This window comes from Zosterops lateralis, assembly GCF_965231275.1.
Source record: "Zosterops lateralis genome assembly, chromosome: 24".
Lineage (NCBI taxonomy): Eukaryota > Metazoa > Chordata > Aves > Passeriformes > Zosteropidae > Zosterops > Zosterops lateralis.
The window spans coordinates 3358752-3499315 of record NC_139784.1 but is presented as its reverse complement, the minus strand read 5'-3'; the positions used below and the strand labels follow the sequence as shown (position 1 = coordinate 3499315).

Below are 140564 nucleotides of genomic sequence, written 5' to 3'. Positions count from 1 at the left end.
CGCCCTGCCCTGCCCTGCCCCGCCCTGCCCTGCCCCGCCCTGCCCTGTCCTGCCCCACCCCGCTCTGCCCTGCCCCGCCCCGCCCTGTCCTGCCCCGCCCTGCCCTGCCCCGCCCTGCCCTGTCCTGCCCCACCCCGCTCTGCCCTGCCCCGCCCCGCCCTGCCCTGCCCCGCCCTGTCCTGCCCCGCCCCGCCCTGCCCTGCCCCGCCCTGCCCTGCCCCACCCTGCCCTGCCCCGCCCCACTCTGCCCTGCCCCGCCCTGCCCCGCCCTGCCCCGCCCTGCCCTGCCCTGCCCCGCCCCACCCCACCCTGCCCTGCCCCGCCCTGCCCTGCCCTGCCCTGCCCTGCCCTGCCCTGCCCCGCCCCACCCTGCCCTGCCCCGCCCTGCCCCGCCCTGCCCCGCCCCGCCCTGCCCTGCCCTGCCCTGCCCTGCCCTGCCCCGCCCCACCCCGCTATGTCCTGCCCCGCCCCGCCCTGCCCTGCCCCACCCCGATGACAGCCGTGCTGTCCCTTGGCATTGCGGGTGCCGGGATGTGACTGGGAAGGTGAGAAGGACTGTGGAAGATTTTGGCGGAGCCATGAAAGAGCCAAGCAGTCTCCACGTCACATCGGAGACCTCCCAGGGGCATTTCAGTGCATTGTGAGGCTGGCAGAAACCCGGTTTGCTCGGGATGGATGGATGTGTCAGGGTGCAGGACGGCTGCAAGGAGGGGTACTGAGGCAGGCGGCTTAGCAGATGATGGCTGGGAATAAGGAATTGATTTGTGGTGGTATTAAACTAGGATAAAGATCAACCTTGACCTCCTCTTCCTCTTGGGGAAACTTGGTGAGCTTTAACTTGCAGCCCCTTATCCCAGTGTTCCAGCTAGTGACCCCATAGCATTTCAGAGGGATGGTATAGATGCTTTAGTGGAAACACCCTTTGGTTGTCACCATTATCTGACAATGGCCAGTATAATTCAGAATGAAGAAAACTGAAATTGAAAGGAGATAATAACAAAAAACCCCACATAAATATCAGGAGAGAAGAGTTTGGCAGTCACAAAAGTCCAGAAGATAAATTGGGCTGGAGTAGAATGGAAGAAAAACATTGAAAAAGGCTAAGCAATGTAGCATCTCACAGCAGCTGTGACTTGCCAGGGGATCATGCTTGGTGAGGAGCTCTGTCCAAAGCTCCTCAGCTGTCAGCAACTGGATCCCAGTGATGACATTAATTTCAGGATATCATATTTGACTGTTATAAATGTTCTGTACTCTGTCTGGTAATTCTGTCTGGCCTTTTTAATAATAAACAAGCATGAAGCAGTAGGTGACGGGGCAGTGGTAAATATGAAAGGCTGTTTTCCTTCTGTTCTGTGCCAAATGCTAGACTGAGCTGTTAATTTTTCTTGCTACAGAATACCACTTAAAATGGAGAATCTGCTAAGATTTAAAAAGAAGTTGTGTGTAGATATATATATATATAGGGGAACAAGCTGTGAGGAGTTACACTGGAGCAGTTTTTGTAGGAATTGGAAAGCCAGCTGAACCATGGTTTTTGTTGCTTTCTAGCAGAAATCTCCTCTAAAGTATTTAATTCTGTCATTCAAAATGTAATGCAGGTTGAAGTGGAATAAAAGTGGGGTCACATTGTGTTTTTGCAGAGAGGGCAACATTTTCTTTTGAAATAAGACACCCAATATACAACCTGATGTCTTTTCTGCTGACAATTCTATTGCTACACAATGCTGGTATGCAGATTGCTGGGACAGAAAACTGAAGGACATTTGATGGACCTGCATGACCATTGTGTCTTAGGATAGCTGTTTTGTAGGCCAGACAATGAATCAGTGTGCAATTCTTGATTTTATTTTTTTTTGTATGATCATCATGCCCATGTGTTGTTTTTAAGCTGCTTTGTGACCTCTGACAAACACAAGCTATGAAGAGAAGAAGATTTAAAATTGAATGTGCAGTAGCTGCCCTCTTAGTCCTGACTGAAAGGTGTGCTATTAGTTCCCAGGTCTTTCTGTAAATCCTTGTCACTGCACTAGACACACCATAGTGGGAGCCCGTGCTGCCTGTTCAGATCACCCTTGAATTTCCTTCAGCTGCTTGGAAGGACCTTTGTGTGTCCTGTAAACTTACAGTGAATGTGCCAGAATTTCCTTGCTGTCTTCAGCAAATCCTTTTTGTGCTTTGAGCTCTGGCCTCTGTACGTGCCTGCAGTGCTGCCAACAGCTGATCTTGCTGCACTTCTGCACCTGATCAGGGAGCCAGAATTTTCTTTTGTGCTGGTGTCACAGTGAAGGAATGTGAAGAAACACATCACATTTTTGTCCTTGAGCTGGGAGATATTTATATCCCTAAATTTATTTAGTAGATATATTTAGTTATATATTTAGCAGTGAATGAGATGTTTTGCTCAGACCAACGGAGCTCTGAGGATTTACCTTTGTAAAGTGCACTAACCTAAGTTTGTCTGAACAGCATTTACTGACAGTGATACATGCCCTGATACATTCAGGAGATTACAATGGTGCTGCCACACTGGGCTGGCTCTTCCTTGGCTCCAGGGGCTGTGCAGCAGCATGGCAAAGTGATACCATGCAAAAGTCTGAGGCTCTTTTTCGACTGAATTGTGGAGAGTTTGGGAAACAGTTACAAGACTAATTGTGTGTGTTTCAGCAAAAAACCCCAACTTTTCCAGAAACCCAAGTCTTTCTGGTGCACATTGAGTGCTACAGAAGCTGGAAAAAGCAAAATCCTGGGGCAAGAAATAGAAAAAAACCAGTTTGGAACTAGTTGCTGAAAATGTGCAGTTTCAGGTCCTGGACTTTTTTAATGTCACAGTGAACTGTATTTTTCTGCCTGTTGATTTCTGGACGTTTCTAGTGTGCTTAAGGCAGCAGCCACCATTATGGCAATCAGTACTGATTTTATAAAAATCAATCACAGTACATATTTGTACCTTCCCTTGATGTCATTGATAAACATGATAGTGGTGGTGTGTAAAGTCATCTATACAGTGTTTCAGCTGGTATAGGACATTTTGATTCAGAAAGTTGAGGAATGTAAAATCATCATAGCCTGTTTTCAACATGTTTCAGCCTGGTTTCAACGATAGTTTAAAAAATAGAGTTGTGAAGCATGATAGCCACAGAGGCAGTGAGCTTTGGGTTAGAACCAGCAGGCGCCTGTTCTTTAAGCTGGAATTACTTTGAATAAGCTGAGAGCAAACAAAATTGTAACAGAAAGTTTACAGATGGCAGGTGACAGGCATTGGAAATAAGTAAGAACATCCATTATACTGTGATTTCAATAAGCTGATAAGTAGGACAGAAAGTGCAAAAAGCTACATTTTTTACTATTAGAGGATTGTTCAGATTGGAAGGAACTTGAGGAAGTTTGTGGTCCAACCTTCTGCTGAAAGTATGGTGAGCAAGGAGATCAGACCAGGTTACTCTGGGCTTTTTCCAATATAGTTTTGGAAACCTCTAAGAAAAAAAAACTGCACAGCCTTGCTGGGCAAGCTTTTCCACTGCTTAACTGTTCTCATGACAAGAATGTTTTTCTTCAATCCAATCCAAACATCCCTTGTTTAGGCTTACACCTGTTGTCTCTTGTGTGAAAAGCCTGGCTCTGTCTTCTTCAGCACGTTCCTGTCAGGTTTTGGAATGTTTCTGTTTAGATCCCCCTAAGCCTTCTCTTCTCTGGTCTGAACAAGCCCAGCTCCCACAGGTCATTTACAGCTTGGGCCAAGTAAACTAAAATAAAAAGTACCAGTGATCCTAGGAATTATCTGTGGTAGAGCTCCAGGTACAGTGACACAACTGAAAAACTCTACACAAATCTTCAATAATGACATCAAACTAACTGGATCATATTATTCCAGCAATATAAAATCTAATAACACTCTGTGCAAGCTGATAGTCTGTGTGGGGGAGGAGCAGTGAGCATGTACCAGTTTAGCATTTTCTAGATTTATACATTTCTCTACAATGTGCTGCAATATTAAGCTTGAGGGTGCTGCATCTTTTGAATCCCACTTTTTTTGCTCCAGTGCTTAATTAGTCCACCTGGATATCAAAGCATAATTATGTGAGCTCTCTAATGAGTGAACTGACAGAGGGTTAGTAATAATAATAAAACTGCATCATGTCAGTTAAAGGGAGATATGCATTTTTATGCATAAACAGGGTTTTAGAAAAGCAAGGCTAATGAATAAAGGATAGGAGTGAAGATTTGAAGAGCATGATGGATTTGTTGAGACACTAAAACAGATTAAGTGGTGATGCACGGAAGTCTGCCTTGTAATAAAAACCAGAGCAAAGATCCAGTGGCAGAAAGTTAAAGACACAGGAGTCTTTTTTTCCTTTTTTCTTTTTTTTTTTTTTTTCCCCCTTAGCTATGAAGCAATTAACTTTTGGAGAAATTCTTTTGAGACCTTTAGATTATCCATCTCTGACCACATTTAAACTGCAAGCTAGGGCATTTCTAAGTAATTGTGCCCTTGTTCAACATGTATTAATCTGCAAAATTTACTTACCTTTGTGTTATGTGGATGGTCAAAATAAAGAATCACAAGTGTTCCCTCCAGACTTACTCCTGACATTTTATAGTCCTCTGTCTTGATTTGTGATCATTTGAGTAAAGCTGTATATGTAAAACAAAGGTCACTGGCTAGGAGGCTGAAGCTGTTGGGGCTATCAAGCTCTCTTCATTCAGGTTTACTTATTTTTATTCAACAAACAAGTTTCTTTTAAAAATCCTCCATGCCCTGCCTAAATCAATCCTGTAAGATGCTGAATACCTCAGACACAACCTTTTGCTTTCTCCCAGATCTGTTCCCTCTAATCATCCTCGCTGGATTTGTTTACTGTTGAATGGATTTGATCAAAGATTCTTCCACAGAGAAAAATGGTGTGTAGATCAAACAGTCCTTAAGTCAGTCAGGCAACAGTTTGTGCAAAAGTGCACATTTTTGTCTAGGTAAATGTATTTGATGAAGCTTTGGGGCAATTTGAGATTTAGATGTTGGTTTGTACAGGTTTGTTACCCTGCAGCAAAGATCATACCTGGGCAATCAATTTGTGCACCCACTGCAAGAACAGCAGCCAGGCAACAAAAGCAGTGCTACAGTCTGCAGCTCAGCTCTGCAGGAAAAGAGAAAAGATGTTTTTGCAGTAGGCTGATGCCACCTTTGCATATGACAGAGACTGTCACGACTGGTATGTAGCAGCAGTCTTGATTGCTTTTATCTCATAGCACTTTTATGTTTCAAATAATCAATAATTCGTGAAAGTGTTTTAACACGCAATCAGCTGAGATTTTCTCTGCAAAGGAGAGAGAGATTTTCATCAGTAGAGAAGAAAATTGACTCTTGTGCTCCTGTGCAGGGGGGACCTTTGTTACTTAGACAGGAAGATTGTTTCTTCCTCAGTGGCAAAACAAACAAGTAGCACATAGCTGAAACCATGGATTTGATTTAATAATAACCTGCTGCCCAGGTTATGTAATCTCCAGTAAATACCAGGCACTTATAAAGGCAGCATTTTTAAGGTACACATGAAGAGGGAGACAATACGAAGATAGACTATTTACTTGGGGATTTTCTTTAAAGACAGAAACTTTTTTAAAAGAACACCAGTCAGATCTGAGTTGATGGCAAACCTTTGGCTTGCTCTCAATGAAGTCCTTGTTTCAAGCAGTGGAACCAGTAGGTTTGTCAATACAAATGCTACACAATTAAAACTATTCAGTTATTAATTTATGATAGTATAACTTATAATAATATTTATTTATTTATAATCAATAATCACCTTCTTGAAAATTTAAGTGCTTTCCAATCAAACAATAAGCAGAAAAGATTTTAAATAGGATTTTTATCAGCTGTGCAAAGCTTTAAATTTAGGTGGGCAGTTTCCACCAGAGACCTTCAAAGCAGTCAGTGAGGAGCTGCCTGGCCAACTGATGGGATTTTTAGTTAGACTTTGAATACCAGGAGAATTTGGAGTGAGCCCTAGGGTGCAGGGAAGCTGCCATCAATATCAATATTTTTGCTGGACCCATGAAATGATGGGAAGAAAAATGAGGCACTTAGCTTAATAATAAGTCCATTGTTAAGGTCACCATGCAGTAGGTGTTCCATGCAAGGGATGACAGCATCATCAGCATCCATTCAGGTGGTTTTGTGAAAATGCCATTTACCAGATGTACTGTACAGTTACTGTGGTGTTTACCTTTGAGTTAGTACGTCACAAAAGTCAGCTTGGCAAAACAAAAATAATGCAATGTGAATTCAAATACAAAATAAAATGCACCCAGCTTGCAGATATTGGTCTTGTTAACAGGAACTTTTGCCACAGGATATTCATGTTGAACATTCATTACAAGGCATTACATGTAGTGTGTGGTACATGACATTTTTGTCAAAGTGTGTAAATATATATACATACACACATACATACATACATACATATATATATATATATGTGTGTGTGTCAGTGTAAAGTTTGTAGGTGGTGATGAGATCTACTGGCATAATAAGAAAAGTCAAAGCTGGTCTTGCCAAGCAGCCTCAGAGTATTTAGCATTACTTACATCTCCCTTATGAAGCCCCCAGACCTAATACATGGAGCTGACAATGTCATGGAAGAGGCAGGTTTAAAGTTGATTGCACTGATTCTGTGTTTTGTCTCACACAGTGATTTACTAAATCATCTTTTTATCTTTAGTCCAGACAGACGCCGGAGGGAGAATTTCTGCCACTAGACCAGTGTGAACTGGATGTTGGATTTGGAACTGGAGCTGACCAGCTGTTTTTAGTTTCCCCTTTAACCATCTGTCATGAAATTAACTCAGAGAGCCCCTTTTTCTGCCTCTCACAAAGATCCCTGAGGAGTGAGCAGTTTGAAATAGTTGTCATCCTTGAAGGAATCGTCGAGACCACTGGTAAGACTTAGAATAATCTGCATAATCTCTGATTTTCAGTCTTTGTTTACAGTGCTGATATTTTTAGCAAGGCAGCTGTTAGTCCTGGATGCTCCAGCATATCCTGCCATATGCTGCAGAGCTTCAGTGGCCAATAGAGCTCTCCCTTCCCCACAGGGCTCTACATTGCCAATTCCCAGAGTGGCCAGCAAGAGATACAGCCTGCCACTCTTTGTGGAACAGCTCAACACTCTGGTGAGGCTTCTGCTTTAAGGAGCAGCACTCTGAAAGAAAGATGAACTTTAAAACTTGCCAGTGCTGCAAAATTCCTTTCAGCCTAGCTTGCACTTTCAGAATAAGAAATCCAACTTTACAGCACAAATACAGACTTCATCATCACAAAGATTGTAAGCACATGTGGTTATTGACGAATATGAGAAGGAGTTTGTTTCTTTTTTAAATTTGGATATGGTGTTGTCCAGATGACAGCTGATTTTGTGGCCTTTTGTTTTGAGGACTCAATTCTTTTATGAATCCCATGAAAATGGGTTCCAGTTATATAAGGAGCTCTTCATCAACGATCCCTGAGTACCGTTCAAGTCCAAATCATTCAGTACAGTCATCAGCATTCTGATCTTTTTCTTCCTTCCTTTGAGCATTTGTTAAACTTTATTTAATCAGAAAGCTTTCTTGTTCTTTCCACAACATTAACAGCTGCCTCATTTCTGCCTTGGAAAAGTGTTGCAGTGCACTCCCACACTCGAGCAGGTGTTCCCATTATAGGAAAAGAGTTTCAGTTTCACCCCTGGAAGTTCTAAGGAAGAACAACCAGAAATTTCCATGTTTTTCTCACCCAGCAATTGGCTCAGTGTCAGGACAAAGGCACCAGTTGGACCCTTGAGCTGTTTTCTATTGGGCAGCAAGCAAAAACCCCTCCTAGATCATTGAATACTTGAAGAGAACATAGAGATTCTCGAGGCTTTTCAGTGTGTCTTAGCAGGTGCAAGAGCCTTCCCTGCACTGTGCACAGCTTTTACTCATTTATTCTGTATAGTTCGTTATTTTCTTCTGTAATTAAACCTTTTTTTCTTTTTCAAAACACCTCCTATCAGCTGTCTCACTAATTATTCTTAAGCCATTTCTAGGAGGTTGCTGGTCAACCCTCAGCGCTTGATACACCTTCCTGGGGCTAAAAACACGCTGGCACCACGTAGAATGTGTCAGAAAAGTGATAAAAAAGTGTCCCTTTGGACACCAAAAGTGTCCCTTTGGTGCAGTCATCTCTCTCTGACTGCTCTCCAGTCACTGGCCCTAAACAGATACACAATCCACTGGGGCAGAATGATCTTTCACATTGAGTTGGGCATCTTTAGATACCTACAGAGGCCTCATCTTACCCTGCAACTGAACCATTTATTTTAGATAAGCATGCATTCATAACCTCCCTTAAAGCAATTACCTGTCTGGATAGTTAAAGGGAGACATTTTACAGCTGAGAATCCGTGGGGCAGTAACCAGAGAGCAAATCAGAATTTGGGCTTACTGACTGCTAATTCTGCCTCTGGAAACTTACCAGGACAGGAAGTCTTCTAGTTCTGCTCACCTAGGATATTTGTATAAATTTGTGAGTGCTGTTGTAGTGAGATGGTGACAGATTTGCCAGCTTGGTTAGAACACATTTTAGCTGTGAGTTCACACATGTAAATACAACAATGATGTATTTTGCACTAAGAGGAACAAAATGAGTTTACAATCCTACCTTTGTCTAAGCATGAAGGAGCTTCAGCGTCTCTGCACAGCTTTTGTCTTGACATACTGTTTGGAGAAAAAGTAACAGACAGCCTACAGAAGAAATGCAAGGTTGTATTTTTTATTTGGTGTTGTCTCCCCTAACACCTGATCCTTGCCAAAAGATTCTGTTAGCTTCTGCCAAGCAATAGTGCTTTCTGCCAAGAAACAGTATTACTCTTTCAAGGCTGAATTGGGATTGTTCAGCCTGGAAAAGAGAAGCTTTGGGATGACCTAATTACAGGCTTCCAGTACTAGACACGGTGAAGAAAATTAATTCTGTCCCAGCTGAAACCAGCACACAAAGCTAATACTGTTTTAATTTTACATTGTGCTTTGGCTTGGTTGCAAGTCTGCAATATCTGCATAAAAACCTAGTTAGTCAATTAGAAGCACTCCACTGACTGTCTAGGAACAATTATCCCATTTTATCATCTATAAAATTGTTTGGCTTGCTGGCTGCAACTGATTTTTATCTGTCAGCCTTGTCATGTATTTTTTGTTCCATTGCTTACACTGGAATGCTCTTGTCCATTTCCACAGGAATGACATGCCAGGCCAGGACCTCATACACAGAAGATGAAGTGCTTTGGGGTCACAGGTTCCTCCCAGTGATGTCTCTGGAGGATGGCTTCTTCCGTGTGGATTATTCTCAGTTTCACGCCACCTTTGAAGTCCCCACTCCTCCTTACAGTGTTAAAGAGCAAGAAGAAAACCTGGCCCAGTCTTCACTCTTGAATAGTCCTATTGATAAGAAGACCAGAAGAGAACAGGTTTGTCCACTTGACTCTGCTGATACTACAGGAGAGAAGAACAAGCTCCCTGCTAAACTTCAGAAGATCAGCTCGAGGAAGGAAGGCCTTCCACCAAGAGCCCTGAGAATGAGCTCCAGTAACACAGAGAAGACTTTCAGTACTGGAGACCTCTTGAAAATTCAAGAAATAAGTCCCATCTCTGATGGTGAAGACAGTGATAACAGGATGCAGCTGGAAGCCTTAAAAATAAATGCCAAGGCTCTGACTCAGTCTTCCAGCCAGCTCGAGTTACAGAAGGATTTTCCAGGTCTGGGCTCTCCAGAGGTGAAATTGGAAGATAATTTTCCTGCCAAACTTTGAAAAATGAACTCTGATTACTTCTTTTAAGAGCTGAAGAAACCGGAGTTGTTGCTGATAAAAAGTGCATTTGAGACTGCTGCCCTGAAAGAGTTGTTTCACAAGAAAGTCACAACTTGGCTTTGCTACTTTCAGGAAGAATGATCCTTTTTGTATAATTGTTCTGTACAGATCCAGTTTAGGTAGCACAACAGGACTTTGAGGGGCAGTAAGGCCACCCTGCCACGCCAAAGAGATTCCTGCCCTGATGATGTTTATCAGCATGCTCATTGCAAATCTACCTTGTCTTCCACGTGTGCAGATGCTTTTTCACAAAGCAAGGGATCCTTAGTCACAGAGGTGGAACCAAGACGGGTTTAACAGCAGCTGAAGCCTGGCTTTGTGCAGCTCAGCTCCTGCAGTGCTCCTGATGCACAGAACAGCAGAACACAAGAGGAATATATGTGACACTAGTCCAGTTCTCTCTATGACCCCTTTGGAATGAGGCCTTGCTGGTGCATCCTTCTTTCCCAGTACCTGTGGAACGCTCCCTCTGTGCTCCCAGTGTCTCACCCATGAACATTCAGGTGGAGGAAGCAGCGTGCACAAAGCATTTGGGTCATTTGACCCACATGAGCTCTCGTAAACATGAGGATCATTTATCCTGTCCAAAATTAGACCTCAGCATTTGATTTGGTGGATCACATGCTGAATTTTAATGACCATATCACCACTCACTGTGAAGGAAACTTGAGACAGGAAACTCAGCTTCATGGCATGTTTTATACTGCAACTAAATGAAATTTCAGTTTGGAGACTGAAAGTTTATCATAAGTAAATAAATACAAGCAAAGTGCTAAATAATGCTCCATCATTACACATCTCAGAGTTTTACTAATGAATGGTAGTCTTTGATGTTGCTAATTTTCATTTTGTTACATTTGCCTTCTCCATTTAGATACGATTCTCAGTAATTTGGTAGATTTGATATTTATTGCTATTCACCTCAATCCACCTCTGTCTGTGAGAGAGGCTTTTTCTTTCCTGCTTGGTGGTAATTATAAACACACCCTGCTGTTTTGTGGGCAGTGCTCAGTGGCTCAGCATACAAGGTGTTCATCACCAGAGCACCAGCAAAGCATTCTCCAGTAGAAGGATAAAATTCTGCTCTTGTTACATGGACAGAATTTAGTCAAATTTCAAAGGAGTGGCAGTGACCATATTGTTTGGCAATACATTCCTTGATGCTTAAGTGATGTATCCAAGCTAGGAATAGCTTGCAGAACTCCCTGTTTCTTGCTTTTGATCTGTCTACAGTGTGAAACTGGAAAATGCTGTTTTATGCAGGGATAAGATGTGCTGCTTGTCGTTGTTTATCTGTTCTCAACATGAATTTCAACACTATGTGCTAAAATCTGTGTTTTCATTTATCAACTGTATTTGTATGGAGTATTTAGATGACAGCATGAAGTCTTTAAATCATGATGACTCTCCCTAGGATTCTCCAGAACTGCCAAAATTAGTATAAAATAAAATTACATCCACGTTGGGTCTCAAGTATTCTTTACTCAAATGTACAGGTGTGTGTTGACAGCAGAGCAGCTCCAGGAGATGAGGCCCCATCCTTGGGCACACTCCCCCTCTGCTGTGGGGCAGGAACTGGGGGGGCTTCACCTGCTTGGGGGCTTCCCTCCCTCTGTGGGGCTGGGAGGTTATTAGATTCGATTATTAGATCAGCAAGGTGCTGCCCAGGGCAGTTTCACTCATTTTGTGTCTTCTTTTGGGGGTGAGTAAAAATAGAGGAGGCTGGGGAAGGCTGGGAGGGTGATGGGAGCACCCCAGTTTCACTGGGATGGTGATGAGGGGGGAATGATGTGATGGGGGAACAGGTGTTTGGGGTTAGTCAAAGGTTATGGTTTAGGGTTGGGGTTAGCATTAGGCCTGGGGGCTCGATTTAGGGTTAGGGTGACTACAGCGTGGATTTGTGAGACTCCATCCAGGGTGACAGTGCTTGTGGGCACAGGGGAGCAGAGGGTGACAGACTCTGGCTTTGCGTGTTGGATTTGTCATTCCCGCATGTTTTCAATACTGGAGGTGGTACCCAACTTTCTCTTGGTAACTTCCTGAAGCAGGGTGTCACTGTTTTGTGAATAGGAAGGGAAGGAGCCAGCCCCAGTATTTCAGGGGCAGATAAGAGGGTGCCCAATGCTATATGGCAGCAGCAACTTTCTGCCCTGGCATATTTGCTGTGGAAGCATTTCCTTGACTTGTACAATTATTCCATCCTTTGAAGGTGCTCTCCTGAAACTGTCAATTTGGCATACAGTTTCTACTTTTCAGAGGTGGGCTTCTGAAGTTTTTGGCAGCACATTTATTTTGGGGCAAAGTGAGCAGCTGTGGTCAGTTGGATTGTAGCTGATGTAGTGCTCATCTGTGACACTCAGAACTGTGTTCTGGTCCCTTTCTATGGCATCAATTCCTGGATGTTTTCTATTGTTGAGGAGAGAATCTCTTTGTTTTGATTTGGGCTTATAGCTCCTCTCTTTGGCAAAGAAACCAGTTTTGGATCCACACTTTATGTGGTCTTAGAGCATTTAATTGTTTTCCTTGCATACAGTTCTATGGGCTTCAGCTGCTGACCTGTTACAGTGGCAATGCAAACCCAAGGCTGTTGAGTTTTTCCTCCTGGTACTTTGTGTCTCAGCAAAATAGACACTTTTTGGGGGCCATTTCATTTGGATTCGTGAGACTGAAGGATGATGATGGTACCTGGAGCTGAGAAGGGCAGTGCAGACCCCGGGTTATGTGGAGCAGTTCCATGGGTGCAGCTGAACTGTAGCCAGCAGCAGCTTTCCCACCTGGTACTTTTCTGGGCTGTGTTTTAGGTGGATGTTTTCCAGTTTGTGGCCAGACTCTTTGAAAGTGAAAAAGTTTATTAGTGCAGAGGGGTTTGTGATGCTGTTTCAGTGTGGTGCAAATAAGAGTTTTCACTTGGAAGATCAGTGAAATCCTTGTGTCCTGACACAGTCGCTTTGAGGGCAGGGACGTTTTCCACTTGGCTCTGCCCTCGGGGTGGTTTCGAGCTGGGCTGGGTGAGTTTCCTCTTTTGCAAATCCACACCCCCATCGTGTGGCTGTTTTGATGGACGCTGACAGTGCCCAGGAAAAAGCCAAGAGCTTTTCTTTCCTGGCACCATTCGTGGGGGAGTAGTTAATGAAGGAGTTCAGTTTTGGAGACTGAAATAATGTGATCCTGCACAGAGCTGGGAAAAAAGTGAGTCGTTTGTTGGCTGTGCAGTTTATAGGCTGCAAAAGTAAAAGTGGATTCCAGCACAGCCCCTTTCTTCTGCAACATTTTCTGTGGGACTATGTGCTGAATGTTCTTAATTTTGTAATGAACTTTGTGAGGCTGATGTGTGATACAGTTTGTCAGCTGCAAGAGGAAAATGAAGGCCAGTGCTTACTTTTTGTTCTAGGACCTTTGTTATGGCAGCAATTGCTCGAGGTATTAACTTTTGAATCTGGGCTCTGCAAGAGTGAAAAGACGTGATGGTTCATGGATCTGAGCAGGAGAGTGCACAACTCCATGGAGTGTCCTGCTTTCTACAGGATGTGAATTAAAGTTGGAGACAGCAATGGCTTATTGAGAGGGTACATTTTGTGACCAGTATTTACAGTTGATCTAGTTAATTTTAATTTAGAAACTGTGCACAATTAAAATAATGTGACAGTACATTGAAAGGAAAGCTCATTGATCTTTTGTTGTTGAAATCCTTTGATGTGAATGTGAAACCCAGCAACTGTTTTCTTCTGTTTCCAGATAAAAAATTGTCTTGCCTTCCCTACCCATGCCTTGCCTGCCTGACATAACAATTCCCTTGCCTATCTTTGCCTTAACCTCCCTTGCCTTGCCCACCGCTCCCTTCTCTTTCCTTGCCTTGCAGACCCATCTCTTGCCTTGCCTTGCATATCCATCCCCCACTGGGACTTGCTGCCCCTTTCTTGCCTGACTTTCTCTGCTCTGCTTTGGGGAGCTGCTTGGCTCTTGAACAGATGATGGTGTGCAGTGCTTTTGGAATGGCTCACAGACCTTCTCTTCTCAGGGTGACAGAGATCTCAGCCTTGCATGTACAGCCTCAGAAGCAGAATGAGGAGAAGACGACTCTGAAAACACTTAAGGACACTGAGGAGGTTCTGATCCATTTTAACTTTACCTGGAAGATAACCCACTGTTTGCTCTCCAGCCTTAGCACAGAGATGTGGCTTCCTCAGAGAAAGAGTGGTAAAGGTGCTCAGTGCAGAGGAACATGAGGCACCTTGCCAGAATATTCCTTGTGTGTTTGACAGATGTGGAGTCAGTCTGAGTGCCAGCAGTGTCTGCAGGGGAGCTGCAGACAGTTCATGTCTCACAATATGGGGGTGGCACAATGTCCTTCTGTCTCCTCACTGCTCAGAACTCCTTGATCCTGGCTGTGGAACTGCTGGCTGTGGAACTCCTGGCTATGGAACTGCTGGCTCTGGAGCTCCTAGCTGTGTTGCTCCTGGCTGTGGAGATCCTCCTCCACAGAGATTGTGTCTGGCCAATCTTCAGCCTTGAGTCTTTCTAGAACGGTGACCCTGAGTCACAAGAGAATCCAGTTTCAAGTCCCACACCCAGGGATCCCACTGATCAGCACAGAACAGTGTTCCCAACTGCTGCCCTCAAGAGCTGTGACCTGTGTTCCCTTCTCCCATCACAACTTTGTTTTGCTGGTGCCTGGCTTGGGACTCCTTGCCTTGCACAGGAGACTGAACTAGACTGCAAACACATGCTAACAATGGAAATAGGCAACTTTATTTCCACAATTAAATCAATTTCAGCATTTGTGTGCATGCAGAGGAGGGAGATGGGCAGGGCAGAGGAGGAAGATGGGCAGGACAGAGGACACCTTTGACCTTGAGGCTGCCTTTGGATCAGCAGGCACAGCCCCAGTATGAAATGGTCATGGTCCACTGCAATCTGCACTGAATTCTGTTCATCCTGCTGCTCATGTCCTTTTTCCCATGAGGTCCACCAGCATCTGGTGCACCTGAGTTAAGAATCGCACCAGTATCTTGTACGGATGTGGAGCAGGTAAGAGATGTGGTGTTGGCATTGACTCCTCAGAGGGGGCTGAGGTCAGGTCTGGCTCTGGCTCTGGCTCTGGGATGGTTGTCACAGTTGGGTGATGAGTAGTGGGTGTAGAGCAGCCTGACTCTGTTGGTGTTGGCTCTGGCTGCTCAGGGGGGGTTGAGCTGGAGGTTGGCTCTGCCGTTGGAGTTGGCTGTGATTGTGGAGTGGGAGTAGAACATCCTGACTCTGTTGGTGTTGGCTCTGGCAGCTCAATAGAGGTTGAGATGCAGGGTGGCTCTGGTGGTGCAGTGGCTGTTACAGCTGGGCACAGGCCCATCTGCAGCAGGATCCAGTTGTAGAAGTGCTGAGTGGAAGTGTAGACTCCGGGTCGTTTTGCTCTGGCACAGCCTTTTCCCCAGCTGGTCACTCCAACAAGCCAGAAGTAGCTGGCACTGTTATCTTTGCATACCAGAGGCCCTCCACTGTCACCCTGCAGCAGAGGAAAGAGGATTAGGGTGCTGTTGGGTGGCTGCTGTCAGCACTAGAGGCTTGCATCTTTCTTGCAGCCCCTGCCACAGTTGTGTTCCTGGCACAAAAAGGCTCTGCTCAAGTGCTGGACTCTCCAGAACCTTAGCTGGGAACAGGGTGAGGGTCTGTGAAGGTCCCCGCTTGTATCTGCACAGTGATCCTGGATGGGCAGAGCATGGATGATCCAGAATCTGGGCTGCTCAGAGCACTGGATGGGCTTTCTGGGCAGAGAGGCAGGCCTGGGGAACATGGGCACTTGGCAAGGAAACTCTACCAGGGGAGGGGACCCAGAGGTGGGAAAAGTGCTTTGCCAGGCAAAGCAAATGGTGATGGGGAACCTTCACTGCAGGGGGCTGGTCCCAGCACTCCTACCTGGCAGGTGTCCATGCCCCCCCGAGGGTAGCCAGCACACAGGTTGTGGGTGTGGATGCTGCCAGCGTACCAGCGGCTGCTGTTGACCAGCTGGATGTCCAGCAGACTGACCTTGGCCTCCTGCAGGACATCACTGGGACCCTGAGCTGGGAGCACAGCAATGAATGAGCACCCAGCAGCCCCTTCCCAGTTCCACTCCCCTGTCTGGGGGTGAAGTTTTTCCCTAGGACTTGGCTTTGCCCCTGGAGCAGCTGTTGAAGTGCTGTGTCCTTTCTGTCTGCCTTTGGGAAGCAGGCCAGGTGTTGGATTATCCCTTTTTCTGACCCAGAGATGAGGCTCCTGAGAGGTGTTTTAAAGACTTTTATTCCATTTTCAGTCTCATGTGAAGGGTGAGACAATATAGATGTTACAATTCACACCATCATGATCAGAAGCCAACCTATTTCCTAATTACAATACATTGTAAGTGTTTTTTGGCCTATTAGCTTTTGCCACACAATGCTGCTAATGCTTTTAACATAATCATCTAAAAATACCCCTTGTGGGTCCTACTACAATGCACCTTTCATAGTTCTATTTCTCAAAAATATCTTGTCTATTTGCAAGGTCATAATTTGAAACTTGTTTCTCATTCCATTTCTCCCTCAACGTCTATCCTATCCCACGGCCTTTCTAAGTCAGCATATTTTATCTGAGTTTGCATACAGATACAGACTATGTGAGCCTTCTGTCAGGCTTTGAGAATTCTCTACAAATCCATTTCCCTCAGCCAGGCCCATCTCTCCAGGGGCACACACCCCACAGCCTGACTTTGGTCTGTGCTCTCAGCATCCCATTTCTCTGCTGTGCCCAGCTCTCCCTTAGGGCCCCTTTTTTGGGAACTGACCTTTTGCACTGGCAGAGCCCCAGCCAGCGATGTAGCAGGCTTTCAGCTCTGACACTGTCAGGGAGGCGTTGGGCACACAGGCCATTTGCACGTAGTCACTGCACTCCACGGGCTCGTCCAGCTCCAGCAGGGCGATGTCGTTCTGCTGCGAGTCCGCCGTGTACTCCTGGTGCGCCAGGAGCCGCTTGACGTGCCGCACCTGCGCCTCGGGGCCCAGGTGGGTCAGCTGGGTGGCCCCGATCAGCACCCGCCACATGGTGACGTTCCTGCAAGGCAGAGGTGTGAGGGGGAGCTGAGCCCTCTGCTGGTCATGCCTCAGGGTTTGAGCTTTCCTGTTTTTTTCGTGTATTTGTAATCCTGCAATTCTTTAGTGTATAATTCTAAACTCCAGTTTATACAGTGGGAGCTGCTGTTTCCACGTTTTGGTCAGAGATAAAAATTCCTCTCCAGACCTGGCAATCGAGGACACCTCACTGCCTCAGGCCCAAGAAATGTGAACAAAAGTGAATTGAGGAGAGTAAACTTGGGGTAAATGACTTCATTCCCTGAAGCTGGAATTGGAGGATTAACCCCCAATATGCAAATGGACCAAACTCATTAAAGTGTGAAAACCCGTGATCATTGTTCATTTTGGGTGTAGTCCCTGGGGGGCTTTCTTTGCCCAAAATGTACCTGAAGGCCCTTCAATAAATATAACAGCTTCTTATTCCCTTAACTTTGTCTGGTCTCTGTTTTTAGGTAGTCCTGAAAAGGCACCACTGTGGCAGCTCAGCACTTCCCTGCCTTCTGCTTCCCAAAGCAGAGAGGAAAGCAGAGCAGTGAGGAGTGTGACTGCCCTAACATGCCTTAACTCCAGCAGTGCCAGGCTGGAGGCTGCTGGGCAGCACTGGCACAAGCTCAGCCTTCTGAGCAACCTCTCAGTTGGGCTCTGCAGTGCCAAGTCACTGGGCACACTGCAAGGAAATGGGAAGGGAGCAGCATGTAGTGCTGCAGGCTGGGCAACTGTTTGTGTGGTGGGGATACCCTCACTCCTTGCGCCTCCTTACCTGGCCTGGAGGAAGCAGTGGGCTGCTGTGAGGACCCATTGAGGGCTGATGAGGGACCCTCCACATGTGTGGCCCGTGCCTATTTTCCTGGGGTCCTGGATGCTGACAATCCATGGCCAGGCCCCTGGCAGGGCACCCATGCCAGCCACGATTCTGTAGTCAGCAGCCAGCGAGTCGTAGTCAGCCATGGGCCGGAGCCCACAGGACCCTCTGCAAGCACAAAGTCATTACTGCCCTGCCCAGCAGCTGCTCACACTGCCCCAAAATCTGGGTGCTGCCAAGGAGGGTCCCACATGGGGCCTGGGGTGTGGCAGTGTGGGACAAGCACCCCCCCAGAGCCTGGGGCCGTACCTGCAGCTGTCCCAGGTGCCATGGGCAGGCCTGTACACAGCCAGCAGGAGGAAGAGGTACAGCAGATTCATCACTGCCAGTGGCATCTTTTCTCTTTCAGTGCAGCCACTGACCTGAGTGTCTGCAGCAGCTGCATTGCCCGTGGCACCTGCAGCACTTGGGGCTGATGTCACAGTGGGTGGTTCCAGGTTCTGGGCATGGTGTCACAGGGCTGATGTCACAGACTGGGTGGTTCCAGGATCTGGGCATGGTGTCCTAGAGGGCCGAGAAAGGTCACAGCCTCAGAGAATCACAGAATGGTTTGGGTTGGAAGAGACCCTGAAGGTCATGCAAGGCAAAAGGGGTCCTGTGCCTGGCACCTGGAAATGACACCATGGGCAGACAAATCTGGCACAAAGGGAGAGTCACTCCGAAGGCAGTGTTTGGACAGAGAGGGTGCTCAGAGCCACCACAGGATGGAAAACTGGCACATTAAAGCTAGGAAGAGGACAGGAAGGAACAATGCCATGTGCCAACTTGGGGGGATGCAGCAGCAGTACCAGGGGCTGCAAAAGGCCTCCAAAGGAACAACCAGGGGATTAGGTGAGGGGAAGAACTGAAATAAAATGCATGTTTCCCCCTGGATTTGTGAAAGACAACAAGAAATACAGGACCACGAAAAGCAAACTCACTTGATGGGAGAGGCAGGTGAGCATCTCTGGTTCAGGAATTACAGAATGCCCTCCACTATAGCTTGCAAACAAGGATCCTGGCACCTGATCCCAGCATCCCCCTCCCTCTGCCCCACAGATTTACACAGGCCCAAAGCCCCAGTAGTCACTGAAAACATCCAACTGTCCACACTTGGCAACCTGCTCCTGGGTTCTGCAGCCTGTGGAGAAAGAGACATTCCCTCTCGTAGTACCAACACCCTCTCTACTAAATGAGGCAGGTCTGAGCTCGGCTTTCTCAAAGCACACTGAAGGTAGAGGTGGGTTTCTCTGTGCTTTTTGGGAAGTGGCATGTGAGCCACAAGAGAATCAGGGAGAGATGCTGAACTCCAGAGGCTCTGCTGAGTGCAGCCTCTCCTGACTGCAGCTGGGCTGCAGCCCCTGAGCTGCCCTGTGCCTGCAGAGGTGCCAGAGCCTCTGACCTGCACTGACCAGGCCTGCCACAGCTCCATGTCACACTGATCACTGCAGTGTCCAGCCTTCCCCTGCTCCTGCCAGTCCCTTTACAGGCTGTTCCAGCCTCCACCTCCACCTTACAGGGGCATGGAACACCACTGACCACATCCACTGCTCCCTCTGACCTGCAGGGACAGGAAGATTTCCTCATTTGCTCTTGTGGCCAGTGGCACCTCTCTGTAACAGATTTTGTGTCCTGCTGGGTGTCCCTGTGCTGGCTTTGTGCTGCTGGACCTGTTCCAGTCCCTCTGAGCAAGGCTCCAACTGAGTCTTCAAAACAGCTCCAGCTCCCCTAAACAGCCCTGATATGGGGGGTGTTTAGGGATATGAAAATACAAGATTTTAGAACCAGCTTTTGGTAATTTTGTAGAAGTAGAAAAATGGCTTGTACTGAGGACACACAGAGGATTAGCTATTAAGCTTGGTTAGGTAGTTACTAGGTAGAAGTCATATAGGTAAGATGTATAACAGTGAAACTCAGCAAAGCCGGACCTAGGTATTTATCAAAAATTAATAAAGCAGAAGCTTGTGGCTTGAATCCAGCAAAATCAAGCTCCTAAGCTTTGGTAAGAGCAAAGTGACCTGAAAAACACCAAACCTCCACTGCACCTGCCCAGAAGCAAAGATCAACCTGAGGAGGACGTCGGCCTTCGTCCCAAGCCCCAACTCATGAACACCAGGAGTCGGGACAGCTCATTAGAATATGAACGAGAGCAGGCGGGGAATGGGCGGGTGAGGAGATGTGGGTTTGTGGAATCAATGTGTGTTTAAACCTGGAAATTGTCTTGATCAGGTACGCAAGGTTTGGAGGAAATATCCCTCTGTGTGTCCCAGCTGGAAATAAAATTCATCTGCTTTACAATTTTCTAATTGTAAAGTCCTTATTCTACGCTTCAGCCCCAATTGCCCAGAGCAGCCCCAGTTCAGCCCCAGTTGCCCAGAACAGCCCCAGCTCCCCAGAACAGCCCCAGCTCCCCAGAGCAGCCCCAGCTCCCCAGAAGAGCCCGGCGCTCCTGCACAGTCTGGCTGGGGAAAGTCAAAGCCACCCCAAGGAATGGCTCGGCCCGGGATGGGAGCAGCCCCCGGCCCGCCCCACGCAGAGCCCCAGGGACAGCTCTGGGAGCCCGCGGGCTGGGGAGGGCAGAGGGCACGGAGAGAAGGAAAACTCCCAGCGCTTTGGCTCTGGAGCAGCCGGGGGAACTCCAAGCCCCCCCCGAGCCTCCCTGCAAGTGACCCAAATGGGCCAAAGCCGCCCCAAAGCCCTCCCGGCCGGGCCAGGGCGGGGCGCGCCGCCCTCAGGCGAGGCCTCCTCAGCACGGCCGGGGCTGCCCGGGCAGCGCCGCCTGCAGCGGCCACAGCGGCCCTCCCCGCGGGGCTCTGGGGCGGCCCCCGGCAGGGAAATTCATCCACAAACGCCAGCGGATTGTGGCCACAAAGGAGACACAGGAGTTCTTTTACTTTATTCCAATCAAGGGAGAGGCCACGGGGCGTTTCCCCTGGGGTCTCTCGAATTTTGGAGGACACAAGCTTCTATTGATCCCAATTTCCCGGACACATTTCCCTCCCTCTTTCCCCACTGCCTGAGGTACTTGAGAGTTACAGCCTTCCTGGAGTGCCTAAGACCTAAAATTCCCCTTTAATTTTTAATTCTCATGGAATTTATGGGTTTTCCCATTGTTTCTTTCAGCTTTCAAGATCCACTTTGATTTATCAGCAAACCTACAGTTTGTTTGTAAAGAAAATATCTTCTTTTCCTTTTCTACCGAAGTGTTGACTCCCCAATAGGAGGGAGATTGGTGGGCCCTGGTCTCCAAAAATCCATCCTTGCTGTCGGTGTGTGTTGCTGCCTTGTGACAGAACTTGGTGAAGCTTGGTGCAGGGCCCAAAGCAGCCAGTTCAAGTGGGGGTGATTCCTTTATGTGTTATCTAAAAACAGAAGCCAGACAAAATTAAGGGAATAAAAAGCTGTTCTGTTTATTGAAGGGCCTTCAGGTACATTTTGGGCAGACAAAGCCCCCCAGGGGCTACATCCAAAAATGGACCATGGCTCACGGGTTTTCACACTTTGATAAGTTGGGTCCATTTGCATGTTGGGGGTCAATTTTCCAATTCCAGCTTCAGGTAATGAAGTCATTTACCCCCAGATTGCTCCCCCCAATTCTCTTTTGTTTTACATTTCTTGAGGCCTGAGGCAGGGAGGTATCCTCGATTGCCAGGCCTGGAGAGGAATTGTTGTGTCTGACCAAAATGTGGAGACAGCAGCTCACACCATATGGAGTTTAGAGTTCTACACTACAGAATTGCATGATTACAAATACATGAAAAAAAAGCTCAAATCCTAAGGCATGAGGGGTGAATAGCAACCAGCTGCCTCCTTGGAGCACGAGGAACAGCAACTGCCTCCTGCATAGCCCAAAGCCACGTGGGTCAAGTGCAGCAGGAACAAAACTGCCTCCAGCCACCCTGAGTGGGAATCTGGCTAAACCTGTGTCTGATCAAACCCAGCCTAACCAAGGCTGGAGGAAGGAGTGAATGTGAAGCTGCTCAAAAGCTGCCCAGGAGAGGCAGCAGCTGGGTGTGGGCCTGGCAGCCGAGGTTCACCCAGCACAGCCTCTGGAGGTGCCAATGCAGGGGCTGGCCATGGGTGTACCTTGAGGGCAGATAAAATTCACTGGGAATGACCCTGTGAGAGCTTGGGTGAGTCTCAGAGGCACAGGAGTGTGCCTGGGAGGAGTGGAACAGAAATCCCCAGCAGCCTGTGTGCCAGACAGAGCTGTGATCAGCCTTGTGGCAGCTCTGGGCAGGCCTGCACTTTGTGGGCTCTGTGCTTTGGGGAAGGAATCACAGAATCACAGAATCATTAGGTTGGAAGGGACCTCCAGGGTCGTCAAGTCCAACCCAACCCGAACCTGAACTAAACCATGGCACCAAGTGCCACATCCAGTCTTTTCTTAAACACATCCAGAGATGGTGAATCCACCACCTCCCCATGCAGACCATCCCAGGACTTTATTGCCCTTTCTGTAAAACACTTTTTCCTAATACCCAACCTGTATTTCCCTCGGCACAGCTTGAGACCTCGTCCTCTCATTCTGTCAGTTGCTGCCAGGAGAAAGAGACCAACCCCACTTGAGCACAGCCACCTTTCAGGAAGTTGTAGAGAGTGATAAGGTCACCTCTGAGTCTCCTTTTCTCCAGGCTAAACAACCCCAGCTCCCTCAGCTGTTCCTCACAGGGTTTGTGTTCCAAGCCCCTCACCAGCCTCGTTGTCTCTCTGGACACGCTCAAGTGTCTCAATGTCCTTCCTAAACTGAGACACCCAGAACTGGACACAGCCCTCAATGTTCTTCCTAAACTGAGACACCCACAACTGGACACAGCACTCGAGGTGTGGCCTCACCAGTGCTGAGGACAGGGGAAGAATGACCTCCCTGCTCCTGCTGGCCACACTACTCCTGGATCCAGGCCAGGAGCCCTTGGCCTTCTTGGCCACCAGGGCACAGCCTGGCTCATGTTCAGTCAGTTATCAACCAGTCCCCCCAGGTCCCTTTCTGCCTGGGCACTGTCCAGCCACACCGTCCCCAGCCTAGAACGTTGCAGGTGGTTATTGTGGCCAAAATGCAGACTCAGCACTTGGACTTGTTAAACTTCATGCTATTGGATGAAGGAGTGGCAGCACTGCCAGGCAGCTGATTAAAATCACTCCCCCCTTCATCAGCAGCAAAGGGGGTGTCCCAGTGACTTCCACCTGGGACAGGAGCCATGTCAGTTCCTGTGCCCAGGAACCACGTGGCTCTGTGACCTCAAGGGGACTCATCCCTGTGTGGCCCTGTGTCACAGAGGGGCAGAGATGTGACACCTCTCCAGTGATTGTGACTTCACCTGCCCAAAGACCCCAGCTGACCCCACTCACCTCAGTGGTGGTATCCTGAGAGCAGGCTAACGAAAGAGCTGGCATTCAGGATAACGGCTTGTGGTTTTCATACTCACGCGACTGTCTTTTGCACAAATTTGTTTCCTTTTGAGCTGTATTGTTTATTGTTTATAATTTACAGTTTGTTTTATTGTTTACTGTTTATTGTTTACTTTAAACAATATCGTTTACTATTGTTTACACTAGTGTGTATTTTTTTTGTTTACAGTATCGTTCTCTTCACCTTTCATCCTGTGAAAGGTAATTATGATTTGACTCTTGGGATAGATAGGGGAGGGAGATATGGGATAAGAGTCTAGGCTGCTTTATTCCTCGATAGCTGAAGGCTGAGCTGTTACACCTTTGTAGGCTGCCCAGGTACAGCCTGGGCTAGAGTTCTTATTTGCTGATTCTCTTTTCTTAGCTATGGCCTAGGATAGGTAGTAGGGGGTGACTGTAGTCTCAGAGGGGCTGGGCTCAGCCCAGAGTGGCAAAAAGCCCGCCTTGGCTGCTGCAGGAGGGAGTGATTCAGAAAAAGCAGAAAAAGAAGGGCAGCAAAGGCAGTAGTTAAGTTAGTGGCTGAAAGCTGGTGGCTCCTGCAGAGGAGGTGGGAAAGCCAGAGGCTCTGCTGTTGATGCTGTGACAGCAGCAGCAGGGCCTCTTCAGAGAAGGGAACCTGCACTGGGGCACTTCAGAAGGATGCCTGAACCTCCTGTGCACTGGGGCTCTGACACTGATCACAAAGGTGTGAGCCTGCGGGTCAGCAGCTGCTACAAGCACCACTGAAGCTCTTGATGGCAGATGCTGTTCTCTACATTGTATTTCTTTGGGGTTTTTCTACTTTTGGTGAGCTCCAGTAATTTCTTTGCAATCAGGTGAGGAGATTGACACTGATCTCTTTCTGGAGCACATCCCGATCTCCTTGGTCATCGAGAGCTTTGCTCTGTGTTCCTGAGAGAGGCAATGGCCACAACAGGGAACAATTCCTGTGAGTAACAGCTTCACTGGCAGGTTTGGACTTTGTGAATGCCACAGACAAGTGACATGACTGGTGGTCAGATCGCAGAGTGATGTGCTCCCAACCTAGAGTGAACTCTGGGATGTTTCCTGAGAGCAGCCAGACTGACCCAGGTGCTTATGATTAGTCACAGGAAAACACTTTTTGTCTCTCCTTTGTTAGTGTGTCCAAGCCTCTGAAGCATCACTGCTCATAGAGAGGCCTGCCATCCTTGAGTTACCTTTTGTGTTCAGTACTTGCTTGTTTTCAGTAAGTTATGCTGGGGTGTGAGTGTTTTCTCTCACCCCGGCCAGCCCTGGCACCAGGGCCAGCAAGGTCCAGTCCAGTGACAAATATCACCTTTCTGATCCTGTGCCTCTGGGTTTGTCCTCAGGCCAATGGCAGTGATGGCAGGAGAAAGAAATAAAGAGGGACTCTGCAGAGGGTTCAACCAGCTGGGTTTATTGTTCCCACAGGGGAGACAAGTGAAGCCCAGGGTGTTTGCCTCAGCTGCACAAGCAGCACCTGAATGCAACATCTTTTATTAGGGGGAGGAACAAGGGGATGGGTTCAGCCAAGGTCCAGTCAGGAATAATAGGGGACTGGCTCTGAACACAATAGACAAACACAGTAACAAACCACAGGGAGGTATGAGGGGGGAGCTGGGATCCTGTTCAATCAACTCGAGGCTCTCCCTGGAACTTTGCAGACTCAGAGAGAGGCCCTGAAGTGACAGACAGGACCCAGGGGTTACATAACATATGACTGACAGATAACTGTAACAGGGAAATGAACCAAGGGGGTACACAGAATAAAGCATTACAGACAACAGCATGCGAATAAAACAGGAGTACATCAAGTGAAAGCAGCAACGCACCACCACAAAGTTACAATCAGTTATAATCTGGGAAAGCTTGACCTGATAATCCAGTCTACAACTCTGGTGAGAAAGGAAGGTACCCAGAGGCCCAGAAATCAGAGCTGGGGTTTGTTGGACTCTTGGCAAAGTAAGCAGGGGAACAGACTTCTCCCAAACAGTAGCTTTCAATGGCAGTGCTAGGCTTCCCCTGATACTGAGTTGAAGGTTTGAGCTGGTTGTCCTGACTGCTTTTAGAGAAAATTCAAAGTTTAAATAGGCTTTTGTTCCTCCTCTCATCTCTTTTCAAATGGAATTTCTCTGCAGTCATTGCCGAGGGAATGACTCCTCCAGAAAGGATCCTCTTTCCACCGGAGAAGATTTGCATGGCCTGGCAGCAGAGTCAGAGTGCTGGAGCAGGGCTGGTCAATGTGGGCAACACGTGCTTCCTCAACGCTGTCCTGCAGTGCCTGACCTACACCCCCCCACTGGCCAACTACCTGCTGTCCCGAGAGCACAGCCAGGCCTGTGAGTGCTTTTGGAACAGCTCCTGAAAATCTGTCAATCAAATACCAAAGATTCCCGGAGCCTGGAATGTCATTTAGGAGAACAGCAGCCTTTGGTCAGCCCCCGGGGTTTATGTCCTTTGAACACTCAAGGCTAGAAGCCACTTGTCCTTGCCAGCTGTCTTAGCCTTCATGAAGACACCTCTTTTGAGCTGCAAGTCTTTATTCCTGCAAGTTGGTTTATTATTAAACCACAGAAAACTGTTGGTTTAGCATTCCTCTCAAGAACATTTCCTGCACATTAAAATGCCCTGGGATCTTTGGGACATTGGGAGGAGTGGAGTATTGCCCTGGAGTGGGAGTGGAAGAGGAGGAGTATCCCACTGCTGTGGATATTTTGCTAACCTGAAGACCTTCCCTGTGTCCCTGTCCAGGTCACCAGCAGGGTTTCTGCATGATGTGCACCATGGAAGCCCACGTTAACACGGTCTTGCATTCCCCTGTCAGTGCCATCCTGCCTCTGGCCGTCCTCAGGGTTTTCAGACGTAAGTCATGCCAGCTGCTTGGACAGGTTTTCTTCCCTTCTTGCGTGAGAGAACTACAAACTTCTTGTTTCTTAGGCATTGGAGAACATTTTCAGCCTGGCAGGCAGGAAGATGCCCATGACTTCTTGTGCTGTACTGTCAATGCCATGCAGGAGGCTTGTCTGAGTGCATGCAGCAAGTAAGCACAAGCAAATCACTCTCACAAAGTTCAGAGCCCTTTGGACTGCTTGATGTGCTCCCATCAAGGGAAACCTAAAGCCTGGGCTTTGAGGCCAAGCAAAACTCTTTGAAGAGATAATGCTCTGTCTTCCTGCTTGTTTCCAGCTTGGACCTCCCTTCTCAATCTACTACCCTTGTCCATCAGATATTTGGGGGCTTTCTGAGATCCAGAGGTATGTTTCCACAACTATTGCTCTCTTTGACATTGCCTGTGCCCTTCTGTCTGCCTGTGCCTGACAGTTGGTCCTGGGGCTGGTGGGACAGGTACAATGTGTCAATGGGCAATGCCAGTCAGCTTCCCATTGCTCAGCATTTGGATTTTTCCTTGCAGTCACCTGCTTCAACTGCCAAGCCATTTCTGACTCCTACGAGCCCTTCCTGGATGTCCCTTTGGATATCAAAGTAAGAGGCTTTGCAGTTGTGCTTCAAGAGATCTCAAGGTCCCTGCAGCTTTCCAGAGTCAACACATTTCTCTTAGAAATGTAGACTGTGAAGTCTAGATCCTAGTGGTGGGTGGGAAGAGGAATGGATGGTGTCCTCCTGCAGGGGGTGTGGTATTGGTCTCTCTGTAGATGCTGTTTGTAAGCTGGACAAGCAGCATTATCCTCTCCTCACCCTTGATACATCCTCATACTTCTTCCCTTTGCCCTCCCACGACACCTGTCTGGCTCCCAGGCTGATGGGTTGGACTGTTTGCAGCACTGCTGCCCCTGCACATTGTCATTAGCTGGACTGAGTGGTGGTACAGGGAGGGAGCTCTTGGTGGCTCCAGGAGCTGCTGGGACACAGGGAAATGTTCAGCTTCACACTCTCTTTCTGCCTCCTTCTGGGCAGGCTCATGGTGGGTCTCTTCAGCATCAGCTACAGGGGCTTTCCTGTCAGCTCCTGGGAAATGTTTGGGTGAGGGCATTTCCTGCAGCTCAGCCTGCTCATTTCTCACTCCTCCAGGCAGCCTCGTCCCTCACTGCAGCCCTGGAGGACTTTGTGACACCCGAGCACCTGGATGGTGAAAACTGCTTTAAATGTAGCAAGTAAGATGATTACTAAGGACATATTAACTTGAGGTCCTGTTTGAGGGGGCTGCATGTCATTGAGCAGAAGTTATTTTCTCATGGACGTTTATTGCACACAGATGAGATGTAGCCTTTTAAACAATATGTCAGTGAATAACCTTAAAATAAGAAAAGCTGTGTGAGACAGGAGAGGTTGCCTGGCCACCTTGGGGGAGGATTGGATGCCTTTCAGCACTGGGCTCTGTGCTTGGTTTCAAGGTGTAACAAGAATGTTGCTGCCTCCAAGAGGTTCACAGTCCACTGTGCACCCAAGGTTCTCACGCTGTGCCTGAAAAGGTTTGACTGTTTCACCGGAGGGAAGATCAACAAGGTGTGTACACAACTGCTGGGCAGACTTCTCCTCCTGGAGCAGATTTCCTAGAGCTTGTCACAAGCCACTCGTGTTGGATTAGTCTTGTTCCCTTCTGGGGAGAGAGCAATTCCCTTGGGAAGACAGGCAAGCTCTCTTCTCCAACAGAGCTGCTTTGGCCAAGAACAGTTTCCTGCCACCCAAACCATGGCACATTGCTTTATGGAAAACCAGCTGCTCACAAGCTCCAAGGATGTATTTACACACCTGTGGCCCCTGGATGTGGCAGGCTGTTGTGTGCCACAGGTCAGGGTCACTTGTGAGCCCTCCTGGTGTCTCTGTAGATTGTGGAGTACCCTGAGTACCTGGACCTTGGCCCGTACATGTCCCAGGCAGATGGAGAAGCCCTCCGTTACTCCTTGTATGCTGTCCTGGTGCACAGTGGGGTCAGCTGCCATGAAGGACACTATTTCTGCTACACAAAGGTAAACAGCAACGTCCTTCCTTCCCAGTGAGGAAAATGTGTATTGGGGAAGATAAACTTTCCTGACAGTGCCACTGACAGCCAAGGTTTTGGGGCAGAAGGTCTCTTTAGAGGCTGGACTGGATTTGTTTTGACATACACTTGGATTTAGTTTTCTGCCTGTGTTTTTGGAGAGAAATCATGAGGAAATCCTTGCCTTTCTTTCACAGGCCAGCAATGGGCTGTGGTACCAGATGAATGATGAGCGTGTGGAGCTTCGTTGCCTTGACACAGCTCTCAGGCAGCAGGCCTACCTGCTCTTTTATGCCAGGTAACAACCAGGATTCAGATGTGTTCAGAAGGCATTTCCTTTTCCCTGTTCATTGTTTGGCTTCTCCTACTCCAGAGTGTTTTTCTCACCAAATGCAATCACTCCCTGCATCATTCAGTGCTGTGAAACCTCTACTAGCCCTGTCTGTCCTTCATGCTGGTGCCCTGATGTAACTTGTCTGCTCTCTGATGCTGGACTTGTGTAGAGAAGAGTGAGAGAACTTGAAGGGGCCTGCCAGGAAAGATGGGGAGGGACTCTTCATCAGGGAGGCTTGGACAGGATGAAGGGTATCAGTTTTCAGCTGAGCCAGGGCAGGTTTCCATCAGATCTTGGGAAGAAATGCTTCAGTGTGAGGGTGGTGAGACAATGGAAGAGGCTGCCCAAAGAAGCTGTGGGTGCCCCATCCCTGAAAGTGTTCAAGGCCAGGTTGGACAGGGCTTGGAGAAACCTGGTCCATTGTAAGGTATTCCTGCCCATGTCAGGGGTGTGGAACAAAATGAGCTTTTAGACCCCTTCCAACCCAAGCAAGTGGGTGAATTTTTGAAATGGAGGCTGTAGAAGGTATGAAGATGAGGTTTTGCTGTGATGGGAGCAGACTGGGTGGGAAGACTCTGGCTGAACTTTCCAGTAGTGGTCTTGGTTAAGTCTTCTCTCTGTCATAGAAACCTCTTCAAGAAAATGAGTGAAGCCCAGAGGAGGCTGCAACAACAGCCCTAAACTGAGATCAGCCTTTTTTCCCCCAGGTGCTCTGATCTCAAGATTGTAGAAAAGGCTTCTTCCTCACTGGCACCACCATATGCCCCTTCCTTCCTCAGCCACGGAGCAGCCAGCAGCAAGCAGGTGGCTTCTATTGGCCCCCAGGGGCTGCCAGGCAGGACACAGGTAACTCTGGGAAGGAGGGCCAGGGCACCAGAGGAGCAGTGGATTTCCTTCTAGGATCTCAGCATTCCTTCTTTCCCCCCTGCCACCGTGCAGCATTCTTCACAGCCACAATGCTGCTTCCTCTCATATCATCCCACCTGCATCCATCCCACCTGGATCCATCCCATGTGTGAGCCTTTGGCCCTTTTGCCCTGGCAGCCCTCCAGAAAGAGCCTTTGGGAGGCTCTGAAATGTCCCCTCCCAGAACTTCTGGGGGTTCCCCACTGACTGTGGCCCTTTGAGGAGGGAAGGGTGGGAACTCTCCAGTGCTCTCTTTGCAGGACATGGTGGTGGCTGTGGAAGAGGCTGGCAGGGAGCAGGCCTGCAGCAGATCCCCGAGGAAGAGGAGGAGGCAGACTACAAGTCCTCCACCTTGTCACCAAACCCCCGAGGACGGTGCAGGGCCGGTGTTGAAGAAGGCTGCAGTGCTCAGGGACACTCAGGAGCAATCCCAGCCGAGGGGGAGAGAGCGAAGAAGACGCCCACGGAGGGGCTGTGACCGCCGTGGCCACTCTGTGCAGCGCAGAGAGCACCAGCCCTCTCTGGGCAAGAAGGACAGGGGCAGAACCAGTGCTCTACAGTGTGACAAACCTCCAGGGGATAACGCAGCCTCAGGGCCCTCCAACAGCAGCTCAAAGCAGGCTCCTGTGGTCAGGGCTGATTGGGAGCCATCCTGGCCCAGGCTGAGGGAGCTGGGCTATGACCTCCGCAGCCGCTTTGTGCAGTGCACAGCCCAGCGCCCTGCAGGGAGGAAGAGGAGCGTTTCCATGCCCCAGAGATGTGTGCCAAAGTCAGGGCACTCCTGGGGTGCTGCACTCAGATTGTGGCCCTGGCTGAATCATCATGGAAGATCAGCACTGCAAGTGTTAGCCAAGGTCCTTCTTTTCAACACACGTTCTGAAATATGAAGGAACCATTTTACGCGTGTTCGGGGCTGCTCACCGGCTGGCTCGCTCACCCAGTCCGCATTCAGGGGTACTGCTTAGTACCGTTAGATCTGCTGGGCTGAACCTCAGGCAGAAGCGTGGCAAACAGCATGGAAGAAGAAAGGAGGATTTGTTGGAGATTTTCTTACAGAATAAGGACATGATTTATATTTAGAGAAAGGTTTAACTAACCCAGCCTGGGCATCACTTTGAGGCTTGTGAAGCCTGTGGTGCAGTAAGAAATTAGTTGGTGAAGTTTGTTAAAATTAGGTATTAACATGTTAATGGGAGATAGTGGGGTTTTTCAAGGGTTAATAGTTATTGCTACTAATATAACAAAGTATGTTAAGTAGAGATTGATATTACCCATCCTTGAGCAAGGAGGGCCTTCTGTTCTTAGTGTTTAGCTGAGTTTTTAGTGTTTAGCTGTTTTTAGTTTAGCTGTTTTCAGAGACCAGCTTGACCAAACTATCCCACTCACCTCTGGCTCTGGAAACACCAGGATAAAATAAGGTCTCTACTGCTAATTTTAGTATCAGAAACCATCATCCCTGTTATGAGTAATATCTGTATAAAATAATTCTTGGTTGGAAATTAGAAAAGTAAGTCTAAAAATGAAAATGATAAAGGGGCTACTGGTGAAGGCTAATTTGCAACTGTAAAAGCACGCGTGGTTCCGAAGAAGAAATACAAATTTGCAACAAAGAAGAAGAAAAGCAAGTAACATCTGCTGATGAAGCCCCACCATATAATGAGCTACTGGAGAATGAAAGACAATATGCTCTCTTCACTGATGGCTCCTGCCAAATTGTAGGTGCTAACCGGAAATGGAAAGCTGCAGTTTGGAGCCCCACACAACAAGTTGCACAGGCTACCGAGGGACAAGGTGGAGCGAGTCAGGTTGCAGATCTTAAAGCTGTCCAGCTGGCTTTGGATATTGCTGAATGAGAGAAATGGCCGAGGCTCTATCTCTACACTGACTCATGGATGGCAGCTAATGCTCTGTGGGGATGGCTGAATCGCTGGAAATAGGCCAACTGGCAGCGCAGAGGAAAACCCATCTGGGCCGCTGACATTTGGCAGGACATCGCCGCCCGAGTAGAGAGACTGACTGTGAAGGTTCGACACGTGGACGCGCACGTACCCAAGAGCTGGGCTAATGAGGAGCATCACAACAACGAGCAGGTGGACAGAGCTCCAAGGTGAAAGTATCACAGGTGGATCTGGACTGGCAGCACAAGGGAGAATTGTTCCTAGCTCGTTGGGCCCATGATGCCTCTGGTCACCAGGGAGGAGATGCGACATACCGATGGGCCCGTGACCGAGGGGTGGACCTTCCTATGGACAGCATCTCCCAGGTCATCCACAACTGTGAGACCTGCACTGCAAACAGGCCAAGCAAGTGAAGCCTCTGTGGTATGGTGGACGATGGCTGAAGTACAGGTATGGGGAAGCCTGGAAAATTGACTACATCACCCTTCTCCAAACCCGCCAAGGAAAGCGCTACGTGCTGACCATGGTGGAAGCCACCACTGGATGGCTGGAAACCTACCCTGTGCCTCATGCCACTGCCTGGAACACCATCCTGGGCCTTGAAAAGCAAGTCCTGTGGAGACACGGCACCCCTGAGAAAATTGAGTCAGACAATGGGACCCATTTCAAGAACAGCCTTACAAACACCTGGGCTAGAGAACATGGCATTGAATGGATATATCACATTCCTTATCACACACCAGCTGCTGGGAAAGTTGAACGGTGCAATGGACTACTAAAAACTGCCCTGAAGGCACTTGGCCGGGGGACCTTCAAGAATTGGGAAATAAACTTAGCCAAAGCTACCTAGATGGTCAACACCCCAGGGTCTATCAATCGAGGTGGTCCTGCCCAGTCTGGCACTACCCTTGGTGGGTAGTGGTCCTACCCTTGCACACAGTGGGGAGATGGGTTGTCAGGAGGGCTGAGCTGGACCCCACCTGGGTGATTGATACCCGATCTGCATCTGGGATAAGACAATCAGAGTCATCAGGAGTGTGCATCCCAATGCCGACTTCTCAGAAATCTCATCAAGCTCTTGCCTCTGCCCGGAAAAGCAGTTTCAGAGCACAGAAGTCCCAAAAGAAGACACATGAATGTGTGACCTGAGCAAAAGTGGACAAAGAACCCTGCCTTAGGGGAAATAAACTGTCTATAAACCGGCCCCTCAGTGGCCGGATTTGTGAACGGGGAAGGGTCGGTGCGATAGAGGCCGACTCCAAGTTCACCCAATAACGATCTTGGGATCACTGTTGTACTTTTATTGTGGCTTTCCGTGATCACTGTTTGTAGCAAAATAAAATTTGCTTTTGACTATTATTCTGGCTATTTCATTTCTAACAATCACTTTATTACAGTGCTCCTCTAAACATGCACACACTCTTTCAAAACTTTTCAGTATTTATACATTTTAGCAAACCAATAAATTATTAGTCATTTGCTATAAATTGCATAATCCCCTTCATTAATTAGTGTTCTGTCTTTTACAGGTTATTGGCTTCCTGCTTTTCATGCTAATTAGTCCACCTTTTCAGTCTTTTTATTATCTTTTTCCCAGATAGAGAGAGGTATCATGTTTTAATCTGTGATGGAAATTAAGCACCATGCAGCTGCTTGCTTGACCACCTCTTCTTCCCCCCACCACACTGTGGAATGGGGAGATTTGAAGTAAAACTTGTGTGTCAAATTAAGAACAGCTTAATAATTGAAAATAAGTCACACACAACAACAGTAGTAATTAATAATGATAATGGGAAGGAACCAAATGAGTGATGCACAAGGCAATTGCACACTATCTGCTGACTGATGTCACAGCTCCCTTCCCAAAGCAGGATCAGCTGCCCTTCTGGGCAGCTCCTCCCAGTTCAGATACCAGGCATGATGTTCTGTGGTGTGGGTGTCCTTTTGGGCAGTTCAGCTCGCCTGTCCCAGCTGTGTTCTCTCCCAGTTTCTTTTGTGAACTTCCTCACTGCCAGAGCCGAAGATGAGGCAGTAAAAAGCCCTTGACTCAGGATGAACATGACTTAGCAAGACCCAAAACTTCAGTGTATTATCATCACCATTCTCATTCTGAATCCAAAACACAGCACTGTTACAGCTACTGAGAAGAAATTTACCTGAGCTGACACCAGGGCAATGAGATTACAGTACAACTTCTTTGTTAGTTCCCTCTTGATGTCAGAGTTCTGCACAATGGCCTTGTGGTTCATAAATTCTGCATTCCTTGTGTCCAGAAATTCCTTGTATTCAGAAATAAATCCCTCTTCCAGGTCTGAGACCACTGAAGCATATCAAGGTTGATTTACAGTTGTTAAAGCTTCAGGAATTTTCCCAAGCTGTGGCCCCGCTGTTGCAGCTTATGGCAAACCCTGCAAAATGTTGGCTACAGTGGCATATGACAGAGTGGAAAACTACACTGCTTATGATCAATTAAAACAAGTAATGAGAAAACTTAATTAAAGCAATTAATTAGAAATGTATTAATATGGTTTCCTTATGAGCCGATCTCCCGGCCATCCTGCTCTTCAGATAAACATGTAAATGATTTATTCCTCTGGGTCCAGACCCCAGACAGAGATGTGCTTGTGGCTGGAAGAAGGAGCAGACTCACACTTGGGAATCAGGAAGGTTTTATTCAGGCCTCAGCCCAGGTGCAAGTGCTCTGGTCTAGGGCTTGCCTGCCCTTAAGTACTGGGGGTGTTACCTTTGGGAATGAAGGGGTGTGACTTGGGAACAGGGGGCATTGGCATGGCCATTTTGGGGCAAAAGGGAAGTGGGGAACCTGAAGCCTGGCTGAGTCACCAGCTTCTGCCAGAGGACTCAAGCACTAGGGTGTGTCAATGGATCTTATCATGGAAGATACAATGGACTGGGAGAGGACTATTGTAAGGGTAAGGGCAGGGATTTGGGAAAGGGGGATGGTAGGGATGATACATTTACAGAAACTTAATAACAAAAACCATACAGAACTTTAGAAAACCCAAAATGCACATGGCAACATATTAGTAAAGTTATACCATTTCCAACACCATGAGGACATGCAAACAGATACTCTCTGATGTGAGGGCAGGAGCAGCAAGGATGTCCAGGCTTTCACGTGCAAGTGAGAGTCACAAGTGTCACGTGGAAGAACCCAAAGAGCTGCTAGCACCTTTTTCAGCAGCAGAGCATATTTTGCAGAATAAACCTGACAAAACATAATCTAAACAAGTGACCAGGGATCCTTCAAAGCAGATCAAGGTCAACTAATTTTTAATTGTGATGATCTGGACATCAGCAAGGAAAACCATTTCTCTTCACTCTAGGCAGCATTAAGGAATGTTTTCATGTAGCAAGCAGAATAAAATGATGGAAAAACCCTCAAACTGAGGTGGGCAAACAGTCCCTGGACTCCAGTTTTTCAGATTACCACCACAGTAAATTTCAGAATCATGCTTTTGCCACTGAAAGTCAGGAATAAAACTCTTTACTACTGTGATTTTAGTATTAGAAAGTGGCATTGCTTTATTTCAGCAGGGGATATCCTTCAGCTGCACACAACACAGCTAGCTAACAGACTGGTTTAAATCTGTGTAACTTGCACAGCTTAATTCCATTTCCTGAAACTCATACATACATGCTAAAAGTTCCTGCAATTCCATTTGTGTGTTTAAATCACTTCTCAGAGCTTATTTGCAATAGAGTAAATATTTCCTCTAAAATCAGTATGGGCTCACTCTAATGGGAATGTAAGACTCTGGTGACATCCCAAAAAATGCACACCCAACACACATGGAGGATTGAGAGATTTGATGAATATCCCCAAAGCACAGTTTAATATCTGGGTCCAGGCTATTATTCTCTGGATGGGGTCCATTGCAGGCAAGAATTACCAAGTGATCACAGATAATCCCACATATTCTCCACAGTACCACACAAAAAGCACTAAAGAATGTGGATTGTGTCCTAGGAAATAACATTTGTCCCAGGCATGTTTCAGGTGTAGCAGTTTTTTTCTAGAACAGAAAAAATGTCTTGGAATTTATCTTCTATCCCAATAATCCATTTACTTCATAGGCTGATAAGTCTCTCTGAAAGAGAAGTCCTACCTGTGTAGGTGCCAGAGGACAAGAATATCTGGAAGAAGAGACAGAAGAATGAAGTAAAATAAAGTAGCTCATCTGCCAGTAGGAGAAATCTGTGGTTAATGTTTTTGGAAAAGCCACATCACAAATCTCAAGTGTTTTTATCTGTGTTCCCAGAGGAAAAGAGTCTGTTGGGGATTGACTGCTGCAGTTGTAGGAGTCAGTTATTTTTTTCTCATTGTATAGGCACAAGACAACTCTTTCTCTGGTTTTCCTGTTAGGTCCTGGAACAAAATGTAAAGAAAGACCTAGAGAGCACTTGCATATCTATTTTATTATGTATAATCTGTTTTATTATGACCTTTCATGGTCTTGGGCCTGATCTTGACTGAATTATGGGATAAAACTTTGATATGGAGACAAACTACAAAGAGACACAGGAAAATGGCTTTAAAGGTTTTGCAGGAAGGAAAAAACATGCATAACTCATGTCTAATTGTGGTTTTGTTATTTTCTAAGTAATGGTGGAGGAAAGGCCTGCCATGGGAGAAACATCATGCCATCTCAGATTGATCCTTCAAGATTTCTCAGAGATTTTCCTCTGTGGATAATAATTTCTGTCTTTCTTATCTTTCTGTTTTATTAAACAGAGATACTGCACTCTCAAGCTGTCCCTTGCCTTACACCTACATCACATTGGGTAGTTCTTCCCTACAAAATCACTTTCTGCTCTTCACGGGATATGACTGTAATGCAGAGGTCACTCTTCAGTCAATGCCTGAGGATAAAAGTGGGCAAAGACACTCCTACAGCCAGGGCAGAAAGGATCAGACAGAATGAGATGTCTTAACACTGGAAATGTGAGCATCAGCCAGTAATTCAGCTCTTAATCAATCTCTTTGGCATTGAAAGGGGCATTGTGGTGAGATGTGGGGTGGCTGATGGATCTGAATAAGAGACCACACAATAAACCAAAAGACAGCTAAATAAAAAAGATCTTGAAATGGGATTCAATAAAAATTAAGATTGATAATGAGTGAATTTTTTGTCCCATAACCCCAAATGAATGTGGATTGCATCTTTGTTTCACCTTCAAACTTTGTTGAGAAAGGATAGGTATGATAAGCCTGTGGGGCAAATCTGTCATTAATTTGGCTGCATTATGAAATAATAGTAATTACAGCAAAGTAAAACCAGACCTTGCATTTCTGTAGGATATCTGGGTTTATACAGAAATGCTCTCCAAGTTATGTCAAACTAGGGGTGGCTGTGAGTCAACTCATCCATATGCATCGCATTTATCCAGCAGCTATTCCTTATTGCTCCAATCAGCATGAGCCAGTCTCAGTGGACTTTATAAATACATATAAATAGTATAAAGAGCTGTGGAAAAGCCTCTCTCCTGCTTCACTGCAGAGTGCTCAGTGTTGAAAGCTTTTCTGGAGACCTCATAATTTAGGGTTTTTTCCCTTCCTCTTCTTCCACCACACTCCACAACAGGTAACAGAGAAATCATCTTTATTATATTCAAATGTTCTTACTGATGATTTTGTGACTTGAACTGGTTAGTCCATAAAAAGAGATCTGCCATAATTTTTTTTTTTTTTCCTACAGGGTGAAAATGGTAGCTGAGCATTTGAGGACAGTACTGAATATGCAAACTTTGAAGGCAATGCTGTGAAAGAAGGATCAGTCAAAAATAACTACATAAGACTGCCTTATTTTCTTTAGAAACTTTTTAGAATCTGTTCAGAAGATCTTTTCAAAATCTGTTGAGTTTCTAAATTCTACTCATCCTTTTGTCTGTTCCAGCAGGCAGTTGTGTTTTGATTGCAGATTTCCCTGGCTGTTTGCAGCTTCATCAGCTGCTGAACAGCAAAAGGAAACGAGTTCTACAAGGCACCAAAGAAAGATGATCCTTGGGAACCTCAGCGGATGGACTGAATTCCAACTCCTGGGTTTTCCTGAAATCTCTCACTTGCACCCTTTGCTTTTTGTAGTTTTATTATCTCTTTATATCCTCACATTGATGGCTAACACAGTGATAATTTTCCTAATCAACAGTGACAATACCCTTCACAGCCCCATGTACTTCTTCCTCACTCAGCTGTCCTGTTTGGATATCTGCTATTTGTCAGTCATCATCCCAACTATTCTGGAGAATCTGCTGGTGGGAACAGTAAGTATTTCCAGGACAAGATGTGCATTGCAAATGTTTTTCTTCCTTTTCTTTGGAGTTGCTGAATGCTTTCTATTGGCTGCCATGTCCCTGGATCGTTATTTTGCCATTTGCTACCCCCTGCATTACACAATCATCATGAGCAGCAGGGTCTGCCGGAGCCTGGTGGCTGGGAGTTACATCTGTGGAACTGCTGTGGCCTTGGTTCACAGCCTCACAACGTTCAGCTCCCCCCTGTGTGGCTCTACCATTGACCACTTCTTCTGTGAGATTCAGACTTTCCTGGACCTGCACTGTGGCAACACTTTCCTAAGAGAAATCCAAGTCATTGTGGTGGCTGTCTTTGCTATTCTCAGCCCTTTCTTACTCATCATTTATTCCTATATTCGTATCATTGCCACAATTCTTCACATGGTGTCAGCTGAGAGCCGGCAGAAAGCGTTTTCCACTTGCTCCTCACACCTCTTGGTTGTGGCTCTTTTTTATGGCACTGCAAGCTCCATGTACCTGCGGCCAAAATACAGCTACTGTGCATCTGTGGATAAATTCCTCTCACTTTCTTACTCTGTGGTGACTCCTCTGTTGAATCCCATCATTTATAGCTTGAGGAGCAAGGAGGTGAAAGGAGCCCTGAAGAAAAAATGGAGACAAACAAATTTTGTGTGGAAATGAAAGAGAATGTTTGCGTTGTTTCAGGTGTTTGTAGTGGTGTTTTTCACTCTAAATTCTTGTTCAGTAAAATTAATTTCCAGATATACTTCAGCTTTTGGGGAGAAAAGAGAAGAGTGGGAGACTTTCAGCTGTAAGAGGGATTGTTAGAAGCTGTGTTAACATTTTGGAAGAAAACTTCTTCCACATAGTTAAGAAATTATTAAATAAAAAACCCTATTTTTTTTTTCTTTTTATTTTCCTTGCTATTCTTCAGAAACTTTAAAATTCTGTTCTACATACTTCTGACGTTTTCAACAAAGGAGTAATATCCAGGAGCCCAATGTTCCTGAAAGAACTGAGAAGAATAAGTTTTCCTCTGTTTGCATTTATTTCCTGCAAATGTTTTATAAATTTCTTTGGGGAAAAGAGAACACATAATTCAGGCTATAATGTGGAGCCCAGGAAATTAATGAGTACCGATTATTATTCAGAGATTGTTATTGGGGGAAAAAAAAAGAGTTTGCAAAGTTGCATTCCTGCCCAACTGCCTCAAAGATGTTTCTTTAATTTTAGAGTCATTGTTTTAAACGTTAGACCAAGTCTAGGCATTTGAAGACCCTTACCACTGTAATGCTTGGTAACTGTTAATAAAATTCTTTATATGAAATCCTCAAAGCTTAAATGATTTTGGAAAGTTAAGGGCATTGATTACTCCTTAAATTAATCCTTCATTCCTGGAAATAATTGGAAGTATAAATTACGGTCCTTCCCAGCCTGTCTCCTGGCTCGTTCTGCTCTTCAGATACCCTATAAACGAGTTATTCCTTTGGGTCCAGATTTCAGACAGAGACATGACCTTGCTTGGAAGAAAGGAGCAGCTCACACTTGGTGGTACTTAGGAAGGTGTTTATTCAGGGCGAAGGCTCAGGGTGCTGAGAGTGTGAGGGAGGATTTTTTCTTTTACCTCCCCTTAAGTACAGGGGCATTGCTGATGGAAATGAGGGGGAGTGATTTACAGGGGGCATTGACATTGCCATTTTGGGGCAAAAGGGGTGTGTAGATCCCTGAAGCCTTGGCTGAGGCATCTGGCTGAGCCAGGGCCATCAAACCCCGGGGTGTGTCAATAGGTAAGATACAACAGGGATACAATACACTGGGACAGGGCTGTTAAGGAGACACAATGGGGGGAGCCAGGCCTATTATGTGGATTAACGACAGTGATTAGGGGAAGGGGTGGGGATAGGAATGGACCATTACAGGAACTTTAAAAAATCATACAGAACTTTAGAAAACCCAAAATGCACATTGCAACAATAAACATCATAAAAGTATGGTGTTCCTAACTTGATGTCATATGAATTTTTATCTTCAGAGTTTGTAATTCCACAGGAAAAATTATAAGGGCTAACTCTTTGCAGAAGCTTGACATGCTTGTTTTTAATCACATATTTTTTTTATACCAAAAAATTTATTAAAACAGAAAAATGTAGAATATTTTTCAGCATTAATTAAAAAAGAAAATGAGCCACCAACAAGAGATTTAATTAATCATCTTTTCAAATCTTATCTCTGATTTAAAATATAGAAGTGTATTTGGGACATATTTTCTATCACTGTTGATGTAATTAGAAAAGAATGTACCCTATGACTTGAAGGATTTATACTGAGGGGTTGCTTAATTTTTTTGCTTCTAATGGAGGGCAGGATTGATGTTTTAATTATATCTTTAGAATGTTTTTAACTATATCTTTTTTATACTTTAATTATATATTTTTATGATACATCTCATCTACTTTCAATGTACCAAAGATAAAGAGCAGTGATTCTGTGGTGAAAGAAATGAAATTTGGAGAATTGAAACCCTTGATTGTTATGTAATAAGTGTATTAATATCTTGAATGTTTATTTTGTAATGTAACAGTAAAGAGCCACCTCCGTGGTCCCCCTGGGGGGGGCAGTGGGGGGGGGCCTGCTTGGTCGCTGGAGACCGCCTGCGGCCCCCACCCCCCCCAGACACCGGAGCGGGCCGCCCGCCGCTGGGGCCGGGGAAGCTTGCCCACCCGCCACCGAGGCCACGGAAGAGCCCCCATGGCTGCTAGCGTGCTGCACGGCTCCCACTTGGCTCCCCGGCGCTGCCGCTCCTCCATGCCCGGCGCGAAAAACCCCTGCCACAAAACGGCTCCGGCACCGCGGCTCCCGGCTCCCGCCACCACTCCAGCGTGGTACAACTTGGGGGTGGCCTGCCGCTGCTCCAAAAGCCTGCGCGGCTGTCCCTGCTCCACTGCCGTGCACAAGACTACCCCGGCCCGAGCCCGGCGCGGAAAACCCCAAAGCCCGCAAAACCACCACGTGGCGTAACCAGCCAGGCGGCTGCCAGACCGCCGCCGCCGGGCAGCCAGCCGCCACTGCAGACCGACGGGGCTGCCGAGCCGCCCCGCCCCGCTCCAAAAAGAACCCGCTCCCGCCACCGCTCCGGCGTGGCACAGCCAATAGGAGCAGCCCGCCGTGCTCCGTCCCCACCTCACAGCCCCGCCACCATCGAGACCTCCAAAACGCCTGCTCCCCGAGCGCAGCCATGTCATGAGGCAGCTGGAGCCTCTGCAGCCCCTGCACCCCTGGGGCGACCCCGTACATGCAGATTAGAAATCCCAGGTGCATCCTGGAACCCTTTTTAACACCAAAAACCCCTTATAAAAATAAACCTAAGTAAAATTTAAACCCACAAGAATCAATACTAGGCTGTGTGTACCCTAGAGCATCAGTGGAACTGATTAGTCCTGTTTTTGTAACTCACTGTAACTTAAAAGTACCAAACCAGGAGTAAGACCCTGAGGCAAACAAACAGAATTCAGAACTCCGAAGACACTCCCAGCGAGGGAAGAGTTCTCCAGCCCTGCTGAACTTCTTGCTGCAGAGCTGACCAGGACCCTCCTCCTCAAGGACGCACCGGGCTGCCAAACCCCTCGAGCCACCATTGTAAGAGCTGATTAATAAAGGCATTTTAAGGAGAAAAATATTATCTCCACCCATTTATAACATGTGGTAGTTGTTAAAGGTTGGACAAATAGAGATTTTAAGAAAAAAGCAGAAATTCTGTTGCTTGGGAACAATTTACTTCACCTTGGACTTACCACATGTACTCTGTGAATGCTGGTCTTGACATCTATCAAGTGATTTTTAGCCTGGATTAGTAACTAGGAATGACACTTTGACATACAGCTGGCGGCCACAATTGCTCTAAGAGACACTCATTATTTTGGAATGGCATTTGTAAGGCAGGGGCAGCACTCCTGGACATGTCAAATTAGGCTAAACATTCAATTTAGTCATTGGATCAGCCAAATTGAAAGATGTCACTATGGCCTGTAGATGCCACAGCTACACTTTGCAGCAGATTTAGTCACCAGATTCCATGAACATTTGATTAGTTTTGACTGTGGTGGGAATTCAGACACCTGCAAATCGATCTCTGGGTCTGGAGTCAGATTAGATTCCAAATGATTGATATTTATGTGCCCAAACTGTCACAGGATAAAGATAAACCACACACATCAAGCTCAGGATCTCCTTTTCCAGGCTTGACTCGACAGCCCAAGGCAGAGTTCTGTTAATATCTCAAACAGCCTGGGAAAGTCTTCCTGATCTTCAGGTGGAATTTCCTGTGCATCAGTTTCTGCCTTTCATCCTTTTGCTGAGCAGAGCTTGGTCTGAGCACTGCCACAGTGGGAGCTTCAGACCAGCCCTGCCTCAGCCTCAGAGTTTGGAAACAGCTGAAATTCAAGAATCACTCTGGCCTGCAACTTTGAATGATGGCAAATCAGGTCTGTTTATAAGAATGAATTATTTATTAAACAGGCAAGAGATAGCAGATGACAGATCTCAATCAGATTCCCTTAGCACACAGTATAAACCCAAAGAACTGCCAGTAGATCACAGCATAACATAAACCAGTGCACTGTATCAAGGCATATATAATGCACAATGCAGAATTTAATAAAGCATCTATTGCTATACTAAAGCCAACAAAAGAAATAGAATTGATTAGGAATCCAATGTAACTTAGCACTGAAATGATGATAATGTACATTTTCCTTTTCTGAACCCCATGGGAGTAACCACAAAGCAGTGTCCCCACTCATGGGAGAAACTCCCCACATTTCCATGGAATGTACAGAAGATTTCTGCTTTGTGAAAGTTTGGTGTAGCTTTTATACAGTTTGTATCGTTCAAATTCTTAAATCATCATATTGTTAGGACATCACTTCAGCAAATAATATAAGACAGCAGAAGACAAGTATAATTGCAGACCCTAATCTGTGGGGACCATTTGTAAATTTGCAAACTGACTTTATTCAGATGCCTAAATACTCTCATTTTCAGCATGTCCTTGTCAATTTTGAAATGTTCTCAGGATGGCAAGAAGCCTGTGCTTGTAAACATGCAGATGAAAGGACAGCTGAAAAGCAAAAGTTGAAAAAAGAGTTGCTAATAAAAGGAATTTCTGGGTTTAGTAGTCTCTAGCTAAGGAATCCATTTCATGATGTGATGTGCCTGCCTGTCAGAAACCCAGCTTGTCTTCCAACCCTCACTCCAAACCAGTGAGATGTTTTTGGGCAGTTGGGAGATGCCAGATCAGTATGAACCCCATGGGACCAAACCAGGAGAGCTTTGTCCTGTCTGAGTTATCTGACCGTGTAACAAACAACAGATAAACTCTTGTGGGGGGAATGCCCTGCTGCACAACCTCCCTGCAGATACTTTTATATGGTGATAAGATCTCCCTCAGTCTTCTCAGGGCTGACCAGGCCCTGCTTACAGCTTTTTTTATCTTCTTTTCTTCTGTTAGAGCCAGGATTAAATGCTTGAGAGATGAACTTTTGTTTGGACTCAGATGTTTATTAATTCTTTTCTGTAGTACAGGCTCACAAGCTGTGAGTTCTGGCTAACAAAGTAGCAAATGGCTCTATCTCTCTACAGGGTCTTTTAAGAATGAATTGTCCAATTATGAAAGGACACCTAAATTATTTTTACTTTTAACCCAATAACCAACCACCTGTGGCCCACGATGTGGATTTTTCTATCCAATTACAAAATCCCACCCAAACTCATGGAGAAGAAGGAGAAAAAGAAGGACTCAGCCTATGCCCTTAGTCCTCCATCTTGCTTTATACATATTACTATATTCTAAACCCTTAAACTCTGAGTTTTCCACCCTGTGATATCACACACTTCTATCCAAACTCCACACCCACAATCCCAGTGTTGTCACACAATTTTGGGAGCCTTTTCCATGGCCTCAGGTCAGTGCAGTGTTTGTTTGGGGGTCAGTGCCTGCCAGCACAGAAAGTCTAAAATTCTCAGTGCCCAGGGCTCCAACAGCAGCTCCCTCAGCCTGTCCTCAGGAGAGGGATTCTCATCACCTTTGGAGCCTCCACTGGACAAAGACAGGATTTGTGCTCATGTGTGTCACTGGTGCTACTCCTGGGGAGAAGTTTCTGTGAAACTGCAGAGCTCTGGAGCAGGGCACCTGCCTGGAGGAGAGGACCCTGAGGTCAGACCTCACTGTGCTCCTCACCATCCTCCTGAGGGGCAGCAGAGGGGCAGGTGGGGATCTCTTCACTCTCATGACAGGACTGGAGGAAACGGCTGGAGTTGAGGAAGGGCAGGTTTAGGTTGGATATCAAGAAATGGCTTTTTCACCCAGAGGGTGGTTGGGCACTGGAAGGGCCTCCCCAGGGAATGGACTCAGCACCAAGTCCATCTGAGCTCAAGAATTGTCTGGACAATGTTCTCAGACACGTGTTGTGACTCTTGGGGTGTTCTGTGCAGGGCCAGGAGCTGCAGTGGATGATCCTGACAGGTCCCTTCCAGCTCAGGATTTTCTGTGGTTCTGTGACCTTGCAGACCCTTCTGACAGCCTGTTTGCCAATGTCCTCCCAGAACTGACCTCCTCTGTCACCAGCCCTGGACATGACGGGTGTGATGCCTCAGGTCTCACAGCAAATCTGCTCTGAAACAAGACAATTATTCTTGTGTTCATGAGCAGATTATTTTGACCTTAAGTTGGGACAGATGAGGAACTAACTGCAGCATCTCAGTCTGCAGTCATTGATAGAATTATAAGGATCTTGATTTAACCTTTCTTTCCCCAGCTCTTCCCCTGTGCCCTTGCTCACATCCCTTGCTGTCTATTCCCTCTTCTCAATGAAGTTTCTTTCCAAGACACTGAGTGCAGACGTCCCAAGGCATCAGAGTTTCACCAAGTTTTAACTGGGCCTTTGTGTTTAGCTGAGTCCCTCCCAGGAGAGACACTGGGCTGTAGAGAATTGGGGACAGGGCCAATCACCCACTAGGAAAGTTCTGAACCTCAGGAGTGAGTCTAATTGCAGAAGTCCTTGTTAGCTCCAGCTAATTGCTCTGAGCTCCTTACCAAACACCAATGTTTCCTTTTCTGAAGGACTGGTGAGATCACATCAAGACAAATCCAGATGAGACTGGGAATGCTGCTCTCCTTTGGTGCTACACCCTTGGAACATCAGAGCTGGAGAGAGTCAGAACTTTTTAAAAACTTCAGAACAGCTCCAGGGGCTGTCAGGACATTGCATTGTGTTCATGAGGACAACATGCACCTGCCTCCCAAGAGAAGTGGTTTACCTCTGCCCAGACATCAACAAATCCCAGGAGCAAGGAGCAAAGGGAAGCAAGAATCCCTTCCCAGCAAGAGACAGAGATCACAGGTGTTATTCCTGGCTGGTGTAAGTTCATTTAACCAAAGCTCTTGCTCAAAAGTTCAAAAACACACTCTCTAATGAAAAACAAAATTATCTCTAAGAGAACAAGCAGGGCAGGATGTCCTCCTGTATCTTGTAGTGTGAAACATCAATGAGTGTCCTGGAAACACAGACTAAACCTCCTCTTTCTCACCATTACCAGGACATAAAGAAGCAGATGAAAGTATTTCCTCTCCTAGCAATACTGATTGCCTTTTTCTCACCAGAATCTCCATGTAAACATGAGGGTTTTTTACTGCTGAGCCATGGCCTCTTCTGCTCCTCACAGTGCCCTGCTGGCAAGGGAGGAGGAAGGAAACACATCTGGGACGGAGGGATATTCCACAGCCCAGGACATGATGTGCAGTGTATGGAGTGGGGGAGGAAGGGGAATGGTTGGACTGATGGCATTTGCCTTCCCAAGTATATATCCAATATAGATATTTTCATATATATATATATATATATATACACACTATATACATATCATATCATACTATAGATGTTATTTTATATAATATACATATATAATATTCCAATATATCCATTGACCTTGGATACATTCCTCATCCTTTTCTTTCTCTGATGCCCACATTAACTCTGCTCTGGTCTTACCCATTTTTTTATCCCTTCTCTGGCTCATTTCAGCTCATCTGAGTTAACCTGTGGATGTGGCCTTTCCAAAACTGTCAAAGCAGGTTCTTCTCTAGTGAACACATTTGACTCTGGGCTCATTCCTGACCTTTGGCACTTGATCACTGTTCCAGAATTCTCCATATACTGTTCTGTTGTTCTGGCTTTGCCTGTCCACTTTAGACATGTCTGTGTCCTGCTCCATCTACATTTTCCCCACCACTGACAAGTGTTATTTCATCAAGCATCAGGGCCTTTTCCTTGTCACCCTCAGCCTTCAAAGTCCCCCAACCATCTGCCCTGTGCTCTACATTTCCACTGGCCTTTCCACCACAAGTAATGCCAATTTTTGCTGCCCACTCCTCCAGCTGAGTCCATCAGAGCTCCATGGTGGACTGAAACAGCCCTTCCAAGCCTTGCTCCCTCCTTTTCCTCCTGACACCTTAGAAAATTACACTGGATTAAAACTTACCAAAAATCAAGGTTCTGTTCAGTAAATGGAACTGTGGAACTCAGTGTCATCTGTGCTCTGCTCTGTTGATAACCACACATCCCAAACCCTTTGCAGTTCTTCACAGACAGTTTTCAATGTGCATCTGCAGTGTGTTCCTTCTGATCTTTTGCTGTGTGGAGAAAACTGTGACCAAAATCTCCTGGTACAGATCAGGAAAATGGCCTTAAACCTGCTCCCATGTCAGAGGTCACCAGGGACACAAAAGAGGTGCTACTTGCCTGAATCAACTGTCTGGGGCAAGGGGCTGCAGGAGTGCACAGCAGGAAGAAGAAGACGTGTATTTAGAGCGGAGTGTCAGTGTTTGTCCTACAGAACAGGCTGCTCCAGCTTTAGGAGTTCATCACATCTGAAAGTTCCTCCACATTTGCCTGGGAAGGCAGCAACAAAGGATCTTGGATGAATTGGACTGTAGGAGGCTCTAAGATTCACCTGGGCACATTTCCTACAGCACTGAGAGATGGAAATCTGGCCAAGGACAAGAAAAAGCTTCTGTAGGAACAGCAGCAATAAAAGCAGGACCAGGGAAAATGTGGATCCTGTCAGGAAGGATATGGGGCTGAGGTGAACAACAACTTTTTTGCCTCATTCTTCACAGGTGTTCCAGACACACCACAGGAGCTGCAGAAGGTAAAAACAGCAATTAGGGAAATGAAGAACTTGGTGCTGTAGAAGAAAACTGGGTTTGAACACTTAAGAAACCTGAAGGTTCACATGCCCAGGGGTCTGACAAGAGAAATCTCTGGGTCCTGGGGGCACTGACAAAGGAAGAGGCTGAGCCACTGTGCATCACATTGGAGAAGTCCCAGCAGTCCAGTGGGAAAGTTCCCATGGAGTGGCAAAGGGGAAACATAACCCAAATCTTATAAAAGGGATGTTAGGAAGACACAGGGAACTACAGGCCAGTCAGTCTCATCTCAGTGACTGGCAAAATCTTGGAGCTCCTGGAAACTGTGCAAAGGTAGGTGGAAAATAATGAGGTGATTAGTGACAGGCAGCATGGCTTCACTAAAGGCAAATTGTACCTGACATATTTGGTAGCCCTTTAATTCAAATTGAATTAAAGAAATATGATTACACTAATTAATCTAATTTTGTATGTTGAGTGGTAGGGAGAAACCTCCTTGACTAAAGATGAATCATTCTCTGTATAATTAAATGAGGCCCAAAAGGTCTTGCTTACAGAACATTTTAATCATCATCACAGTTGTGCTGATAATGTGTGTGAGGTGACAGCAGTGGTGAACAGGGGAAGGGCAACAGGCATCAGCTCCTGGACTTGTGCAGAACATCTGCCATCCTTGTCTCTCACTGGAGATGGATCACTGGGATCTCTGGTGTGTGAGGAACTGGCTGGATGGTCACACTCAGAGAATTGTGGTCAATATTCATTGTCCAGCTGGAGCCCAGGTCAGGAGAAGTGACCCTTGCCCTCAGCTCAGCCCTGCTGAGGGCACACCTGGAGCTTGTTCTGGGCTCCCCAGTGCCAGGGCTGTGCCCAGCTGGGCTGAGCTCAGCATGAATTCACACAGAGGGACCTGGGCAGGCTCTGGAGAGGGGCCTGAGCCGATCTGGGGATCAACAAGGCCACGGGCAAGGTCCCACATGTGGGTCAGGGCAGTCCCCAGCACAAGAACAGGCTGAGGGACAATGAATTGTCACTGACCCTGAGGAGAAAGATGTGGGGCTTTGGGGATGGGGAAGCTCAGTGTGACCTGGCAATGCAGGATTGCAGCCCACAAGGCAAATTTCATCCTGGTCTGGACAAAAACAGGGCTGGCAGGTCAAGGGAGGTGTTTCTACATTAATTCCTGCCAAGCTGCTCCTCAGGCTCCTTCAGTCACCAGCTGTTGATGCCTTGGGAAGGCTGATCTGAAACAGAGACTGGACAGAGCCAGAGAATAAAGGAGATATTTATTGAAAGGCCTCCAGGATCCACCTTGGGCAGGACAGGGCCTGAGCAGGGCCACACCCAAGGTAGACCCAAAATGGTCACAAAATGGACCCAAAATGGTCACAAAATGACTGACCAGTCACGAGGTGTTACATTTTTTAAGTTTTGGTCCATTTGCATATTGGGGTTTAATTGTCCAATTCCAGCTGCAGGCTGTGAGGTCTCATCCTTCTTGTTCCTCCCTCCAGCCACCCTTGTTTGTGCTTTTGGGCCTGAAAGTTGTTCTTGGTCTCAATCAGGAAAAGGATTTGTTTTGTGTCCCTGCTCTGTGCAGAGCTGAGTGACACTGACTGTGAGCTCAGAGCTGCACCCCTGGGCAGCACAGAACCTGAAATACATGAAAGCTACAACTGAAGGCATCATCACTGTCCCCAAGAGTTTCCTGAGGTGTGACAGCAGTGAAACATCTTCTTTGATCTGGTACATCCACAGTGTAACTCCTGGGGTGCAGCTCGAGTTCTCCCTTTTGCTGAGTAACTCTGGTGCACCAGGGCTGGGGAAAATTGTTTCAAGCTGCTGCTGTTCCTGCTGGGCAAGGAGTGGCTTGCAATGAACGCCACAGGCAGCAGATGGGAGCAGCAGCCTGGATTTGCTGAATTTGCAGTGCAGGCACCACCTGGAGCAGAGACAGGAATGCCAAGTGCTGGAGCTGCTGCTGTGGAAGGGGGAGTTGGGGACAGGCAGTGTGGGGGTGGTTCTTGCAGAACTGTGTCAAAACCCTGCTGGAGGCATTTCTGGAGAGGGTTTTGTGTACAGCTGGAAAATTCACTGTCAGTGGAGAATAGTGTGGTAAGAGTGACCTGTCTCCTTAGTTCTGTTCACTTCTGCATCACAGCTGACCTGCTCTGCCTCCACATTTTGCCCACTACCCCAGTCTAAAGATTGCTGCCCTGTTCTGGTACATGGATTTCCACTCATTATTCAGCCATGTCCATAAACATGTTTTTAGAAGCCTGGATTTGCTGTGCCCTGGTCCTGTCAAACCTGACCCACAGCATGAATCTCTATTTAGAGTCCACAATTTCCCTGCTGAGCCATTGATTGACCATGCTGGAGGCTGGGTCATCACAGACTGACCCATTCTGATTCATCCCTGACTTCCTGGCCTGCTCCACCTTATCAGCTTGGCCCTGGGCCTGTCCCACCCACAGCCAGTCCTTGTGCATTCACCAGCTGCCCTGCTCTGCTCTGTCAGGGCTCCAGTGCCCTGGGCAGGTTCAGCCGTTGCCTCCTCCTCCTGCAGGTGCCAATTCAAGTGCACAGCCCCAGCTCCCTCAGGGAGAAAACTCATTCTTGGGGATTCTTTTGGGTGCATCACTCTGAATTTCCTTCAAACACTGAAGGAACCTGAGCTCTGCCCATGAACCAGCCATGGTTCCTGTCTTGTGTTCCCTGACTACAAATCCACCTGTATTTCACATTCCTGCAAGTATAAAGAAGTTTGTCATGGATTTGTAGAGATTTGTAAAGGCTCTAAGAAGAGGCTACAACCTGATGTATGGAACAGGCCCCAATTTAATACACCAATGTTAAGGTTCATTTTTCCATGAGGAGCAGTTTCCATGGGCATCTTCATTTTCCTTCAACAAGTTCTAAGGCTTCAGGAGCCTTTGTCTCACAGTGCCAATCCTCTCCCAGTGTCAGCTGTTAAAGGCAAGGATTTCTGCTGTGAGTGTAACTCAGTAACACATCCCAGCTCATCCTGACACATCCCTGCCTGGCCTGGCACAATGGTGTCAGCTCTTTGTCCCTTCCTGCCAAGCAGAACCACTCACTGTCACCTCTAAACATCCTCTGGGATGTTCCTGGGCTCTTACTGCTCTTCCTGTGCAAGAAGTGGGAGATACCAGAGCAGTGAGTTACAACCTCCACAGCCCATCCCTGATAATGGAAGCCTTGGCATGGTCAGCAGGGCTGACAATGTGTGTCAGATTGTCCAGGAGGCCAAACCATCTGTGGGCCTTTAAAGATTGATTTTTTATTACCAGTGGGACCAGATTTTTGAAGCTAATAAGGCTAAATCTCACAAGAAATCTTCGTACTGTCTTAAAAGTTAAATTGCAACTCAGCACAGACTCTCTATTAGACCATCCTTTCCAGCCATTTGACTGAATGGAAAGAATAGAAAATGACATTTCCCCTGGCCTGACCTGTCCTGCTGCACAGTGTTACTCTGGCCCAGGTACAGAACTCTGCTGAGGTCTGTTCTACTCATGCAGCTGCAGAACATTTTGCCATGACCCACCCCCATTAACCCTCTTTCCTGGGCAGGTTTAAGCCCAGCACAAGGCAGGGATTTGCACAGTGCAAGGATCAGCCAAATTTCCTTACCTTGCTCAGGTGAGGGCTACTAAGGCAGAGCATTTGGTCGTCCTTATTCCCAGCTGCCAGCTCAGCTCCTCTCTGTGCCTTGTGTGTTCACTCGTGTCTGGGAAGGTGCTGGGAAGGAAACCTGTTTCCACTTTCCAGGGCCTTTGGGCAGGGAAGCTCCATGGATAAGAGAGATCTTCCAGTGCTCAGGGTGTTCCAGGGGAGTGGGGCTGTGGGACCTGTGGAGGTCTTTGTTCTCCCTGGGAAGTGGGAGTGGGGCCCTTGCAGTGTCCCCTCTCCCAGGGTCGGGTTTCACACGTTAAACCTGTTTGGCAATGGCTGAGAGTGAGACTGAGAAATCAGAGAGCAACAGAGGATTAAACCCTGCAGAGGGGAAATGCTGCAAAAAGAATATTAAATTACCCCCTCACCTAATTCAACACTATGATTTCATTGGACCATCATCATCTGTGCTTTCTGAATGACTCAAAAGGGCTGGTTCATGCCAGAATTGGCTTCCTCTGAGTCTTACAACTCAATCTGTGTCCTGTCCCATTAATCTCAGATTATTTGATTACTTTTTCCTGAGTATGCTGACTCAGTTCCCCAGAAGACTTCAAGTGAACTTTTACACCAGTCTTTATCTGAAAACTCTTCCTCTCACACAGATGCCTCTTGTCTGGCCTTTTCCAGTCATCTTTTACTGCCCAGTCTTTGGGCAAACCACATTTGAGCATGATTTTATCTTCTTGTTCTGTTTTTAAATCTAGGAAACCACTCTCTGCAATAAAGCAGATAACACCATTAAAACACCAAACAAGGTTTATGGTGCAAAAAGCAACACTTCCATAACAGATCTTATGACAAATGTATAACCCAGGCAGATGAGAGGTCGTCCCATGCACTTCCCCCTCCTGCACAGCCTGGTTTGCTCATGTGGCCCAAGTGTGGCTCAGCCAGGCTACCCCTGCTCTGATTAGTGCTTAACTTTGTTAAATTGCATTTTTACAACATTATATTTCAGTGGAAGCACTTTCTCTGGTCCCTGGACCATCCAAGTTACCCATTCATGACAGGAGTTATCAGCAATAACAGATGGGCTTCTCTTGCTCCTGTGGCCTTTTCAGTGGCCCAGAGCAGCACAGGGTTATGGCTGCAGCTTGTGACAGGATTGCTTTGCCCCAGTTTTTCCTGTGTACATAATTTTCAGTTATTTGTCTATTCTCATATCTATTGATGGTGATAAAAGCTCTAATGAAGTCCTTCAGCTACTGATTACATTGTTCAAATATTGCTATATCTGAAGATGCAGCTAATACTGAAAAAGGAAAGTTGAAAAGCTTCAAATATGATTTAATTTTCTTTTGATAGTCCACATACAATTAGGATTTGTAGAATCACACATGTTTTTCATTAATCAGATAGGTCTATAATTTGAACAATGAGGAAGGGGTTTTCATTTTGTCTGAAATTATGGAGTTAATGATTGAAGCTTGCTAGTAATGAATTGTTCAAATCCTGAAACCATCATAGTGTTAGGACATCATTTCAGCAAATAATATAAGACAGCAGAAGACAAGTATAATTGCAGACCCTAATCTGTGGGGACCACTTGTAAATTTGCAAACTGACTTTATTCAGATGCCTAAATACTCTCATTTTCAGCATGTCCTTGTCAATTTTGAAATGTTTTCAGGATGGCAAGAAGGCTGTGCTTGTAAACATGCAGATAAAAGGACAGTTGAAAAGCAAAAAGTTGAAAAAGGAGTTGCTAATAAAAGACATTTTTGGCTTTACTAGTCTCTAGCTCAGGTTATGGGTTTTCCCAATACCTCTGAGGGTCCAGCCCTTGCAGAGAAGGGGCAAAAATCAATTAGTGAGATGCCATGATTGAGTGTGTCTTGTAAAATCAAAAAGGTTTTAATAGGGAAAGAAAATAATACAAACACAAAGGCAAAGCCAAACACAGCATAGAGGGAGGTCTCATACTTGCTACAACACCTCACAAAGCCTCGAGCTCCTTTTTTCTCTCTCTTTAGTACTCAGTAGTTCAGGTGGGTTATTTGGCTCTTGGCCCAGTGAGATCAGCAACAGGATTTGAGTTCCACTTTGCCAGCCCAATCTGTGCCTCTGGGCTGCCACTGAGCCAATTACAGTGAGAAAACCACAGAACTTTCTAGTTAAACTCCCTAAAATGTCTAAAGATAATCTGAAACTCTTTCCCTGTTTGGAAACCCCTGCTGGGGGTGTGGGGTGCTGCCAACATAAGGTGACCCTCTCCATGGGCTCAGTGGTGCAGAAAACGTGTGCAGTCCTACAGACAGAGGAAAACTCCCTTGGCCCATTCCCCTCAGTTTGGTGGGGCTGTGAAGGGGGAAGGCTCCACATCCTTTGTTTCAGGACTTGCCTCTGTCGTTACAATTCAGGACAGCTCCAATTCCTTCAGGGGGCATTAGAGCAAAGTTTATTGAAAGACAGATTCTTTTTTGCAGTGTTTGGGTACAATGAATAGGGTTGGTCCTTCAGGGCACCACCTTGTTGTAAACATCTCTTCCAGTGAACAAGTTGGACAAACAGCAGGTGTCAGGAGGAGGAGATCTCCAGGGATTGTTTATGGGGATTGTTTTGGGTTCCTCGTCACCATTTCCCAGGCCAGACTGAGAGAGTTTTGTCCTTGGCTTTGCCACAGACTCCAAGGCACTGCCTGGAGCCTAAGAATCCCTGTTGTACCCACTGTCAGTTCCTGCATGCCTCGAGCTGTCCCTGTGCACAGGGCACATCCTCTTCACCTGGATGGTGCTGGAGCTCAGCTCTGTGTCCCAGTAGTACTCTGGGGACAGCAGGCGTGTGGGCCTGTGCTGCAGGAGGTACCTGTTGAGGTGGCTCTCGTGGTGCCACCAAGCCTCAATGCCCTTTTCTCTGTCCTCCATCTCCCCTTGAGCACAGGCTCGGGTCAGTCTGTAGACCTGGTCCACGCTGCCCCCGTAGAAGCTTGCTGTGTAATGGAAGTGCCCTTGTCCCTCAGGGGGGGCAGCTCCTGACCCTGGGGGTGTCTCATGGGCTCTGTCCTCGTGCTGGGGGGTCACCTGCCAGGAGCTGATGGTTGCCACCAGGGAGTCAATGATCTCCACCCCGATGTGTGCCAGGAGCTGGACGTCGATGTCCACGCAGTACAGATAGTCCACCTCGTACTGGAACTGGCTCTGGATGGAGGAGCTGAGGATGTCCATGGGGCTCCTGGGGCTGTCCTGCCACCTGGGGTCACTCTGGACAGGGATGACAAACAGCTGGTTCTCAGGGGCCATCTGGAGGTGAGAGGCCTTCTCAGGGCTGTCTGTAAACAAGTAGAAGTTCACCTGGTGCCCAGCAAGGAAGTACTTGTTGGCAGATCTCATGAACCCTTCTATGAACTGGACATATCTAAGAGACATGGAAAGGAAAAGAATGGAGAGAGGCTCCTCCTTCTGAACAATGACAGCTTTGCAAGTTCATTTTCTTTGTCTTTTTCTATCCATTGCTCCTTCTTACCATGTTAGTGCTCTTCATTTAATACACCTGCTGCCCTTCATGCCTTGCCCATGCTGCTTTTGTAATCTGGGACCTCTTTGATCTGAAACGTTCCCCTCATCAGAAATGACGAAAACTTCTTGGCCCCAGAACAGATGAACTTGGATCCCCTCCTCAGGACTAGTCTGGCTATTCATGTCTGAAAGTCCAAGGTAATCATGGATGACCTGGGACAAAGGTTTGGGATTTGGGACTTTCTGAGATAATTGTCAGTGCAGAACAGCATTGCCTAAAGCCTGTTCTAGCATAAACCCCAAATCTATCTCAGTGGGCTTCCAAGGGCATTGGAGCATCTCAGATTCATTAATTCATTTATCTATGCACATTATTCCACATTTTGGCTTTTCCTGTGCACAGAACACGTGCCTTCCACCCAGAGCTGCTCTCTAATATCACTCCATAATCCCAACTGTCTGAGCCTGTTTGCACAGGAGAGGGTCAAAATTATCACTTAAATGGTTTTGATTGCCTTGAAGTCCCTGAAGTAGGTGTGGAACTCTGAGATGCCAGTGGAGATAGAGGGAGTAGAGCTCTTCACTCAGAAACTCGAAAAAGCACCTCCCCAAGACAAGAGTGTGATTAATCTTTTCACTAGAGCTGATATTTTACCTTTTAACTCTTCTAGAAACCCAATAAAATTGCAGCTCTAAAGAATTTTTCTATTTTTTAGTGCAGGATAGAGGGAAAGCTTGTTGTTAGAAATGTAGCAGGAGCTGGAATTTTTATTTCCATGGGTCAGAATGTGAGTTATATTTCCAGGGATATTTTTTCTCCTATGGAAAGCAATGTCCCATCCAGTTTGCTCACTTTGGAAGGTGACACTCACAGGTCACATTTCCCCCAGTTTACAGCTGCTCATAGTCAGTCTGTGGAATGTTTCTCACTTGTGCCCCATGAGCAGCATTGCAGCACAACTGCCAGGTGAGGGGTGTTGGGAAAGAGGGGACAGGAAGGACTTATGAATATGATTGCATGATAAAAAATACTGCAGATACAAAACCTGTAAGTGAAATAGGAATGAAAGCTAGTTTCGAGATGTGTGCATGGCAGGCAGGAAGACGGTGATTAAGCTGACAAAAGGACAAGAATGTTGCCTTTCCACCTTGGCAAAAGACATCCAGGAACAAATGCATAAGAAAGAAGTTTATAGAGAGTAAAATGACATGGTAATGCAGTCGTTCTTATAGGCTGCATGCAAAGTTTGTAGGTTTTGTATCTCACGCTGGTTGGTCAATGTAAATTAGAATATTCAACAGAAAAAAGGATATATTGTATTGTAACAGGAGGATCTCTCTCTTGCCCTCTTGTCCTCTCTCAGCCCTCTTGTCCACTCTTGTCCACTCTTCCCTGCTCTTGTCTCTTGTCCTCTCTTCCCCTCTCTTCCCCTCCTTTCCTCGCTTCTCCTCTCTTGTCCTCTCCTCCCCACGTTTTTCTCCTGCTCCTGCCACGTTTTTACCCCTTAGCTCTCTTCTATCTCTCTCTCTCCCCATTCTCTTTTTAGGGCTTTGCTCCAGCCCAGGCTGGTGGCTGGAAGCAGAGCCCGCTTTACCCACGACCCTTGTAATAATAAAGCCACGTGTTTCTAGAACATCTCAGGTGTGCAGAGTTCCTTGTCCCTGCCATCCATGGAGAATTATCCCTACAGAGGGGTTTAACTATTTGCCAAGAAATAAATGACAAACCAATACTTTTCAACAGCAAAAGTGACCAGTCCAGTGACCAGGTTCCTCTGCAGATATTGGGCATTCAGGATGTCTCTGCTGAACGTGCCCTCCCAGACGATTGGAGCCAACCATGGTGTCAGCACCAGCACATCCTGCCTCCTGCAAGGGGTGAGAATGGAGGCAGAGTTTAGATTGGAATTTGGAATGCCCAGGACATGAGTGAAGACAAACACAAACACATTTAGAATGCCCAGGACATTGATGAAGACAAGCACAAGGTTCTCCAGCACAGAGTCTGCCTCAGTTAACCATCCCCACCTGTAGCACCGCAGGGTTTGGATGGTGGTTGCTGTGCCCATTTCCCAATGAGCAGCTCTTTTGGAAAGGCTGCCTGGGGAGGCTCTCAGGCCAAGCAGTCAGGCCCACACCCCACACACACCACGGCCAGCTCAGCCCAGAGAGGCAACAAGGGCCTTTTGTAAGATGAATTCCAGCAAAGGTTTATTCCAGCAGCCAAAGGGGATCAGGGACAAAAGACCAGGACCATGTGGGGCTCAGTGGTCAAGGAGGGGTCAGTGGCCAAAGGTCTGAGGGCACAGGGGCCTCACAGGTACTGACTCATCATTGTCTTCTGTTTCCTGAGTCTAATTGATTGTTTAATTAGAGCCTTGTCCTCATCTGAATACACCAAAAGGAATCCCCCATGCTGGAGATACACAGGCACCAAGGGCAGGGCAAAGGGCAGTGCCCTGTAGGGGACACGGGGCAGCCACAGGGACACCACAACCCCTGGGGGAACTGGGAAAGGAGAAACCACGAGAATTGGGGGCAAATGGGGAGAGCAGAACTGGGGTAGATCCCACACTGTGGGAAGGCACCACGGGGAAGTCTTTTTTTCAGCTCAGATGGAGATTTTATGGTGAATTCTTCCAGGGCAAGGCCCTGGGGATTCTCCTGAGGGGTTCAAAGGATTCCACACTTTGAAATCACTGGGGGTCAAGAAATTACTGTCAGCAAAATCTGAGCTATGAGCCACCTTCTCCTGGAACAGACACCTGAAAGAGCTGTCTGTCTGTCTGTCTGTCTGTCTGTCTGTCTGTCCTTGATTTTCCCCCACAGCTCCCAAGCTGTTCATGGCTGTCCCTCAGAGCAGCTTTTCCCAATCCATCTATTCCTTAGCACAGAGCACAGCACATCCAGCCCTTGTTCCCAGCCAGGCTCTTCTGGAGAGCTGCAGCCCTCAGCTGCAGAGTTCCAGAGCAGCAGCTCTGCCCTGTGTTTCTGGGATAGCAATTGCAGCACAGATTTCTGATTGCACCACAGATTCCTGCTCCTTCTGCTTGTCCCCTGTGTGCTGATGGAGCTCTTCAGCTGCGCTGGTGATTTCCTCCTCTTTTGGAAAGAGCACTCCCTAATTCCTTTGGAATGATGGACAGGGCACAACACCCTGATCTTTCCCAGGCTGTTATTTACTGCTTTATCTCTGACACTCAGAGGAACATCCCCCTCCCACCAGGAGTGGAGTTCAGAGCTCTGCTAATGAGTTCAGCCAGGCTCCTTTCCAGAGCAGATGGGAAACCTTTCTGTGCTCTGTGCTGCACAGTCCCAGCTCTGCCAGCCTCACCTCACAGGAGACCTGCTGCAGCCCCTTCATCAGCCTCTGCTAAACTCTCTCCAGTATGTCCATGCCTCCTTTATTACCTTTTAATTTTGTTTTGTTGTTTTTTGTTGTTGTTGTTGTTTGTTTGTTTGTTTGTTTTTCCAGTACAAATGGCTCTTTAGTAGGCAATTCCTGCAAATGATTCATCCCAGTGACCTGAAATGTTCATTCCACAGGCACTTACACATCATGTATGATGCTGACTGTTACCACTAAAAATAGTATCAGCCAAGGCCTCTTGTTTTTTAGCTTGGTGACTGGTGACAGAGAATGCAGAAAATGAATTAAGAATAAATTAAATGAAAATTAAATAAATTAATTAAATAAAATTAATTAATAAAATAAAATTAAGTAAGATAAAATTAAACCAAAATATTTTCAACATTCACCATAATTTCTCAGCTTCCTTTCTGAAAGTAACAAATTAAAGATTCTTCATCCATGCATTTTTAGTGGTTTCTGGAGGAGTTGCTTTTCTGGTCAGACATCCTTTCCTGTTCATTCAGTCCTGCTCTCAGCTGCCCTGACCTGTCTGTGCCAGTCACAGTCTGTGTCTGAGAACACGGGATTTCATGGTAATGGAGCCAGAGGAGTTACACTTACCATGGGACCATCAGGGATGTTTCATGGAAGTTTATTTTTCTGCAAATGAGGGAGAAATAGAAGAGACATAAATACATCATGGCACAGAAGTTTCAGATTTTGTTTTTCTGAGAGATGAGCCCCACAAGAGATTCCTGTGTTTCAGCAGAACTGCCCTGTGCTTCCATGTCCATCACAAACACTATTATATAATTTATATTGGTTCATATACAATGGGAACTACATTTAACAGACTATTCAGCTGGTGTAAGTAGAGCTGAATGCAAATTAATCTCAGTTTTTAAATTACTTTCAATGTGTCTGTTTCTGTGGTGCATCTTTGGAAAATTCAGTTTTACTTCTACACAGGGAGAGGCTGGTCCAGGAAGGCCAAACCCCCTGCACAAAGTTTGTATTTTCTGACAGGTTGATATCCACAGGACACAGAGCAGAGGTCACTGCTCTCCATTCTCATTCCTTGTGCAGGTTCCTGTGGAGGGGTCACTGAATGGGAACCCACCAGTGTTGATTCCACCAGGAAAAACAGGTTCTGTAAAGTGGAAACACTTACAGAAATTACCAGATTGAACAGGGAAGTAGAGGGAAATTAAAAGGATCACATACACACAAAACCAGAAAGACATCCAGCCATATTAACTTTTTTGGGGGGTGGGGGAGTGGTGCTGGTATGAAATGCTGTCTCATACTGGAATCCTTTAAATTTCAAATTAATTACAAAAAGAATACATTGTTTTGGGTAATATTGCTTTATTAACATTAAAGTTTATTTCTCCCCTATATATGCTGGACTCCTTAGAGCAGCATTTCCAGAGAATTACACAACTGTGTGTGTTATAAAAGAAGTGATAAAGAGGAGAAACCAAAGCCCAAAAAAAAAAAAAAAAACAATGGGGATAAGAAAAGTGTCATTCATAAGACAAAGAAAAAAAAAAAAAAAAAGAAAATAGTAAAATACGGTTCAGTTAAATGAAAATAAGCATTAAAAACCCATTAAAAGGAAGTTTCGGTCTGGTAAACTACCAGGTTAAATTCTCTTGCTTCCATATCCAGAATCTGTTGGTTCTCATCAAGTTTGTGGACAACACTAAATCAGAGGGAGCAGACAATGTGCCAAAGGACCCACATGTTTCAATGAACACAGAGGAAACCCGGCTGAGTTCCTTGTACAGACAGCAGCTCCCAGGAGTCCAAACCAGGGGGGATTGAGCTGCCTTTTCATTGCAGGATTTGGGGGGAGCTGCATCAATGGATTCACATTTGCCCAGAACAAGTCTCTGCTGGGCACTGGAGAATGGCTTCTATCAAAATGGAAATTGGCACTTCTGGGGCAGGGACCTTGTGCTTAAGAATGAATCTTTTCAGATGAGTGTTGTGCTCATGGCCTGGGATGACAGAATTCATGCAGAATGAACTTACAGAACTGAATCCCCTTCAGGGGAGGCTTTGTGTTCCTGGGCTCTGGTTGGGGTGAAGGGGTAGTGGTACCTTGGGCAGGAGAAGAAAACAATGAGTCAATGATAAAACCAAAAATCAGCCTCTCCTCCACTCCCTGTGTGACTGAAACTATAAACCAAAGCTGACAGAACACATTTGTGGGATCAGGGTGGTGATGAGGATTTGCAAATCTCAGCTGTTTCAAGACAGGAGTTTAGCCTAAAGTTATCTGCAGATCTGTTAACTCTGAGGATCTGTGAATGATTTAATTTGCCCAAGACTCCTGGCACCAAAGGAAATGTGTCTGTTTACAGCAGAGCTTGGCCTCAGCTGCTGCTGGAAACCGACTGTGCAGGTGCCTCTTGAAGCAAAGTGTTCACAGCATCACTTTGCTCTGGCCACTGGGATCTCCTCTGGTGGGAGCCTGATTGTAATTTGGAACAAAAATGTTTATTGTGAGCATTTGTGACAGATGCTCTGCTGCAGAGAAAGTGTCTGGGTGAAAAGCTTGTCCTAATTCCTCCAGTCTGAACAGATCTTCAATAATGTTCCAGCAAAGTGTGAATTAAGCCCAGCTGATCTGATCTCAGGCTCCAAGCACTGAATCCACACTGTGAAGGCCTTGCTGGGGCACACATGGGAACCAAGGCAGACTCAAACCAACCCTGGTGCAGCACAAACACAGCTAAATCCACTGCACAGAGCTCCAGCTCTGGGCCAGGATCCTGGTGCTGCTCTGGAGCACAGAGAGGTGGGGTGTGAACATGAAAACACACACTTGGGCTCCCAGGAATACACAGAGACAATTAATCAGACTCTTAGAATTTCACAGAAGGGGTTAGAAGTGTTCACACCTTGCTGATTTTCATCTTCTGGATGGAAAAGGGGATTTTGAATTTAGCTTTGTGTAAATGCTTCCATTGTATCTGCATAAGCACAGTTAGAAGGAACCTGTCTCAGTCTGGGCAATAGAAATAAATGCTGGTTGAGAATAATTATCAAAGGTTAAACACCCACCAGATTGCACCAGTGATTCCTGCTGTCACCAGAATAGCCAGGCCATGTAATTTTGTGATTCCCATGTCCTTAGTGCTGCAAAAAAGATTGTGAAATATGGATTGACAGCAAAGTAGAAAAACAAAACAAAGCAAAAAACAAAAACCAAAAAGGCAGAAAATACTGTAGTTATTAAATACTGAGTAAGTCTTTTGTTTTGCCCTGTGGGTCTGGACATATATGGAGAAAAACTAGTTTTTCTAGATAGAAAGTTTTCCATCTAGGTATTTGTAATGCATATACTACATGTTTACAATAGATATGCTACACACTGAGCTCTCCTTTTAAACTAGTATAGTAAACCATTTTAACTTGTTCAAACCAATAATTCTCATTTCACATTTTCTCTGAATTGGGTTTTATCTTTGGTTTCTTTCTTTCTTTCTTTCTTTCTTTCTTTCTTTCTTTCTTTCTTTCTTTCTTTCTTTCTTTCTTTCTTTCTTTCTTTCTTTCTTTCTTTCTTTCTTTCTTTCTTTCTTTCTCTCTCTCTCTCTCCCTCTCTCTCTCTCTTCCTTTCTCTCTTTCTCTCCCTTTTTCCCATCTAGCTCTCCTTTCTGACCTCACCTCCTTGGATTCCTTGGGCTTTCTACTCTGTCTCTCACTGCTGCACTTCTCTTTCTTTCTAAGTTGAAGGTCACAATCCTTTTCTCCAGCTCAGCTTCCCCATCCATTCTGGGGCTGTTCACCCCTGTGGTTCAGCCACATCTTCCTTTGTTCCAGCCTTCTGGAACATTCTGTCTGTCAGTGTTCCCATCCCCTGCTCCAGCTGCTCTCCAGCATCTCCTCCTCGCTCAGGCTGAGCCCAGCCCCAGGACTCACCGTGGTGCTTTCCCAGCTCCAGCTCAGCAGCTCCTGCTCTCCTGCCCTCCTGCCTCCCCTGTGCTCACACACCTGCTGGGGCAGGTCCTTCCTGTGCCTCAGCCCCGTGTCAGCCCCGGGCTCGGGGCCAGGGGACACCCAGGTGTCACCTCCTGTGGGAGTCTCTGCTCAGTGATGGGGAAACAGCCAGAGACCTGCCACAGCCACTTATTCCCTGGCACTGCCCCTGGTGCCTTTATGGGTGACCTAAAAGAGACAGAATTAAGGGAATAAAAAGCTGTTCTATTATTGAAGGGCCTTCAGGTACATTTTGGGCAGACAAAGCCCCCCAGGGGCTACACCCAAAAATGGACCATGGCTCAAGGGTTTTCACACTTTGATAAGTTGGGTCCATTTGCATCTTGGGGATCAATTTTCCAATTCCAGCTCCAGGTAATGAAGTAATTTACCCCCAGTTTGCTCCCCCAACTCACTTTAGTTTCCATCTCTCAGGGCCTGAGGCAGTGGGGTGTCCTTGATTGCCAGGCCTGGAGAGGAATTGTTGTGTCTGACCAAAATGGGAAAGCAGCAGCTCACACTGTGTGTGGAGTTTAGAGTTCTACACTACAGAACTGCAGGATTACAAATCCATGAAAAAAAAAAAAAAAAGCTCAAATCCTGAGGCATCACAACACTGAGGTTTCTGATGAGCAAGAAGGGAACTGCCTGAACTCTCAATGTGGAGAATTTTTTCTTTTTGGAATGTAGGTTTTTTTAAGAGCTGTCCTAGAGGCAAATATCTGTAATATAAATATTTCCAACCATGCTGAAATTAAAGTGCTTCTTGTAGTCACAGGAGAGAAATAAACACTTTCACATAATTTCACAATTAATTTAATCTTAAAGGAGACCTTTAGGTACACCAGAGCTAAAGGATGCTTAAGAGAGTGACTCCATTGAGAGTTTATCCCCACTCTCTTGTATTGCTGTGAAGTCTTTGAGATTTCTCTTTGAAGTAACTCCAAGTTGTGTTACAGTCCAGAGAAGTGTGTTTTCAGTTCCATCAAACAGACTGTGGGACTTCTGGGATCTTTACCTCTGCATGAAGCATAAAGGTGTGTCTAATGGACAACTCAGGATTTCCATGGGTTAAGTTAGAAATGGAATTTATTTGCAAAAATCCATGCAGGCTGCCTGAAAACTTAACAGGTCTCTTCTGGAGTGCTTCACTGCTCCCTTTTTGTTTGACAACACCATGAAATGAGGCCTGAACATTCTGACTGTCTGCCTGGGGTACATTTATTTGCACTCTGCTTCTTATGAGAATCAGATTTCCAGAGATGAAGTTGCAACAAATTAAATTCTTAACTTTCCCAAGCAATGAATTTTCCAGCAGCACAAAGCTGAAATTCCTGTAGCCACACATAGGTGTCTGGGATACATCTGCTTTATTTTAATCCTCTGGAGAAGGGAAGAGATGCTCAGTGCCTTGGGTGTCCAGGACATCTGCACAGGTCTGGAAGATCCCAGAAAATACAGAGCTGAAGGATCACTCAGCAGTGTTTGAAAAGATACACATTTTGAAAACTGAATCCCAAACAATTTGGTTATTTTTGAATGAGACGAAACCCTGTCCAGACTCTTTTCTGTTGACTCTCTCCCTGTTGACTTCATTGGGAGTTCAGTCATGCAGTTCCCACATGGAAATTTGCCCCATTCTCACTTGTATTTGGGTGTCCTCTCTCTGGGCTGTGTCTCACTCTAAGCTGTAGCTGGAGGGAGTTGGATTTCCCCTCTGAATGGTGTCTTTCACACCTCAAATATTATTGACACTTAATGCTTGGGCACTGCTTTCTCTGTGGAACCTCAAGTGATATCCAAGACCAGTGCAATAATTATTTAATGCATGGAGAAACCAAAGCACAGGTAAGTGAAGAGTTTGATTGGTCAGAGCTTCCCATCATGAGCCACCAGCAAAGTCCAAATGTCCTGAGTTCTAGTCTGATGCCTTGTCACACAGGCTTTGGAGAAAGAAAAACAAAAAGTATGACTAGTGCTACAATAGCCAATTCCCTCTACTTCTATCCCCAGTTCTCTTGGGCTTTGAAGGATAATGTGCTGAGCGATATTTTCCCATCCTGGGAAATCTGAGGCTCAGCTGAGATGACAGAAGCCTGCAGGAGCTGTTTATGCTCACAGCTTTTTACAGCCCCACCGGCCTCCAGCCACTCAGAGAGAAACGGGAAAGCAAAGGGGGGAGGTTTGGCTAAAGGAGAGAGAGAAGCACAGACAGTGATCTCTTGTTCAGACAGAGAGCATTTCATTTCTTTTCCTCCAGGTTTGTTAGAGGTGTTTCTTCTCATCTGATCTCACCTGAGCTCTGAGAATTCCAATGTAAGTTGTGTCTTGGAAAGGGAATTCCCAGTTCTTATCAGGAACTGGAGCAACAGGACAAGGGGGAACAGCCTCAAACTGAAAAGGAGCAAGTTTAGATGAGATATTGGAAAGAAATCCTTCCCTGGGAGGGTGGGCAGGCCCTGGCACAGGTGCCCAGAGAAGCTGTGGCTGCCCCTGGATCCCTGGCAGTGTCCCAGGCCAGGCTGGATGGGGCTTGGAGCACCTGGACAGTGGAAGGTGTCCCGGCCATGGCAGGGCTGGCCCTGGAGGGGCTTTAAAGTTCCTCCAACCCATTCTGGGATTCCCTGAATCTGTGAGCAGTTTTCAAGGGAAACATGGACATGTTTCTCAAAGTGTGAGAGAGAGGAGAGAGGGATTGCTTGGAAAGGAAAACAGAGCTGGACTTAACAGATTTAAAGACCAGAAATATGGAAATTTCCTATTGTACTTTATGTGCTTTTAAAAATCTTATGACCTCTGTTGAGAGTATAAGTTAAATATAACCTTTCCCTCACTCTCCCTCTGTGTTTTCTATGCAGTAGCAGAACTTCTGAACATGTTTATGTGGTAAAAAAAGGCATTTGTATTCTACTTTCAGTGGACTAGAATGTAAAAAACATTCACCATTATTTTTACCCTGAAAAGCTTCATTCTTGAAACATGGGATTTATCTTTCTGTGCCACCTGAGAATGATCTGTTATTTGAGGACAGGTACTTGAAACCCTCCAATTAATCACCCTTTTAAAATTAAAGTAATGCCAGTCAATATTCTGAGGTACTATAAGGTAGATATGGAATTTTAAAAGCCTGTATTGGAATGGGGAACCATAATTTGCCTTTTCTCTTTTTGAAATCCTTTTCATTCAGGCACTTTTCCATTAAGGTTTGTATTCTATAGCATTGCTAAATCACTTAAACTAGGTTTCTTCCTTGTGCTGCTTGAATCTCTACTGGCTATACTGGAAAATGAGTTACCTGCCTCACCTGTCAGTATTTACCACAGTTTCAATCTCATGGGAGGCTGGGAGATGTGAAAGCCATCCTTAGAAATGAAATTGTATTTAGTGTTGTGTCCCTTTATTAGTTGGCAGCAGTGATGTACTTGTAATGAAAAATGTAAGTTATGTAATTAGATTGATTCTATACAGATGATCCATATGCAAGAGAAAACCTAATCTGAAATAAATACTTTGAAACTCAAAGACAAATAAATAATGATGTCACAAAAATACATATTTTTTTTCTTCATAACATTAATGGATTTTTTTCTTAATGTTTTATATGAAAAATATTTTGTGAATAACAAATACTGAACCTCATTCTAGAAAGTGAGTTGAGTATTGGATAGAAATGTGCAGGAACAGGTAAAAAAATGTTTTTTGAAATCTTCCCTGAGAAGTGGAAAAGAAGAAGCATAAACATCAAACCTCAGGTATTTTGTGTAAAATCAAGATTAATTCTATTGAATAATGTAGGGAAAAAAATATGGATGCCTGCTGTAATTATTGCAGTCTAAGACTCTATGTAAAAACTGTTATTTGTGGGGAGAAGTTGCCTATTTTAGTCAATCTATTGAAAATGAGAGAAATTTTCAGATGCAGAAATCCTTTCCAATTGCAAAAGAAAAAACCCAAATGCACATAGCCCTTAACCCTAGTTAATTCAAGTACTCTATGGGAGAGAACAAACACTTATTTTCTTCTGAAAATATTCAAGAGTAAGGGAGACAATAAAACAGCTGAAGCCAAGTTTGCTGTGCACAGTGCAGTCACTCAGCAGGAGTGTGCTTCTGTCTGCGGGGTAGCCCAGAACTGAGATCAAATGCACATTTAATAATGTTGTCTCTTCCCCTTTGTCTGTGTCTTAAGTGAAGACAGGGGTAAGAAGGTCTGTAGTAAGAAGGTCTGGGAAGAAATTCAGTGAAGCCCAAATATTTTCTTGGGGCCAGGGTCCAAATCACCAATCCTGCTGTAGGACACACACACACAAATAAACAAACCAGAAGTGCTTAAATAATGAGGAATGTCAATTAAATCATAAGGAATGTCAATTAAATCTCTACTTAAACTGTGTATTTGCAAGTCCAGTATGAAGTGGATGCTTGGGGGAGATAATACAAAATGTTCCCTTTTTTTTCCTTTTTTCTCCTCATATATTCCAGGCCTTCAAAGTCACCATGGTACAAGAAAACGACACCCACATCCATGAGTTCATCCTCCTGGGATTCCCCACCACTCCAGAGCTCCAGGCCCTGCTGTTTGTGATTTTCCTGGCTGTGTATTTGTTGACTGTCACCGAGAACGTCGTCATCATGGCTTTAATCATCACCCACCGCCAGCTCCACAAGCCCATGTACTTTTTCCTGGCCCATCTGGCTTTGCTGGAGGCCTGCTACATCTCAGTCACCGTTCCCAAGCTGCTGGTCACCTTTGTGGTGAGGAACAGGAGCATTTCCCTCCCAGGCTGCCTGGCCCAGCTGTACTTTTTCCTGGCCCTGGTGTGCACGGAGTGCGTCCTCCTGGCCGTCATGGCCCATGACCGCCACGCCGCCGTCTGCGCCCCGCTGCACTACGCGCTCACCATGAGCCCCAGGGCCTGCCTGCAGCTGGCCACGGCCTCCTGGCTGCTTGGCTTCCTCATCGCTGCCCTCAAGGTCTTCTTCATCTCCCAGCTCTCCTTCTGCAGCCCCGGGGTCATCAACCACTTCTACTGCGACGTCAGCCCGCTGCTGAACCTCTCCTGCGCCGAGCGGCGCCGCGCCGAGATGGTGGACTTCATCTCTGCCTTGTTCATTTTGTTGGTCCCCCTCTCTGTCATCATCATTTCTTACACCTGCATAATCAGAGCCGTTCTGCTCCTTCCCAAGGCCCAGAACAGGAAGAAAGCTTTCTCCACCTGCGCTTCTCACCTGGCTGTGGTCATCATTTTCTTCTCAGCCACCCTCTTCATGTACGCCCGGCCCAGGAGTGTGAACTCCAGGGATCTCAACAAGCTGGTTTCCATCATTTATACCATAGTCACCCCAATGCTGAATCCAGTCATTTACTGCCTGAGGAACCAGGAGGTGAAGGACATTTTATTGAAGGCCTTGTGTAGCAGGGCTGCTGTCTCCAGAGTTTCTGCATCTGATCACTAATGTAAGGCTTGGAGGATAATCTTCCAATCAAATGTGTCTGAATCCTGTGAAAGTCTAATAAGATTTTGACTTTGACTGGTTATTAGGGTTCGCTTTCAACATCAGTGATTAACAATTCCTTCTCCCGAGTCAATCTGCATGTTCAGATAAAATCTATGAATTGATGTGAATGTAGAAGTTTTTCTAACTGAACACATCACACATCATTCCTGAGGAGTAGAAAAGGCAATAAACATAATGGCCTTCTCTTAATGTATTTTTTTTATATGCATCAAAGAACAAAATTGCACTCTGACCTTGATCCAACTTAATATAAAACTAGGATTCAAGAACCTGAGGCACCAAATAAATAGTTCTGTCAACCTTCCTCACAGGAATGAGGACGGGCACTTCAGTAATTCACATAACAGTCATTTTAGATTGCTGTGATAGGAGACCATGAGCAATGGCTGAGAAGCTTCTTCTTTATTAACTTCAAATATAACTTTGGGAAGTAGCTCAGATTCAGAAAACAAACTTTTACTTTTGGTGAAGAGGGTTAATTAGCGTATTTTAATTTCCATTTTAAATGCTAAATGAGCCTCCTGATTTTTAAATGTTATTTTCCTGTGGTCCTTCAATATTACATGGGGTGATATAAGCACTAAGAGAAGAATCAGTTGTCTAAACACAGGTCTTTCCTAAACTAACATTCAAAGGAGAAGGTCAGGAAGAACTTTAAGGTAATTTAACACACAGATGCAAGATCTTGCACCAGCAGCCTGATGGCAGATGGTCCTTGACTCTGTTACCCAGGACTACATCAACATTACTGTGTCCAGCTTGGCACTTCCCACCACAAGAAGGACAAAATGGACAGTCCAGCAGAGAGTTACCAAATGACAGAAAGTGGGACCACACAGCACAGAGAGAGACAGATGGAAGCAGTTTGTTAAGTCTGGGAAAGAGAATGTTGAGGAGGAGTTTAGCTGCACTCTGCCACCACCTGAAGGTGTTGTAGAGGAGAGATGCAATTCTTAATGGTGCATGCCTGAAAAGACAAAAGCAACAGGAACTTGTTCCAAGGAATTAAATTCAGATAAGATAGTCCAAAAAAAGAAAAAGATCAAACAAAATCAGAGTGATGAAGCACCACAACACAGTCCCAGAAAGGTAATGAAATCTCTGTCCTTTGAGCTTTTCAAAGCTTGACCTGACAAGTCCCTGGAAAACCTGACCACCCTGAAATATGTCTGTGACAGCAGAGTGAGTTAAAACATTCTGGAAGTAAAGTTCTGTCCTTCCAACCCAAGTTTTTGTCTGATTCTTTGCTCTGGATGTCAAATGGAAAAGCCTGTGGCATCTCAAACTGCAACAGGATTTGATGTTCAGGGAAGTGAATCTGGCTGTAGGTACCCACAGAGCAGATTTCAACATATGAGCAATGTGTTCAATGCTATCCAGGGAATGGAGGCTCTCCAGTAGATCCACACCACTCCTCCACTGGGGAGCCAAGAACTGGATGCAGTACTCCAGATGGAGTATATTTTATATATGAATAGATCCCATTTGAGTTCCCTTTTGTAGCATAACTCTCCCCATGTCTCTGTTACATCAGCTGTGGCTTGGTCTAGCTGAGAGCTGAAAATGTCAGAGGTACTAAAATCTCTCAAGAAAGCTGTTAAAGCACTGTTCTGACCTCACATCTTCTAATGGCCTAAAGAGCAGATACTGAGGATACTGAGTTGCAAATCATTGTCTTTGTCCCTTTTTAGAGCTTGTCACTGATAGAGCTCAGCACAGCCTCCAATACCCCAGACTGAACAAACCCAGCTACATCAACTTCTTTTCATGGCGCAGGTACCCTGAGTCATATCCTCACATCTCAGCAGGCTTTAGTAACCACCTCTCTATTTATTCACATTTTCCTTGAATTGCAGGGATCCCAAAATTCCATGGGAGGGTCCATGGGAGTTGGACCCTCACCAGCCTAACAGAAATGAGGTAAAAACTAACACCCAGTGCTAACACTGCTCTCCCTTCTCTCTGCACTTATTTACTTTTAAACTTGTCTTCTTCATGAAATGTCCTTACATTCCTGAGCATGCACATATGGCTTTGGCCAGTAGTTACAATTCAATACCATAAGGGATGCCAAATGTCACTACATTCTTACATATTTGCAAAACAAATCAAACTGTGTGCTCCAACAGCCAAACAACTTCTGTAATTCCAGCTCTCCTGGATGCTAAACTCCCACTATTCTCATTGTATGAATGCCATTTGAATCGTGGTTCTGGCTTAATAGTTCACATGGGACCAGCTGGAAGGTGATTTTACAAATAGCTGACTCCAGGTACTGCTCCCCCCTGGCACTGTGGCGGGGACCAGATCAGGTTTGTGTCCTTCATGCTACAGAATCCTGCAGCAGCACCTCAGCTCTGCTTGGGAAGCCACTGACCTCATCAGGTAACAGATCAATCTTCTCTCTGATCTTCCCTTTGCTCTTGAGGTATTTGCCCTGTATTATAAAATTCAGAAAATGCACAGCTTGGTTATTGGTGTGTCTGAAGATTGTACACATAACTCCAATGTGGGTGAAACTACACTTACCCAAAATCACTTACTCCAAAAGCCATTACCAGTTAAGGTTACTGATTTAGATTGGGGCACTAATCTAAAATATTTTTCTAGATTACCTTTTGCTCAAAGACTGCCGTATCCTCTGCCTCAGGGCATGTTTTTACTTTCCTCAGCCCTATAAAAATCGGTAGACACTAGCTGGTATTTTTTCATTGTTCAGTGTCTCAGGAAAAAAAAAAATCTTCAGAGTTTCTTCTCCTCTGCATGGAATCACAGAGAAAACAATAACATCCCTCCTCTTTCTGTGATTGCTTCCATTGGGAGGCCAGCTATAATTTCTGAATCAGACCTCATGAGACACCAAAGGGAAATAAAGTGTTGATTTATCTGTGCTGGTATAAATCACACAACTGGCACATCAGTCTGCACTTCAGCTGTACCCTACTGATCGTATTCTCCAGGATCAACTAAGGCAGTGGATTTCCACTACAGAAGATTGAGAACAGCTTTCTTTTTAACAGCACAGGCTGAGCCATTCTTCTTTTTGAAGGATTAATCGGAGTTAGTTGCAAACAAACCAGACCCAGAATTTTCATTTGCTTGTACTTTATGCTGTATCTGGGATGCTCCATGGACCATCTCAATAGACTTTAGATGTAAGTGGGCTCAGAGCTGACACAGAACCCTCTAGTGGGCTACTTCAGATGTGTTTGGGGGGGGGTTTATTATCGGAATGAATATATCCTTGTGGTATTTCACATTTCTCTTACAGCTCATGGAATATATATGATATAACTTTAGAAATGTTTAGAGGTAGAAACTAAAGCATTGGAAATGTGAATGTCTATCCATAAGCTCATAACCTGTGCTGTCTTTATACTGGATGGATAATATATTAGCATCATTCATCATTTGTCTTAGATGATTTGTAATGTACATTTATCTCCATGAAATGTAAATTAAAAAGCATGCTTTGGTTTTTAAAATGAAAAATTCTGAATTGAGCAGATAAATTTCACAAAGTTCATTTCTAAAAACCTAGCAAGAAAATATCTGAGTGTCTTTAAGTGGTGGTGTAACATATGGCTGGGAATTGAAGCCTGTGTAGTTTGGTGTCATTGTATTAATTTATTGCAGGTGGATAAGGTTCATCTTTCTTCTCCAGAATGGGTGGGAGGAATGAGACCAAAGTCATGTATTTCATTCTCCTGGGTTTCCCTACCACTGCTGAACAGCAGCTGCTTCTCTTCTCTGCTTTACTTCTGGTTTATTTATTAACTGTGCTGGAAAACTTCCTTATCATTCTCACCATCCAAAATAACCATAGCCTGCAAAGACCCATGTATTTCTTCCTAGGGAACCTATCTTTCTTAGAGATCTGGTATGTTTCTGTCATTGAGCCAAAGATGATGGTAGATGTCCTGTCCCATGACAAACGTATCTCATTCCAGGGCTGCATGACACAGCTGCATTTCTTTGTGACCTTTGTTTGCACTGAGTATGTCCTGCTGGCTGTGATGGCCTATGACCGCTTTGTGGCCATCTGCAAACCTCTCAGGTACCCCCTCCTCATGAGTCACAGGCTTTGTGCTCAGCTGGCAGCTGCCTGCTGGATGTGTGGCTTGGCCACTGCTTCCATCAAGCTGAGCTTTATAGCCCAGCTCTCCTTCTGTGATGTGGACAGGATCAACCATTATTTCTGTGATATTTCACCCCTACTGAACATCTCCTGCAGCAATTCCGCTCGGGCTGAGCTCGTGGACTTCATCTTGGCTCTGCTGGTTATCCTGGTGCCCCTGTGCACTGTGGTGGCCTCCTACATTTGCATCCTGTTCACCGTCTTGAAGATTCCTTCTTCCCAGGGGAGACAAAAGGCCTTTTCCACCTGCAGCTCCCACCTGACCGTGGTGGTTTTGTTCTACTCCACCACTCTTTTCACTTACGCCCACTCCAAGCTCATGTACACCTACCGTGCCAACAAGCTGGTGTCAGTCCTGTACACGGTGGTTGTGCCCCTGCTGAACCCTCTCATATATTGTCTGAGAAACAAAGAAGTCAGGTCTGCCATGAGAAAGACTTTTACTTGCAGAAGACACACCAGAGAAATCAACTGAAGAGCCCCAGAGAAGGGGCTTTGCTCATGAAGATCAACTGGCAGTGCTGATGAGCTGAAGCCAGGAGGTCCAGACCTTAATCCATGCCAAACTCTCCTACTCATGCAAACACTGGTCATATTTATTGAACTAGACCTTAATATATCTAAGTTAGATCTATGTATTTACTGTGACTTTGAGACGTGTGGGTTTGGGTTTTTTTTCCTTGTTTTCTCCCTAAGAATCTATGCTGTCACCCTTTCTTAAAAGTCTCTGGCTGAATGACTGCTCTGTTTTTAAAGATGTTTGGAAATGCTAGAAAATGAACCCCAGATTTGTTTGCCCTAGATGGAATAGAGTCCAGAAAACATTGTAAAATGAGTGTGAAGATCAGTTATCTATGTGGGATTTATTTAGTCCAAGATTTTGTTATTATCCCTTGAAAGAAATAGGCAGCAGAAAAGGATGGGTAATAGTAACATTCTTAGATACCTGGTGTAGGATAAAAGGAACATCCTCTGAAGAAGAAAATTTTTCTAATATGACATTAGAAAAGGAATAATGTGAGTGGTTTATTGTATTCATGTTACAGCTGCATTGTCACTTGGCCTCTTCACAGAGGGACCAAGGCACCCTAAATAACCTCATTGCACACCAAATAATGTCTTCCATGAAGAAATTCCAACACACCTGAAAGGATAAATCACTTCAATATTCCCTTCAGGCTGCACTGGATCCAGCAGTGTTTCATCAGGAGTAATGACCTCATGCAGGAGTCTGGAAACAGCTGGTGAATCTGAGCTGAACACGGATCCCCTGTGAGAAAATCTGATTATCAATTAGAAATAATTTGAGGCCTCTAAGAAAACTGCTCTGTGTTCAGACTATCACAGTGCTTCAGAACTTTTAATATTCTGTAATAAACAAACAAATCAATCAATCTGTCAGCAGAGTGCATGTGCATGTGTCCATATTAAATCTGGGTTTGAGTTGATGACTGAGACCACGGTATCTGATATTCTGTGCTCTGTACCAGCACACTGACTTCTCCAGTTTTGCAGATGAAGCCTTCAGTTTTCCAGGGAAGAAACCTGGAAGAAACTAGTCTATGCATACTGTGCCATGTATTGCCAATTGTTTCAAACAAGACCTTATTGAGGACTTGGACACAATATTTAGGAGAGATGTCAGGAACAGCCTGAAGTTCACCATAGTGGGGAGCTCTCCCCGGAAGTGCAGAGTGCTGGCTGTAATCCAGGTAGGAGCAGAAAATCTGCTGTGAGAAAATAGGTAATTGACATAAATGAATCTACATTACAGTATGAACCATTGTAAAGGAACAAGAAATAATCCAGTAGTTCTTTAGATTTGCATTAAAAATGAAGAGCCACAAATTTAGCTAGATATGAATTCTTCTAAAAATACTAAAAGTTTAGACATGTCTACTTAGACATCTAAGCAAACTACCCTCAGCTCCTTTACTACTCATGGATATGGATTATCACCCTAGAAATACATTCTTTATCTATAACATTTGCTTTTATGTTCAGTCATCTGCAAGAAAATGGGGATCACACTTAACAGTTACTTTGGAAGAAACATCCCTTTCTCCTTTTCCTGCAGTTTTTATTGCTGAGCATGATGCCACAGGCTCTGGAATGTCTCTGCTCAGCTGGAGTCAGCTGTCCCAGCTGTGTCCCCTCACAGTTTCTTGCTCCCTCCCAGCCTGTGCCAGCACTGTTCAGCAATAACTGAAACATTCCTGTGTTCCCAATATGGTTTTCATCATAAATCCAGAATTTAGTCCCATACAAGCTATTTAGTCCCTATGCCAGACAAAATCAGTACAGCATCAGGCTCTCTTCATTCTTAGTGCAATATGTTAAAGTACTGCTACACCAATAATCCCCTCATCTATTTCTTCTCCTATTTCAGTTTTTCATATACAAAGTGCAAACCACAGCATTTCAGCACTTCTTAGTGAGTTTTTCATTGAAATTTTGCAAGGTGTGAAGTTCCTTTAATACAGCAATTTGGCTGCACACATTGACAGGTTTTAAAGCATTGATCTGAAGTGATTGTTTTGAAATAACGCCAGGAAAAATCTTACAAATACACTGTGAAGAGGATTATCATCCAATTATTATGGGGTTTATGTACACTAATAATATTGTTGTTAGAAAACCTGAAACAAATAATTCATAACCTATTCAACAGGAGTTCCTAAGTGTTTTTAAGGAAGGAGAGAACACAGAAAAAGCTCACACAAACACAAACCTTTTGAGAATGCAAGCTCTCTTTTGCATCTAAGTTTATTTCTCGAGGTTTTCCTAATAAACACTCACAAATTCAAGTTTGGGTGCCTTTAAAGTACTGTCAATGAGTCACTAGCCACAAGAATTTAAGACTAAGTCCAATTTTAGCTTTTGAGAAACTTCCCTTCTCTCTTAATCTTACCCTCTGCCTCTGGGGCTGATAAGAATGTATGCAAATGTAAGATAGTCTGAGTTCAGAAGATATTGATCTATTGTCAGTCACAAAATTTGGGAAGCCATTCTATCAAGAACAGAAACATCTATTTCATGTAGATTTATTTAAAACCACAATGCCAAATGACAGAGAGTTTAACATAGTCTACTGTAACTAAATGTGCTGAGAAGAATGACACTCCTGTGCTGACAAGAATGCAAATTTGCTTTTTGAAAACCAGCCACGTCCTCGGGTGTCTGAGATACCCAAACAAGAGTTGTGAGATGCTTTTCCCTCCCTGGAGTGTTGCTGCACTCCAGAGCAGTGTTCCCTTAGAGGCTGCACCCTCACCTGAATCAAACTTCCAAATTTCAGGTGGGGAGTGCACTCTCCCTGCCAGCCAGAGAACAGAACACATTTAGTGAAAATTTGCTTTTGTTTAGAGAAGAGAAGCATTATTGCTTGGGGAGAAGGCAACTGTGTCTGTTCTATTTTGACAATCTGAAGGAAGCAGGTTCTAATGGCTAATGAGGCCTTGATTAGGTCCACAGTGTTTTGCTCAGCAGAAAGAAATCTACAAGGGGCAGGAAGGGTTCTGCATAAGAAAGGATGAAAGAGTAGGGGTAGAAGACACAGAGAAACAGCTTTACACTTTATTGTTTGTGTTTTATTCCTTATTATTTTATTCCGTCTATTCCTTTTGTTTTTCTTCTTTTGCAAGGCAAAGAAAAATGGCACAAGGGAAAAATATCTCATTGCAGGTTCAGATGTCTGCTGTGAAGGTCCAGGACTCTGGAAACTGAATCCTTGGTGTTTTTATGTACATCTATTAAAGTATATATGAGCAACATGCTAAGGAGAATGCCCTTAGAACCAGTCAGAGGGAAGGCCAGTGATGTGTTGATTACAAGAGACTACTAAAAAATCAGCTGTGGAGAAAAAACAGTTCAGTATTTTTGGCAATGTGTTCAAGAAACCTGAATTCCAACAAACCAAACGTGGCTTTAATGACCGTATTACAAGGTATGTGTATTGTGGTGTGTGAAATCTGAGTTTGCCTTGTTAAATTTAGTGACAGAACTGGACTAAAAATTGTTGTTTTCTCCTTTTTTTTTCCTCTTTTTTTCATTATATAGCATGTAGTAATCAGGGCTTATGAATACAGTTAGTTCTTCTGGAAATTAAATACATTAACAGGAAGCCTGTATTTAATGTGTCTGCATTCTAGACTTTCTGTTTGATCAACCAGAGACAGACAGTTCCAGAGACTTCTCAGGTGAATCAAAAATCTTCCCCTCTCACTGGCTAAAAAAGTATCTCCAGCATCCTCATTCTTAGCTGAGGTTTTTGTTAGCCTCTTTAAAAAGCCATTCACTTGAAGCAGTAGTAATTGTTATTTCAACAAAACAATTTTGGACAGGATGTAGGATATCCTTAAATAGACAATATGTTTGATTATCATGGAATTATTGCATAAGTTTACATCTATTACATTGATGCTTACACATAAAAACAGAATAAAAATAAGAATTTATAAATAAGGTCAATTACATAAGCCAAGACCACACACCTGATAAATGGCTGACCAGGATGACACAAAATTCTGATTTTTTTTTACATTATTGTGGACAAAAGTGTCTCTTTTTTTCTTATTCTCTTCTGGCTAGCTGTATCCATTTTTTAACAAAGACAGCTACTTCTAAGGGACTGTTTTTCCCCTGTTTTGAACAAGGCACCCTAAATAACCACATTGGTTATTTAAATTAAGGTGGGGTGAGACTACAAGAATCACATTGTGGATTAATCTATTTTCTCTTTGGATAATAGGGGAAGCTTTAGGAACTGTGAAAGCTGTAGGCAACAGGCTTGAAAAGGCTTTGACTGGACAAGGACCTTGAGCGCCTAAATCTGAGCTCTCTGCACACAAAACTCCCCAGCAAAACCAGACAAAGTATTTGATGAGCAAGGTTATGCAAAGAGAAATTCTGTCTCCAAATTTATTTCCCTTTCCTAAGACTCGTGGGTAAATAAGAACAAAGGATTAAATGGAGCTGCTGAGGGTACCCAGAGCTGAGGTTACATTTCAAGGACCATGGGGGGTAGCTGGAGAAAAGTGTTAAAAATTAATTCAGTGCTTGGAAAAGATTAGGTACATGCTGGTTAAGAAAAATTATCAAATGGAAATGACAGCAAACCAAACAAAATACCAGTAACTGGGTGGGGATTTCTGTCACTCAGCTTTTTACATCTTTGTCCATCTTTGCACAGACAGAACAGTTGGACTCCCCTTTAGATCAGTGGAGAAAACCAGAAAATCTTAAAACATGATTCAAACCTTCTACAGGAAATATTCTAAAGCTGGAGTGTTTCTCTCTGTCCACTGAATTTAAAGGCATCCAGACTATGAGTTCTAATGCAGGCATCAACCCACAGAATATATTCAAGCCTAAGTGAAAGGACAACTGGCTTATGGAAATAAAATTACTAAATAGAATTGAAAAGGTATTATTTGAAACATTCTGTCAATTAGTCAATTTTAAGATATTAAGTGAATTAATATCTGAGTAGAAAAAACTTAGTTCAGAAATCTCAATTTTGAAGTTTTTTTTTTCCAAGTACTGTTATAAAAGAAAAAAAATCAGTTTCTCACATGAAACAATCTGGGTTTTTAAAATAACAGACTTGGGGTTTTTTAAAAAAACAATTATCTGTATTATTTTAATACATTTCTTGACTCATACATATTTTCAATTGTTTTACATCATCTGAAGAAGCACATTCCCTTGTTCTTTTGTTTAGGGGTAAGCAGTATTTTGTGGGTTAGTTGCAATTTTGGTATGAGATTATTTTTTGCCCAGTTAATTCTGAAATAGCTCTTCAACTGTAGAATGAAATGTCTGTTTCTAGTTGGTTGTAAAGTTTATTACATTAGAATAGGTTGGATAAGCTGCATGCAGAATGTTTCTTTATACTGACGATAATATTACAGGATTATTAGTTCACATTGCCCCATAATCATTGACAAAATTCTGCAGATATGATATATCAATGAATTCTATATTTTTTTTCCATCTATCTCTCTATTTAATATTTCTTATGTTTCATATATCTCATTGTCTGTCTTATTCTTCTGTAATTGCTTCTCTGGGCAAACTCTCTGCAGTCTACTGCATCCTAATTCCCTTTTGGAACATCATCTGAAAGCAAAGATGGAAAACCACACCAGGATAAGTGAGTTCATTTTGGTTGGGTTCAAATCCCCCCCAGGATCACAACTCCTCCTCTCTGTTCTCTTCTCCACAATGTACATTGTCACTGTGGTGGGAAACGTCTGCATGATTCTCATCATCAGGATGGACTCCAACCTGCACACCCCAATGTACTTTTTCCTAGAGCACCTGTCCACCCTGGACATCTGCTATTCCTCTGTCATCGCTCCCAGGGCAGCACTGGCATTCTTACTGGGCAGGAGAAGCATTTCCTACAAAGGCTGTGCTTCACAAATGTTCTTCTTCTCCCTCTTTGGTACGACAGAAGCCTTTTTCCTTGCTGTGATGGCTTATGATCGCTTCACTGCCGTCTGCAACCCACTGCTCTACCCCGTCATCATGAGCAGAAGGCTCTGTGTTCTCATGGTGCTGGGCTCTTATCTGTCAGGCTGCATCAACTGCACCATCCAGACAGGCTTCACCTTCAGTTTGTCCTTCTGTGGGCACAGAGAAATAAACCAGTTCTTCTGTGATGTTGCTGCAGTGATCCAGGCCTCCTGCTCCAACACACTTGTCAATGAACTCGTCATGCTGGCTGTGTGTGGGGCAATCATTGTGGGCACTGCCTTGGTGGTTTTTATCTCCTATGGTTATATAATCATCACAATCATCCAAATGCCTTCAGTTGAAAGCAGGCACAAGGCCTTCTCCACCTGCTCTTCTCATATGGTGACAATCTGCTTGTTCTTTGGGACAGTGTTCTACATGTATGCTCAGCCTGGAGCCACATCTTCACCCAACAAAAGCAACATCATCTCAATCTTCTATACTGTTGTTATTCCCATGCTCAACCCTTTCATTTACACTCTCCGAAACAGGGAGGTGAAAGAGTCTCTGAAAAAACAGTTAAAAAGGAAAGGGTTTTTTTAGCACCTTTACTGAAGGTGAGAATGAGCACAGTGTCCAGTTTGGTACAAACAGATGCTTAGAATGTAAAATAAAGGACATCAGGACCTGCTTTCAAGAGTCTTTTGTGTTTCTAGATGGTCAGTCAAAGCAGGAAATGGAAACAAATCTATGAGGATCTAGTAATTGCTATTTCAATGGAACAATTTTAATAGGATGTATGATATCCTTCAGTGGACAATATGTTTGATTTTTATGGAATTATTTCATAAGTTGACATCTATTACACTTAAATAATTGATGCTTGCAAATAAAACCAGAATAAAAAAAAAAAGAAATCAAAAATAAGGTCAATTAAGTAAGCCAAGACCACACATCTGTTAAATGGCTGACCACAGTGACACACAATTCTGACATTTTCTTTTACACTATTGTGGACAAAAGTATCTCTTTTTTCTTATTCTCCTCTGGCTAGCTGTATTCCTTTTCTAGAGCAGATGAAAGTGAGGTTTCACTTAAGTACAATTAGACATTTACAATCCATCAGACCTGTAATTTACAGGCCTCTTGTAGCCACTCAAAAGGTACCAGCATTTTAAAGCCATAATTAATACTATTGGATTGGACAAATTCAAGAGTATCTAAGTCTTCTGAGCAGCTAAAATAGGACACAAATCTGAGACTCTGGCAGTTCCTTATTTCTGTGCATTGGAGCACAGCCAGTTCAGGTGGAGGCATTTTCACTCTACACATCCACAGCTAAATTAAGTCAGACATGAGTGAACTGGAAGATTTATTTGTCTATGACTCCTAGTATTTCTAATTGTTTTTCTCAATTTTGCTTTTAATCACTTATCTTTCAGTAGAACCACTGAAATTAAGGCTACAACCATTAAGCATTAAAGGACAATTGAAATCTTGCACCTAAAAATCTCTGTGACACAAAATAAAGGGCAAAAAAAGCAGCAGGATTCTATTTCCATGTATTTTGTGTGCATGAGTCTTAGGTAAGCTTATAACAACACAATCTGACAACATGAAGATAATGTTTAAGTTCAACTTCACAGCTGCTTGGGGTGGTTTGAAATTCTGCTTTTAAAAAAGGCACATTTCAAAAATACCAACTTAAAACTTTTGTGTCAAGTATCTGAAGCATGAACTTACTGTGAAACACCATTTTACCAGAATACTGCTCAATTCTCATTGTATTCCATCATAAGATAAACCCCAGACTAGAATCAGCAATCACCTTTCAGAGAAAGTAATTATTTAAATTAATTATTTGTTCACTTTCTCCTTAAAAGAAAAGATCACTTTGAAATAAATACATCACTACCCATAGTCACCTCTTTCTCCCTTTGCTGTTATCTGTATCTGTACTATGGGCTCATACACATCTATCTCCCCCTGCATAAGAACCACCCTCTATGGCAGGAAAAAATACCAGAGCAATGTCCCTCTGTGTAGGCCATGAGCCACTGGAATTTCTGTGAGCATTTTCCAACAGCCACTATTGTAACATCAGTTCCCACCAGCCTTCCAAACTAGTGGAAAACACCTGTATGGATTGCAGCTCCCCTCTCAGATATTTGTATTCAGGTACAGGGGAGATTTCTGCACTTGGAGGTGAGAATTTTCTAACAAGGCTCCAACAATTTCTAACAATTCTCTTACTTGGCTCACCCTGCTGCAAACAAGGCTCAGCCCAGGCCCCTCCTGGTTACCATTACATTGCAACACACAACCCCAACATTCAAAGTCTCCTGCTCCAGGGACTGAGACAGAGGGGGAGTGGGATCCTCGTTGCTGCTGTTAGAGCTGTGCAGACCCACCTGGCCTTTACCTGTAGCAGTTCTGCTGCAAGGACAGCCCTGGCCCCAGGGCTGGCTGCAGGCAGGTGGATTCCCCAGAATTTTCACTGTTCACCATTTCCTAAAACAGACCTGACATATCAGCTTTCAGTGGCTTCACCTCACGTCAGCTGCCAAGAGTTTTGTCATATCCAAAGCCGTCACTACCCTGGTTACTAACAGAGCCTTATCTTGTTCTTCAAACAGGCCACAGAGGTGTGAAATTGTGAAGAGCTCATTTCTGCTTGTTTGTTTCTTTTCTGCTCACTCAGACCATGTCAGGGCAGCCCAGAGCTGTCAGGTAACCCCGTTCTGTAGTGTGGATGGAGGGATGGATGGATGGATGGATGGATGGATGGATGGATGGATGGATGGATGGATGGAGGGATAGAGCGAGGGATGGAGGGATGGACAGGTGGTGCAATGGCTACAGCTGTATGTGCTGACAAGGTGGACTAAGCTGGACAGGCAGGTAGAAATATCTCCAGCATTTGTTCCTGCTCCTGCAGAGCCACCAATGTGTAGAGATGTTGCCCACGGGCTGTTGTCACCCTCTGCTCTTCACAGGACACAGGTAAAAGGAGCTGACAGCACAGACAACTCTGTGTGAAGCAAAGGCTGCTCCAGCTGCCTGCAGGTGGGAAGTTGTGTCTCTGATGTGTTTCATCACATCTCAGAAGAGACATTTCAAGCCCAGTGGCAGAATTACATCCTTGAAAGAATTTCTATTCCCATGACCCCAAGGAGACAGGCAAACAGGTGGCAGAGAAAAGTTCAGGGTCAATGACAACAGCCCCTGCCCAATTCCCAACTGCACAATTCTTTGTTCTCTACTAGCAGTATTAAAAACACTTCATAGAATAGCAGAATCACAGACTCTCGGACTGTTTTGGAAAGCAGCTCTAAAGCTCTCCTCGTTCCACCCCCTGCCATGGGCAGGGACACCTCCCCCTGTCCCGGGCCGGTCCAGCCCTGTCCAGACCGGCCTTGGCCACTTGCAAAGGATCCAGGGGCAGCCACAGCTGCTCTGGGCATTCACTGCTGCGCTTTGAACGAACGGATAAATTGCCCTGACAAACTCCTCGCGTTGCTGCGTCCCCGCTGCTGCCGCGCTGAGCGCAGAGCCAGGAGCAGCCCCTGAGCCCCGGGCCGTGCCCGAGTGTCCCCTGAGCCCCGAGTGTCCCCTGAGCCCCGAGTGTCTCCTGAGCCCCAGGCCATGCCCGAGTGTCCCCTGAGCCCGGAGTGTCCCCTCAGCTCGGGCCGATCCCGGTTCCCCCTCACACCGAGCCCCGCACACCCTGAGGCGCGCGGGCCCTTTAAGGGCCTCCCCTCCGCTGGGGGGCGCCGTGCGCGGCGGGGGCGCATGCGCGGTGGGCGCTGCGTGTGCGGCTCGGCAATGCGGGTGGTGGTGGGTGAGTGCGGGACAGAGAGAGCGGGGCCCGGGGAAGCGGGGCCCGTGTGAGAGCGGGGCCGGGGTGAGAGCGGGGCCCGGGGGGGCGGGGCCCGTGTGAGAGCGGGGCCCGGGGGAGAGCGGGGCCCGAGGGAGCGGGGCCGGTGTGAGAGCGGGGCGGGTGTGAGAGCGGGGCCCGAGGGAGCGGGAATGGGGGTCTGGCCGTGGTGCGGGGCCGGGGCTGCGGGGATGCACAGCCGGGCACTGGGCGCCTCTGCTGCCGGGGTGATGGCCCAAGGACACGGCCGTGACGGCCCGTCTGTCTCTGTCACCAGGTGGTGGGACAGGCTTCATTGGCACAGCCCTGACCCGGCTGCTGCGGAGCCGAGGGCACCAAGTGACCCACGTGTCGCGGCGAGAGGGCGAGGATCGGATCAGCTGGGTACGAGCTGAGAGCGGTCACAGGAGGGGAAACGTGTCAGGGCTGAGAAACCAGCCTGGTGCCTGGCTTTCCATGGCATGGAGGGAGCCTGCCAAGGGAGGTCTGGCTCCTGTGGATGTTCTTTTGGGCTGCTGGATGGGTCACAGTCGTTGGAATGGGAACTGCTGTGGCTCCAAGGAGCAAAACTTCTCCATTTGTGCTTGTAGTCCACAAATGTCAGGAAGAAACTGTCTGCAGTTTTTAGGAGCCTGCCCTGCTGCTGTGCAAGGAAGGCTTGAGCAGAGGGAGGGCTGATGTTGATGTCTCTGTTCCTCCTGCCCAGGCAGAGCTGTCCCGCTCCGGGCTGCCCCTGTGCGATGCTGTGGTCAACTTGGCTGGGGAAAATGTCCTCAACCCTTTCCGCAGGTAACTTGGTGTTCCCCAGGGCTGTGGGGACAAGGTGCAGGCAGGACAGTCCTGTGTTGTCAGAGAGTGTGGAAAGGGAGGAAACAACATGAGCAGGAAGCTCTTGAGTTGACTAGCTGTTGACATTTGCATCCTCAGACATTTCCGTGGGCCTGGTAGGTTTGGAGAGACCTTTGGAAGAAAGGTTCCCTTGTGGATCTACAGCTGGAGGCCAGAACAATGAGTTCCACATTTCCAAAAGGACATTGGGTGCTGTGCCTACATTTGATAATGCAAAATCAGAACCAAAGTGTGACTTGTAGGAGGAACACCAGCTTTGGTGTCCAGCTCCTTTGCTGACTTGGTCCAAAGGCAGTCCAAATCCCAGAATCTTTTAAGGGAAAAGAAGAGTCACCATGTTCCCAAGTTCCCCTGCCCTTGTGCTGTAAGATGAGCTGTCCTCCCTTTGCCCTGGGGTGAGGGGAGTTCCTGTGGCCTCTCCTGTGCTTGTGGAGCTGGTGTTGTCTGGGGGCCCCTTGGTGGCCGTGTTTGCTGGGGTGTCCCTGTGAGGTGTTTAATCCCTGCCTCTCCCTTTCCCAGGTGGGGAGATGCCTTCTGCCAGGAGATCATCAGCAGCCGTGTGGAGACCACGAGGAGCTTGGCCAAGGCCATTGCTGCTGCTGAGCAGCCCCCCCGTGCCTGGGTCCTGGTCACTGGCGTAGGTATTGCTGGGGCCTGGCCAGGACATCCCTCCTGCTGCCCTGGAGAGGCTCTGCCTGCAGACACAAACACAGTTCCTGTTCCTGCACACAGGAGCTCGTGTCTTGCCTTGAGATGTCAGCTTTATTGCCATCAGTGTCACTGTGTCTAGGCAAGCCTTGATTGGCTTTTTAGTGCTGCTAGAGAGGAATTTGGGTCCCTGTGCTTTGTCTTGGTGTCACTGGGGCAGAAGTTATTCTGTGTTTTCCTGTGAAAGCCTTTGGGCATCCTGTAGAATCAATTTGTGTAAGGCCTCAGCTGAAGCCCATTATCTGCATTATCTGTAACTTTGTGCTTGCTGCAGTCTTTAAACTGCCATGGTTTATCCTCTGTGCTGTCCAGTATTAAAGCAGGCACCTTGCAGCCAGTTCAGTGTTCAGGCAGTTGTTTGCAGACCTGTTTGGGTTTTGGGGCTGCCTGAGTGTTAATGCATCCTACTGAGCCTGTAGAGCACATTGGCAGTTCAAAAACTTGTCAGCATTGCCACCAGAGACCTGTGCTGTTCATGTGAGGATGTCCCTGGTGGAGTGATGGAGCTCACAGAGTCCCAGAGTGGTTTGGGTTGGAAGGAGCTTTTCAGAACATCCAGTCCCACCCCCTCCCATGGCAGGGACACCTTCCACTGTCCCAGGTTGCTCCAAGCCCTGTCCAGCCTGGCCTTGGACACTTGCAGGGATCCAGGGGCAGCCACAGCTTCTCTGGGCACCCTGTGCCAGGGCCTCCCCACCCTCACAGGGTAGATTTTGCTCCTAACAGCCAATCTAAACTGCCTTTCAATTTGAACCATTTCCCCTTGTCCTGGCACTCCAGGCCCTTGTAGTCTCTCTTTCTTGTAGGCTCCCTTCAGGTACTGGAGAGCTGCAATTAGGTCTCTTTTCCAGGCTGAACAATCCCAATTCTCTCAGCCTTTCCTCACAGGAGCTCTGGGCTCGTGGAGGCAGAGGAGATGGTCTGATGGGGAAGGGGGGGCTTAGTGTCATCATTCAACCCTGAGCCCCTTTCTGCTGTTCCCCTGCAGGTTATTACCGGCCCAGCCCCACAGCTGAGTACACTGAAGACAGTCCAGGAGGGGATTTTGACTTCTTCTCACGCCTGGTGAGCTCGTGGGAGGCTGCAGCTCTCATCCCTGGGAGCCCAACTCGTGGTGTTGTGGTGAGATCAGGTGAGATGGGGCATCAGCTTATTAATGGTGACTCTGCTTTACTGCTGGGGCGGGGAAAGGGCATCAGCTCTTCTGTCTCTCCTTGTTGGGGTGTCCTGTTGCAGTCCAGCCCTCTAAGGATTCTCCTGCTTGTAGGTGTGGGTGTGAAGGGGCTTTAGCCCTTGGGGCAGGGGCAGCTGGTGTCACTCTCCTGTCCCCACAGGTGTCGTGCTGGGTCGAGGTGGTGGTGTCATCTCTCAGCTGCTGCTGCCTTTCCGTCTGGGACTGGGGGGCCCCGTGGGCTCCGGGCTCCAGCCCTTCCCATGGATCCACATCCAGGACCTGTGTGGGATCATGTGTCACGCCCTGGAGAAGGAGTCTGTGCGGGGCGTCCTGAACGGAGTCTCCCCGTCCTCCCCCAGCACGTCCAGCGGCGGCTTTGCCCGGGCGCTGGGGGCGGCCCTGGGGCGCCCGGCGCTGCTGCCGCTGCCGGCCTGGGCCGTGCGCGCCGTGCTGGGGCCCCAGCGGGCGGGGATGCTGCTGGAGGGGCAGAGGGTGCTGCCACAGCGCACCCTGGACACTGGCTACCAGTTCATCTTCCCTGAGCTGCCTGCAGCCCTCAGGGACATCGTGGCGTGAGGCCTCCCCGCCGGGGCTGGCCTGGGCCCTGTTTGTGTGAGCTCACGTGCCTTCCCATGGAAGAGGGGAGCCCTGCCCTTGGCACTGCCCCATCCCGTACAGAAAGGGTGAGAGATCCTTTCCCCTGTACCTCCCTGTGTGCATCACCAGTTTAGGATTCATCCCCCTTACTGCCATCTGAATTTAGCATTACCTGCATTTGGGGAAGGGCACGTGCCCCTCAAAGGGCTGTGGAATTGCCCATTTTCCCTTCTGCATGGTGTGTGTGTGAACTGTTGGCAAAGTAGCTGGGGGTGTAATGGCTTCTCTCCTGAGAGATGTAGCAGCAGGAAGCAGGTCTTGATGCTGTTGTGATTATTCCATGGTACTGGAAGTCACCCTTCCTGTTTTTCCCCATGATGATCCAGGCATAGCAGAAGAGCCTCAGTCTCTTCCTTGGTCTTGGTGCCTGTGGGACAAGATCCATCTTAGTGTGCTGAATACAGATTGCTTGGAGACTCTGCCCTCTCTTTTCTTGGTTGGTACCAAGCTGATGTGTCAGTACCTTCAGCTGGGTCTAGTCCAAAGAGTTACACCCTTCCAGGGTTCCAAGCCCCTGGGGCTGTGGCAGGGCTGAGGGAGAACAATGCTTTGCCAGCCTGGAGAGGAAAGGGTGACAATCAGCCTGTGGCCCCTGGACTGCTTTGCCTTGGCTGAGTGCTCACTACATCTTGGAGCTCAGGAAAGCTGGGTGGTGCATCACTGTGTGAGGCAGTGCAGGTCACAGCTTTGGTCTAAAGGAGATTTCAGCTGTTGCCTTCATTATGCATACCTCAGAGCAGGCTGGTTTTCTTTTACTGATCCCATGGGGTGGTGCTTGTGTTCAGGGTGTTCCCCCTGACTGGGCCCTGAGAATATCCTGATCTGCTGTGGGAAGCAGAACCTCTTCCCTGGTAAAGCAGATTGCAATTTCATCATCTCACAGTGGCAGGAAATGTGTCCTTGCAGTTAGTGTAAGCACAGCCAGGTGAAATGGGACTTTGGGAATAGTCATGGAAGCAGCATGGTTTGAGATACATGTGGATTGCTTGGACTGTGCCTTTGCTGCCTCTAAGTTGGGTGCAGCTTCCTTCCTCTTGCCAAGAGCTTCAGTGTCCTGTCTGTGAGAGCAGGCTGACATACTCTTGAGATCTTGTGGGCCAGTACAAAGGTGGAATCAGCAGTGCTGCTTTAGTTACTGCAGCTGAGTTTTTAGAGCCTCAGGCTTCAGAGCTTCCCCAGATGTTGTGGTCTGCAGCATCCTGTCAGCCAGGCTGGTTGGCCAGCCCAGTGAGGTTGTTGCTGTACCTGTATAAACCTTGATGACTGCAATGCCTTTGGGTTGTGACTGGAAATGAGAACAAGTATGGCTGGAGAAGAACTACCACCTTCAGCCCTTCTGGAAGAGGTGTTTGTATCCCAAAGAGAACTGCCACTAAGCAGAGTTCCCAGGCCTTGGACTCACTGCCTGGATGTGAATGTAACTCACTCAGGACCTTTGAAAAGTTGCCTCTGTTTGGTGTTTGGCTTAAATACATCACAAGGTTTAAATGAGCTTGTGTCATCTGAATCTGTCCATGGGATCTGGAAGCACTATTGTGAGTGCATTAAAAACTTTCCATCATAAATTCACACATGCCCCAGGCCCCTTTCTCTGCAGTAGAGCCAGGAAAGGTGCATGTTTGGGTGGCAGCAGGCTGAAATCTCCATTGGGTGTGTCTAGTTGTGGTGACCTTAAGGAAGCCCTGGGCCCCAGGCTGCAAAGCCTTTGTGATCCTGAGAACAGATTAACAGTTGTGTTACCCAGTGCTGGCATTGCAATGCTCAGGGCCAGCAGAGTGTTTCTGCAGGCATGTCTGAGCCAGTGCTGTGCCCCTCTGCCTCGGGCCAGGTGTCTCTGTTCCTTTAGAGGTGAATTGTTGAGGCTTTTGTTAAGCCCTGTGCAAAGCAGCTGCTGCCTTCAGCACCTGTGGCCCAGGAGCCTCCTGTGTGGGCACTGCCATCCCAGCCTGGGGCCTGTAGCCAGGGTTTCTGTCCAGGCTGAGGACTCAGCTGTCCCTTTGCTGTTTGCAGGCTCAGCCAGCCCTGGTGCTGAGCTGCCGTCACACACAGACACGTGGACAGTGACACACAGGTGACACTGACATGGCTGTTGGCCCCAGCCCCACACAGGACACAGGTGACACAGGCACAGATGGGGCTGGCAGAGTCAGTGACACCCTCAGGGTTCACAAGGATGGGCACACTCCTGAATCCTGTGAGCACCAGTATGAGCCCTCAGTCCACCCAGCCCTCCAGCATGGAGCACAAGCCTCCTGACCCAGCCCACAGGGCCCCTCCTTGCCAGCTGCTCCAGCCTGACACACCAGACATGGCCTCACTCAGATGCTCATCCCAAAGGCACATCACACTCTCAGGTATCTCCAGGTACCAACATGGATCCCTTGCCCTCCTGATAACCCTGCCCATCCCTGGAGTCCCCTACTTGCCATCTGCTCTGAATTACTGCTGCTGGAGACACTCCTGCACACCTGGTTTGTGGGAGTTGCCTCTCCCAGAATCAGCACACAGGCTGGGAGTGCCTGTCCTGCTCCAGCTGCTGGCATGGAGCCCCTCACTCCCCTTGCTCATGCTTCCCCCTCCAGCAGCTGCTCTTGTGGACATGTTGTTTTCCTGCCTCAGGGGCTGGGGGGTGAGTTCCCACTGGCTCCAGGAGCTGCTGCCACAGCCTGGGGCTCTGCTCTCCCTGTTCCTGGATCTGATTTCAGGAGCTGGCCCCAAATCCACACCTGCTGGCTGCCCAGCACCTGGCACTTGGTCCTTGCAGCACACAGATGGGACCCTGGGAGGTTGCACAGAGAGTTACAGAGAGATGAAATAAGGCAGGACTGTGGTGGTCAAGTGTAGGGCTCAGCCAGCCCAGCAGTGACTGGCCCAGGTTTACACCCAGCCAGGTTCTTCCAAGGCTTTTCTGTCTAACCCCTTTTGGCTGCTCCCTGTCCTTGCACAGTTCCTCAACTGCTGCCATCCCACTGTCTTCATCTGACATCCTGGACCCTGAGCTTTGCATCCTTATCCCTTGCAAAGTCCTGGGCTGCCTGTAGCTTCTTGAGAGCTCATCAGCCGTTGTGAGTGATGCCATTTGTTTCTGGTTATTTGCCTTGTTAACACTAATTGGTCAGGTTTTATGACTGTGTCTCCCATTACTTCCCTACTGTAAAAATAAATGTTCTCAGCCTCACACCTCCTTACCCCTTTGGGTGGCTGATCAGGTTTGTTCTCATCACAACCTCTCATCACATCTGGTTTCTCTCTGTGCCTTCTATGGCTGGTTGATCAGATATCCCCAAACGAGCTCCCTTCCCATCTGACACTGCCCTGCTGCAGGACTCTCACAGGAGCTGCACTCTTCACTCCCCTGGGGCCTGAATGGGCCTCCCCATGGGCTGCACTTAGGGGGCAGTGACCCCTCTGGGCACTGGAGGGGCTGTGTGTGCCAGCAAGGGCTGCATCACTGGTCCCCCAGCAGAGGCAATAGGCAGGAACAGGCTGAGGCACTCAGGGTCAGGAGCACCTCTTTATCAGTTTGCACAGGCAAGTCCAGGGTCTGGCTGACAGCCACATCTCTCCAGGCACCAGGGCATGTGGTGTCTGTGACCAGGCTGATCCTGGAGTTTTGGTCTCATTCTGGCACAGCTCAGTGATCTGCACTGGTGCCTTGCTTTGGGGTCAGCTCTGGGCTGACTGCTAAATTGTAACACAGTGTTAAAGACAGCAAGGCTTAATTCTGGGTTTTCTGTACCAGTCATTGTTCTGCACTATTTGTATTGTTAGTCTGCTTTACACATTCTTTCACAAATTGTAAGACACTGATTTCCTAATTAAAGTTGGTATTTCCTTCCCTTGTACCCCTTAATTTCCACTGAACCATGGTTTAGACTTGATTGGGACAATTTCCAAGATTTTAGGACATGTTGTGACTACCCTGTCCTTTCTCACAGCTTAAAAATGTGTAAATCTGAGGCTGAAATCCTGGACAAGCATCTGTGTTTCTCTCTGTGTCCAGGATGGTTCTTGGCTTTGCTGCTGGTTGAACCTGCCCTTGAGGGCTGTGAGGTACAGTGAGTGCTCTGCCACCCTCCTTTGCTGAGAGATGGACAAGCCTCATTCCTGCAGTCTCTGCTGTTAACACTGATGCTTTTGAGCCATTTTTATGCCTGCTGAGGGCTCCACATATCCTGCTTGGAACCCAAAAAGATGCTGCAATTCATACCAGTTGTTCTTGGGGTACTCCCCTGCCTGAGCTGGAGGACAGGGATGGAGAGCAGAATGGAGCCCCATGATCCAAGGGGAACTGGGCAGTGACCTGTACACAGCTGAGGCTCACATATGTCTGTGGGGCTGGATGGGACTCATGCAGTGGTGCCAAGGGAGTGGTAACACTCACCAAGCCACCTGCAGTCATTTATCAGCAGTCCTGGCTCACTGGGGAGGTCCCAGCTGACTGGAGGTGAACAAATGTGAGCCCCAGCTGCAAGGAGGGCCAGAAGAAGGGTTTGGGGAACTGTGGGCCTGACAGTGTGACCTTGGTGCCAGGACAGGAACAGATCATCTCCAGTGCCATCCTATGGTAGGTACAGGAAAACCTGCTCGGGCCTGGCCAGCAGGGGTTTAGGAAAGGCAGGTCCTGCTTGGCCAGTCTGGTCTCCTTGTGACAAGATGTCTCACCTGGTGGGTGATGGAAGGACTGTGGGTATCATCTACCTGGAGCTCAGTCAAGCCTTTGAGCCAGTTTTCTCTTCTGGAGACACTGGCTGCTCATGGCCTGGATGGACATAACTCTGCACTGGGTAAAAACCAGTCTGGGCAGGTGAGTGCTGAGTGTGGTGGGGAGGGGAGTTAAATCCAGCTGGTGACCCATCACAATTGGTGTTCCCCAGGGCTCAGTACTGGGGCCAGTCCTTTTCAGTACCTTTCACCAATGGTCTGGATGGGGGGTTGAGAGCACTCCTGTGAGTTGGCAGACACCAGCTTGGGTGGCAGCTTTGGGAGGGTGGGGAGGCTCTGCAGAGGGATCTGGATCATGGGGCAAGGCCAGTGGCAGGAGGCTCAACAAGGCCAAGTGCTGGGTCCTGCCCGTGGGTCACAAGCAGCCCTTGCAGTGCTCCAGGCTTAGGGAAGGGGCTGGAAAGCTGCAAGGACGGGCAGTGCTGGTTGACAGGGGCTCAAGATGAGCTCAGGTGTGCCCAGGTGGCCAAGCAGGCCCGTGGCAGCTGCACCATGGACACACGGGTCCTGTGGCTCCAGCTGCAGCACATGGGCTCCCACACACACCAGCTCACAATAGAGATCCCTCAGCCAGACAGGAAATCCTGACTGCACTGAGCAGGAGCAGGGCAAGGCCACACAAGTGTGGTTCCTCCCCTAAACATCCCTAGTCAATCTCAGAACCATCTGAGATGCTTTTCTCCTTTCATTCCATGATGGGTCCTTTATTTCCTGGGCATGAAATGCCTCAGTCTATAAACTGACCCAGAAGCTGCTCCCACTGACTCCTTGGAACAGGTTTCACACCCAGCCCTGGGGCTGCTGGATCTCCTGGGAGAGCCCTTGGAAGAGTCAGGGTCCATTTCTCTGGTGAGGTTACTGTGGGTTCTTTACCTGCTGCTGGGCATCTGTGCCCCTTTGTGCATTTGTAGACCAAGTTTGTATTGTATAACCAGAAAAATTCACTTTGTAAAGGAGCAGAGAAGTGTTTTGGAATAATCACTGCCCTGAAGGCTTTACTGATATGACAATCCTGTAGGAATGACTGAACTTTTATTTCAGAGCACAGTTGAACATAAGTTCCAGGGCAGCAAGGCTGTGGTTGGGAGAGTTATAATTTCCATTTTTCATCTTGAACAGGAAAAAAGTGACTACACTGCCATGAAAATCCCCATTTTAGTTCTGCTCCAATTATCACAAGGTTCCTGCATCTGCACGTGGTCCTGATCCACATGAGGTGAAGCACTACAAGAACTTTTTAATTGGCCCCATGGTGACAAAATCTAGTTGCTAATTATATTATTGTTATTCTTTTGGAATGACCAGAAGTGCAAGGTGATTTGAGATTTTGCTTTCTTCTTGAATCCCATCATTTCCCTCAACAAAGGCATCAGGAATCCTGTGAGAGAAGGTGGTTGGAGTCTTGTGTTGGAGGTAGGTTTGCATGCCCTGCTCCTCTGACTAGAGCTGAGCTGTTTTATCTTGTAACTAGAGAATGACACCTCATAGCTTGTGTGAAGTTGGATCACAGAAACAGGAGTTTGCTGAAGTTATTTGCTCTTTTTGCCAAATATACTTCAAGGATGAGTTATTCCACAGGCTGCCAGTGACAGTGGAAGAGAAAATGACCTGAAAATGCTTGTTTATCACTTTTAATATATAATCTTACTTAGCAGAGTCATCTTCAGAGACACTCTCCATGTGTTGGGAGAGATCTGAGGGAAGGCAGACATCATTCCTGTCTCTGCATTTCTGTATTTCAGGTTTTTGCTGGAGTTCAGTCTTACTTTTATGTTAGGGAGATTACTGAGGCAAAAGAGAAAGGTTGGGTTAGAGTTGAAAGCAAATTGCTTTTCCTCCAAGCTTCTGTGAAAATACAATTTTTTATGGGAAATGAGAACAAAGAATACACAGGATTAACTGTGGATTGTTAGAAAACATGATTTCATACCAAAAGTGTTTTTCCTTTTTGGATCTGTGGAAAACTGAAGTTTTCAAGCAGAAAATAGGATTATTATGTATATAAGGCTTTAAAATGGAATTATTCACTGACACTAAGGAGCAAACTGGGATGGGAAGAAATTAAAGGATCCCTGCAGAGTATTCACCAGAGGCAATGGAAATGTGCAGAAAGTTCTCATTTCTACAGTTCTCTGAAATTCCATTTTGGGAGTAGTTTAACAGTTTATAGGGGGAAGTAAAGAAGTTGTGTTTTATTTTGCATGTAAGAAATTTGATTTTTCTTTCAGCAGCCAAATAGAGGTAGCAACTTTCCATTGTGGAAATGGCTCAGTCATCTTGGGTTGTGGGTGCAGGTGGGCAGTTGTCATCTTCTCTTAGAACTTCCCCAGAGTGTCTCCAAATTCACAGGATATTACAACTTTATTTTTCTAAAACTCGAGACACTGTCTCTGTGATTTTTAACTCATGCCATTTATCTGAGTGAAAAGAAGTTTGAAAAAGGCCTGTGATGCAGAGATCTTTGTGATAATGTAACATAAGGGAAGAGCAGAATTGGAAAGAAATTGGGGTGGAGACTGATCTGTCCATGAAGCCTAAGGAGGAGTAGCCTGGCCAGTGATGTTACCTTTAGGGTGAGCACATTCCCTCTCCAGACTTCTTGACTCTGATGGGAGCTGAGACAGCCACATCCCTTGTCCTGACTTATTTTTTACTGCACAGGTCACCTGGCTCATGTGGATTTACATGTCCAACCAGCCATAAGAGTGGGAGTGGAGGATTAGAGAAAGCAGGTCCTGTGTGGGTGACTCTTTTGTCTGTATTTAGACAGAGTCCCTGCAGCTCCATGGATAAGCTTCAGCTCCATGGATAACCTTCAGCTCAGCCTCACTTGCCAGTCCTTGCTTTAGGTGAGGTGCACTCCAGGCAGAGGTGCTGCTTCCCAAGCTGAGTGGTGTGGTCCATGGTCTAGAGGGAAGGGAGGCCACACAGAGGAACCTGGACAGGACAGAAGTGGGCTGGGGCAAACCTCAGAAAGTTCAATGAGGCCAAGGACAGGGTCCTGCACATGGGTGAGGGCAGTCCCAAGGCTGAGCAATGCTTGGATTGAGAGTAGCCCTGCAGAGGAGGACTTGAGGGTGTTTGGTGGATGAAAAACTGGATATGTCCTGTCAATGTCCACTCAGAGCCCAGAAACCAATCACATCCTGGGCTGCAGCAAAAGCAGCAGGGCCAGCAAGTCAAGGGAGATAATTCTGCTCATAAATTCTCCTCTCCTGAGACCCCACCTGCAGGACAGTGTTCAGCTCTGGGGCCCCAAGCTAAAGGAGCACATGGACCTGCACAAATGGGCCATGGACCTCCTGATCCAAGGAGGGCCACAGACATGGTCAGGAGGCTGGAGCCCCTCCCCTGTGAGAATAGGCTGAGAGAGCTGGGGTTATTTAATGTATGGAGAGAAGAGAAAGCTCTGAGGAAACCTTTCAGCAGCCTTCCAGTACCAGAAAGTGGCCTACAAGGGAAATAGAGTGGGACTTTATACAAAGACATGTGGTGATAGGAGTTGTTGAGCACAGCAAAATGGGGAGAGTAGTCAGTACACTGGATGGCAGGGCTGATATTTGTAGGGACAGTTTGGAGGAATAGGTTGATATGAACATTATAAAATCTGACATAAGGAAATGTGTCATCTTGCATTTGGGAAAGGACAGGCCTGTGCAATCAGGCCAGTGGTCTGTCCAGGAAGCAGCTTTGTATGACCCTGGTGGGCAAACAGCGGAACAGGAGATGGGAATGTGTTCCTCTGTCAAAGGAGGAGACAAAGAGCTTAAGCTCTGCCAGCAAAGGTCTGGCCAGTGAGTGCAGGGGAATGATCCCAGCCCTCCATCAGAGCAGGACTGTGTCAAGACCACAGCACTCCAGGACAAGAAAGTCAGTGATACATTCACTCCACTGACATCCTTGGAGGGCCTCCAAATTTATCACTGGGCTGGATCTCATGACATTCAGGAGAGGCTGAGAACTGGATTGGTTCACCCATATAGAAGAGAAGGCTAAGGGGAGACCTCATTTCTGTGTATAACCAACTGATGAGATGAGGATACAGAGCAGATAGAGCCTTCCTGGAGGTGTACAACAATAAGATGAAAGGCAACAGACACTAATTGAAACATCCTAACTTCTCACTTAATGTAAGGGAATTTGTTTGGTTTTTTATTTTTTTTTCCTCTAAGACTGGTCATATACTTGAACATTCCACAGACTTTGTGAGACTTGATGACTTCCAGAAATCCTTTCATAACAGAAATTATTGTATGATTCTATCTTTTAATAATTCTATAGTCCAACAGACATTTATAGCTCTTGTTTGTGCAGGGATAAAGAATGGAATCAGAGAACATCACCTCCACTGTGACAGAATTTGTCCTGTTGGGCCTGACACAGAGTCACAAGCTGCAGTATTGTCTCTTTGTCATCTTCTTAGTCATCTATGTAATAACCTGGCTCCTGAACTTCACCACCATTGCCACTGTGGCTGTGGATCAGCAGCTCCACACCCCCATGTACTTTCTCCTGGCCAACCTCGCTTTCCTCGACATCAGCGACTCCTCGGTCAACACTCCCCAGCTGCTGTCAGGCCTCCTCACCCAGCACACAGTGATCTCCTTCAGTCAGTGTTTCCTCCAGATGTTCTTCTTCCATTTCATTGCAGGTGCAATGGCCTTTCTGCTCGTGGGGATGACAGTTGATCGGTACGTGGCCATCTGTGATCCCCTGCACTACTTGTCCATCATGGACTGGAACATGTGCACAGGACTGGTGGCAGCTGCCTGGTTTGGGGGGTTTCTTCATTCAGTTATACAAATTGGTTTTCTTCTCCAGCTGCCATTCTGTGGCCCAAATGTACTGGACAGTTTTTACTGTGATGTCCCTCAAGTCATCAAGCTGGCCTGCACTGACACTGGCATGGCTGAACTACAGATGGTGTTTAATAATGGAGGGGTCCTCATCACCCTTTTTGGAATCTTGATTATTTCTTACATTGCCATCTTGCTTAAGGTCAGGACGTGCATCACAGAAGGGAAGCAAAAAGCTCTGTCCACCTGTGGAACACAGGTGACTGTTGTGAGCTTAATATTCATCCCCTGCATCTTCACCTATGCCCAGCCTTATAAGAAATACCCTGGGGACAAGGTGGTCTCCATTGTTTACACTGTGGTCACTCCAATGCTAAACCCAATGATCTACACCCTGAGAAACACTGAGATGAAAAAGGCCATCAGGAGAACACTGGGGAAAATATTTCTGTCAGCAGGAATACAGAAACCAGCCCGGGCAGTAGATCCAAAGACATCAAATCTGGTGTTTCCATGAGCAAACTGTGCTCATCACTGATATTCCTGCTCCTTCAGTCAGTGAGCAACTTTCTAGATGTTTAGGAAGGTCACTCACATGGAGGGTGCAGTGTGGTGGGATGTCCAGGGCCTAATAAAAGTTGTCTGCAATAAATGACCTGCAAAGTGTGGTGGTTTAGCATGAATGGGAAGGGTTGTGTTTTTTCCCTAAGGAAGTTCTAGCATGGATTGACAGCTTGGCTGAGGAACAAGAGTGTTGCACACGGCTCTGGAGACCCAGCCTGAAATCAAAGGTCCCAGGGGACTTGGCCCTTTTCCTTTTCTGGCTGGCCAGGAGCTGACATCACCTCAGAAGTTCCAAGTTGGGGCTGACATCACCTCACAAGTCGGGATTTAGGGCCAGGCCCCCAGGGCTGCCTGTGGGAGGGTGGCTGGGGCTGGCAGTGTCCCCTCTGTCCCCGGCCCCTCCGATGGGGACAGGAGGAGAATTGCAGACCAGCACTGCTGGCACTGGGGCTGGGCCACACCAGCCCTGCTCAGGGCTTGGCTGCCACAGCCTCTGCTCCGAGGGAGGAGAGAACCTTGAGAACCTTTCTCCAGAGCTCCAGGGAGCTGATCCAAGTTGGAGTTGCTTTAGGTCTGACCAGGGGTGGAGGAGGGTCATCCATCAGCCTTCCTGAGCCTGCTCCCCCCACCACCAACCATCTGCTGTGGCCTTGGAGTTCTAGGAGTCACCTGGAAAGGAGAAAAAAGACTCTGGGCAAAGATATGAAACCTTTTCCCTCCTCCATGGAAGACAGAGTGATTTGAAATGTAGAGAGACAGCACTGAGACAAAATCAGCAAAAGAACTGATAAAGCCTATTGGAAGGAGGATTGGAGGAAATGGACATTTCTGACCAGACTTCTCTGGATGTGAATTATGGGGAAATGGACTATTTTTTTGTAATATCATAATGCTGTTTGGGGGAATGCAAGTTCTAGCCAAAGGGTTGTGTGTACTGATATACATGAGATTTAACTGAGAATTTTGAATAGAGTATGTCCCTGGCTCCTGGGAAAAAATAAGAAAGTCTCTATTTCTTTTGAGGTTGAGACAATTTTAGAGATAGAAGAAGAGAATCCTTGTTTTATACTAGAAAAGCATTCTTAAAATGATACCCCAAACATGTGGAGGACCATAAGTAGCTTGGGGAACTGTTATATGGGTGGGGCTGCACAGAATCTGCAAAACTCTGGGTGGTGCAGATTTGTGATATTGAGATCCACCAGACCTTTCCGTGTGGCGTGTCTCCATGGACTCTAGAGAGGCTCCTCTCCCAGAGTGATGCAGGATTGTGTCTAAATGGTTGCAACTGACTGAAAATCATAGTTTTCTCTCTGTGTTGAGTGGGAAAGTGAACAGTTTGTGGGGGGGTGGGGGGAAGGTGTTTGAATGTCTCATTTTTTTCCCTCTTTCTTTTCTTAGCGTATCTTAATAAAATCTGTTTACTTTTAAGTTGAGCCTGTTTCGCCTTTTTCTCCCAGAAATCCCATCTCCCTGTTGGTAAACAAAATTGGGCAAATGTGAAACCACCACATAAATGGTGCATTGGCTGGAAATTCAAACCAAAACCACAACACAAAGACATCCCCAGGACACCCCCTGGGCAGTGACCTGCAAGGGGCCCCACCCACAACCTCCTTCTCTCCTGTGGAAATCACAGCTGAGCCTTCCACTCCAGCAGGTCCCACTTCCCTTGAGCACTCCTAGTTTCATCTCTAAGTGAGCACTGATGCCTCACTGAACCTGGAAATAAAACACTTTGGAGATAACATTAGAATAGGAGGGAATATAAAGGCTGGTCTTTATTGGAGGCCTCCAGGGGCAGATCTGGAAAAATATCCACAAAATGCCCACCCCCACAGGGTGAATACCGTTTTATAAATAAGTTTAGCAAATTAGCATAATTGACAAAAATCACCAATTAGGAGCACAAGAGGTGATGCAACTTCCCCCAGTTCAACCCTCTCTGAATCCTCCCCCCTCAGATGGAAACTAAACTTTATTTATAAAAATATGTCTTGAAGAGCTGGTCTCAGCCTTGGTTCCTGGGGAGACCCAAGATAGCACAGGAGCCTTGGAATGTGTTTTGTCTTTCTGCCTGTCAGGGCAGGGAAAAGTACTGGGAAAACTACTAGAATACAATAATAGGCAGCAGAGATACAAATATGTGTAAAGAATACAGAGAAGATATAAAAGAAAAAAGCCAAAATTTATTTGGCATCAGCACAATGGCACCTACACATGACTGCATTAGTAACTTCACCAGCAATGAGGAGATAGAGAAAAAAGCATTCTGAAAATGCTTTAGTGGGAGAAAATTCTCAGACTTGTAAGGATTATTGAGGTTTAGAGCTGTTTAATTCCCTTAGAGAGACAAGTGAGAAATGAAATCCCTCTTGACAGTAGAAAAAAAAAAACAACTCCCACAAAACATATAAACAACTGATGGGAAAAAAAAACTGATAGGAGGAAGTAGAATTCAGAATAATAAAAGGAAAAAAATAAAAAAGAAAGTAATAAAAGCAAACAAGAGGCAAAACCTCCTTATGTCACTTTTTGATGCTTTTGTTAAAGGTCAGAGTTTCATTTCATGTCTTGAAATCAAAACATTTCTTGACATTCTTTATTTTCTCCATTCTTCCTTCCTTCCATGGAGAACTGAAGGGCTCATTGTGCTGGCTGTGTGTATAAATGGAGTGATATTGAATTCCTCAGTTAATTTAATTAATTGCTAATCCTTACCCACCTGCCTGCCCAAATGTCAGCACTGGCACCAGAGGCTGCACCCAGAGTGCCTCTGATCTGAGCTGCTGCACTCGCTCCCTGCTGAGGGAGGGTGAACTTTGTGTGCAGAGACTGGAGAAGGGTTTGGCCTCTTTGCATCCTTTAGATCAAGTTTTCTCTGTCTTTTCAGTGTGCTGCTTGTTTCTGGCTCCAAGGGTGATAATTATAGAATTGTGGCATCAGCTGTGGTTCTGGAGTGCTAACTCAGGTGCCATGGGATCTTAAAGCTCTAAGGTGCATGAATTTTTCTGTAATTACTTGTTGTATTTATTATTTCTTGTAACTTATATTATTCCTGAACCATGTGATCTCTAGAATCCATCATCTAGAATTCTCCAGATCACTTATAATATTAATTCAATAAATCAAACAACTTTCCTTTCCTTACTACATATATACATATCAATATACTACATGTATATTAATAAACCCCTTGTAATGCTAATAAAAAATAAACTCAACACTGACCTTTACTGTCATGAGCTGAATTAAAGAAGCTGCACATTCCAATAATGCTAAAACTTCATTATGTGGTTCTAGAGTGAAGAATCAAGTACTGCACATCCAATGACTAATTTAGCTGTTTTCTTGGAGGTTCCTTAAGGAGGTCAAGTGCACCTGAGGCATTGATTTAGAAGAATTAAAGACTGTAGTCAAAATAGATAGTGCTGAGATAATGTAGCTAGGACTTCCCTTTTGCTAACAGAAGCCAGACTGAAGGAACTGATAATCCTTGGAAGGAACTGATAAATCAGAGAAGCTGTCAAACTAGGTTTCTGCATCCTGAATAATCAATAGGCCCTATTAATACAATACAATCATAAATCAAACAGTCCTGGGAAAAACAGGATTTAGCTGTCACGAACACTAAGGGTTAAAAAGTCAGAGCTGAGGAAGACAATCCTACTTCATCATTTTGGGACCCCACCGTATAAAAAAAGACCACTGACCCATTTCAAAGAACAAACTACGCATGCTTGATGGCTTTTTGGGCTAATTACCATACGAAGCGGGGAATGGGAGGTATCAGAGCTATGAATATGCATTTGTAGTTTGTGTATTCAATACTCCTGTACATAAAAGACCCTGTGATGATCTGTAAATTGCGCGTGTGTTTTTGGGAGCGATCCCGCACGCTGCCCGGCGTCATAATAAACACACACTTTCTAAGTTTAAAGTGTTAGAGAGTCTTTGACCGTCATAGTTGGATATTGGTATTAGATCAATGTCCATAGTTTTTTAATAAATCACACCCATGACAGGAGGTGATTTGACAGAACCATAAACTGTGGCAGCGTGCCAAGAGCTCAGCAGCCCATATCAAGGCAGACATTTAAATCACTACCAATTTTTGCCAGAAAAGGTAAATTCATTAGTTATTAAATACCATTTCACACAGACTTCCGAAAAGAATTAATAGAAAGAAATTAAAATGTTAAAATATATGATTTTCAGAAATACATTCTTCCATAAAAATGCTAGGATCAATAGTTCACATATTGGGGTTGGGGAATCCAGGCACAAACCTCTGGCCTGGTCTGTTTGTGAAGCTGGGATCCACTGAATGGCATAATTTAACCAGAACTACCCTTTTTTTTTTTTTTTTTTTTTTTTGTAGAGGAGAGAGGATGGTGTAAGTGAGCTCAGCTTTAGCAAAACCAATGGCTGTGTTTCTCAGAGACCAAAAATCAATGCCCCTTGCTAGAGCTGATATTCTGATTTACACCAGCCAAACACCTGTCTTGCTTTCTACCACATCAGCTTTTCTTTGGGGTATCCTTCATGCACATGTGGCATTTGGAAGCAGGAAACAGAAGAGATGAATTCAGGAAAAAACAGAAAGTTGCTGATGGTATTGGGTGGGAGGGCACTGCAGCAGGTATAAAAAAGGTTTATTCCAACTGGATGAATGATTCCAGATGTCTCTTTCTCCTTGGGCTGGAGTCTGAAACATCCTAAAAAGAGGCAAAATTAAAAGCTTTCACTATCTGAAATGCAATGTCCCTTCAAGTGATTAACACTATTGTTATTATACTAGAGTAATAAAAAGTTTTAAAAGAAATGCTTCTTTTAGTAATAGTATTTCAAGAACTAAAACAAGAAAAAAAGTTCTGTTTTGACAGAGATAAAAGTAGATCAGCAACCAGAAACAAAGTCTGTAGAAAGGTAAATGAAGTTTCATTGACTCTTTCTCCAGTGTTCAAATGATGAAGAAAAAAGGGTTTCAACAAGACAGAGACAAGTTAAGTTCCCTAGAGGAGTCTAAGCAAACCACATTGCCAAAAGCAATTAATGAATCACTTTGTCATTAACTCATTGCTGTGAAGTTTCTCAAGTCAGGAAATGACTTTATCCTGAGATGACTTACTTTGCCTTTCTCTTTTACCAGCAACTAAACCAAACAAATGACAAGAAACTCAATTCTACTGCCCTTTACTGCCTTTATGGCCAGGAACTCAGTCAGATGAAACAGACACTGCCCTCAAAGGTCAGTATGGACACACTGGTAGTGAAGATTTCTCTTTTGCTTCACCTTAATATGGAAAGTAGAGTGTGAATATTGCAGGCTCAGGCCTGGCCTATTCACCAAGCCAGAGCAGCTGCTGTATTCAGAACAAACTTCAAACCCCCCGCAAAGGAATACCCCTGTGTTGTAGCAGCCCTTTTCTCTCTGTGCCCTTGCAGATATCAGCTAATCCTCTACAAACTCTTCTTTTCATGCCTGGGTGAATTTCTCCAGCTGAGACTTGCAGAATACTCTTATCCCATGACTCAGACTCCACAGTGCTTGGAGGCTGGGGGCACTGCACTGTATTAAATGCTGAGTTCTTGCTGGAAAGAAGGAATGAACATTAGTTCATCTTCCTTTCCTTTACTTTCCCACACCTTAAATGAAAACCACAAGGCTCTGAAAGAAGTGAATTGATTCCTTATCACTTTCATTCAGTGAACTCTTTTCTGCTGGAAGGAATGGAAAACAACAAGGAAGAAAAAAGGCAAAGCAAAACCTGTGGTCCCTATCAATTAGTGTATGCTTAGCCTGGAAAGTTCACAATAGAATAATATTTCTTCAGTGAGAAGGTGAGGCGAACTCCTGCAATGGAAATGAGAAGTTCCAACTTGGATACTTGAATTAGACATGGGAAGTGTTCTGCTTTAGAAGAAATGTCTGGTATATATACTTTACTCCTAAAGAAGAAATTGAGATAGAAATTCTAAATTATTTGCTTCTGCAACAAAGAATAAGGACAAAATCGTTACAGTCATGAAACTGATCTTTGTACCTGCAGTTTCACCACAGCTAGTAAATTATGAGAACCCACCAAAAATGAAAATAAGGTTTTTAATCCCCACCTTGATGGACAAGGAAATCTTTATTTCTTCATCAACACAGCCATCACTCTGATTAGGACTTCTTTCACTTCTTTATTCCTCAGGCTGTAAATCAGGGGGTTTAATGTGGGAATTACAGTTGTGTATATGAGAGCAAGGATTTTCTTAGCATCTTGTGAATTCCTGGATTTGGGCTGTAAGTAAATCAAGGTCCCACTTGCACAGTACAAGGTTACAACAGTGAGGTGTGAGGAACAGGTGGAGAAGGTCTTGTGCCTGCCCTCTGCAGAGGAAATCTTGAGGATGCTGGAGATGATGCAGGTGTAGGAGAGCAGGATGAGGCAGAAGGGTGTGAAGATGACGAGCACTGTGGCCGAGATGAGCTGCCTCTCGTACAGCCAGGTGTCCGTGCAGGAGAGCAGGATGAGCGGGGGAATGTCACAGAAGAAGTAGTTGATCCTCCTGGGCCCGCACAAGGACAGGGAGAACACCCAGGCTGTCTGCACCACCGACACCACTTGGCCACTGCAGCAGCAGAGCAGCACCAAGGAGAGGCAAGCTCTGGGGCTCATGATGGCAGAGTACCTCAGGGGGCTGCTCACGGCCACGTAGCGGTCGTAGGCCATGGCTGCCAACAGGTACCACTCAGTGGCCGCTAAGAAAACCACACAGTAGAGCTGTGTGACACAGCCCAGGGAGGAGATGCTCCTGTCCCCTGACTGGAGGGTTACCAGCATCTTGGGGACAACCACTGTTGCTGTGGAAATATCCAGGAGGGACAGGACACGGAGGAAGAAGTACATGGGCGTGTGGAGGGCAGGGTGCACTGTGACCATGCAGATGAGAAGGTTCCCGAGGAGAGTCATGCTGTAAACTAAGCAGATTGTGAAGAACAGCAGGTGCTGAAGGTCTGGGCGGCTGGACACAGCAGAGAGGACAAATTCAGTCAGCAGAGTGTGGTTTCCTGCATCTTGTTCCTCTGCTGGCTCCATCTGGGAGGAATCAGAGGGACAGACTGTCAGAGCTGTAGTCATGAGCCCATGGAGGAGGCAAAGGCTGTGTGTGGTGTCAGTGTCCCCCCAGTGTCATTGTTGGAGACAGTCACCAAGCCCTGGAATGGCATTTGAGGGGTGGCTCCATCATGGCTGCAGGGTTAATTGCTGAGGATGTGCTCCCCCCCCAGATGTCAGGTCTGTGCTCCCAGCTGGTTCCACAGGCACTTCCTGCAGTGAGGGGAATGCCCAGGTGACAACAGAAACAGCACAGACCAAAGAGAGAAAACACTTTTGTTCCCTTAGGGAGCAGGGGGCATTGCTCCTGGCACTCTGGTTTTTCCTACTGAGTGGACTGACAGGGCAGGCAGCCTTCCTCCAAGACATCTGAAGTTACCTTTAGAACAACTCTAGTTCAGATGAAAGCCAGGGAAGTTCAGGCTGCAGGAGGCTTTGGCTCATATTCACATCAATCCCCAGCTGTCAGTGGGACAGAAATACCTCTAAGAGCCCAGCTTTGGGGAAAGCCCTCCCAAACAGAGCAAGCACAAGCTGTGAAGGGAAGACCTAAGCCAACTCCTGTCCACCAAAACACCCACAAAACCAAAGGAAGAAGCACCAAAATAAACAAACACTTCTGTCTGTAGGCAGGCAAAGGAAGAAGGAATAATTCAAGGCAGAAGTGCCCAGAGAGAATGACAAGGAAGTGCAGAGGGTGAAGCTCAGGACCATCCGTTCATGACTCCCATGGCCTCGTTCCCCTGAGGGGTGTTGCTGTGTGGGGGATGTTCAGGCAGTGCTGGACCAGCTCTGTGGTTTCTCACTACCCAGGACAGGAAAGTGAGGCACTGAAGTAGACAAGAGATCAGCCCACCACAGAGGAGAGAGGGGGGTGCTTAATTCTGTGTCCTTCAGACTCAGCACCTCTTACCAAAGGGGCCACCAGCCATAGCCCGACCTCAGCAAATCTCAAGGCACAAAATGCATTTTGGCATTAGAAATGTATCCATGAACAGGCACAGAGGGGGAAGCACCTTTGGCTCTGTACACACAGGGACCACATCCACAGAGCTGGCACACAGAGGAGGACACAGCCTCAAAGCAAGAGCAGTGCCACAGCTCTGCCATGACCAGTCCCCCTCGGGTTGACTCTGCCTGGTCTCCCCTTCAGGCTGTAACTCACACAGGACATCTGTGACTCACACACATCTCCTGTCTGTGGGTTTCAGGTGCAAGCTGTGGATCTCAGACCCACAGATGATTTTAACACACAAGAACAATCAAGAAACTCTCAATATTCACAGGCATTTGATGGTCTGATGTAGTTAAAAGGGATCTTTCTGGGTTTGACAGTTTTCATTAACATTGGAATGGAAGGACACTTTGGGAGGGATAGATCTACACAGCCTGTGCATGACAGATAGAGAAGGACGTGAAAAACTCCCTGCAGTCCCTAACAGCACACATTCACACTGGTTTTCTTAACTTCTTAGATCCACGTGGCTGAAGTGGAAACGACCTAATTCTGCTCTCCAAGCCTATATGCAAGTTTTAGACTATTGCTGTGATCATTAGCTCTTTGTTAAAGTCAACAACACTCACAGCAGCCACTGTTTTACTGACAGTTAGTCTTTTATTCCCTAATTCAGAGCACATCTCGGAAACAACCCTCAGTTTATATAATTTATTTGTGGGGGCTCTGAAGCCCTTTAAGTAAGTTTTGTCCTTAGCTCTTCCTTGGATTTTCTTTATACATTCACAATAGGCATTTTGAAGTAAAGTCTCCTACCTCCAGCAATTCTGCCGTCCAGTGCCTCCAAAATAGGTGGTCCAAATTTTGATAGAAGAATTTTCCTTGTTTTCTCACATTAGGAATGCTGTTGGGCCAATGATTCCTACTGTGATCTTGCACTGTGGATTAAAAATTGTATTTTAAATGCAGATGATCTTCTGCCACAGCTGGAATAATCTGTTAACATTAGCACAAGGCATACACCATAGAGTCAGACAAAGACTTGTCCCACAGAGAGGAAGAAAAGGAATTTGTTACATTTGTTTCATCTCAGTTGAACTGGCTGCAGCTGAAAAGGTAGAGACCTCACTGCATCTCTATTTTTTGCCCATGAAGGGAACAGCTGAGCTGCCTCTTCCACCTGGCTTCACCAGAGTGTCTTGAAAGCCCTAAATCCCCTACAGGTGGGATTGATTGAATCTGATTTCAGAACTGTCAGGGATGGCTGTTCAGAGCTGTGCTCCCTCTGTGGGCAAGGGGATGGAGCAAACAATGACATCCTTCTAACAGCCCTGAGAAGCTGTTCTGGATGGCAGCCTTCCCTCCACCTTCTGTAAAGTGGCACCAGAGGGACTTCTTCACACACAGGCATCTCCTGTCTTACATGTCTGAGGCTGTGAACTCTGCATCCTCAGCAGCTGCTGGCTGATTGTTAACCTGCAAGGTCTGTGCAGCAGCTGGAAACATCAAGGGATGAGTGACTCCAAGGACAGAATTAGCCTGATGTTGTCTTCTGCCTTTGTTTAATTGGGCTGCTGTGCCTTTAGGGGCAGTGCTGTCTCTGCTAGGAGAGTTTTCATTCAACTCCAGCCACTCACAGATCATTCTTTAATCTTAAGTGACTGTTGTCAAGTGTGAATCCTTCCTTCCTGCCTTCCTGCCTTCCTTCCCGCCTTCCTTCCTCATCAATACAAATACTGGTCATTTCCCATCAATTACCTTAGGAAAAAAGACCCAAGCAAACAAAAATTTAGATTTGATTGGAATTGCACAAATTAAATCTCTACCTAGTACCAACCTAAACACAGCTCTGAGCAGCATCACCCCCTGATGTGGTCAGAGACAGCTGGTCTGGGAAAAGACTGACAAGAGAACCAGAGAATGAGGACCAAATTTGCATCAGAGGCAAAGGGATCAGTAACAAATGGGAGATTGAAGTGAGGGGGGAATTGAAGTTTCTTAATTCACTGACTGAATCTTTTAATTTCACAGCATTTGCTTCTTATCCATACATGAGAGGTTAGCAAACAGAGATTTCTTTTCTGTAGCCATGTGATGGCATGAAAATGCTGGTGATCATCTGAGCCAACCCCCCTGTGTGGTCAGCAGAGAGGAAAAAACACTCTAAGGATGGAATTCTTGTGAATTTTCCACATCTCCCACTACTTCTGAAATTGCACCTTGAAGGCTTGATTCTGCCTTTGGTAAATGGGAATGGCCTCCTTTGTTCAGCCCAGAATACCCATCAAGAATCTGTCTAATATTTCTGGTTTTGAAGATTTCTAATATAAAATCAGAGCTTCAGTGAAGAACACATAAATCATCAATCAAATCATCATTTAGCATTAGGAGTAATTATTCACCATGGTTATGTGCTCTATCTCAGTGTAGTGGCCATGATTTTCCCTCCTTTATCCAAAGATTCACTTTCTTAAGACACTAAAAAAAGCAGGAACAGCCTAAATACATAATGGCAATATGCTAGGAATATGTTGTTCTCAAGATATTCCAATATCTTGCAACAGGAACACAATGTTGTATGGCTGTGCCCTCACCTGAAATACTGAACAGGTTCATATCCCTGCTGGGGCTGTTGGCCTGGGATTCTCTACCCAAACAGTGAAAACAAAGATTGCTCCAGAACAATGCCCTGCTGCTCATGGCAGAGCCTGCAGTCATGCAGGGATCCAGCTCCCAGAATGTCACCCCAAATCTCCATCCTGCCCACTCCCACCTGCTGCCCTGCAGTTGGATCACACCCACCCTGTCCTCTACCCTGGGCCATTCAAGCTTTTCTTCCACAGATACTCTGCCCTCTCCTCTCACTGGGATAACCTCTCCTGCCTCTGCCTATATCCTTCCTGCATTTTATCTCTCCCTATTTTGCACAAACCTCCTTTCTTCAGGGTATCCACAGTGCTGAAGGAAAGGGATTGGTGGACCTAAAGGTCCATTCATACCACATTGATGTCAATCAGATTTACACCACAGAGGGAAATCTCCATTCCCACCCCAGCTGAGGCCACCTTACTGCAGCCCTGAAGGGGCTGATTACAGACCATGACTGGGACAGGCAGAGTCACCTCTTCCTGTGAGCCAGTCACACTCTGGCTCTGGAGGATTGCTGCTTCTGCTCTGCAAGGTTTGATGGGAGCTCCTGCCTTCCCTTCCACCAAACAGGTGTCAGAAGCATCCCCAGGACACATAATACAGTCCATTGTGTTTTTAGAACACAAGGGAAGGGGTAGTGCCCGTGTGCTCTAGAGGATTTCTTTGCGGGCTTTCTCTAGACCAAAGCCATGTAAAATTGGGAACATCCTGCAGGTTTCAGTGCCTGGGCTCACAGCCAAAGGAGGGTCAGGGAAACATGGGCTGAGTCCCTTGCACGTGGTAACACTGGAGCCAGAGGTCCCAGGGAGGAGCCAGAGAGGCCTCAGGCAGGGCTGCTCCCTTCTCATGCAGACACTCTGAGCCTGGTCCTCACCTGAGCTCCAGCTGTGTCTCAGCCAGGCCTTCACCTGCCCAGGGCACCTGCTGATCTGGACCTGGGCCCACAGTCTGACTCCCCAGCTGTACCTCAGACTTTCTCCTCCCCATGGACTGGTCACATCATCTACAACACCAGTGCCTGAGGCCTGGAGGCTGCCACTGGCCTTGTCCCCATGCTGCTCTGATTGGTGATGTCTGATTTCCTTGGGACATCTCTGATGGCAGTCAGCCCCTCTGATAAGAACCAGCATCTTTGCCTGGCTCTGGCCAGTTCTCCCCATTCCTGTCAAAGGAGTAGGGGAAAGAAAAAACAAAAAGAAAATAATCCAGACGGAACTAGCCCACATGCAGTGTCCCAGGGTCTGTCCTCCAAAGGTCTCTGATGGGAATGCACTCAACAGATACACCATTCCCCACCCTGTGCACTCTGAACAAGCCCAGATCTCTTTATCTTTCTGAAAAGATTGCGACAAAAATACAGAGAATGTGTCATGAACCCCTGGCCAAGCCACAGTCAGGGGCAGTGAGAAAAAAAGCAGCAAATGACACAGTTCCAGATAGGCTGAGGTTTCCTGTTTCAGCTCCACACAATATATATAGAGAGGTTGCCATTCTGTACCTGTCTTCTGCCTGGCCACAGCAACTGGTTTGGCTCATCAGGACAGTGGTAGAAGATGCTGCTTCTCCTTCTGCTCACAAGTGCTTTTGTCCTTGTGCCCTGGACTGGGGCTGGTGAGTACACAGAGATGGGATTTGGACAAGAACATGCAAGGGCACAGATGGACACTGAGTAGTCAATCTGGGGCAAGGTTCCTGCCTCGCCTTCTCTCCTATCTCTACTCTCCTACTTTCCTCTCTCCTCTTATCTTTTATCTCAGACTGTGCCTGAAACCAGTGAGGCATTACAGACGCTAGAGCTGTGCCTTCAGATGGCATTTCAGTCACCCAGAGCCAGATGTGCTCTGTCCCCCCAGACAGTGCTGCTTGTCTTTCTCTCCACTGTGCACCAGCAGTGCTTTGAACAGCCCCAGGCAGGAGGGTTGTTGGTATCACTGGCACAGGACATTAGAGGGTGACCCTCTCCCTTCATGCAGCCCCAGACTTGACAGGAGATAGCAGCATGTGTCATATTAACATTTCCCATCTCTCTTCCAGCAAGGATCATTGGTGGACGGGAAGTTGAGCCCCACTCCAGACCCTACATGGCTTATTTAAAAGTTCAAAACAGCTCAAAAACTTTTTCCTGTGGAGGGTTCCTGATTCGCCCAGATGCAGTGCTCTCAGCAGCTCACTGTGTTAATAAAAAAGGGTAAGAGCGTGTCTTTCTTGTACAGGTGATTTTTCCCAGTCTCACATAGTCCCCAAGGGCCTCAGCCCTGGTCTGGGCTGAAACAGTGCCCCGTGTCTTCTCAGGCAGAGCAGGGATCTCTGGAGCTGAGCTATCCTCTGTCAGCTGCAGGAATTGCCTGCCAGGGGCTGTCCCCTGTTCCTTGGGGACAGGAATGCTCACAGTGCTCTCCAGGGTGATGGTTCCTACCATGGCTTTGAGCTACTACTGGAGAAGAGGGTCCAGTGTCTCCCCTTCCCTGCTTCCCTTGGTCTGCAGAATGGGGCAGCTGCCAGCTGTGTCAGTGTGGGGTGAGGGATCCTCAGCTGGATTGTGGAGGGAAGCCAGGTTAGAGAGGGCAAATTGCTGAGAGCTCCTCTCTGGGGAGGTTTATCCCACCAGCATCTCCCTCCAGCCACCTGCACTGGGGACTGTTCCTGTGCCCAATGCAGCTGTTGTTGGTGTTTCCTGGCAGGAAACTGAACATCACTGTGATTCTGGGAGCCCACAATGTCGGTTATAAAGAGCAGAGCCAGCAGAGGATCCATGTCAGACACTGGGTGATCCATCCCAAATATTCCAGCCATGATGGCTCTAAAAATGACATTGTGCTGCTGAAGGTAGGGCCCAACACATCTCCCCCTGCTCACCTCCCCAAACCTTTGATCTTGTTCCTAATCCTTTGCTGGCTCTAACCCCATGTTCTTTCTGCCTGACAGCTGGAGTCAGAGGCCTGCATCAATAAGAATGTGCAGCTTATCTCCATTCCCAGGAGGAATGAACATGTGAGAGCAGGAGCTGAATGTGTGGTGGCTGGATGGGGCCGGACATCTCTGACAGGGAAAGGGAGTAATGTGTTGATGGAGGTGGAACTGAAGGTGCAAAAAGAGGAAATCTGTCAGCAGGTATTCACAAACTACCAGCCTCAGTCCATGATCTGTGTTGGTGATGACTACGGTAAAAAAGGATCTTACAAGGTAAGTGCTGTTTTGGGCTGCAGGCTTTGGGAGGAGGTTGGGGCTGGACAGTGAGCTTGGTTCTCAGGTGAAAGTAAAACGACACCAGAATGAAGCAGGACCTTCAGAAAGATGACCTCAGGGCCCTCACAGAAGCTCTGAAGCTGATGTGCTCCATGAATTGGGGTGAATTTTCCTGGCTATCAGCATCATTTGCTTTTTTACTTTCCTGGGGATGTTCTACCCAGCCTTGCCAGTGCTTCAGGATGTAAATTCTTGGTGATATCCTTGCTAGAACGGCTTAGATATTTCCCCATGTCTAAAGTTCTTTTTGAGCTTTTGAATCTCAAAGAGCCTGCAAGCCTGAGGTGTTTCATGGGTGTGTTTAGAGGAGGAGTGAGGCAGCTACAAACCCCGCAGAGCTGGGTCTGGAGGGAGGGAGGTGGTGGAAGAAGAGGGAAGGAAGAGGAAACTTGTTCTTTAAGGCAGGGAGAGCTGTGCTGTGGCCATGTCTGACCCCTTTGTCACTCCTTTCCTGACACAGGGTGATTCTGGTGGCCCATTGATCTGCAAACAAAAGGCTCATGGCATTGCTTCTTATGGACCTAAAGGCCGCCTCTTCCCTAAGGTGTTTACCAGAGTCTCGTATTTTGAGCCCTGGATACGTGAGCAGCTGAGGAGGTTTTCACTCCAAGAGCTGCCTGGCTCTCCATCCTCTGACTAAAATGCTCAGTGCCCCTTCTCCACAATGCATCAAACTCCTCTTGGTGCTCTGAAGCTCCCAGGGGCAGCTGAAGTGGAGTCAGAGAAGCCCCCATGGTGCAGGCACAGGCTTTGGCATTAACAAGAGTCTCTGTGGCAAGGTGAAAATGAAGGTCCCAATTACAAACAGCTTCCCATTGTTCCCCTTCTCCCATTGCTGCTTCAGCTCTGCTTTCTGGCCATCAATAAAAGCATGTTCAAACTTGCTTGTGTCTGCAGCTTTCTTGGGAACTGGGTGCAAAGCCTGAGTGTGAGAATGAGGAGATGACAGTCTCTGGGAGAACCTGAGCCAGGCTGTAGGTGGGACATGCAGTACAAGTCTGTCCCCAAATGCTGCAAATGCTCCCGTTGTCTCCAGCAGCCTCTTGCAGTCAAGCCAGCAGGTTGATCCAGCAGCCTGTACAGAACATTGATCCAGCCCTTCAGAAACAGAGGCATCTCCACAGGCAAGGGGAGATGATGTGGGTTTCTAGTACCAACTTGAAACCCTCTTAGGATGCTTAGCCTCACTAAACACCAGCCAGCCCTGGGTCTCTTTTCAATGTCCTTGAACCTCAGATGAAGCATTTTCTTTACACCTGTAAAATGCCTGTGGGTTGAACCGGAAATTTTCTCCCTCTGGATCAGCTGAACAGACCTGACTGGGCCAGGAGGTGCCCTTGTGGTGTGGTGATGTGTTATGGGTTAAACACAGTTTGGTTTTTAGTTAAAGAGGAATATGCTGATTTATTAAAAAACTATGGATATTGATCTAATACCAATATCCTACTATGACGGTCAAAGACTCTCTAACACTTTAAAGTTAGAAAGTGTATGTGTATTACGACGCCGGGCAGTGTGAGGGATCACTCCCAAATACACACACACAATTTACAGATCATCACAGGGTCTCTTACGTACAGGAGTATTGAATACCCAAAACACAAATGCATATTCATAACTCTGGTACATCTCATTCCCCGCTTTGTATGGTAATTAGCCCAAAAAGCCATTAAACATGCGTAGTTTGTTCTTTGAAATGGGTCGGTGGTCTTTTTTTATAGGGTGGGGTCTCAAAATGATGAAGTAAGATGGGTCTTCCTTCCTTGACTTTTTAACCTTTAGTGTTAGTGACAGCTAAATCCTGTTTTTTCCAGTACAGTTTGATTTATGATTGTATTGTATTCATGGAGTCTATTGATTATCGAGGATGCAAAAGCCTAGTTTGACAGCTTCCCTGATTTATCAGTTCTTTCCGAGATTTATTAGTTCCTTCAGTCTGGCTTCTGTTAGCAAAAGGGAAGTCTTAGCTACATTAACTCAGCACTATCTATTTTGACTAAAGTCTTTAATTCTTCTAAATCAATGCTTCAATGCAATACTGCCTTGTCAGGATCCTTAGAATTGTTTGGAAAGGACAGGCACCTATCAGGGGCAGTTCATTCCTATTGGCATGTAGTTGGACCACTGAGAAAAGGGAATGTCACTTTTGGTAATACCCATATAAAGCTGAGATGGTGTTTGAGTCACCCTCTTCCTTCCCCAGGGGCCACCAGGGAACACCATGGGCAGGAGGGGCCGGTGCAGACCCCGCTGTCCCAGGGCGGCCGGGCCCGGCCGAGCCTCCAGAGCTGCTGCCCTCAGAGGAGCGGCCCAGGGCGGCTGAGCCCCTTTTCCCCCGGCTGCCCTCAGAGGAGGCAGGGCCGGCTCAGCCCCTTTTCCCCCAGCTCTGGTGCTGCAGCTCGGCAGTTCTGGCCTCGTGGCAGGACCATGGCAGAGGGGACCAGGCTGTGGCTGGGCCGTGCCCTGGCCTTGGCTGCCGGCGCTGCTGGCCTGGCTGAGGATGGGATCCTTCTTCCCCGGGCTCCAGGAAGGAGCTCAAAACGAGCCCAGACCATGAGCTCAAGGGTGGAAAAGAAGGCATCCACCAGCCTCCCCCACAGGCTTTGAGATCTTTGCAGCTGCCCCTGGCAGAGATCACAGAACCACCACAGGCCTGGGCAGGTTTGATCTCTTTCCTGCCAGCAGATGGAATGTCCAGAGCCCTGGCCCTTCCCAGAGTGAGAACAGACAAAGCGATTGAGTTACAAAAAGACACAGCATGAAATTGAAGTCAGTGAAGAAAAGTGAAAAGCGTATTTTGAACAAAAGGAGTGGCCTAATTTGTCTTGACATCTCTAGTAAACTATGGAAATGGTCTCTTTTTCCTGTAACAGATGAATGCTGTTGGGGAGGACACAAGGTTCTAGTTAAATGTGATATGAAGCTCTTTACTCCTAAGGAAAAGGAGATTTTTAGGTTTTGAGATGAAGATGATTTTGGAGATAGAAGAAGAGAATCTTTGTTTCGTACTGGTGGGGGCATCCTAAAACAGTACCCAGAACAGGCAGATATGGCCCATATGCAGTTTTGGGAATGCTGCTAATGGGTAGGATTTCACAATTTGCAGAGGTTCCTTTCAGGCCGCTGCAGATTTGTGGCATGGAAGCCACCAGAGGACTGTTCCTCTTTTGGCGATGTCTCCATAGGACTCGAAGAGAGACTCCTCTCCCCAAAGAACTGATGAAAGACTTTATCAAAATCTTTATTCCCCATTATAAAATGGTAAAACTGACTGAAATTTACAAGTTTTGTCTTTTTATGCTGGATGTGAAAAAGAGAATTGTTAATGATGAGGAGGGGTGTTTTGAAAGTTTTCACTTCAATTTTCATTTTTCCTTCTTCCGGTGTGTGCTAATAAATCTATTTGTTTGTTGTTTAAGCTTGAGCCTGCTTTGACTCTCCTAATCCTACATCACAGGAGAAAAAGAGAGTAAACACCAAGACCACTACACTAAATTTAGCAAACAGAATTTGGGGAACATGAAACCACTGCACTCTGGTACAGTGAGGTGTCCATGCAGGAGAGTATGATGGGCAAGGGAATGTCAGAGAAGAAATAGTTGATCCTCCTGGGCCTGAGCAAGAATAGGGTGAACACCCAGGCTGTCTGCACCACCAACACAATTTTGCCATCCAGTGGCTCCAAATTTTGATGGAAGAATTTCCCTTGTTTTCTTACATTAAGAATGCTGTTGGGCCAATGATTCCTACTGTGAGCTTACACTGCAGATTAAAAATTTGTATTTTAAATGCAGATGATCTTCTGCCACAGCTGGAATAATCTGCTAACATTAGCACAGGGCATATACCATAGAAAGTGAGCCAAAGACTTGTCACACAGAGAGGAAGAAAAGGAATTTGTTACATTTGTTTTAACTCAGTTGAACTGGCTGCAGCTGAAAAGAGACCTCAAAGCATCTCTATTTTTTTCCCATGAAGGGAACAGATGAACTGCGTCTTACACTTGGCTTAAGCAGAGTCTCTTGAAAGTCCTAAATCCCCTACAGGTGGGATTGATTGAATCTGATTTCAGAACTGTCAGGGATGGTTGTTCAGAGCTGTGCTCCCTCTGTGGGCAAGGGGATGGAGCAAACAATGACATCCTTCTAACAGCCCTGAGAAGCTGTTCTGGATGGCAGCCTTCCCTCCACCTTCTGTAAAGCGGGACCAGAGGGACTTCTTCACACACAGGCATCTCCTGTCTTACATGTCTAAGGCTGTGAACTCTGCATCCTCAGAAGCTGGTGGCTGATTGTTAACCTGCAAGGTCTGAGCAGCAGCTGGAATGACCAGGATTCAGATGTGTTCAGAAGGCATTTCCTTTTCCCTGTTCATTGTTTTGCTTCTCCTACTCCAGAGTGTTTTTCTCACCAAATGCAATTACTCCCTGCATCATTCAGTGCTGTGAAACATCTACTAGCCCTGTCTGTCCTTCATTCTGGTGCCCTGATGTAACTTGTCTGCTCTCTGATGCTGGACTTGTGTAGAGAAGAGCGAGAGAACTTGAAGGGGCCTGCCAGGAAAGATGGGGAAGGACTCTTCATCAGGGAGGCTTGGACAGGATGAAGGGTATCAGTTTTCAGCTGAGCCAGGACAGGTTTCCATCAGATCTTAGGAAGAAATGCTTCAGTGTGAGGGTGGTGAGACAATGGAAGAGGCTGCCCAAAGAAGCTGTGGGTGCCCCATCCCTGGAGGTGTTCAGGGCCAGGTTGGACAGGGCTTGGAGAAACCTGGTCCGTTGTAAGGTATTCCTGCGCATGTCAGGGGTGTGGAACAAAATGGGCTTTGAGGTCCCTTCCAACCCAAGCAAGTCTGTGAATCTACAAAAGGGTGGCTGTAGAAGGTATGAAGATGAGGTTTTGCTGTGACAGGAGCAGACTGGGTGGGAAGACTCTGGCTGAACTTTCCAGTAGTGGCCTTGGTTAAGTCTTCTCTCTGTCATAGAAACATCTCCAAGAAAATGAGTGAAGCCCAGAGGAGGCTGCAACAACAGCCCTAAACTGAGATCACCCTTTTTTTCTCTAGGTGCTCTGATCTCAAGATTGTAGAAAAGGCTTCTTCCTCACTGGCACCACCATATGCCCCTTCTTTGCTCATCCACGGGGCAGCCAGCAGCAAGCAGGTGGCTTCTATTGGCCCCCAGGGGCTGCCGGGCAGGACACAGGTAACTCTGGGAAGGAGTCCAGGGCACCAGAGGAGCAGTGGATTTCCTTCTAGGATCTCAGAATTTCTCCTTTTCCCCCTCCCACCCTGCAGCATTCTTCACAGGCACAATGCTGCTTCCTCTCCAAGCATCCCACTGGATCCATCCCATGTGTGGGCATTTGGCCCTTTGGCCTTGGCAGCCCTCCAGAAGAGCCTTTGGGAGGCTCTGAAATGTCCGCACCCAGAACTTCTAGGGGTTCCCAAATGACTGTGGCCCTTTCAGGAGGGAAGGGGAGGAACTCTCCAGTGCTCTCTTTGCAGGACATGGTGGTGGCTGTGGAAGAGGGTGGCAGGGACCAGGCCTGCAGCAGATCCCCGCTGTGGGGCAAGGACGGTAGCAGCTGCTCTGTGGACAGGGCGGACTGTGAGCAGCCTGCAGAGAGGAGAAGGGACCCTCCCAGCTGTGACCACACTCCTGGGGATGGGGCAGCTTCAGGAGCTTCCAGCAGGAGCTTGCAGTGTGCTGGTGCCCCCAGGGCTGCTGAGGAGCAAAGCCTGCTGTGGCACACAGAGACGAGGGGATCCGTGCTGGGCAGCTGTGACCTCCACAGCCGCTTTGTGCAGCACACTGAGCACCAGTCCTCGCCAAGGAAGAGGAGGAGGCAGACTACAAGTCCTCCACCTTGTGACCAAACCCCCGATGACAGTGCAGGGCCAGTGTTGAAGAAGGCTGCAGTGCTCAGGGACACTCAGGAGCAATCCCAGCTGAGGGGGAGAGAGCAGAGCAGATGCCCATGGTGGGGCTGTGACCGCCGCGGCCGCTCTGTGCAGCGCAGAGACCACCAGCCCTCTCTGGGCAAAAGGGACAGGGGCACAACAAGCCCTCCATGGTGTGACAAACCCCCAGGGGATAACACAGGGCCATGGAACAGCAGCTCAAAGCAGGCTCCTGTGCTCAGGGCTGCTCTGGAGCCATTCCAGCTCAGGCTGATGGAGCTGGGCTATGACCTCCGCAGCTGCTTTGTGCTGGTTTAGCACCCCTGTTGAGATGCAATTGGTGATTTCCCTTGAATTGACAACAACAATAGCCAATTGCATTTAGGGATACACCTGTGGGTCATTCTGCGTTAACATCTAGAAGGAAGCCTGGGCTGTCCCTCTTCCTTCCACCTTCCCAGGAGGTGAAGGCAGTTCTGTCTCTGTCCTTTGTAGGGGCCGGGATATAAATTCTATGTTTTTAGAATTTATCTATGTGTTTTCATAGTTTTCCTCTGGGAGGAGGAGCTTGATTGATAGTAATGGGGACCAATGAGGTCCATGAAATTGCAACTTTCTTCAGCTAAGTTTTAGTTTTTGTACCAAGTGTTTATTCGTTGATGAAGTCAGAAAATAAAGAAGCTCTCCATGTCTGACCTGCTGCTGCCTGCTGTCCTCTGTGTGTGCTGCAAAATAGTGCCCACAGTTTTGTCTCGTTTGTAGGAAAGTGAAGACTTGTGGGGGGAGGAGACGGGTTTTGAAAGTTTCTTTTCTTTTCTTTTCTTTTCTTTTCTTTTCTTTTCTTTTCTTTTCTTTTCTTTTCTTTTCTTTTCTTTTCTTTTCTTTTCTTTTCTTTTCTTTTCCTTAATGTGTGTTAATAAACTGTTTACTTTTAAGTTGAGCCTGTTTTGCCTTTTTCTCCCAAAATCTTATCTCCCACTTGGCAGACAAAATTAGGTGAACATGAAACCACCACATAAATGGTGCATTGGCCGGGAAACCAAACCAAAACTACAACACCTTGTATTTCTGTAGGATATCTGGGTTTATACAGAAATGCTCTCCAAGTTATGTCAAACTAGGGGTGGCTGTGAGTCAACTCATGCATATGCATCATATTTATCCAAAAGCTGTTCCTTATTGCTCCAATCAGCACCAGCCAGTCTCAGTGGACTTTATAAATACATGTAAATAGTATAAAGAGCTGTAGAAAAGCCTCTCTTCTGCTCCATTGCACAATGCTCAGAGTTGAAAGCTTTTCTGGAGACCTCATAATTTAGGGTTTTTTCCTTTCTTCTTCTGCCACCACACTCTACAACAGGTAACAGAGAAAGTTTATTTCCCAATTCTTGAAGGTCCCCCTGCCAAGTGCCTTCAGGGCAGTCTTTAGTAGTCCATTGCACTGTTCAACTTTCCCAGCAGCTGTTGTGTGATAAGGAATGTGATATATCCATTCAATGCCATGTTCTCTAGCCCAGGTGTTTGTAAGGCTGTTCTTGAAATGGGTCCCATTGTCTGACTCGATTCTCTCAGGGGTGCCGTGTCTCCACAGGACTTGCTTTTCCAGGCCCAGGATGGTGTTCTGGGCAGTGGCATGAGGCACAGGGTAGGTTTCCAGCCATCCAGTGGTGGCTTCCACCATGGTCAGCACGTAGCGCTTTCCTTGGCGGGTTTGGAGAAGGGTGATGTAGTCAATTTGCCAGGCTTCCCCATACCTGTGCTTCAGCCATCGTCCACCATACCACAGAGGCTTCACTCGCTTGGCCTGTTTGATTGCAGCGCAGGTCTCACAGTTGTGGATGACCTGTGAGATGCTGTCCATAGGAAGGTCCACCCCTCGGTCATGGGCCTATCGGTATGTCGCATCTCCTCCCTGGTGACCAGAGGCATCATGGGCCCAATGAGCTAGGAACAGTTCTCCCTTGTGCTGCCAGTCCAGATCCACCTGTGATACTTTCACCTTGGCAGCTCTGTCCACCTGCTCGTTGTTGCGATGCTCCTCATTAGCCCGGCTCTTGGGTATGTGCACATCCACGTGTCGAACCTTCACGGTCAGTCTCTCTACTCGGGCAGCGATGTCTTGCCAAATGTCAGCGGCCCAGATGGGTTTTCCTCTGCGCTGCCAGTTGGCCTTTTTCCAGTGATTCAGCCATCCCCACAGAGCATTACCTACCATCTATGAGTCAGTGTGGAGATAGAGCCTCGGCCACTTGTCTCGTTCAGCAATATCCAAAGCCAGCTGGACAGCTTTAAGCTCTGCAACCTGGCTTGATCCACCTTGTTCCTTGGCAGCCTGTGCAACTTGTCATGTGGGGCTCCAAACTGCAGCTTTCCATTTCCAGTTAGCGCCTACAATTTGGCAGGAGCCATCAGGGAAGAGAGCATATTGTCTTTCAATCTCAGGTAGCTCATTATATGGTGGGGCTTCCTCTGCACGTGTTACTTGCTTTTCTTCTTCTTCATCAGATAATCCAAAATTCTCACCTTCTGGCCAGTTTGTTACAACTTCCAGAATCCCAGGGCGATTTGGCTTTCCAATACGGGCGCGCTGTGGAATGAGAGCAATCCATTTGCTCCATGTAGTGTCAGTGGCCTGATGCGTGGAAGGAACCTTTCCCTTAAGCATCCACCCCAGCACCGGTACTCAGGGTGCCAAAAGCAGCTGTGTTTCAATGCCAATCACTTCTGAGGGGGGTTGAACTGTTTCATAGGTGGCCAACATCTCCTTCTCTGTGGGAGTGTAGTTGGCTTCGGAGCCTCTGTAACTTCGGCTCCAGAATCCCAACGGTCGGCCTCGTGTCTCCCCAGGCACTTTCTGCCACAGGCTCCAGGACAGACCGTTGTTCCTGGCTGCGGAGTAAAGCACATTCTTCACATCTGGTCCCGACCTGACTGGGCCAAGGGCGACTGCGTGAGCAATCTCTTGCTTGATCTGAACAAAGGCTTGTTGCTGTTCAGGGCCCCAGTGGAAATCGTTCTTCTTGCGGGTAACCAGGTAGAGGGGGTTCACGATCTGACTGTACTCAGGAATGTGCATCCTCCAAAAGTCTATTACACCTAGGAAAGCTTGTGTTTCCTTCTTGTTGGTAGGTGGGGACATGGCAATGATCTTGTTTATTATCTCTGTGGGGATTTGGCGATGTCCGTCTTGCCTCTTGGCCCCCCAGGAACTGGATTTCTTGAGGTGGTCCCTTATGTTTACTTTCTTTAATGGCAAAACCAGCTTTCAACAGAATTTGGATAATCTTCTCTCCTTTCTCAAACACCTCTCCTGGGGTGTTTCCCCACACGATGATGTCATCGATGTACTGGAGATGTTCCAGAGCGTCACCCTTCTCCAGTGCAGCCTGAATCAGCCCATGGCAGATGGTGGGGCTGTGTTTCCACCCCTGGGGTAGTCGGTTCCAGGTGTACTGCCCGTCCCTCCAGGTGAAAGCAAACTTGGGTCTGCACTCTGCTGCCAAAGGAATGGAGAAGAAGGCATTGGCGATGTCAATGGTCGCATACCACTTTGCTGCCTTGGACTCCAGCTTATATTGAAGCTCTAACATGTCTGGTACGGCAGCGCTCAGTGGTGGCATGACTTCATTCAGAGCACGGTAATCCACCGTCAATCTCCATTTTCCACTGGACTTATGCACGGGCCATATTGTGCTGTTGAATGGTGAATGAGTCTTACTGACCACCCCTTGGCTTTCCAGTTTACGGATCATCTCGTGTATGGGAATCACGGAGTCTCTGTCAGTGCGGTATTGCCGACGGTGTATTGTTACTGTGGCAGTTGGTACTTGTTGTTCTTTGACTCTCAGCAGTCCCACAGCAGAGGGGTCATCTGAGAGACCAGGCAAAGTATTCAACCGTCTGATGTCTTCTTTCTCCACTGCTACTATCCCAAAAGCCCAACTATATCCTTTTGGGTCTTTGAAATATCCATTCCTGAGATAGTCTATGCCAAGGATGCATGGGACCTCTGGACCAGTTGCGATGGGGTGTTTTTGCCACCCATTCCCAGTTAAACTCACTTCAGCTTTTAAAACAGTCAGTTCCTGGGACCTTCCTGTCACCCCAGAAATAGAGATGGATTCTGTTCCTACAAACCTTGATGGCATCATGGTACATTGGGCCCCACTGTCAACCAAAGCCGTATATTCTTGTGGGTCAGATGTGCCAGGCCATCGGATCCACGCAGTCCAGTAGATCTGATTATCCCTTTCCTCTTCCTGGCTAGAGGCAGGACCCCCTATTCCTGGTAATGGCATACATTGTTCTCCTCCTGTACGTATGTTTCTGAAGTCCCTTCAAGAGGATCAGTCATATCATCATTCCTGTACTGTCTGGAGTTCTGAGAGACTGGGGCAACATTGATTCTAGATAGGCTTCTTGTGGTAGGTGTTTCTCTTTTCAGTTCACATACCCGGGCTGCTAAGGAGGAGGTGGGTTTTCCGTCCCACTTCTTCATGTCTTCTCCATGGTCTCAAAGAAAAGACCACAGGTTACCTCGTGGGGTGTATCCTCTCTCCCTGGCTGGGGGACACCTGGTCCTAATGGCAGAGACTCTCGTCGGCTCTGGTGAGATATGGTAAATTTCTTCCTTAAGTTCTTTTAATTTCTGATGGCCTTCTTCAATCAAGCTCCAGACTTGCTCAGCCAGTCGTGTTTCCACAGACGAGAGACGGGTACGAACTGGGTGAGGCGGTGACAGTGTCCTTGTAAATTCTTAATTTATTAGCCAAGACACCCACCTTGTCCTCACCTTCCCTCCATTGCAGTGTTGCCAGGTAACGTGAATACATCTCTGGTCCAAGCCATGCAAATCTCAACCACATCCGTGATGTGCACTGAACATCATCTGGGCCTTTAGGAAATCTCTCGTCTTCTGAAAAAGTGATCTCCAGCCACAGCTAATTCCCTCAGGCATTGGACACCTTGTTCTATTGTGCTCCATTTTCCTTGGTGCACTTGGAGGTCTTCTTTACGAAGGTATCTGTCTTTCACACTTGTTAGCAGTCGCTGCCAGAGGCTGAGAGGTTCTTGGGTTTTCCCAATCCCCTGGTTAATGACCACGTCCCGGGACAGCGATCCCAGTTGCCTGGCCTCAATTCCATCCAGAATGGTGTCATTGGCTGCAGTGTCCCAGATGCAGAGCAGCCAGGTCAGGATGGACTCGTTGGTCTGGCGGGTGAATTCCCTTCGCAGGTCACGCAACTCACCCAGAGACAGAGAGCGAGTAATAATCTCTATCTCTGTCTCCTCTGCTGCCTGTAAAGGTTCTGCTGCATCCTCATCAGTCACTACGCAGACTGATTTGCTTCTTGACTTCTTCTGAGTAGTGCGAACTGCTACTGGTTTAGGTGGTTGAGCTCAGTGACGGTTTGTGTGGAGATGCTGATGGCACCTTTGGTTCCTTTCTCCTTTGTGACAGTCTGTGTAGATGCTGATGATGTTGCTTTGCTTCTCTTTCCCTCTTCCTCTTCCTTAAGAACACACTGCATCGCACCATGTAGTGTTTTGATTCTAAGCATGGTGCAGAAAAAACAAAGGGCTGTGCAGAGAAGACAAAGCAGGACTAACAACAACATCATACTGTCCTTGGCATCCAGAGGGTATTCAATATTCTCAAAAACTGCTGTGTTATGCCTGAAAAGCTGGAAAAAATCATTCTTTACTCCTCCCCACAATGGCTGGGTGTGATTGTTGAGGCCCCAGATGTAGCATCCTAGACCAGAACACGAATCCAAAACTGGGTATATATTCTGAATGCTGTCCATTGCCTCGGAGTTATCAAGCAATGGACATAATAGACCAATAAGACAATTTTAGTACCATATCCTGGTCTATGCAGGAGCATTAAGACTGGCAGATAGTGCCCCATGTTCAGAAAAATATAGAGAGATAGGTATAAGACACATGTAAGCATGTTGAGCATCATAGCGAACAGATGTCTTCTTCAATACAAAACTGTAATTCTGACTTTTCTCAGTGCCTCTGGCCCCACCTTGGGCACCAAAAAATATGTTGTGGTTTGAAAGCAAAACGAGTGAGAGGCTCCAAGTCAGAAATATGGTTTAATAAGAAGAAAGGTAAAAAGGTAAAAAAAAAAAAAAAAAAAAAAAAAAAAAAGCAATAATACAAAAGACCACTGACAGAGTCAGAATACAACCTGAGCAGGATGGTGGAAGCTGTCTTCCTGAAGCAGTGATCCTGTGGAAAGGTCTGGTAGCTCTGGTCCTCGGGGAATCCAGCAGGTAAGGGCTGATTGTACTGTCCCAAATCCCAGCTTATATCCAGGTGGGAATGCTTGGCTCCTCCCCCTGGGCAGAGCATTTCAAAATGGGATGATGAGTGGTGAAGTGGGTCCTTGATGGCCCATTAAACAGAGATAACTCCAGGAGGGAGTTACCAGTGAGTCATGAGTAAGCCATTGATGGGCCATTAGCAGAAGAGCCCAAAGGCAGGGGGCCTGGTAAGAACACTACCCCACTTGGTTTAACAGTTCATGAAGATGGTGATAGAATAAATACTTTGTGTCCATCCTACACTACAACCCAGGACATGTCTAGTGGCTCTGAAGCCCTTTAAGTAAGTTTTGGCCTTAGCTCTTCCTTGGATTTTCTTTAGACAGTCATAGTAGACATTTTGAAGTAAAGTCTCCTACCTCCAGCCATTCTGCCATTCACTGCCTCCAAAATGGGTAATGCAAAATTTGATAGAAGAATTTCCCTTGTTTTCTTACATTAGGAACGCTTTAGGGCTGATGAGTCCTACTGTCAGTTTACACTGCAGATTAAAAATTATATTTTAAATGCAGATTATCTTCTGCCACAGCTGGAATAATCTGTTGACATTAGCACAGGGCACACAACATAGAAAGTCAGCCAAAGACTCGGCTCACAGAGAGTAAGAAAAGGAATTTGTTACATTTGTTTCAACTCATTCGAATTGGCTGCAGCTGAAAAGGTAGAGACCTCAATGCATCTCTATTTTTTGCCCATGAAGGGAACAGCTGAGCTGCCTCTTCCACCTGGCTTCACCAGAGTGTCTTGAAAGCCCTAAATCCCCTACAGGTGGGATTGATTGAATCTGATTTCAGAACTATAAGGGATGGCTGTTCAGAGCTGTGCTCCTTCTGTGGGCAAGGGGATAGAGGAAACAATGACATCCTTCTAACAGCCCTGAGAAGCTGTTCTGGATGGCAGCCTTCCCTCCACCTTCTGTAAAGTGGCACCAGAGGGACTTCTTCACACACAGGCATCTCCTGTCTTACATGTCTAAAGCTGTGAACTCTGCATCCTCAGCAGCTGCTGTTAATTGTTAACCTGCAAGGTCTGAGCAGCTGCTGGGAACATCAAGGGATGAGTGACTGCAAGGACAGAATTAGCCTGATGTTGTCTTCTGCCTTTGTTTAATTGGGCTGGGTGCCTTTAGGGGCAGTGCTGTCTCTGCTAGGAGAGTTTTCATTCAACTCCAGCCACTCACAGTTCATTCTTCAATCTTAAGTGACTGTTGTCAAGTGGGAATCCTTCCTTCCTTCCTCAATACAAATACTAATAATTTGTTATCAATTACAGTAGGAAAAAGATCTAATCAAACAAGAATCAGATTTGATTGGAATTGCACAAATTGAATCTGTACCTAGAACCAACCTAAACACAACTCTGAGCAGCATCACCCCCTGATGTGGTCAGAGACACCTGGTCTGGGAAAAGACTGACAAGAGAACCAGAGAATGAGGACCAAATTTGCATCAGAGGCAAAGGGATGGGTAACAAATGGGAGATTGAAGTGAGGGGGGAAATGACGTTTCTTAATTCAATGACTGAATCTTTTAATTTCACCGCATTTGTTTCTTATCCATACATGAGAGGTTAGGAAACAGAGATTTCTTTTCTGTAGCCATCTGATGGCATGAAAATGCTGGTGATCTTCTGAGCCAATGCCCCTGTGTGGTCAGCAGAGAGGAAAAAACACTCTAAGGATGGAATTCCTGTGTATTTTCCACATCTCCCACTACTTCTGAAATTGCACCTTGAAGGCCTGATTCTCCCTTTGGTAAATGGGAATGGCCTCCTTTGTTCAGCCCAGAATACCTACGGTCCTTCTGAGTTTGGCTGTCTGGCTAGCTCTGCTCTTCAGATACCATACAGACAAGTTAATCCTTTGGGTCCAGATTTCAGACAGAGATGTGACCTTGCTTGGACGAATGGAACGGACTCTCACATGGTGTTGCTTAGGAGGGTTTATTCAGGGCCAAGGTCCAGGTGGCCAAAGCGTGAGTGGTTGCGAGAATTCTTGCTTGCCCTTATCAACATGGGCGTTACAGATGGAAATGAAGGGGAGGGGTTTAGGAACCGGGGGGCTGGACTTCGACATGTAGGGGAAAAGGGGGTGTGAGTGATACCCGAGGCCTGGCAGAGCCACCTGGCTTGGACAGCCATCAAGTACCAGGGAGTGTCCACAGATAACATACAAAGTTATACAATGGCCTAGGCCAAGCTATCAGAGACATACAATAGGGATGGCTTGGCCTATTATGTGACTTGATGACAGCCATTAAGGGAAGCAGAGTGGGGGTGGATGAACACTTACGGAAACTTAATACCAAAATTTACAAATATTTTAGAAAACCCAAAATGCACACTGCAAAAAATACCCATCAAGAATCTGTCTAATATTTCTGGTTTTGAAGTTTTCTAATATAAAATCAGAGCTTCAGTTGTTATAAACGCAACGACAAAAATCGGATTAACATAGAAACAATTTATTAATAAAACGATCCAAATCACCGATAAAAAGAAAAAAACACAAACGGATTCACAGCGCAGCGCCGGGTGGAAGAGAAGACCACACTCTAAGGTACGGTTTTCCCAAGTCCACAGGGAGCAGGTCGCAGCTCAGGATTTTATAGGGGTTTTCATGTCCCGAGGCAGAACAGGTGCCCAGGATGGTCCAAATAGTCCAAATAATTTTCGGATGGGCTTCCCGGATTTGTCGGACTCTGCAGACCGTGTTCCGGGAAGGTCCTTTCACATGCGGATGGAGCTCGCCGGCCCATGTTTATTTCAATGTGTATTCCTTGGCAGAGAATTCTCTTTTTCGCTCAGAGAGGAATTTCTCTGTCTGGGTGCGATGCCGATTCTTTTCTGGGTTGGCCAGTGTCTTTGTTTCTCGTAATGGTCTCTCGGAATGGCCTCCTTTGTTTACCCCAGAATAACCATCAAGAATCTGTCTAATATTTCTGGTTTTGAAGTTTTCTAATATAAAATCAGAGCTTCAGTGAAGAACACATAAATCATCAATCAAATAATCATTTAGCATTAGGAGTAATTATTCACCATGGATATGTGCTCACTCTCAGTGTAGTGGCCATGATTTTCCCTCCTTTATCCAAAGATTCACTTTCTTAAGACACTAAAGAAAGCAGGAACAGCCTAAATACATAATGGCAATATGCTAGGAATATGTTGTTCTCAAGATATTCCAATATCTTGCAACAGGAACACAACGTTTTATGGCTGTGCCCTCACCTGAAATACTGAACAGGTTCATATCCCTGCTGGGGCTGCTGGCCTGGGATTCTCTACCCAAACAGTGAAAACAAAGATTGCTCCAGAACAGTGCCCTGCTGCTCATGGCAGAGCTTTCAGTCATGCAGGGATCCAGCTCCCAGAATGTCACCCCAAATCTCCATCCTGCCAACTCCCACCTGCTGCCCTGCAGTTGGATCACACCCACCCTGTCCTCTACCCTGGGTCATTCAAGCTTTTCTTCCACAGATACTCTGCCCTCTCCTCTCACTGGGATAACCTCTCCTGCCTCTGCCTATATCCTTCCTGCATTTTATCTCTCCCTATTTTGCACAAACCTCCTTTCTTCAGGGTATCCACAGTGCTGAAGGAAAGACATGGTTGGACCTAAAGGTCCATTCATACCACATTGATGTCAATCAGATTTACACCACAGAGGGAAATCTCCATTCCCACCCCAGCTGAGGCCACCTTACTGCAGCCCTGAAGGGGCTGATTACAGACCATGACTGGGACAGGCAGAGTCACCTCTTCCTGTGAGCCAGTCACACTCTGGCTCTGGAGGATTGCTGCTTCTGCTCTGCAAGCTTTGATGGGAGCTCCTGCCTTCCCTTCCACCAAACAGGTGTCAGAAGCATCCCCAGGACACATGATACAGTCCATTGTGTTTTTAGAACACAGGGAAGGGGCAATGCCAGTGTGCTCTAGAGGATTTCTTTGCGGGCTTTCTCTAGACCAAAGCCATGTAAAATTGGGAACATCCTGCAGGTTTCAGTGCCTGGGCTCACGGCCCAAGGAGGGTCAGAGAAACAGGGGCTGAGTCCCTTGCAGGTGGTAACACTGGAGCCAGAGAGGCCTCAGGCAGGGCTGCTCCCTTCTCATGCAGACACTCTGAGCCTGGTCCTCACCTGAGCTCCAGCTGTGTCTCAGCCAGGCCTGCACCTGCCCAGGGCACCTGCTGATCTGGACCTGGGCCCACAGTCTGGCTCCCCAGCTGCACCTCAGACTTTCTCCTCCCCATGGACTGGTCACATCATCTACAACACCAGTGCCTGAGGCCTGGAGGCTGCCACTGGCCTTGTCCCCATGCTGCTCTGATTGGTGATGTCTGATTTCCCTGGGACATCTCTGATGGCAGTCAGCCCCTCTGATAAGAACCAGCATCTTTGCCTGGCCCTGGCCAGTTCTCCCCATTCCTGTCAGAGGCGTAGGGGAAAGAAAAAAAAAAAAAGGAAATAATCCAGATGGAACCAGCCCACATGCAGGGTCCAAGGGTCTCTCCTCCAAAGGTCTCTGATGGGAATGCACTCAACAGATACCCCATTCCTCTCCCTGTGCACTCTGAACAAGCCCAGATCTTTCCATCTTTCTGAGAAGATTGTGACAAAAATACAGAGAATGTGTCATGAACCCCTGGCCAAGCCACAATCAGGGGCAGTGAGAACAAAAGCAGCAAATGACACAAATGCAGGTAGGTTGAGGTTTCCTGTTTCAGCTCCACACAATATATATAGAGAGGTTGCCATTCTGTACCTGTCTTCTGCCTGGCCACAGCAACTGGTTTGGCTCATCAGGACAGTGGTAGAAGATGCTGCTTCTCCTTCTGCTCACAAGTGCTTTTGTCCTTGTGCCCTGGACTGGGGCTGGTGAGTACACAGAGATGAGACTTGGACAAGAACATGCAAGGGCACAGATGGACACTGAGCAGTCAATCTGGGGCAAGGTTCCTGCCTCACCTTCTCTCCTATCTCTACTCTCCTACTTTCCTCTCTCCTCTCTCAGCTCAAACTGTGCCTGAAACCAGTGAGGCATTACAGGCACTAGAGTTGTGCCCTCAGAGGGCATTTCAGTCCCCCACAGCCAGGTGTGGTCAGTCCCCCCAGACAGTGCTGCTTGTCTTTCTCTCCACTGTGCACCAGCAGTGCTTTGGAGAGCCCCAGGCAGGAGGGTTGTTGGTATCACTGGCACAGGACATTAGAGGGTGACCCTCTCCCTTCATGCAGCCCCAGACTTGACAGGAGATAGCAGCATGTGTCATATTAACATTTCTCATCTCTCTTCCAGCAAGGATCATTGGTGGACGGGAAGTTGAGCCCCACTCCAGACCCTACATGGCTTATTTACAAGTTCAGAGTGGCTCAATGTTTTTTTCCTGTGGAGGGTTCCTGATTCGCCCAGATGCAGTGCTCTCAGCAGCTCACTGTGTGGATATGAAAGGGTAAGAGCGTGTCTTTCTTGTACAGGTGATTTTTCCCAGTCTCACATAGTCCCCAAGGACCTCAGCCCTGGTCTGGGCTGAAACAGTGCCCCGTGTCTTCTCAGGCAGAGCAGGGATCTCTGGAGCTGAGCTATCCTCTGTCAGCTGCAGGAATTGTCTGCCAGGGGCTGTCCCCTGTTCCTTGGGGACAGGAATGCTCACAGTGCTCCCCAGGGTGATGGTTCCTACCATGACTTTGAGCTACTGCTGGAGAAGAGGGTCCAGTGTCTCCCCTTCCCTGCTTCCCTTGGTCTGCAGAATGGGGCAGCTGCCAGCTGTGTCAGTGTGGGGTGAGGGATCCTCAGCTGGATTGTGGAGGAAAGCCAGGTTAGAGAGGGCAAATTGCTGAGAGCTCCTCTCTGGGGAGGTTTATCCCACCAGCATCTCCCTCCAGCCACCTGCACTGGGGGCTTTTCCTGTGTCCAATGCAGCTGTTGTTGGTGTTCCCTGGCAGGAAACTGAACATCACTGTGATTCTGGGAGCCCACAATGTCGGTTATAAAGAGCAGAGCCAGCAGAGGATCCATGTCAGACACTGGGTGATCCACCCCGAATATTCCCGTGATACCATCACAAATGACATTGTGCTGCTGAAGGTAGGGCCCAACACATCTCCTCCTGCTCACCTCCCCAGACCTTTGAACTTGTTCCTAGTCCCTTGCTGGCTCTAACCCCATGTTTTCTCTGCCTGAACAGCTGGAGCCAAAGGCCCAGATCAATGAGGATGTGCAAACTATCTGCATTCCAATGAGCAACGAACATGTGAGAGCAGGAGCTGAATGTGAGGTGGCTGGATGGGGCTGGACATCTCTGACAGGGAACTGGACTAATGTGATGAGGGAGGCGGAACTGAAGGTGCAAAAGGAGAAAATCTGTCAGCAGGTATTCACAAACTACCAGCCTCAGTCCATGATCTGTGTTGGTGATGACTACCATAAAAAAGGATCATACAAGGTAAGTGCTGTTTTGGGCTGCAGGCTTGGGAGGAGGTTGGGGCTGGACAGTGAGCTTGGTTCTCAGGTGAAAGTAAAAGGATACCAGAATGAAGCAGGACCTTTTGAAAGATGAGCTGAGGGCTTTCACAGAAGCTCTGAAGCTGATGTGCTCCCTGAATTGGGGTGCGTTTTCCTGGCTATCAACATCATTTGCTTTATTACTTTCCTTCTTTTACCCAGCCTTGCCAGTGCTTCAGGGTGTAAATTCTTTGTCATATCCTTGCTAGGATGGCTTAGATATTTCCCCATGTCTAAAGTTCTTTTTGAGCTTTTGAATTTCAAAGAGCCTGCAATCCTGAGTTGTTTCATGGGTGGGCTTAGAGGAGTGAGGCAGCTACAAACCCTGCAGAGCTGGGTCTGGAGGGAGGGAGGTGGTGGAAGAAGAGGTTCTTCACATGGAGGGAGGGAAGAGGAAACTTGTTCTTTAAGGCAGGGAGAGCTGTGCTGTGGCATGTCTGACCCCTGTAACTCCTTTCCTGACACAGGGTGATTCTGGTGGCCCATTGATCTGCCGTCAAAAGGCTCATGGCATTGTTTCTTATGGACGTAAAGGCCGCCTCTTCCCTAAGGTGTTTACCAGAGTCTCGTATTTTGAGCCCTGGATACGTGAGCAGCTGAGGAGGTTTTCACTCCAAGAGCTGCCTGGCTCTCCATCCTCTGACTAAAATGCTCAGTGCCCCTTCTCCACAATGCATCAAACACCTCTTGGTGCTCTGAAGCTCCCAGGGGCAGCTGAAGTGGAGTCAGAGAAGCCCCCATGGTGCAGGCACAGGCTTTGGCATTAACAAGAGTCTCTGTGGCAAGGTGAAAATGAAGGTCCCAAGTCCACAGAGCTTCCCATTGTTCCCCTTCTCCCATTGCTGCTTCAGCTCTGCTTTCTGGCCACCAATAAAAGCATGTTCAAACTTGCTTGTGTTTGCAGCTTTCTTGGGAACTGGGTGCAAACCCTGAGTGAGAGAATGAGGAGATGACAGTCTCTGGGAGAACCTGAGCCAGGCTGTAGGTGGGACATGCAGTACAGGTCTGTCCCCAAATGCTGCAAATGCTCCCCTTGTCTCCAGCAGCCTCTTGCAGTCAAGCCAGCAGGTTGATCCAGCAGCCTGTACAGAACATTTATCCAGCCCTTCAGGCATTTCCACAGGCAAGGGGAGATGATGTGGGTTTCTAGTACCAACTTGAAACCCTCTTAGGATGCTTAGCCTCACTAAAGACCAGCCAGTCCCAGGTCTCTTTTCAATGCCCTTGAACCTCAGATGAAGCATTTTCATTACTGCTCTAAAATGATACCTATGGGTTGAACTGGAACTTTTCTCCCTCTGGATCAGCTGAACAGACCTGAGTGGGCCACGAGGTGCCCTGGTGGTGTGGTGATGTGTGGAGGAGATCGCTGAAGAATGGTTAGAGGAAAAGGGATACAATAGCTCTCAGAATAATCTTGCAATTAGAAGCTAGGACAAGGCCAGCATGTTCTTGGCAGAACTGTTAGAAAATAACAGGATGAGGGATAGAAACTGAGATCATGAGAAATGAGGAACTGAACACCACAAGGCGATATGACTTTTGCAATATGCTGATATAGCATGAAGTAAGCTATTCTTTAGTCACCACCAATCAGGAGCTTGGCTTTTGCAATATGTATGAGCTGGTTACTTAGAATATAAATGTAAGTGAGGAAACAAATAAAGTTGAGCCTGATTGATCAACATCAGTTATGTCAGTCTCCCTCTTTCCAACAAGCTCGGGCAGTAGATCCAAAGACATCAAATCTGGTGTTTCCATGAGCAAACTGTGCTCATCACTGATATTCCTGCTCCTTCAGTCAGTGAGCAACTTTCTAGATGTTTAGGAAGGTCACTCACATGGAGGGTGCAATGTGGTGGGATGTCCAGGGCCTAATAAAAGTTGTCTGCAATAAATGACCTGCAAAGTGTGGTGGTTTAGCATGAATGGGAAGGGTTGTGTTTTTTCCCTAAGGAAGTTCTAGCATGGATTGACAGCTTGGCTGAGGAACAAGAGTGTTGTACACGGCTCTGGAGACCCAGCCTGAAACCAAAGGTCCCAGGGGACTTGGCCCTTTTCCTTTTCTGGCTGGCCAGGAGCTGACATCACCTCAGAAGTTCCAAGTCGGGGCTGACATCACCTCACAAGTTGGGATTCAGGGCCAGGCCCCCAGGGCTGCCTGTGGGAGGGTGGCTGGGGCTGGCAGTGTCCCCTCTGTCCCCGGCCCCTCCGATGGGGACAGGAGGAGAATTGCAGACCAGCACTGCTGGCCCTGGGCCTGGGCCACACCAGCCCTGCTCAGGGCTTGGCTGCCACAGCCTCTGCTCCGAGGGAGGAGAGAACCTTGAGAACCTTTCTCCAGAGCTCCAGGGAGCTGATCCAAGTTGGAATTGCTTTAGGTCTGACCAGGGGTGGAGGAGGGTCATCCATCAGCCTTCCTGAGCCTGCTCCCCCCCCACCAACCATCTCCTGCAGCCTTGGAGTTCTGGAAGTCACCTGGAGAGGAGAAAAAAAAGACTCTGGGCAAAGATATGAACCCTTTTCCCTCCTCCATGGAAGACAGAGTGATTTGAAATGTAGAGACAGCACTGAGACAAAGTCAGCAAAAGAACTGATAAAGACTAATGGATGGAGGGATGGAGGAAATGGACATTTCTGACCAGACTTCTCTAGATGCGAATTAGAAGGAAATGGACTATTTCTTTGTAATATCATAATGTTGTTTGGGGGAATGCAAGTTCTAGCCAAAGGGTTGTGTGTACTGACACACATGAGATTTAACTGAGAATTTTGAATAGAGCATGTCCCTGGCTCCTGGGAAAAAATAAGGAGGTCTCTATTTCTTTTGAGATAGAGATGATTTTAGAGATAGAAGAAGAGAATCCTTGTTTTATACAAGAAAGCATTTTTAAAATGATACCCCAAACATGCAGAGGACCATAAGTAGCTTGGGGAACTGTTATATGGGTGGGGCTGCACAGAATCTGCAAAACTCCGGGCGGTGCAGATTTGTGACATTGAGATCCACCAGACCTTTCCTTGTGGCGTGTCTCCATGGACTCTAGAGAGGCTCCTCTCCCAGAGTGATGCAGGATTGTGTCTAAATGGTTGCAACTGACTGAAAATCATAGTTTTCTCTCTGTGTTGAGTGGGAAAGTGAACAGTTTGTGGGGGGGTGGGGGGAAGGTGTTTGAATGTCTCATTTTTTTCACCTCTTTCTTTTCTTAGCGTATCTTAATAAAATCTGTTTACTTTTAAGTTGAGCCTGTTTCGCCTTTTTCTCCCAGAAATCCCATCTCCCTGTTGGTAAACAAAACTGGGCAAATGTGAAACCACCACATAAATGGTGCATTGGGGGGGAAATTCAAACCAAAACCACAACTCAAAGACATCCCCAGGACACCCCCTGGGCAGTGACCTGCAAGGGGCCCCACCCACACCCTCCTTCTGTCCTGTGGAAATCACAGCTGAGCCTTCCACTCCAGCAGGTCCCACTTCCCTTGAGCACTCCTAGTTTCATCTCTAAGTGAGCACTGATGCCTCACTGAACCTGGAAATAAAACACTTTGGAGATAACATTAGAATAGGAGGGAATATAAAGGCTGGTCTTTATTGGAGGCCTCCAGGGGCAGATCTGGAAAAATATCCACAAAATGCCCACCCCCACAGGGTGAATACCGTTTTATAAATAAGTTTAGCAAATTAGCATAATTGACAAAAATCACCAATTAGGAGCACAAGAGGTGATGCAACTTCCCCCAGTTCAACCCTCTCTGAATCCTCCCCCCTCAGATGGAAACTAAACTTTATTTATAAAAATATGTCTTGAAGAGCTGGTCTCAGCCTTGGCTCCTGGGGAGACCCAAGATAGGACAGGAGCCTTGGAATGTGTTTTGTCTTTCTGCCTGTCAGGGCAGGGAAAAGTACTGGGAAAACTACTAGAATACAATAATAGGCAGCAGAGATACAAATATGTGTAAAGAATACAGAGAAGATATAAAAGAAAAAAGCCAAAATTTATTTGGCATCAGCACAATGGCACCTACACATGACTGCATTAGTAACTTCACCAGCAATGAGGAGATAGAGAAAAAAGCATTTTGAAAATGCTTTAGTGGGAGAAAATTCTCAGACTTGTAAGGATTATTGAGGTTTAGAGCTGTTTAATTCCCTTAGAGAGACAAGTGAGAAATGAAATCCCTTTTGACAGTAGGAAAAAAAAAACAACTCCCACAAAACATATAAACAACTGATGGGAAAAAAACTGATAGGAGGAAGTAGAATTCAGAATAATAAAAGGAAAAAATAAAAAAGAAAGTAATAAAAGCAAACCAGAGGCAAAACCTCCTCACGTCACTTTTTGATGCTTTTGTTAAAGGTCAGAATTTCATTTCATGTCTTGAAATCAAAACATTTCTTGACATTCTTTATTTTCTCCATTCTTCCTTCCTTCCATGGAGAACTGAAGGGCTCATTGTGCTGGCTGTGTGTATAAATGGAGTGATATTGAATTCCTCAGTTAATTTAATTAATTGCTAATCCTTACCCACCTGCCTGCCCAAATGTCAGCACTGGCACCAGAGGCTGCACCCAGAGTGCCTCTGATCTGAGCTGCTGCACTCGCTCCCTGCTGAGGGAGGGTGAACTTTGTGTGCAGAGACTGGAGAAGGGTTTGGCCTCTTTGCATCCTTTAGATCAAGTTTTCTCTGTCTTTTCAGTGTGCTGCTTGTTTCTGGCTCCAAGGGTGATAATTATAGAATTGTGGCATCAGCTGTGGTTCTGGAGTGCTAACTCAGGTGCCATGGGATCTTAAAGCTCTAAGGTACATGAATTTATCTGTAATTACTTGTTGTATTTATTATTTCTTGTAACTTATATTATTCCTGAACCATGTGATCTCTAGAAGCCATCATCTAGAATTCTCCAGATCACTTATAATATTAATTCAATAAATCAAACAACTTTCCTTTCCTTACTACATATATACATATCAATATACTACATGCGTATTAATAAACCCCTTGTAATGCTAATAAAAAATAAACTCAACACTGACCTTTAATGTCGTGAGCTGAATTAAAGAAGCTGCACATTCCAACAATGCTAAAACTTCATTATGTGGTTCTAGAGTGAAGAATCAAGTACTGCACATCCAATGACTAATTTAGCTGTTTTCTTGGAGGTTCCTTAAGGAGGTCAAGTGCATCCATGACAGGAGGTGATTTGACAGAACCATAAACTGTGGCAGCCATGCCAAGAGCTCAGCAGCCCATATCAAGGCAGACATTTAAATCACTACCAATTTTTGCCAGAAAAGGTAAATTCATTAGTTATTAAATACCATTTCACACAGACTTCCGAAAAGAATTAATAGAAAGAAATTAAAATGTTAAAATATATGATTTTTAGAAATACATTCTTCCATACAAATGCTAGGATCAATAGTTCACATATTGGGGTTGGGGAATCCAGGCACAAACCTCTGCCCTGGTCTGTTTGTGAAGCTGGGATCCACTGAATGGCATAATTTAACCAGAACTACCCTTTTTTTTTTTTTTTTTTGTAGAGGAGAGAGGATGGTGTAAGTGAGCTCAGCTCTAGCAAAACCAATGGCTGTGTTTCTCAAAGACCAAAAATCAATGCCCCTTGCTAGAGCTGATATTCTGATTTACACCAGCCAAACACCTGTCTTGCTTTCTACCACATCAGCTTTTCTTTGGGGTATCCTTCATGCACATGTGGCATTTGGAAGCAGGAAACAGAAGAGATGAATTCAAGAAAAACAGAAAGTTGCTGATGGTGTTGGGTGGGAGGGCACTGCAGCAGGTATAAAAAAGGTTTATTCCAACTGGATGAATGATTCCAGATGTCTCTTTCTCCTTGGGCCGGAGTCTGAAACATCCTAAAAAGAGGCAAAATTAAAAGCTTTCACTATCTGAAATGCAACGTCCCTTCAAGTGATTAACACTATTGTTATTATACTAGAGTAATTAAAATTTTTAAAAGGAATGCTTCTTTTAGTATTAGTTTTTCAAGAAATAAAACAAGAAAAAAGTTCTGTTTTGACAGAGGTAAAAGTAGATCAGCAACCAGAAACAAAGTCCGTAGAAATGTAAATGAAGTTTCATTGACTCTTTCTCCAGTGTTCAAATGATGAAGAAAAAAGGGTTTCAACAAGACAGAGACAAGTTAAGTTCCCTAGAGGAGTCTAAGCAAACATTGCCAAATGCAATTAATGAATCACTTTGTCATTAACTCATTGCTGTGAAGTTTCTCAAGTCAGGAAATGACTTTATCCTGAGATGACTTACTTTGCCTTTCTCTTTTACAAGCAACTAAACCAAACAAACGACAAGAAACTCAATTCTACTGCCCTTTACTGCCTTTATGGCCAGAAACTCAGTCAGATGAAACAGACACTGCCCTCAAAGGTCAGTATGGACACACTGGTAGTGAAGATTTCTCTTTTGCTTCACCTCAATATGGAAAGTAGAGTGTGAATATTGCAGGCTCAGGCCTGGCCTATTCACCAAGCCCGAGCAGCTGCTGTATTCAGAACAAACTTCAAACCCCCCCAAAGGAATACCCCTGTGTTGTAGCAGCCCTTTTCTCTCTGTGCCCTTGCAGATATCAGCCAATCCTCTACAAACTCTTCTTTTCATGCCTGGGTGAATTTCTCCAGCTGAGGCTTCCAGAATGCTCTTATCCCATGACTCAGACTCCACAGTGCTTGGAGGCTGGGGGCACTGCACTGTATTAAATGCTGAGTTCTTGCTGGAAAGAAGGAATGAACATTAGTTCATCTTCCTTTCCTTTACTTTCCCACACCTTAAATGAAAACCACAAGGCTCTGAAAGAAGTGAACTAATTTCCTTATCACTTTCATTCAGTCAACCTCTTTTCTGCTGGAAGGAATGGAAAACAACAAGGAAGAAAAAAGGCAAAGCAAAACCTGTGGTCCCTATCAATTAGTGTATGCTTAGCCTGGAAAGTTCACAATAAAATAATATTTCTTCAGTGAGAGGGTGAGGCGAACTCCTGCAATGGAAATGAGAAGTTCCAACTTGGATACTTGAATTAGACATGGGAAGTGTTCTGCTTTAGAAGAAATGTCTGGTATATATACTTTACTCCTAAGGAAGAAATTGAGATAGAAATTCTAAATTATTTGCTTCTGAAACAAAGAACAAGAACAAAATAGTTACAGTCATGAAACTGATCTTTGTACCTGCAGTTTCACCACAGCTAGTAAATTATTAGAACCCACCAAAAATGAAAATAAGGTTTTTAATCCCCACCTTGATGGACAAGAAAATCTTTATTTCTTCATCAACACAGCCATCACTCTGATTAGGACTTCTTTCACTTCTTTATTCCTCAGGCTGTAAATCAAGGGGTTTAATGTGGGAATTACAGTTGTGTATATGAGAGCAAGGATTTTCTTAGCATCTTGCGAATTCCTGGATTTGGGCTGTAAGTAAATCAAGGTCCCACTTGCACAGTACAAGGTTACAACAGTGAGGTGTGAGGAACAGGTGGAGAAGGTCTTGTGCCTGCTCTCTGCAGAGGAAATCTTGAGGATGCTGGAGATGATGCAGGTGTAGGAGAGCAGGATGAGGCAGAAGGGTGTGAAGATGACGAGCACTGTGGCCGAGATGAGCTGCCTCTCGTACAGCCAGGTGTCCGTGCAGGAGAGCAGGATGAGTGGGGGAATGTCACAGAAGAAGTAGTTGATCCTCCTGGGCCCGCACAAGGACAGGGAGAACACCCAGGCTGTCTGCACCACCGACACCACTTGGCCACTGCAGCAGCAGAGCAGCACCAAGGAGAGGCAAGCTCTGGGGCTCATGATGGCAGAGTACCTCAGGGGGCTGCTCACGGCCACGTAGCGGTCGTAGGCCATGGCTGCCAACAGGTACCACTCAGTGGCCGCTAAGAAAACCACACAGTAGAGCTGTGTGACACAGCCCAGGGAGGAGATGCTCCTGTCCCCTGACTGGAGGGTTACCAGCATCTTGGGGACAACCACTGTTGCTGTGGAAATATCCAGGAGGGACAGGACACGGAGGAAGAAGTACATGGGCGTGTGGAGGGCAGGGTGCACTGTGACCAGGCAGATGAGAAGGTTCCCGAGGAGAGTCATGCTGTAAACTAAGCAGATTGTGAAGAACAGCAGGTGCTGAAGGTCTGGGCGGCTGGACACAGCAGAGAGGACAAATTCAGTCAGCAGGCTGTGGTTTCCTGCATCTTGTTCCTCTGCTGGCTCCATCTGGGAGGAATCAGAGGGACAGACTGTCAGAGCTGTAGTCACTGCACCAAGATCACAGCACTTCAGCCAGTTACTCCAACCAGAAGTCTCTTGGGAATGCCTGGGGAGCTGCTGGATCAAAGGGTGGAACTCTAGAGCAGGTTGGGCTGAGCCCATGGAGGAGGCAAAGGCTGTGTGTGGTGTCAGTGTCCCCCCAGTGTCATTGTTGGAGACAGTCACCAAGCCCTGGACTAAGAGGGATTGGCATTTGAGGGGTGGCTCCATCATGGCTGCAGGGTTAATTGCTGAGGATGTGCTCTCCCCCAGATGTCAGGTCTGTGCTCCCAGCTGGTTCCACAGGCACTTCCTGCAGTGAGGGGAATGCCCAGGTGACAACAGAAACAGCACAGACCAAAGAGAGAAAACACTTTTGTTCCCTTAGGGAGCAGGGGGCATTGCTCCTGGCACTCTGGTTTTTCCTACTGAGTGGACTGACAGGGCAGGCAGCCTTCCTCCAAGACATCTGAAGTTACCTTTAGAACAACTCTAGTTCAGATGAAAGCCAGGGAAGTTCAGGCTGCAGGAGGCTTTGGCTCATATTCACATCAATGCCCAGCTGTCAGTGGGACAGAAATACCTCCAAGAGCCCAGCTTTGGGGAAAGCCCTCCCAAACAGAGCAAGCACAAGCTGTGAAGGGAAGACCTAAGCCAACTCCTGTCCACCAAAACACCCACAAAACCAAAGAAAGCAGCACCAAAGTAAACAAACACTTCTGTCTGTAGGCAGGCAAAGGAAGAAGGAATAATGCAAGGCAGAAATGCCCAGAGAGAATGACAAGGAAGTGCAGAGGGTGAAGCTCAGGACCATCCATTCATGACTCCCATGGCCTCGTTCCCCTGAGGGGTGTTGCTGTGTGGGGGATGTTCAGGCAGTGCTGGACCAGCTCTGTGGTTTCTCACTACCCAGGACAGGAAAGTGAGGCACTGAAGGAGATAAGAGATCAGCCCACCACAGAGGAGAAGGAGTGGGGGGGGGGGGGGGGGGGGTTTAATTCTGTGTCCTTCAGACTCAGTACCTCTTACCAAAGGGGCCACCAGCCACAGCCCGACCCCGGCAAATCCAAAGGCACAAATTGCATTTTGGTATCAGAAATGTATCCATGAACAGGCACAGAGGGGGAAGCACCTTTGGCTCTGTACACACAGGGACCACATCCACAGAGCTGGCACACAGAGGAGGACACAGCCTCAAAGCAAGAGCAGTGCCACAGCTCTGCCATGACCAGTCCCCCTTGGGCTGACTCTGCCTGGTTTCCCCTTCAGGCTGTAACTCACACAGGACATCTGTGACTCACACACATCTCCTGTCTGTGGGTTTCAGGTGCAAGCTGTGGATCTCAGACCCACAGATGATTTTAACACACAAGAACAATCAACAAACTCCCAATATTCTCAGACATTTGATGGTCTGATGTAGTTAAAGGGGATCTTTCTGGGTTTGACAGTTTTCATTAACATTGGAATGGAAGGACACTTTTGGGAGGGATAGATCTATACAGCCTGTGCATGACAGATAGAGAAGGACATGAAAAACTCCCTGCAGTCTCTAACAGCACACATTCACACTGGTTTTCTTAACTTCTTAGATCCATGTGGCTGAAGTGGAAACGACCTAATTCTGCTCTCCAAGCCTATATGCAAGTTTTAGACTATTGCTGTGATCATTAGCTCTTTGTTAAAGTCAACAACAGTCACAGCAGCCACTGTTTTACTGACAGTCTTTTATTCCCTAATTCAGAGCACCTCTCGGAAACAACCCTCAGTTTATATAATTTATTTGTGGGGGCTCTGAAGCCCTTTAAGTAAGTTTTGTCCTTAGCTCTTCCTTGGATTTTCTTTATACATTCACAATAGGCATTTTGAAGTAAAGTCTCCTACCTCCGGCAATTCCACCATCCAGTGCCTCCAAAATGGGTGGTCCAAATTTTGATAGAAGAATTTTCCTTGTTTTCTTACATTAGAAATGCTGTTGGGCCAATGATTCCTACTGTGATCTTGCACTGTGGATTAAAAATTGTATTTTAAATGCTGATGATCTTCTGCCACAGCTGGAATAATCTCTTGACATTAGCACATGGCATACACCATAGAGTCAGACAAAGACTTGTGTCACGGAGAGGAAGAAAAGAAATTTGTTACATTTGTTTCAACTCAGTTGAACTGGCTGCAGCTGAAAAGGTAGAGACCTCAATGCATCTCTGTTTTTTGCCCATGAAGGGAACAGCTGAGCTGCCTCTTCCACCTGGCTTCACCAGAGTGTCTTGAAAGCCCTAAATCCCCTACAGGTGGGACTGATTGAATCTGATTTCAGAACTGTCAGGGATGGCTGTTCAGAGCTGTGCTCCCTCTGTGGGCAAGGGGATGGAGCAAACAATGACATCCTTCTAACAGCCCTGGGAAGCTGTTCCGGATGGCAGCCTTCCCTCCACCTTCTGTAAAGTGGCACCAGAGGGACGTCTTCACACACAGGCATCTCCTGTCTTACATGTCTGAGGCTGTGAACTCTGCATCCTCAGCAGCTGCTGGCTGATTGTTAACCTGAAAGGACTGTGCAGCAGCTGGGAACATCAAGGGATGAGTGACTCCAAGGACAGAATTAGCCTGATGTTGTCTTCTGCCTTTGTTTAATTGGGCTGCGTGCCTTTAGGGGCAGTGCTGTCTCTGCTAGGAGAGTTTTCATTCAACTCCAGCCACTCACAGATCATTCTTCAATCTTAAGTGACTGTTGTCAAGTGTGAATCCTTCCATCCTTCCTCAGTACAAATACTAGTAATTTGTTATCAATTACAGTAGGAAAAAGATCTAATCAAACAAGAATCAGATTTGATTGAATTGCACAAATTGAATCTGTACCTAGAACCAACCTAAACACAACTCTGAGCAGCATCACCCCCTGATGTGGTCAGAGACATCTGGTCTGGGAAAAGACTGACAAGAGAACCAGAGAATGAGGACCAAATTTGCATCAGAGGCAAAGGGATCAGTAACAAATGGGAGATTGAAGTGAGGGGGGAAATGAAGTTTCTTAATTCAATGACTGAATCTTTTAATTTCACAGCCTTTGCTTCTTATCCATACATGAGAGGTTAGCAAACAGAGATTTCTATTCTGTAGCCATCTGATGACATGAAAATGCTGGTGATCTTCTGAGCCAACCCCCCTGTGTGGTCAGCAGAGAGGAAAAAACACTCTAAGGATGGAATTCCTATGAATTTTCCACATCTCCCACTACTTCTGAAATTGCACCTTGAAGGCCTGATTCTGCCTTTGGTAAATGGGAATGGCCTCCTTTGTTCAGCCCAGAATACCTACGGTCCTTCTGAGTTTGGCTGTCTGGCTAGCTCTGCTCTTCAGATACCATACAAACAAGTTAATCCTTTGAGTCCAGATTTCAGACAGAGATGTGACCTTGCTTGGACGAATGGAACGGACTCTCACATGGTGTTGCTTAGGAGGGTTTATTCAGGGCCAAGGTCCAGGTGGTCAAAGTGTGAGTGGTTGTGAGAATTCTTGCTTGCCCTTATCAACATGGGCGTTACAGATGGAAATGAAGGGGAGGGGTTTAGGAACCGGGGGGCTGGACTTCGACATGTAGGGGAAAAGGGGGTGTGAGTGATACCCGAGGCCTGGCAGAGCCACCTGGCTTGGACAGCCGTCAAGTACCAGGGAGTGTCCACAGATGATATACAAAGTTATACAATGGCCTAGGCCAAGCTATCAGAGACATACAATAGGGATGGCTTGGCCTATTATGTGACTTGATGACAGCCATTAAGGGAAGCGGAGTGGGGGTGGATGAACACTTATGGAAACTAAATACCAAAAATTACAAATATTTTAGAAAAACCAAAATGCACACTGCAAAAAATACCCATCAAGAATCTGTCTAATATTTCTGGTTTTGAAGTTTTCTAATATAAAATCAGAGCTTCAGTGAAGAACACACAAACCATCACTCAAATCATCATTTAGCATTAGGAGTAATTATTCACCATGGTTATGTGCTCTATCTCAGGAAAGTGGCCATTATTTTCTCTCCTTTATCCAAAGATTCACTTTCTTAAGACACTAAAAAATACAGAAACAGCCTAAGTACATAATGGCAATATGCTAGGAATACATTGTTCTCAAGATATTCCAATATCTTGCATCAGGAACACAATGTTTTATGGCTGTGCCCTCACCTGAAATACTGAACAGGTTCATATCCCTGCTGGGGCTGCTGGCCTGGGATTCTCTGTCCAAGCAGTGAAAACAAAGGTTGCTCCAGAGCAGTGCCCTGCTGCTCATGGCAGAGCCTTCAGTCATGCAGGGATCCAGCTCCCAGAATGTCACCCCAAATCTCCATCCTGCCCACTCCCACCTGCTGCCCTGCAGCTGTATCACACCCACCCTGTCCTCTACCCTGGGTCATTCAAGCTTTTCTTCCACAGATACTCTAGCCCCTCCACTCACTGGGATAACCTCTCCTGCCTCTGCCTCTTTCCTTCCTGCATTTTATCTCTCCCTATTCTGCACAAACCTCCTTTCTCCAGGGTATCCACAGTGCTGTAGGCAAGGCATGGCTGGACCAAAAGGTCCATTCATACCACATTGATGTCAATCAGATTTACACCACAGAGGGAAATCTCCATTCCCACCCCAGCTGAGGCCACCTTACTGCAGCCCTGAAGGGGCTGATTACAGACCATGACTGGGACAGGCAGAGTCACCTCTTCCTGTGAGCCAGTCACACTCTGGCTCTGGAGGATTGCTGCTTCTGCTCTGCAAGATTTGATGGGAGCTCCTGCCTTCCCTTCCACCAAACAGCTCTCAGGAGCATCCCCAGGGCACATAATACAGTCCATTGTGTTTTTAGAACACAGGGGAGGGGGCAGTGCCAGT

The 140564-nt window shown here is 46.5% G+C and overlaps 12 protein-coding genes across 13 annotated transcripts in view; 9 read left to right on the top strand and 3 right to left on the bottom strand.

Moving 5' to 3' along the window:
• LOC310918526 (G protein-activated inward rectifier potassium channel 1-like) overlaps positions 1–11320 on the top strand; it is a gene marked incomplete at its 5' end in the record, with an annotated part of 12366 nt that extends 1046 nt beyond the window's left edge. Inside the window, 2 exons of the mRNA XM_083877404.1 lie at positions 6717–6933; positions 9244–11320. Coding sequence (XP_083733530.1) covers positions 6717–6933; positions 9244–9815 — 789 coding nt within the window. The 3' untranslated portion in view covers positions 9816–11320. The remainder of the gene's footprint in view (positions 1–6716; positions 6934–9243) is intronic.
• A 14018-nt stretch (positions 11321–25338) lies between these two features.
• On the top strand, positions 25339–31378 carry LOC310918831 (ubiquitin carboxyl-terminal hydrolase 17-like protein 6; the record flags this gene model as incomplete). Its single annotated transcript, XM_083877797.1, has 11 exons — positions 25339–25529; positions 25915–26048; positions 26124–26226; positions 26373–26440; positions 26599–26669; positions 27216–27298; positions 27539–27650; positions 27974–28114; positions 28323–28423; positions 29167–29305; positions 29626–31378. 11 exons carry the CDS (start codon positions 25339–25341, stop codon positions 30250–30252), a joined length of 1770 nt encoding a protein of 589 aa, XP_083733923.1. The 3' UTR covers positions 30253–31378.
• A 5900-nt stretch (positions 31379–37278) lies between these two features.
• LOC310918830 (olfactory receptor 10C1-like) lies at positions 37279–38657 on the top strand (the record flags this gene model as incomplete). Its single annotated transcript, XM_083877796.1, has 1 exon — positions 37279–38657. One exon carries the CDS (start codon positions 37279–37281, stop codon positions 38215–38217), a length of 939 nt encoding a protein of 312 aa, XP_083733922.1. The 3' UTR covers positions 38218–38657.
• Positions 38658–53085: 14428 nt separating this feature from the next.
• LOC310918828 (histo-blood group ABO system transferase-like) lies at positions 53086–61230 on the bottom strand (the record flags this gene model as incomplete). Its single annotated transcript, XM_083877794.1, has 5 exons — positions 61178–61230; positions 60320–60394; positions 59285–59353; positions 55630–55764; positions 53086–53794 (listed from the first exon to the last, which is right to left on the bottom strand). Exons 2-5 carry the CDS (start codon positions 60382–60384, stop codon positions 53086–53088), a joined length of 978 nt encoding a protein of 325 aa, XP_083733920.1. The 5' UTR covers positions 60385–60394; positions 61178–61230.
• Positions 61231–64661: 3431 nt separating this feature from the next.
• LOC310918827 (olfactory receptor 6B1-like) lies at positions 64662–66690 on the top strand (the record flags this gene model as incomplete). Its single annotated transcript, XM_083877793.1, has 2 exons — positions 64662–64670; positions 65716–66690. The coding sequence occupies 2 exons, from the start codon at positions 64662–64664 to the stop codon at positions 66688–66690; spliced, it is 984 nt and encodes a 327-aa protein (XP_083733919.1).
• Positions 66691–70418: 3728 nt separating this feature from the next.
• LOC310918826 (olfactory receptor 6B2-like) lies at positions 70419–77953 on the top strand (the record flags this gene model as incomplete). Its single annotated transcript, XM_083877792.1, has 2 exons — positions 70419–71337; positions 77019–77953. The coding sequence occupies 2 exons, from the start codon at positions 70419–70421 to the stop codon at positions 77951–77953; spliced, it is 1854 nt and encodes a 617-aa protein (XP_083733918.1).
• Positions 77954–81157: 3204 nt separating this feature from the next.
• SDR39U1 (short chain dehydrogenase/reductase family 39U member 1) lies at positions 81158–88091 on the top strand. Of its 2 annotated transcripts, XM_083877638.1 has the most exons (6): positions 81159–81191; positions 81505–81611; positions 81934–82016; positions 82596–82717; positions 83773–83916; positions 84119–88090. In XM_083877638.1, exons 1-6 carry the CDS (start codon positions 81176–81178, stop codon positions 84532–84534), a joined length of 888 nt encoding a protein of 295 aa, XP_083733764.1. In that variant the 5' UTR covers positions 81159–81175; the 3' UTR covers positions 84535–88090. The 2 variants fall into 2 exon arrangements, with proteins under 2 accessions (XP_083733765.1, XP_083733764.1); XM_083877639.1 differs by lacking the exon at positions 81505–81611 and having other exon boundaries at positions 81158–81191; positions 81938–82016; positions 84119–88091.
• A 5252-nt stretch (positions 88092–93343) lies between these two features.
• Positions 93344–94653, top strand: LOC310918825 (olfactory receptor 4D9-like; the record flags this gene model as incomplete). Its single annotated transcript, XM_083877791.1, has 1 exon — positions 93344–94653. Exon 1 carries the CDS (start codon positions 93664–93666, stop codon positions 94651–94653), a length of 990 nt encoding a protein of 329 aa, XP_083733917.1. The 5' UTR covers positions 93344–93663.
• Positions 94654–100837: 6184 nt separating this feature from the next.
• Positions 100838–101788, bottom strand: LOC310918688 (olfactory receptor 10A5-like; the record flags this gene model as incomplete). The annotated part of the gene is made up of 1 exon (XM_083877633.1): positions 100838–101788. The coding sequence occupies one exon, from the start codon at positions 101786–101788 to the stop codon at positions 100838–100840; it is 951 nt and encodes a 316-aa protein (XP_083733759.1).
• Positions 101789–106922: 5134 nt separating this feature from the next.
• LOC310918695 (cathepsin G-like) lies at positions 106923–109379 on the top strand. Its single transcript, XM_083877641.1, has 5 exons — positions 106923–107021; positions 107445–107598; positions 108092–108236; positions 108336–108593; positions 109117–109379. The coding sequence occupies exons 1-5, from the start codon at positions 106964–106966 to the stop codon at positions 109294–109296; spliced, it is 795 nt and encodes a 264-aa protein (XP_083733767.1). The 5' UTR covers positions 106923–106963; the 3' UTR covers positions 109297–109379.
• Positions 109380–125664: 16285 nt separating this feature from the next.
• On the top strand, positions 125665–128327 carry LOC310918824 (cathepsin G-like; the record flags this gene model as incomplete). Its single annotated transcript, XM_083877790.1, has 5 exons — positions 125665–125766; positions 126185–126338; positions 126832–126973; positions 127074–127331; positions 128295–128327. The coding sequence occupies exons 1-5, from the start codon at positions 125709–125711 to the stop codon at positions 128325–128327; spliced, it is 645 nt and encodes a 214-aa protein (XP_083733916.1). The 5' UTR covers positions 125665–125708.
• Positions 128328–134690: 6363 nt separating this feature from the next.
• LOC310918690 (olfactory receptor 10A5-like) lies at positions 134691–135641 on the bottom strand (the record flags this gene model as incomplete). The annotated part of the gene is made up of 1 exon (XM_083877635.1): positions 134691–135641. The coding sequence occupies one exon, from the start codon at positions 135639–135641 to the stop codon at positions 134691–134693; it is 951 nt and encodes a 316-aa protein (XP_083733761.1).
• Positions 135642–140564: the final 4923 nt, after the last annotated feature.

Excerpts from the sequence above, each read along its gene's own strand:
- SDR39U1 (XM_083877638.1), top strand. Across the intron at positions 81,612-81,933 it reads GCGAGGATCGGATCAGCTGG|GCAGAGCTGTCCCGCTCCGG; the intron begins GTACGAGCTGAG and ends CCTCCTGCCCAG. Across the intron at positions 82,017-82,595 it reads GTCCTCAACCCTTTCCGCAG|GTGGGGAGATGCCTTCTGCC; the intron begins GTAACTTGGTGT and ends TCCCTTTCCCAG.
- LOC310918695 (XM_083877641.1), top strand. The coding sequence starts at position 106,964 with ATGCTGCTTCTCCTTCTGCTCACAAGTGCTTTTGTCCTTGTGCCCTGG. Across the intron at positions 107,022-107,444 it reads TGTGCCCTGGACTGGGGCTG|CAAGGATCATTGGTGGACGG; the intron begins GTGAGTACACAG and ends TCTCTCTTCCAG. Across the intron at positions 108,237-108,335 it reads ATGACATTGTGCTGCTGAAG|CTGGAGTCAGAGGCCTGCAT; the intron begins GTAGGGCCCAAC and ends TCTGCCTGACAG.